The sequence below is a fragment of the Pezoporus flaviventris genome, unplaced genomic scaffold (genome assembly GCF_033815535.1).
Source record: "Pezoporus flaviventris isolate CSIRO_AGI_PZ_B2104156 unplaced genomic scaffold, CSIRO_AGI_Pfla_v1 ptg000025l, whole genome shotgun sequence".
NCBI classification, from domain to species: domain Eukaryota; kingdom Metazoa; phylum Chordata; class Aves; order Psittaciformes; family Psittacidae; genus Pezoporus; species Pezoporus flaviventris.
The window spans coordinates 22,340-166,518 of NW_026892573.1; positions in this window are offsets into that span (position 1 = coordinate 22,340).

Consider the following 144,179-nt stretch of genomic DNA (forward strand, 5'->3'; position numbering starts at 1 on the left):
TATGTTGAAGGGTCAGATTATTTTTATTAACTGTAATGATGTTTTCTATTACCTTTGATATTGAAACTGAATCTTTCAACATCTATCCAACAGCAACTTTATTTGACAGAATGCATTGGACAAGTACCTTTATCAACAGAATTATGATCAGTTACAAAATGTCAGAATAAAATGTCAAAGATGTTTTTTGGTTCGTTTTTTTTGGTTGTTTCCATCCACCCCCCACCCCCCCACCCCCCCACCCCAATTTTAGCTTTTGAAGTAAAAAAGTTACATTATTAAAAAATAATACCTTTTTTTTTGCCTGTTATTATCATCTCTGATTCAAGATCACAGAGGCATTACAAAGCATTCAAAGATTAGTCTCATAATATTTTTTCAGTCTTTAGTAGTATACAGTGTTTTTCCAAATACACTTTTAAATTCTAGCTTGAAAGTTAATGAAATTAAAAACTACTGAAGGCAGAGATTTAATTTCTAGCAGCATCTAGAAATGCCAAGTCATGAGTGATTCCCAGCTCAGATTCATGCAACCTAAACTTCAGGCATCTGTATAAACAAGTGAGGATTATGTACACCTAAGACTGCTTCTTTAATCAAGGCAACTCTAGAAGCTGCTTATTGGGAATGGAGGTGGTTTATGAGAGTGCCTGCATTGCTCCCAATTAACTCTAGAAAGATATTACAGCACAATCCTTGCAAAGGTGCCTCAGTTAAATATCTCAAATTAAACAGAATGAAACTAGACTACGTACTAGAACAAGAGACGGCCAAGTATTGTATTTCTGTTTTCCAATTACAGTGGATGGGAAATACTCCTGAAGTGTTATGCCCTATAAAACCTCTATACACATTGAGATAACTTCTTTTTCTGAGTATGGAAAGTTTTATGTGCGTTTAATCTTTGTTAGCATGGAAGCAAATTTCTTTGAAGTGATGGGGACAGCTGCATTTTACAGAACTGACACAGTTTTGCTGTGTCAGTTGCAGTTTGTAAAAATGAAAACCCACAAATCTTAAAAAGAATGAAATACATCAGACATAGAGGCAATGAACAGTCTCTTTCCTACTCTGTCTTCCTGAGTCTGGAGGTGATAGATTGCAGGGTGCTGAGTATGCAATTCTTTGACTGAAGTTGTACGTGTGTTAGAAACGCTATGTCGGAATGACAAAACTGGTATGTGAAAATATGCAGAAGGGGAGTGAAAAAAAATTCCTTCTAGCCTAATAAAAATGCACAGATTCCTGGTAAGATTTTGAACTGTTGCATGGGTCAAATAGCTAGAGCAGAACAGCTTATGCATCATTACCTCTTCAGCAAATATCAGAAAGCCATAGGCAACATTAGTTGAGTCTGTTTACTTTGAAGGGAAAGACTATATAGAAATAATGCACTTGAATTCAGGGTACTTTTGAATTGAGTGTTCTACAGGATGACCTGGGTGAAAAAAACACTTTGATATGTGAAGTCTGTCTTTGCAAGGCATGCAATTTTTACAGACAGTTTTCAGATAATGATTGACAATAAGCTACAGTAAAATTGAAAACATTTACAAAGTGTTATGGGGTTTTGGTCACTTTCAATCAACTTTAAGGAACTGAAAAATAAAAAGGCTAGCATAGTAAACAGTTTGAGCTCTGAAATGTATTGAAGACAATAAAAAGGAAGTGTAAGACCCCTTTGAGCACATCCTCTGAGAGTCAAACTCAAATCATGTATTAGAAACACTAATATGCATTAGGTTATATTTCATTGAAATTTGGACACATAAATACTTTACAAGATGCTTTTAAGAAGACATTAATGATTTTTTTATTGAACTGATACCATCCCCCTAAATAAATTTTAAAAAGGAAGAAAATAAACGTGAAAGAATTCTAATAAATTAGATGTAGCTAACAACAATGAAGTAATATACTAGTAAAATAAAGAATAAAGAGTATCAACAGAAATTAGAATAGACAAGGTACCAAAATCATTCAGGAGAAAAAGTGTCAGTAAAATGAGGCAGGAAAAGAGGAAACAGAAGGGTTTTAAGAATTCAGGTGTCCCTGCCCATGCAAGGGAGGTTGGAACTAGATGATCTTTAAGGTCTCAAAGGTCTCAACCATTCTATGATTCTATGAATCTATGAATTAAAAGAATACATTCATGAAAGTAGAAAAGACCCTGTGCAAAACTTATCTTGTACAGCAAACCTGAATTTACTCCTTTATTAAAATACAAATTTGTAAAGTTAAGATGTAACAGTCAAACTCATGTAAGATATTTGATTTGAAACCAGATTACATGCTTCAAAATTTAGCATTATGTGATTTCGATAAAGCAATTTTAATAATTTCTCAAGTTAATGGAGTTACTACCCCTTAATGACAGATGCCCGGCAAAAAGTCTTCAGTGGGATAACATCATTTAATGAAGGTTTTTAGAGGTTCTGCAGATACAAGTTTTAACTTCTTAACTTAAAGCTGAGACATCTTTACCAAGAGTATGCCTTGGGATGAGATAGAAAAAGAATCAAGGACATGGTCTGTTCTAAAAGTGTGAAATAACGTTTGCCCATAATCAATCTCCATATCTAGAACTAGAGAAGTAAACTGAATATGAATAAATTAATATAATTTTGTGCCTTACTGAAGCTTTTTTTTTTTTTAAAGCAAAGTAACCTCTTTCTGTCTCCTCTCATCCTGCAGCAGTTAACTGATGGAAAGTACAGCATAGGGGTATAGTGAGCATTAATGTTTATGTATGTTTAGGTGCACATACATATGCACATGTGTGACGCATGTGAAAACTATATGGCATGAATCCCAAACTGGAAACATGCATTTCTACGCTGCATTTCAGTATTAGTTTGTACAATCTTACTTTGATCTCTGTGAAAGCCTTGTGTCCTGTACCACTGAGTATTCTGCAACTGACTAGTAATTTCATTACTTTTCCTGAACAGCCTGGCCATGTAGTTTCATCTACATTGGTTAAGATGAAGGAAAGCACTCTTTCAAATTCAAAGCAGAGACCATCAAGGACCCCATATAGAGAAGGGAGGACCAAAGCAAGCAAGGATTCTTGTCTATCATTCAGGTAGAAGCATCCTGTAAGGGCTCCCCTTTCTTAACAATGTAGGTGAGGTAAACTATTGTATTACACGGACAACTGAGGCAGGATGGGTTGGAATAAATTTCTACTCAGCTGTATCTAATTGGACATTTGATAGCACTGAAAAGTCCAGTGGGATCTTAATACTCAGTGGGCAGATGACTGCAGTAAAAGGGGCATTAAATGTAGGAGCTCATGTAGTACTGTATAGCTGTGACCTGGCCTGATTTCAACTAACTAGGTGCAATATCCAGCTATTGTGCTTCTGAGACACTCATTCCTCCCACAAACAGTACTGTCAGCAGTTATATACAGGCCTTATCATTATCCTTTTAGCAGCTTTGAAATAATTTTATAATCCTCAGAAGTTTCAAATGAAATAAGTGACTGCAGTTATTCAATAAAATCATGCTCCTACTCACCTCATATTACCCATAACAGATAAATCACTGTTTTAAATTGACACCTAACATAACCAAGTCTTTTTTTTTTAATTGAGCTATTATAACAATGATTTTAAAAATTTAATAAGCTCATTGTAGAAGGCCAGTTTTTTATTCTTTTCATTTCAGTCAGTGCCATCATCTTGGCTGATCTCTGTAACAGACAATTTGCTTCACTATGCCCTGTAGGTCACCAGTGGGGTTCTAACTTTTCTAGCAGTCACGGTGAAAACCAAAGGAAGTAAGGAGGTAGCACTTTCAAATGGAAGTGTGTATCTTGGTTTATCTTGGATCTGTGAAGGATATCAGGCCACTGTTCGATATGCAGGAATTTCTATGCAATCTAGAAATTTGTCTGATTATGGCAGGATTTGTTAACTGTTTTCAAAATTGTCTTTACTTTGGCCTAACTAGAAATGGGCATTAAAAAAAAACAAAACAACCTAACTCAAAACTAATCTAAATGAACCAACCAACCAGACAGACATACACACTCCCACTCACCACCCCCCAGAATAACTACTTATATCCAGTAAGTATGTTTAAATTTAATAGGTACTTTCCTATTCTGAAAGAAGGTAGTCATCAGAAGCATGTTGGAGGGATGGATGGGTCTGGATGGATACACCCCTGTGTAAAACCCAGGAATTTCTCAGGTCCTGATACACTGAGACAGCCTTTAAATATGGGGTTTCAACAGTTTTTGATAACCCCTTTTGATTAATTTCAGCTTTCTTCTTTCTGAAAGTGCAACAATACATCGGCTTGAGGATATCACTCTGCTCATCAATAGTTACATGCTCACTATGACAGGATGTAGAGCTGCTTAAAGCAGTCATACTATTAAAGGGTGGTGAGGCACTGGAATAGGTTGCCCAGGGAGGTTGTGAATGCTCCATCCCTGGCAGTGTTCAAGACCAAGTTGGACGAGGCCTTGGGTGATATGATTTAGCGTAAGGTGTCCCTGCCCACGGCAGGGGGGTTGGAACTAGATGATCTTAAGGTCCTTTCCAACTCTAATTTTTCTATGAAATCTATGAATTCTATTCTAAATGCACTTAAAACACAATAAATTGATGAAAAATAATTGTTCTTTTAGAGGAAAAAAGTTGTGTACTCAAAAACAGTATTAGCTGTGGACAAACTGCTATAAATCAGAAAGGATACATTTAGAGAAAGAAGCCAGCTATTCAGCTGTTTGATTCAAAGTGCCGAAAGACAAGCTAAGGAAAATATTAAAAAAACCAAGCAAACAAACAAAAAAAAGAGTGTTGGATTGACCTTATGATTAAAAGGCAACTTTCCACACACACATATCCCAGCACAATAAGAATTATTTTAGAGCACGTGGAAAAACAAAGTTTTGTTTTCTTTTGAAAAGAAGTGAGGCAGCACTGGAGTACTAACAGAAGTGAAGATGTTACCAATTTGTTCTTTATTACTTATCTATCCTATTTACTTACTTTACTCTCTTTCTGTGGGAGACTGGTATTCACATTCTTTCTTTGCTTGAAGATATTTAAACCCCCATATGAAGAAAATATCCTAATACTATTACTTTATTTGATGTAGCTGGATGGTCTTAACTTGTTTACTGCTGTTGTACTTTGAATAAACTATTAAATATTAAATAGAGTTCAGATGCCTTATCTGCTGGGAAAGAATAGTAACCTTAGGCTCTTTCTTTGCTTGTCTGTGTTCTTTTGTTTGATGACAGTGAAAGTTCCTAATTTGTTGCTGATTTTTGATTAAATTAGGTTGTTCATTTGTGGATGGGTAAATAAAGGAAATACATTTATAGTTGCTATATTACAGACTGGCATACTAATTGATTTTTCTAAAGGAAGAAATAATGAAAATATTACTGAAAAAGATAATATCAAGATAGAAGAATTAAAGGAAATGAGTAATTAAAGCCTGAATAACCTCCACAGTAATAACCAGACTTTACATCAAGTAAAAGTATCTTGTGTGATCAGTAAATCACACAAACAGTGAAAGAGGCAGGAGGAAACAGTCCCACAAGTCTGTCTGCAGACACTGTGAAGAGCTTCATCTATTGTTTTGTATGTAGGAGCTCTTTGCAAGAGACTGCATAATCATATGTGTGCAGAGAAAAATTAACAGAGAAGCACTGAGGATCTGACCATAGTTTCTCAACTTCTTCAGTGTTGGGTGGGCTGTAGCTTTTATTTCCTTTTGAAGTGATTAACCAGATGAAGGGAACGTAGTACTTATTCTTCAGGTGATAGATAGACCTATTAAAGTCTTTCACTCCCTTAGTCTCTGTTTAGCTACCAAAATCCAAAATGTATGCCCCAAATGCGCATAAACTCTTCCACTGCCCCTCTGCTCAATGCCTTGGAGCTAGAGCTAGAATTAGAGTTCTAGGTTTCTGTGGCTAGTTTGTCCCACATGAAGACTATGAATTTATGTGTCCCTCTGTGGACTTAGTCCATGTTTTCTCCCAAGTAGATCTGTTGACTAGAGGACAAGTGAAGCATATAAGAAAAATAGATGTTTTTCTGTTCTTCTGTAATTACCAAGTCCTAAAGTCAAAGGTAATCTCTTTTTATAAGTTCATTCTTCCTTTCCTGCAGTGAACTTGAGTCAAAAGCATGCTGGTTTATCAAAGTCAGAGATTTTTCTTTCAGTGAGTTTTTCTTTCTTTAAGGCACCTTTTTTTATTTTCTTGCATTTATGGCTTGAAACCTGATCCTACTTAAGTTCTGCCCTGTGACATTAATGTCCTCTTCATCCAGAAGCTGTGTATGTCATCCAAGTTATATCACAGCATTTTCATTCATCCTTTCAGTGAATTAAAAGTAAACCATTTTATTTAAAAAACCACAATATTTCAACTAATCATAATTCAAGTCAATATTTGCAGCATAACTCTTAGTGGCTAAAGTATCAGATAGCTCTGTACTTACCATTTCATATATGTTAAAAGTCATTATTAATGATTTAAAAATGCACCAGGAAAGGAACAGATGTAAATTCTTTAGAAAAGGAAGAGATGTAAAATCTGAGGCAATTTGGGTAGGAAAAATCTCTAGTCCTGATAGTCTTAAGATTTTTTATGAGTACTGTATTCATCTTCAAAAAGAAATGAACAATAAAAAAAGAAATTTTTCCCAAGTATTCCAATGTACAACCTTGAAAAGAGTGCAAAAATGATTCAAAATCACATTATCTTTGTATTTTTCTTTTTTTCTTCTGTGGTAATAATCTTTTATCTCAATGTATTGTTAGCATAATGACATTTTTCAATTACAAAATCAGCAGCAGTAGGTATCTAATCGAGAAAAATGAAGGTGTAAGATAAGGCATTACAATGAAGAGATAAATATTAGAAAAGCCAGTTTTAGAGGATATTTATTTCTGAAGTTTACCCTTAACTGTATGTTTCTTCCGTAAGCCATCAACAGTCAATGCATTCACTCTAACCACTATTTATAAATAATTAAAAATTAATGAATCTAAAAATTGGATAGTAATTAGAGTGATAGAAGAGTGCAGTCCTGGTTAACTATACTGTAGTGTAGAGTATAAAAAATCATTTACTCAAAACTTCTGAGTTAGGCAGAAGTCTAAAAGGAATTCATTCACCTGAAGGACATGACGATAATGATGAACACTGCTGTTCAATTACCATCTCCACAGTATTTCCAGAAGTAACCAGGTAGCTCCTTTCTGACACACAAGCTCCCCAAAAGGCAGTTTATTTCACCATGTCAACACCTTACACAGGTGTGATGAGCACCTTTACAGTAAAATAAATCTGTTTAAAAAGCATTCTCAAGTTTTGGGGGAGGTTGAGGGAGAGAAGTGAGGGAAGAGCAGTGTGATAATTAAAGTACTTGACCAGAAATGAGAAAGCTGTACTCAGTTCCCTCAGCTGTCTCAAGGTCCTGGAAACTGTACCTCCAATTGCCATAAAAGTCATAACTTGAATCCTGTTCACTACTACTTCTTTATTACAAGCTGACTGCCTGTGCAGCTGGGATTAGTAGATTCAGGAAATTAACTCTCAGCCCTTCATGAATTTGAGTATTAGAAAATATATTGTTCTTCTTGTAGTCAAATAAAAAATTCTGACTTTCCATAGCACTGCCAGCTAAAATTTGTGTAAAAGAAAATCAGATTTTTTCCATTGAAAATTTTTTCCAATTGAAAAAGAAAATCTGGAAAGATAGGCTAAAAATTAGTATTTCCAACATTTTATATATATTTTTTTTTTTTTGCTTGTTAGATGTTTTGCAAGTGCAATGACAGAAAAGGCCCAAACAAAGGAAATACCCTTAAAAAAAAATATTTGTATTAACTTTAATGAAATCAGTGTATTCGTATTAACTTTAATGAAATCAATGTGAAGATGACATGCTTGTACTGAACTAAGATCCCTCAGTGCCTTCCATTTCCAGTGCACTGATCTCATGTACAGTGAAGTGTATCTTCTACTTAGTGGATTAAAATGTTTCAGAAATTCAGGCAGATTCTTCACTTTCACAGGTTTTATCCTGTGGTTATTACTCAAGGTGAGGTGTTTTTTTTTTTGGTTGGGGGTGGTGGTGTGTATTTTGGTTATTTGGTTGTTATTTTGGGTAGGGATTTTGGCAAATCATGTGTTGTGTTTAAGCCTAGTTGGTTATTCAGAACCACGCAGTCTCTCACTCACTCCTCCTCACTTCCTCCCCCCGCTCTCCGAGGGATGGGGAGGAGAATCGAAAGAATGTAACTCCCACAGGCTAAGAACAGTCCAGTAACTGAGGTATAACACAAACCACTAATGCTGCCACCAATGATAATAATGATAAGGGAAATAACAAGGGAAGAGAGTATAACTGCTCACCACCTGCCAACCGATACCCAGCCCGACCCAAGCAGTGATCTCACCCTTCCAGGTAGCTACCCGCAGTTTATGTAGTGGTCATGATGTGCTGTGGTATGGAATACCTCTTTGATTAGTTTGGGTCAGGTGTCCTGTCTCTGCTTCCTCCTGGCTTCCCCTCCTCCCTGGCAGAGCATGAGACTTAGAAAGTCCTTGGTCAGGGTAAACATTACTGAGCAGCAACTAAAACCATTGGTGTTACTAGCATTGTTCTCAGGCTGAAAGTCAAAAACAGAGCACTGCACCAGCTACTAAGAAGGAGAAAAAGGACTGCTACTGCTGAACCCAGGACATCTTGCTACTAGTCTGAGATTTAAACACAAAATTGCTCTTTAAAGGACCAGTTCACAACTGAACTTTACTGCTTGGCCCATTTGGAAAGTTTGTGTCTATCATCCATCAATGTTATTTGCACTTACTAGTACAACCAGACATTAAAAAGGAAACAGTATATCAGTGTAAAATTAAGTTCAACCATGACCTCATTACATTGATGGAGTGTAAGGCAGCTACCTTAAACCAAAACAAATTTATTTTGATTAAACATACTTCACTTTATAAAAACAACGTATCTCACACAAGTCACTGAGTTTCAGGAACACAGAGCTTTCATTCTGGAGTTCATCTAGTACTTACAGTGTAATAAAATGGACTTCCTTCTTTCTCTTGTTCTTTTTTGAGGCCATGACACAAACATTTGATTTGCAAGAAAAAGCTGCATGATCAGTTCCTTGGCAGAAGTTTAATTTAGTCAGATTTAATTTTAAAGTTCATACATGTCTTAATATATGTATAAAATGATCAGAATATGGTCTATTGCCACTATCAATCCTATAAGAAAATTTACCTTAATTTCTCATGGGGAGAACTGAGCAGGAAATAATTTTTATGGTTCACTAGAGTGTTTGGATTTTTAGGAAAATGGTAATGACACATGACACTGTAACTCTGGCATCTGAATAACTAAATTAATAGGGCGTATTATGTATGTATGAAAGTATGAAAGTATTAAATCCCTCATAGAAGGAATTTAATCCAGATCTACATCTCAGTTAAAAATATCCTTCCTACCCCGTCACTTATTCTTCTGGGGTCTCACTTGTTCACTCTTCCTTGCCAAATATTCTATCCAAGACCTGTGAAACCTTTCTAAAAGCATGTCATTGAAACCCAGTTCATCATAGCAAAAAGGCTTAGTTGGAGGAAAACGGTATTTTCTGAGGACAAAATCACTTTATTGAAACATTCTTGGTGGCTGCTCATCATGACCTCTGAGACTTATTTTGACTATTATATGCAAAGATTTCTTATTAGCTTAATGCACACACACACACACAAACCCCAAGCAAACAGTTGAAATATATGAACAAAAAAAAAAACCCAAGAGGAAAAATAGAGTGAAAGAAAAATCCATGGGGAGGTCAGTGGTGCCAGCAATACATGCTCATGAGCAGAGCTTGCTGAAATAGGTGATGCCTCTGGTTTGCAGTGCCTGCCTCAGGTTATTTTTTATCATATAATAAGCATTACACTTGATAATTGAGTTATTGGCATTATATGCACATAAATTCATTTTAAGATGAGGTTTCTAACTAGATTTTCTGAAGAATAAAAGTATAGCCTAATGTTTAAAGCAGGATAAGGAAAGATTTAATTGTAATTCATTATGCTCAGAATTTGTCTGGGATGTGTGGGGGATAAATTACTGACATCTTATCTTCCCCATCAGAGGGAAGAAGATGATAATATAAACACAGAAAGGCAGTGTAAGGGTTCGTTCACTGATGAGTCTCAGAGCAGTTCACCTGCACAGCTCATGCAGAAATGTAAGCTATTATTCTAAAATAATTGTACTAATTACCAAATAATATGGCATTTTTCTGTCTTTAAAAGGATATTTTAGGAACACAGTGTGCATGCAGGCACTACTGATCTCCAGAATTTCTTTTTTCATGAAACTAGACATCGGATATACATGAAATGCCATGTAATTATAGAGCATATTGCATCAGATACAAAGTGTCATCTTCATTAAAGTGGTAATTAATGCATTATATAACTATTTATATAGTGCTGAAGAGCTTGGTGAGAAAGGTGTTTTTCAAATTGAATGATCATTATTATTAGTACCAGTGTACTTCCATGTAATCATGCTTTGTATTTGTAGTCAGCAATGAAAATAAATACAGTGGTGGTGTTACTTGTCCTATCAAAAACTTTCACAATGGCAAATACAAGAACAGTGCACTAAAATCACCTACATAAAATAAAATATGCACCTTGAGACTGATAGATGTTCCCTAGTATATTGTACTGTGTAATTCTAGCACTCAGCAGCCTTCAGCTTTTCTGTTAACACTTGCAAATTACACCAGGTACGCATGTCTAATTTGCTGCATTCTTGTGTAATGTGTAAAAAGCCAGAGAGCTTTTATTAAGAAATTCTCTCATTACTTTTAGACCAAACATAATATATTTGACAGTTGAACAGTGGGCTTTTTTGTTTAAGACACATTAAAGAGTATTAAAACATATCTGCCTAGTATGGCTCCAAAGTGGAAAATTTCCTTCTCTTCCTCTGATTTTGCAGAGCAGTTAATATTGTCTTACCTCTGACCAAACCATTCTGGAAACTAGAGTATCTGAAATTACATTGAATTATTTAATTGTGTGGACAGCAAGTAGTTAGTATCACTTCTCAACTGATCACATTTCTAGATAGGCATTATTGATCTATCTATGGCATGAACAGAAACAATTACCAGACCAATAAAGCAAGAGGTAGCTTTTCATGGGATTGAAATCATGATTAGCACAGTGACCTGGTTATGATACAAATTAACCTTCCCTCTAGCTTTTCTTCTTTTTAATAATTCAGACATCCTTTCTCTGAGTTTGCTTGCATAACTTTGCAGTCTCAATTCAGCAGCATTTTTAGTATGCTCTGACACTTTTAAATAGCTCTATTAAAGACAGCTTGCAAACACTAATTCGAATGTACCCTGTAAAGTAAAAAAAAATAAAATAAATTGCTCTGGGAAAATATATTCTGAAGCTGAAAAGTTTGGGGGGGGGGGCTTGATTTTTTTTATTTTTTTTATTTAGATTTTTTTTCTGACCAAGCCTCAATGCTTTGACAACATTATTAGCTATACAAAATGGAAATTAAGTTAATTGACCTGCCTTTTTTTTTGTTAAGCAAACACTGAAATTCATAAGTATCAAAAAATACTTTCCACACTGATAACCAATAAATATAAAACAGAAATAGAAAACTGCAGCAAACTGTCATACTGGCACGGGGCACAGAAGGGGAAAAAATGTGAAAGAAAGGGGGAAAAGAGAAGATGAAGAGGACGATGGGAAAAGAGGAAAATGTTTCAAACAAAAAGGGTGTTTTTAACCATATTGTAACTGCCATATAAAAATGATATAGAATTTCCAGTAAAGACTGGAGATTCTAGATTTATGTGGTTTTAACAATAGCATACTATATAACAGTTATTACATTCCTTAAAATACAAAAAAATGTTTCTTTAGCTCGATGCATTTTGTACTACTTCAAATTTCTTTCCTGACTTCCCTCTCTTCTAGATAAATATCTTTCTTTTAATATTTAAAGTTTTGGTAAAAATTACTTCCACGTTTATTTTGATTCTGGTTTGAACTGAGTTTACACAATTTCTTTCTTTACAGACTTCTTTATTACTCTTTTTTGCTAATGTTCACGCCAGGTTAGTTAACTCTAACCCATATCAACCTAGTCTCCATCATCTTTATTTTCTTCAGTTTATTATAATTTTCTAAACAGCTTTGTACTGTCTTACGGCTAGTTTGTGGTAAAATCTGAAAGCCCTATCAAGATCATACTATATCCTACTCCATATACATTCTCGGGCCTGGATGCCTATAAACTAAACAGAAAAGGCAGCAGAGAAAGGACTATATTCTGCATCTCTAGAGGACAAGCTTATGAAATCAATGATTAGATCTAAATACTCTTGGTAAATATTACTATTAAATAAATAAGTCTCAGGGAGGAAGTGTGGTTCTTCCAGGCAGAGCCCTGAACTGACTAAAATCTGTTCTCCTGAAATACAAAGTTGTGAGTATTAAGATGCTATTCAATGTTAGAAGCACTGAACTTCAAATGCAGGCAAACACCAAGTATTGCTCTTTTTATTTTTTTTTTTGGGGGGGGGGTATTCATTTGGGGGGGGTATTTGTTTTTGCTGTTGATTGGGGGTGTTTGTTTTTTGTTTTTTTGATTTGTTTTTATATACAGTTTTGACTCAGTTCAGTGTCATCTCACTGAAGTTTCAAGGAGCAGAGGGAGTGGGGCTGCTCTCTAAAGGAGGATGAGCCGAGAACCACAGATAGCCCCAGCACAGCCTGCATAGTGCCCTCAAAGATCAGTGCGCAGATCTGCAGTATCTGAGCAGGCCAGCACTGGTGACTGCAGCAGGGGCCATCCACAGTGCCGGACAAACATGGTAAGCAGTCATTTTCAGGGTGTCCTCAGGGTGACTAGTCTGGACCAGCTGGATACAGGGCCAGGGGTGGGACTAGAGACACGGCCACCTGCAATATAATTCTGAGGTTCATCCGTGAGACAGGGGCAGAGAGAGTACTGGATACCAAGTTACCCATAAGGTAAATCCAGGAAGATCAATCAGTAAATTAGGGCAATAGGACACAGAATGGAAGACACACACACTCACAACATACCTCAGCCAAGGATTAGGGTCCTAAAACTAAGCTGAAGTGGGATACTGATCCTGTGAACAGGGAGTGGGAGTCTAATGTCAGGCTGGTCAGGGACATTAAAACCTAGAGCACTAAGAGCTCTGACAGAAAATTATTATAGGAATATCACTGACAAAGCACCATCAGTAATCACTGGAAAGAGATCGGTGCTTCTAGAAAGGGTCCACATCTTTGATGGCTTCAGTCAAACTCTGGAGTTGTTTATCACTGTCTGCTGGCTGTCAGAAACCTGAGATGACTGTAGTGCTAACTTAGGTGATGTGAATCTGATCTGAAGATTTTGTGGAGGTTGTGCTGTAAGTGATGCCACCAGCATTTAATGACTCCTTCTGGACTAAATGACCTACCTTTGCTGAGACTGTAGTGGATTGGACTCCAAGACCCAAAAGGATTTTCTCATTCCTCTGTCCCTCTGAAATAAATTCATACGAATTTCAGCATAGTCAACTTGTAGAAGAGATGGCTCTTAATGCCATCCTTAAAGGACATAAAATGTCCTTCTGAAATACTAAAATAACAAGTTTGTCCTTAATTTAGAGAAGGCAAGAAACTATCACAGAAAATTTTGAGCTGTTTCTAAGCTCAACATGAACAGTGGGCTACAGAAGATTTATCCCAAACTATTGCAAAGTCATGTCAGAATACTGAGGAGAAGTGGAAGTGTATAGAAGAGATAAGAAAAGAAATGTTCATTCCTAGGTCACAAATTGATGTATTAACCTCTTCCTGAAAACACTGTAAGCCTCATAGTGCCTTTACTTGCCATAGAGCTATGCATCTCATTTGTGAAGAGAATGACAATGTACAGATTCTATTCCAAAGATACTGAGTCACCAAGAGACAAATTTTTCATGCAGGCAGTGTCAGAAAGAATTGATAGTGCATATAATACCATGAAATGCAGGAACTTATGTACTGATTCAACCAATTATCCTTGAAATCTACTCTTTTATCTCACAATAGACATAGCAGATACTTGTGGAAAAAAGCTTAAGAAAGGGACAAATATAGATTGTTATTTTTTTTATCAATCACCTCTGTTAACAATGTCAGTTTCTGCAAAGAGGGGATTGCCTGAGATGGATGAGTCTTTGTCTCTCTGTGTGTAATAACTTTTTCTTCCATTAATTTGAGCAATACTGCTTTTGAAACCCATTGAGGGTTTTGACATCCACATCTTTTGACAATGACTTCCACAGTGTAATTTTTGATTATATGTGAAAGTAATTCCTGATCTTTACTCAAAAAACTGTCAGTTAATTTCATTTGATGAAATAATAATTGCCTGTGATTCTTGTGCTATTCACTGCTTTCATACTATTCATGATTTTACAAGTCTTCATGACGAAAATCTGTTTAGTCTTCTCTTTTACAGGCCACATACTCCCTTTCTGTTTAATTGCTTGTCATAAAGAAGCTTTCTATATCTCCTATCATCCTTGCCAAAGTACCTTTTCAAGTTTCATGTATTTTGAAGCTGAGGAAGAGGAAGCCTGAATAGATCTTCACAAACAGCTGTAGATGTGGACTCATTGTAGGATTATGCACTGATATAATGATGGTTTTTTTGTGTGTTCTTTAATCTTTTTAGAATAATTCTTAGAACATCTTTTCGAGTGCCAGTGAGCACAGAGCTAACATTTACAAAGAACTACTCACCATGACAGCAAGAGCTCTTTCCTGAACAGTAATAGCTAATTCAGGTCTCAGCTTTGTGTATATGTAGTCAATTATTTTTTTACCCACATATTCATTATTTTATGGTTTTCAACACTGAATTTCATCTGACATTTTATCTTCCAGCCATTCAGTATTATACATGACTCAGAGATAATTTACAGCTAGTAAAAGCTAAATATATCCTGAAGAATTTGGTCTCGTTAATTTTTTTCACTTTACTACTTACTCACTTTTCCAGATCATTTATGAACAGATTGAATAGGAGCACAAAAAAATTGTTTGGAGGCTGCTTTTTTTTTCCCCTTATCTTTTTTTCTTATCTTTTAAATAGTTATTTATGCATAGGAAGATGTGACATCTTAAACCATGATAACTTCATTTCTTTCAACTTTTCATACAAGTCATTGTTATTGCAACACACTTCAATGCAATAATCTCTGAAACAGTCTACCAGTCTAAATATGCTATTTATAAAACAGGAAATAACATGAGAAAAGAACATGAAATTTTACCATCTATTACTTGAGACAATCCTCTCTGCATACTTAACAATGTGTAATGGGACAGCTCTACAGAGCCAAGAAGGACCTCCCTGCTCCACTTCACACACTAGACTCTCAAATTTGCAAATGGCATTCCAACCAGAGTAATGGGAGCTTTGACTTCCTTTCTGAGTAACAGACTGCTTGAAAGATCAGGTCAGTCAACACATTCTAAGCAGAAGCAGAAAATAGAAGGCAACAGCCTGAGATGGAAAAAGGATGGATAAGAAACTCTTGCTACACTGTGCATCTTGCTCTAGTCAAGAAGTTACCACAGCATCTGTACCACCATTGTAAGATGGTGTTAGACCTAGATTCTCCAGGTCATCAAGAAAAAACAGAAATAAATTATAATCAACACCCATCCTCCCTAGAAGAGTAGGAGAACAGGAGGGTATCCAGGTCTTGCAAGAATGAGATTATGTGTTGCTACTGTTCCTATAGATGCAAGGACGAAAATGCCTGACCTGTGAGCAGATATATAGCACAGATCTAACGGTAACAACCAAAGGTCCAGCCACTAAGAAACAAGAGAGAAATTGAGCTCTTTTCAACACATACTAATAAGCAAAACAGGAAATTATTCAGCCACCCCACCAAAAAGAATTTCATGACTAGTCAGCTTAAGGAAACCCAAAACATTATCATAGAATCATAGACTCATAGAATAGTTAGGGTTGGAAAGGACCTTAAGATCATCTAGTTACAACCCCCCTGCCATGGGCAGGGACACCTCACACTAAACTACATCACCCAAGGCCTTGTTGAGCCTGGTCTTGAACACTGCCAGGGATGGGGCATTCACAACCTCCCTGGGCAACCTATTCCAGTGCCTCACCACCCTAACAGGAAAGAATTTCCTCCTTATATACAATCTAAACTTCCCCTGTTATCGAAACAATCTGCATCTTCTTCGGTTTTTTTTTAACCAGTATGTATACAGAAACTGCTACAGTTCACTCTTCACATAATGAGTAGCAGTTTGAAGACTAAAGGACACACAAGCTTTCACATTAGTAGAACACTTACTAATGTATTACATGATCACAGACATCAATCTATTTGTTTAGGGGGATGTCTTTAGCTTAGCTCCCAGCCAGACTCCTATATTGTACCGAGAATAAGCGTGAGAGAGCAAGATCAAAGAATATTTAAATTTGATTAATAAAAATCCCTAATTTAGGTGGCTTGCATTACTTAGCTCATCCTTTATTCAGTCTGATGCAGCTTCTGGGTCATGGCAAAGTGGTTTTACTTTTCATCTTCATGGAAAAGTAACACTAAATTCTGACTTACCCACTGGCAACAAAGTAGTGCCATTTAGCTCAGCCAATAAGGAGAAAACCCCATAGTGATAATTTGCTCCTTGACCATAAGAAATGATAGAGGATTCTTTCTTGGCTTTGCTTCTCTGTGTCTGTTGTTTCAGTTTTGATTTAGATTCCTTGCATTCCTTCTTTTCTTTGTTAAGAGCATGAACAATGTAGACACATGACACTGAATATGGCCAGAGGCAAAAATAAATACCAAGCACTTGTATTAATAGTATCAGAAAGAATTTACAAGAAGACAGGGTACATGAAAAATACTGTCAACCTGGATAAAACTGTCTATAAATACACATGTACAGATCTGTCTTTTTTTCCAGTGTATGACTCAATACAACCCTGAAACAATGAATGCCCCTTCATTTAAAAAATGATCAAGACATTTAGAGCTGAATTTTTATGTTTATTCTGACATAGAAGTCTACTTTGAAAAGACATCCATTGACTTAGAACAACTTGAGCAGGTAGCAACTCTTCAGAATAAACGGAAGCATCATTCTGCCTTTGCATTTCTGCATAACACGGAAACCTCATTTTGATTCTTCTATTCTTTCTCTGGCTTTAACACCTGATTTTTACGTATTCCAGAAAAAAACAAGTTAGCATATTGATATGTCCCCACACATCAACTAGAATGCTTACAGTTTCTTTGAAAAAAACACGGTCACTGTTGCATATGTCAGAAAGAGAAATATACCATTTTCAGTTCTAACTTCCAGGTCTTTCATAACACCATTTTTAAAGGTTTGCTTTTATGCTATGAAAACACCTTCATTGTACACATTTTTCTTAACATTTAGATGTTTTTTAAGCAACATTTCAAAAATATTCTAAATGTGATTCAGTATGACAGAGCAGGTGGAGCATAAAATGAGTCGTAGCAGAACAGATGAAAAGTGTATCAAAACCAGGGTACTTTCTCCTTATACCAGATGTTTCAGAGGACTAGAAAAATAAGTAACTCACAAAATGTGTGAAATCAGAGTTGGAGAGGTGAAGTAAAGAGTCATCTTTGTGGAGTTACCATGATGTATTGGTGACCTTTATGAGAGCATCTTAAGTAGTTATTCACAAATCTTATTCTTCAGATGGCCACTTAACCCATTCTCTTACCCAACACTTGTTCAAATAAGGTAGTTGCTTTCATTAATGGCTCTATTTTGTGCTCCAGGCAGAGTCAACAGCACTGAATTCCACAGTTCAGTTACTATACTCCAATAAAATAATATGGAAAAAAAGTGGATTTGCACTTGTTTTAAAAAAATAAATAAAAGAACAGCTATGAAATATTTAGACAATCATTATGCATATTACAGTATTAGAAATACATTTATATATATTAGTCAATACATTCTTTTTATAAATGACTGAAGAACAAAATTTATAACTTTGTCATGGTTTTGGACTTAAATGGACTATATTTAAGCTTATTATTTCAGTGTTTTGTTTAGTGACCTGCAAGATAAAAATGCAGTATTTGGAATAAGATATGACCACCATATGAATACAAGGCTGTAATTCACTGAAAGAACTTAGCAGATTTCATAAACTAGAAGTCAAAAGGTTGAAAGGCTTCTGAAGTGCTCCAGAACTCAGAGACTGAAATATAGTTGGGCCTCTACTGGAAAGCCTTTTATTGGTATTTATAATATATTGAAAATATTTATCTTATTCAGTAAGTTTTTTTCCAAAGGTAAACTTTCACCAAGCAGAACAGTATATCATAGGCAAGCAATGGCACAGATGGCTTCTCCTATATAATAACCTCATTAATAAGCAGGAATACAGAATGGTAAGTGAGCATATACATGTGTATATACAATGGTTTGTTTATTTACTCAGTATTTGATCTTTTTGCAGATACCAAGACAGCTTAAAGCAAGTCTAGCTGTGATGGAAATTAGATTAACATTCTTGCATCATGGGAAACTCCTGAATGGTATTCACTTTTGGACTTTATTCTGTGTGAGTTCCAAATAAGTTGCAAGCTAATACATTTGCAAACTGTGGCTATAAGAATCCAAATTTACGTCTCTGGTGAACTACTGATGGTAGCTAAGAAATACCCACAGGCAGACACTCCTGTAAAATGTAGCTGTTATCACTGAAAACAATTTTTGTTCATTTTGGATAGGAACACTCTCTGTCTTCAAGTTTTGGTGGTTTTTTTTTTTTACTTTGTTGTTATTCTCTTTTTCCACCATCTTTCAACTTAACAGTCCCCATATGGAAATCCGCAGCTAATCCAGTCTTTTATGTATATAGGTGAAATGATACCAATGTCCAATGCTTCTGTGATTTCTTTACCACACTCGAAGTCAAGTTAAAAAGGTAGTACAAGCATTTCAAGCATATGATATACCTACTGAACCTGGTAGGCAGAAAAGGCATAATGTGGCCAAGAGTCTAGAAGAAACTAGAAGAAATTGCAGTTTTCAAAATGTGCAGAACTGTTCCTTCTCAGCTGTCCCTGAGTTACAAAACCTGGCCTTGCTTCAGAAAATCTCTTTGGATTTTCGATCTGCGAGAAAACAAGTTAAAGAACTAGCTTTCTTGCTTTTCACAAGTACTTCTCATTCTAACTGGTTGATCAGCTTCTCCATTTGAAGCATGTTGCTTGTATTGATGAAGTATCAAAAGAAGTAATCAGGGAGAGAGGAAAGATAGTTCTTATCCCACAGCTCCTCAAGAATGGCAGAAGTTAATTCTGTTTGTAATACTTCAATATTATTTTTAATATGTATAAAAGGAGTAGGTCTGTTGGGAATAGTTCCTCAGAACATTTCTACAGACATCCAAACTCTTGCAAAATAACCTCAAAACAGTGAAAATTTTTCAACTTGTTCTCAAAATTGAAGGGAATAATGTTTTTTTCATTTCATTTATCCTTTTGTTAATGCTTTTTTTTTTCTATTTTCTACCTACTATCTTAATTTTGTAAGGTGACTGGTTCTGAAATATGCTTAATATCAACAGATTCTGTGAAAAGCGGTGGTGTTCCTTCCTTTAACAGATTAAGACTACAGAGGAGTAGGACTACAGAGGAATAATCCATTGCTGCAAGTGGAGGGGGGGGGGGCAGGGGTGAAAGTGGTCACTGTTTTGTTATTTGATAGCCCTACTATGCACATTATATATGGTTTTGAATGACATATTCTCTAAGATAGCAGAAGGAATAAATGTAGAGGTGCAAAGCTTAAAGAAATACTATCTGCATAAAAAAGGTATTAAATACATGTTCTGCTTTTTAAAGATTTTTATGCATTGCAAATTAATTATGTTTACTTTCCATATTTCATATGAAATGGGCATTAATTACCCATGCATGCTTTAGTGATTTGCAGTTCACATGGCAATACTTACAAATAATCATCAGAAAATGCTTGGGAAGATTCATGCATTTGACAGAATGAATCAAAAAGTCTGCTCTCAGCTGATAAGTTAGGCAAGAAGTGCACCTGGGAAAAAAAGAAAAAGGGATGGAAAGAAGGGAGAAATGAGCATTAAAAATGATTCATGAGTGGAAGAATTACTCTATACAGTGAAAAAGTTAGAGTGTTAGGAGTGATTAACAATTGGAAGAAACTGAAGTAGTGTATTGGTCGTCTCTTGATGACATCAAATCTTGAGAAACTGCCTTTCAGGACGGTATGCTTTAGTGAAAACAGCTAGGAAAAAGCGACTTACAAGACATCTGGTATATTACGCTCAGACTGGATAATTTCATGGTCAGTTCTGATGTTAACTTTTAAACATCTTCTAAATAAATCTCTCAGTCAGTTCTGTTAGTATCTTGAACGTGATGGGCAATTCACCAGAGTAGTCTTCCCTACTCTGCAGAAGATAAGGCTTATTTAAAAGTCTTTCTATTTTAGTGTTGTCTTTCATAACCATAGCTATTACATCTCAGGGCTCCCTACTTTTCAAGGTATTAGATTTGCAACCATGTCAAAAGAAAGGTGTTTTTATCACCACAGTTATGTGTAAATGAATATTCAGTTGAATATTTCTGATTAGGTGTCCTATCACATTGATAATCAGGGTTAGATAGACTTTAGCAGAATTGTCACCTGTATGAAGATTATAACATGGCTACAAATTCATAATGCAAATTAAATAGGTTTTGAAAAACTAAGTAATTTAATCTTAATACCTAATTATGAAGACAGGAAAATTATAAATTCTGAAGGAATACTGAGAAATATATCCATCTCAGTTAAATTCAACCATGTAAAACGTAGAGGCTAAGCATTTAGTACACTCTCACTAGGCCCTTTCTTCATTTACTGTAAACAGGCAATTCCAGAGAACAGTTTATTTCTGGGTGTTAATACTCTTGAATGGGATGACTCGGCCTCTGTAGTGAACCCCTGTTTCCCTCTGTCAGCTGTGGAAGCTTTTGATTACACTACATGCCTGCTTTTGGGCAGCTCAAGTCAGGCATGGTATCTCAGAGGTTTTTGCTCATTTCTTCCCCTGTATTGAACATTGTTTTGGCAGTGCATGTTTTCTGTCTGTTTTAGAATTATAGATCCTGGGACAGAAACTTTGACAGCTGCCCAATTACTTTTCTCACCAGGACTAGAAAAGTCTCAACTTCAACACACTGCTCTCTCCAGCCACCTATATACTGCTCTCCTGAGCTGTTGTGGAGTATTGGGATCTTTGGACAAGACCCACTAAAAGGGAGGCTGGTGGCCTGGTAGGACCAAGCTCAGACATTGAAGGACTTACCTAGTATTCTGTGTCCTTTAAGCTCTGAAATCTGAATGGAAAGTTACTCTAACATTAGACACCTGCCAAAATAATCTATACTAAGATTTATACAGCAGGTGGATTGATCATTGTTCTTAATACTTATTCAAGTTGTGCTAAGGGGGATATCTGTACTTATACAAGTGAAAAGAGAGGTGGGGAATCACATGTCCAAATAAGATGTCATGAAAGATGAAGAATAAAAATAATAGCCTACCTGTACAATACAAAAGTATATACACGAAAGGCATCATGTAAGGAATAAATAAAAGGAACACTGAACTCATATGATATGCCACTGCTTTACTAACATGAAGTAACCATATGACCATGACAAATCATTCTCCTCTTTTCTTCCCCACTGAAATACGTAAAGGCAAAGATTTTCTAAGATGTGGCAATGCTCCTCTCGCATTAGCGCTGAGCAACAGTCTGTCCAACTCTAGTGCAACTTGTCTCCCATTTGGACAGCAGGGTATATCTTCCCCTCTTTAAGTAACTTTATTTTCTAAAAGTTACAGTCTGTATACTCATGCAGTTCTGTACGTGGTTAAACAGAGCTCTACATGATTAACAAAAGATCTGGTTTTCTTCACTGAAAAAATATCAGCTTTCCAGGTAATCCGCAAGTTAGCCTAGTGACTGATTGCACTCATGCAAGGATATTGAGGGCAACTGCAGTCAAGACTGCTGTACCTACTTTGAAGGATCACTTGATGTGATCTTAAGCAAATTGTCAGTCATTATTAACACATTCTCAGGATTCAGCAAGATGCCCAGGTAAGCTTTTGCTCACAGTGAAAGAGTGAAAAATACAGTTTAATAGACAAGTCTCTATTATATGCAGGGCTAATCCACATAGATTTGAAGGATCAAATGAATGAGCAGTATGCATGACAACTATTACAAACCTATAACTTCCTATGTTAACTAGCATAAAGCAGTAGTTGAACCTGGGGCTGATAAAGCATTTATGACCCTGACCTGTCCGTGTTGATCCTCTCCATGTTTCTGAAGTGCTATGGTTTACAATTCCATCCAATGAAGTAAGCAAGAGCCAGCTGCAGGTCCTTCTAATGTTAACCTTCTCATGTTAACCCATCCATGTTTCTGGGGCAGCAAAGTCAGGGAAGAGAGCAGGTAATAGACTTTTCACTCATGCAGTATGAGTCAATACAGTGAGGGATACATCTGCACCATTTTAGAGATAAAAAAATTGGATTTTTAAGTCTGAGCAGCTGTCTTATTATCAGAGAAAAATAGGCATTTTCAGTGACTGATTGAAATCACCCTTTGTTACCAAGGTCACCAATGGAGACAGGTACAGAGCAATTCAGAACACCCAGTTAAATTAAACTCCTTCTCTCCCAGCTCCACCAGGGTTTCTTTGTATATGAAATCATCTCACACATGTGAGGAGCAGGAAGAAAAGAGAAATCTGTATTGTCTTCACAACCATCTTTTTCCATTAATATTTAGTTAAAATGTCTAGAAACTACCATGCGTTTTCTTTATAAGTATACATGTAACAGTGGTGATTAGGTGTGAAAGGAACATTGTTAGGTAAGTCAGGTTTTTTTATTTAGTTTAAAGTTCTGTATTAAACTTTAAAAAAAACACCTTTTGATGTCTTTGAGATCAGTTTATGTTTGTCCCAAGTGCTTCCCAGGTGGATAATATGTTTAATAGAATACAATTAAAAAGAAACTTTTTCAAGTAGGGGGACCTTACATTTTGTAAACCACTGAAGTGCAAACATTAAGCAGTTTTATTCATTAAAGTTATATTTCATTTTTAAGTATTTTTCATTAAAATAATCTATAGAGATTAAACTGATACATGTTTGGAACACTTCACTATTACTTTTTAGATTGTTTTGGTTTCCTAAGGGAAACCTTTTATATTAGAAAAAATAATTTGGGGTTTTTTTTTGTTTGTTTGTTTGTTTTGTTTTTTTCATTTTGTTTGATGAACGAGTGAAACCATTTAAACCATTTAAAAGTCTTGGACCTTAAGGATTAATAATGAGCACAGTATGCCCTTTACCTCCTTTTGTGAGTCACTGAGTCATATTAGACATATTCAGTTGCATTTAAATTGGTTTTCTACTTGTTCCTTTTATCAATATTTGTACTATGATACGAAGTAACTTCATCTGCTTCTCCCTTTCTTGTCTTATCATCTGAAGTTAAGCACCTATTTTTCTTAAAGAAGCTGTGTATTTGTTCTGCTTGCCACACTTTAAAAAGAAGTCGCAGACCACCACGCAACTGCACTTTTTAAAGAAAGTCCCACTATTTTAGAAATAACCTTGACGAAGCGGGAGCAAATAAAAGTAATTCCTTTATGAGAAAGCCATTAGTAAAACTAAAATGAAAAAGATTTCAGTGTTTCATTGCGGGTGACTGCAGCTTCCAGCATAGTCTATTAAAGACCAGATTTCACTAACAACAGACAGCAGTTCAATAACATGTAAAATGAGCAGCACTATTTCATTTTTTTGTCTTTCATCATGAAGCATGTCAGTAAACAACTCTACATTACCTATACTGAAATATCCAATTACAATATCCATGCTGAAATACAACATCCATACTTAAAATACAAGTTCATATGAATTAGATCTTTGCAACTGCTTTACATCTCACAACAGGATGAAAAAGCCTAAATTCTCTTATATAATGAAAAAGCATTTGAGCAGGAGGATAATAATTATCTTAATTGGATATGATCAGTATAACTTGCTGAATAGTCTTTAATGATCACAATTGCTCATGCCTTTTACTGTATTTACATCTCTTAGTCAAGACTAAGAAAGGGATCTAAGGAGATCTGTGGAAGTCTAGAGAAATTTTACTCCCTTTTTTTTTCTTTGCTATATTTTCACAGCTGCTACCTTAAAAGATCTTAAATTAGACGTATTTGATTCTAACTTCTTGAAGGCAGAATCAGATTCACCAGCACATTTTGTAGAATCATAGAATGGTTAGGGTTGGAAAGGACCTTAAATCATCTGGTTCCAACCCCCCTCCAGACCCTCAAGGTCCCTCTGGATGGCATTCCTTCCCTCCGGCATATCAACTGAACCACACAGCTTGGTGTCATCAGCAAACTTGATGAGGGCACACCCAATCCCATTGTCCATGACACCAACAGAGATGCTGAACAGGACTGGTCCCAACACCAAGCCCTAAAGGACATCACTCATTACCGGTCTCTATTTGGACATTGAGTCATTGACCAAAACTGTGCATGTCACTATCAAGCTAATTCTTTATCCATCAGGTTATCCGTCCATCAAATTAATGTCTCTCCAGTTTAGAGACAAGGATGTCGTGCAGAACAGTGTCAAACACTCTGCACAAGCCCACGTAGATGACATCAACTGCTTTGCCCCTCTGCATCAGTTCTGTGGTACTGATGTCAGAATAGACTCCACAACTTGTTAAAGTTGTAAAGTAGGTATGCGTTTATTCAGCTGAAGGTGCATGGGGGATTACTCCTCCAAAGGCATGCGTGCCTCAGTGTCATTTTCCTCTACATTTATCCTCTAAGGTACTACATATGCATTAGGTTACACAATATACCTATACATATTTATTTCCTATCCCCGCTTCGTATTATAATGAGCTCAAAGGTCCTTTGCACATGCGCAGTGCCTCCTGATAGTAGTGGGCAGGGGTCTTCAGATGAAGTAAACGAGTCTTCCTCAGGCCTGAACTTTTCACCCTTGGTCCTCACGCGTGCTCTTCAGGAGCCTGGATGAGTCTGGCCTATGTCCAAATGGTTTTTGCTGAAACTTAAGTAACTGTTTTCCTTATTAGGAGGTTATGTTCTGGTACTGCCTGGTAAAGCACGATAGGTATTTGCTGAGCGATATATCTGTTAAGCAAGCTATGTAGCTTAAGCAATACCCCCTTGTACAACCCCCCTGTACAATTTACATAACCCCCTTGTACAATAGTCTACGTCAGTACCACAGTTCTCTCTGACTGCCATACTCTTTCTTTTGAAAAGCACCACAGCTGTGCAAGGAAGGATTTCAAGAATTGCTACCTCTACCTCAGCATCATGGGATTTTAAGAGGAAAAGTTCCATTCTTCAGGAATGTAAGTGGACAGCTTTTCAGAGCAGAAAAGATGTATATCCTAAGAATTAAAATACCTATATTAAATGGCATTTTAAATGTAGCCTTAGTTATTGGTTGATTTTACATGATCTTGGCAGTGGAAATCTCTAGGAATACAGTATAACAAATTCATCATTACACCATATTAGCAATTCTTTTTGTAACTTCAGAGAAGAATTTTTTTAATGCGTTATTTCGGAATCATAAAAGGTAGGGAGGACCCTTATTACAGCTATCCAGGGCCATGTATATCATGGCTGCATGAGGCTTATTAGGCCAGTAATCCCTGGAAAAAATTACCACACAGTAACAATGAAAGATAAGTCAAAGGAGAATTGAAATAAAGAAACATAAACAGTTGTAAAAGACAAAAAGTATTTGCATGAGAGTATACTAGAATACCTCAGGATAAGGAAGACAACTCATATAAGCAGCAGGAAGCAAATTACACCATCTGCTCAAAAAAGCTGAGCCTTATCTAAGTAACTTTAGGGCTGCACATAAACACTGTTTCAAGTGCCTTTTGCAGTATGTTTATCATTTGCCTAGAAATCCTTCAGAAGAACATCCCACCAAGACCTATAATCTCTAGTCAAAAGCAATTATCATAAATGCATCTGAAAATATAGCTGAGCTTTCAAAATCTCACCACATATGTCTACTGTAACACAGAGGTCTCACTCTGATATCATGATCTACTAAGCATTAGACAAGGAAGTTCAAATAAATTTCAGGTATCTGAGTATTTTACAAATTACATATAAAGAACACAGTGATGCAAAGATAAATTCAATTGTATCTATCTTTATCAGGGTTTTTCAAGAAGGGCTTTCTTCCAACAAACAGTTGAATTATCTACATATCGATATCTAATCTCTGTACAGTGTACAAATGAAAAACAACTTTAAATTTGAGTACATATGTTTTCTAAATAAAAAATACACACAGTACAAACAAAAGTGGTAAATTTCTGTACCAGGTTCGACTAAAAAATATCTGAGAAAAAGATGTGTAGAAGAAACTGTTCTAACTTTTTCTTCCTGTTTTTAGAAGAAGGAGCATACCTAAAGAAGCTTTCCACTCAGGATGAAATGCAACTATCCTTGGCCTGAGTTACAAGGTGAAATTCCTCTAGGTGTGCTTGGCAGGTAGTATATAGGGGAAAAAAAATATAAACTGATATATATATATATATATATATGCACTCATATATATGCCCACACTAAAGCAATCAATGCAACTATATTAAAATTTTGGAATCACAGCATTCTATCTCTGCTTGAAAATTTGGCTTCATCCTTTGAATTTCTAAACATCCTAAACTTCAAGAGTAAAGAGGTGTAATTACGTAGCCCTTTAGAAGTGTGTTAGGTAACACACAAAAAGGATCCCAACTAGCTCTTAGGTTCAAGAAAAAAACATTAAGATGAACACCACATTCCTCCCAGTAAAGAGTTGCAGGTGCTGACAGATCTCATTATGAGCAGAATTACACTATTGACCTTAGGACCCTGAAGAGCAGGGGGAGAGAAAGTATAATACCAGGAAAAGGTATAACTATATTGTATATTAACTATGTTACTGAAAATTTTTCTGCATAGAATTATTCATTCTCCTTCTATAGTAATTACTTTTGAACTAAAAATTCTTGGACTCTTAAGATTTCAATTCCATAAAGTTATTTTAGATTTTAAGCATAAGACAGCTTACAATACGTAAGGGCTGGAGTAACTCTTCTATGAAGACAGGCTAAGAGAGTTGGGTTTGTTCAGCCTGGAGAAGAGAAGGCTCCAGGGAGACCTTAGAGCAGCCTTCCAATACCTAAAGGGGGCCTACAAGAAATCTGAAGCCGAGCTTTTTACAAGGGCATGTAGCAATAGGACAAGGAGGAATAGTTTTAAACTGAAAGGGGGGAGATATAGAATAGATATGAAAAAAAATTTCACTATGAAGGTATTGAGATACTAGCACAGGTTGTCCAGAGAAGCTGTGGTTGCCCCATCCCCGGAAATGTTCAAGGCCAGGTTGGACGGGGCTTTCAGCAACCTGATGTAGTGGAAGGTGTCCCTGCCCATGGCAGTTGGTTTGGAACTAGATGATCTTTAAGGTCTCTTCTGACCCAAAACATTGTATGATTCTATGATATGTAGATCTTCTTATGAAATTAATATTTAATTGTTAAATGTAATTCCCTGTGCTTTATTACAGAAATAAAGTGTACTATGTATGTGTAAATTCGGAGGGAGGCAGGAATTAACTACTACTAGTTTAATATGAGTTCCAAGTTTCTGAAAGTTGGCCAGAGGTTTCCTTCTCTTTTTTTATGTTAGTGATTTCTACAGTGAATTTTCATGAATTTTAAATATTTTTTTATTTCTTTTCGTATTCTAAACTCAGATTGGTCTTCCTCACTACAGAAACTTCTCCTGTAAAGTTCTGCTGGAATACCTGAACTCTTCATAGGGGCTTTAAGGTTTTTCAATTATATAAATGGTTGGAATATAGAGAAAAACTCCCCTTGGTAGTCTATAAATTGTGGTGCTCACCTGCACTCACACCATTAAAGCCACTGAGATTTGCCTTCTTCACTTCAATGAGACATCCATGCTGATAACCCTTGAGTGCTGCATGCCACCACAACCAAAACAAATCACTACACCACATCTAAATGGTGTTGTTATAGCTCTGAAATCATACACTACTCAGTGCACATGACATAGAGATTTTAATATATACAGAGAAAATTACTTATAGCAATTGTGAAGCACCAGAACAAGTTGAACAGAGAAGCTGTGATTGCCCCATTCCTGGAATTGTTCAAGGCCAGATTGGATAGGGCTTTGAGCTACCTGGTCTACTGGAAGGTGTCCCTGCCCATGGCAGCTGGGTTGGAACTGGATGATCTTTAATGTCCCTTCCGACCCTAAGCATTCTATGAATCTATGATTCTCTTAACTCAGGTGACCTCTAATATTTATGGAAATAACTTTTTAGATTATTTTCATACTATTTCAAATTAGTTCAAAGAAGCTTCAAACCGGTGTTAAGTATGGATTGTAAAACATTACTGCATAGGTAAACTAATAGTTTGAATTCAGGTTATACATCCCTTCAGACAGCTATTATTAGTGCAATTATATCATTGTTCAATTATAAGATGCTTCATAGTTTTCAGTTTCAGTACTTTCTTTCAGTTAGAATCAGAGAACAGCCAGGGTTGGAAAAGACCACAAAAGATCATCTAGTCCAGCCTTTCATATGAAAGGGAACCTACATGGGATTACCTAGCTTCCTCTCCACTTGCATCTTGAAAAACCCCAGTGATAGGATCTGGAGAGGTCATTCCAGTGAATGATTGTTATCACTATAATTTCTTTCTTATTTCCAGATGAAACCTCTCTCAGTGAAATTTTTGTCCCTTGTCTTCTCCATGTGAAGAGAAAGTCTCTTACTTCTTTGTATGCACCTCTTAAGCATCAGAATAATGTAATGAGGCTTCTCCCCCACCACTCATGCCCCAAAGAAGAGACATAGCTCCTTCAGCCATTTCTATATTTCTTCCTATGAAAAAAATCACTGTCTGAAAAACATTGATGATATGTACGTGCCTTCATAGATAAATGTATTCTAAGAGACAGGTGTGAAACCTATGATGGATTCAATAACATTAAGGCTATAAATATGAAAATTACTTATTATAAAGAATTTATTTATTTATTTATTTATAAGAAAATGTCTAAGGTAGCTGATGTTTCACCTTCTGATGTATTCTTTGTAGAATCATGGAATCATAGAATAATTAGAGTTGGAAAGGACCTTAAAATCATCTAGTTCCAATCCCCCTGCCGAGGGCAGGGACACCTTACACTAAACCATATCACCCAAGGCCTTGTCCAACCTGGTCCTGAACACTGCCAGGGATGGAGCATTCACAACCTCCCTGGGCAACCCATTCCAGTGCCTCACCACCCTAACAGGAAAGAATTTCTTCCTTATATCCAATTTAAACTTTCCCTGTTTAAGTTTTAACCCATTACCCCTTCTTCTGTCACTACAGTCCCTAATGAAGAGTCCCTCCCCAGCATCCCTATAGGCCCCCTTCACATACTGGAAGGCTGCTATGAGATCTCCACGCAGCCTTCTCTTCTCCAGGCTGAACAGCCCCAACTTCCTCAGCCTGTCTTCGTACGGGAGGTGCTCCAGTCCCCTGATCATCCTTGTGGCCCTTCTCTGGACTTGTTCCAACAGTTCCATGTCCTTTTGATGTTGAGGACACCAGAACTGCACACAATACTCCAGGTGAGGTCTCACAAGAGCAGAGTATAGGGGCAGGATCACCTCCTTTGACCTGCTAGTCATGCTCCTTTTGATGCAGCCCAGGATATGGTTGGCTTTCGGGGCTGCAAGCACACACTGCCTGCTCATGCTCATTTTCTCATCAACCAATACCCTCAAGTCTTTCTCCACAGTGCTGCTCTGAATCTCTTCTTTGCCCAACCTGTAGCTGTGCCTGGGATTGCTCCCACCCAGGTGTAGGACCTTGCACTTGGCATGGTTAAACTTCATGAGGTTGGCATCAGACCAGCTTACAAGCATGTCAAGGTTCCTCTGGATGGCATTCCTTCCCTCAGCGTATCAACCGAACCACACAGCTTGGTGTCATGGGCAAACTTGCTGAGGGCGCACTCAATCCCACTGTCCATGTCAGCGACAAAGATGTTGAACAAGACTGGTCCCAACACCAATCCCTGAGGGACACCACTCGTTACTGGACACCAGTGCCTTCATTTGCTTTAGCGTGCCATCCAGGAGAATCTGCTCCAAGATTTTGCCAGGCACAGAGGTGAGACTGACTGGTCTGTAATTCCCCGGTCATCCATTTTCCCCTTCTTGAAAATGGGGGTTATATTTCCCTTTTTCCAGTCTTTGGGAACTTCACCTGACTGCCACGATTTCTCAAATATGATGGCCAGCAGCTTAGCAACTTCATTTGCCAGCTCCTTCAGGACCTGCAGATGGATCTCATCAGGACCCATGGACTTGTGCACGTTCAGATTTTTAAGATGGTCTCAAACCAGTTCCTCTCCTACAGTGGGCCCAAGGTCTTCATTCTCACAGTCCCTGCATCTGCCTTCCAAGACTTGGGTGGTGCAGTCAGAGCCTTTGCCAGTGAAGACCGAGGCAAAGAAGTCATTTAGAACCTCAGCCTTCTCCAAATCCTGTGTAGCCAGTTGTCCTGAGAGCTTCCTGAGGGGGCCTACGTTCTCCCTAGTCTGTTTTTTATTTGCTATGTACCTGTAGAATCCCTTCCTGTTATCCTTAACATCCCTAGCCAAGTTGAATTCTAACTGAGCCTTAGCTTTCCTAACCTGGTCCCTAGCTTCCCGCACAACATCCCTGTACTCTTCCCATGCCACCTGTCCTTGCTTCCACTTATTATAAGGCTCTTTTTTCATTTGAATTTTCCTCAGGATCTCCTTATCCATCCAAGGAGGTCTCCTGGCCCTCCTGCTGCACTTTCTTCTGGTTGGGATGCAACAGTCCTGAGCTTGTAGCAGGTGATCCTTGAATATCAACTGACAGCCTTGGGCCCCCCTGCCCTCTTCATGGGCTATATCCCATGAAACCTTACTAAGCAGGTTCCTGAAGAAGCCAACGTCTGCTCTTTTGAAGTCCAGGGCAGTGAGCTTGCTCCACACTCTTCTCACTGTCCTGAGGATCTCAAATTTGAGCATCGTATGATCGCTGCATCCAAGGCTGCCCTGGGCAGTCACATTTCCAACGAGACCTTCCCTGTTGGTGAGCACGAGGCCAAGCATGGCACCTCTCCTTGTCGGCTCCTCTATTACTTGCAGAAGGAAGTAGTCTTCCACCCAATCAAGGAACCTACTGGATTGCTTGTGCTGGGCCGTACCATCCTTCCAACAGGTGGTTGGAAGTCATCCAATGGGTGGTTGAAGTTACCCATGAGAACAAGGGCCTGCAAGTGTGAGGCTTTTCCTATCTGTCTGTGGAGTGCTTCATCCCCAGGTTCTCCTTGATCAGTTGGCCTGTAACAGACCCCCACAGCAATGTCTCCCATAGCTGTTCTCATTGGCTGGAGCGGCTGAGATACCTCTACATTGCTCCGAGCATTTATTATAGGTGCTGGCAACTGACTGGATATGTTGGGATGGAATGATGCCCTCCCTCCCCCAACACATCCAGTTTAAAGCCTCCTTGACCAGTCTGGCAAGCCTCCTACCAAGACTATCACCAGGTCCACCTGCCCCCAGTAGACCTGGCCTACAAACTTGGGTCCTGTGTTCAAGACGCCCAAACCCCTGACTATGACACCACCCTTTTAACCATTTATTAACCTGGCTAATCCTCCTAGCTTTTTTTAGGTCCTCCCCTGTATCCTGGAGAATTGACAAAAAGACTATCTGAGCTCCACAGCCCCTAACCACCTCCCCCAGGGCTATGTAGTCCTTCTTTATGTTCCCAGGCTACTACTATCTATATCCCTAGGACCCACATGTATCACCAGGAGTGGGTAATAGTCCGTGAGACTTACAAGAGCAGGCAGCCTCTCTGGCACATCCCTGATCCATGCCCCCGGTAGGCAACACACCTCCCTTGAGACGGGGTCTGGCCGGCAGACAAGTGCTTCTGTCCCTTTCAGTGTAGAGTCCCCTACTACTACTACCCGCCGCTTTTTCCTAGCAGCACCAGTATAGAGCTTCTTTACCAGGGCATCAGCCAGCTGTGTCTGGCTTGAATGATGACTTTCTATTTCTTTAGGTCTCCCAGATTTCAAGAGGGTTTTTTTCCCCCCTCAAGAGACTTGCAATGTCATGATACTTAACCTCTCAGTGCAAAGATGTATTTGGAACCATAGCAACACATCTTTTTGAAACTTTGCTTAATTTCCAATTAAAAAATATCACCAATCTGTTTTTCCTTTTACTGTTTTACAATAACCACATGTTATTTCACATAGGTTTTGGCTGTAATTTGTTTATGGAAACTGTACCTGTTATGCTACAACATCTGTTTTTCAGTTGGGTCCTGCTAATATACAGTTTTCCAGCTGAGTTGATTCAAACACTAAAGAGGTCAAATCAATTCAGTGGTCGTCTGCATTAGTGCAGTCCCAAATTCAAGCTCTTTACCAATCACAAAAAGAGAGCCCAATTTGCTTTTGGCTACCTCTCATGACAAAATGCCAGACCAGTATCCATACATCATTAAAAGTGAAACATGTTTACTTTAAAAAATGTATTTACCTCTTCTCAAAGTGTGTTTTGCTAACCAAAAAAATATAAACCTTATAAAAATTTATAGGCTTAAAAGGAAAACTACCTTCAAGATGTTGCTATGCTCTTGCACGTAGACTGCTGGCAGCTAATCTCTCTGATTATGCAAAGATGGAATTATAGTATGAATTACTAATGGGTTTGTAGGCTTGGATTCCCCACTTCAAAAGACTGAATTCTTTTATGTTCTGTGACAAATGACCTACCTAGCTGTTCAGCCATGCAGTGGAACAAGCACAGAAGCTGATGGGACTATTGATACTGGTGACACTTGACTGTAAAAAAAAAAGACCTCATTTACCCTGAGTGCTAGAAGATTGTCTCAATATAATTAATGTTATTTTCTTTGTCTCAGCTTTATACTTTGTTTTCATTCAACACAGCCATATAAGATGATAGAAAAAAAGAAAAAACCCTCATACTTTGGTAGGGAGCCTGCCAAATTATCACAAAACACATGCACTAAAATACTGGTTGAAAGGCATAATTACTACTATGGTCAATGAAATATAATGAAATTGAGAATGTCTTTCATCAAACTCATAAACTCATATATATTAAACTATATGCAAGGTTATATAAAAGCTACATTAAAAATATTCCTTGGAATTGAAGAAATGTGCGTAGAGATCAGATTTTCAAGGTTTCATATGTCTCACAGATTTCCATGGGTACTAAATAAAGACTCTGATCTGTTCAATATGTAAAAGAAATGAGCAAGTACTCACAAACAGTTAAACAGCATTCTGCTAATGACATAACAGTGCTGGTGTTTGCTTTAACAGTGGCTTCCCATTTTCTTCTTTCAGAGTGGAATTCATTTCCCTGTTCTTGTTCTGTACTAACCTGCTTCTGTAAATAAAAACTAAAAATAAACTTCCAAAATTTCCAAAGAACTTGAGGTTGCCACACATTCACCAAGTATTTTCTGTCACTTAAACAACTACTGCAGATGATCAAGGAGGAATATTTAGATGGTCTTAAAGCAAAAATACAGAAAATTACACCAAAACGATGTTAAAAATGGACAATTTGACACGTAGGCTAAGAAAGAAGTAAATTTATGTGTATGATCCAAATTGTTGTGGCTTGTTTTTTGGTTTTGGGTTTTTTTTTTTATCATACACTTCAAAAGCAAGGATATGGACAGCAAAGGGAGATCCTAAGGAAGACTAGTTTTTGTTAGATGTATTGAAATCTATCTGTAAGAGGAGTCAAAGCTGCAAATCATAGAATAGATTTACCTTTTCTTGTAATTTTTCAGAGCTGTCCTTGCATTGAGACTTTCTTTTGATATAGCACTTTTTTACAGAATCTTTTCCAGTGAAAATACTAACCCTACATCCAAGTTGACTTCTGCTCAGCTGTCACCCTCATCACTCTGTTGTTGGCAGGAGTTATTGGAACACCAGACTTCAGCATTCCTCTTGAGGAACTGGTTTATTGGTTCATTTCTATTAGCTTTGAAGGCTGTTTTCACAGAGAGGACTGTACTTATGTAGGCCTGCAAATATGAGATTTTCATTGCTTTAACAGGCCACAGATTTTGCTAACCCTGTAAAGCCTCATGACTGAGCTTTTTCAGATTTTTTTTTTTTATCTGGACTTATTTTGGGCTTTTCTAGCACTTTGATTTAGTTTGCTTAGCCATAACAGGCACTCTTGTGTACTTCTGTTAAGAATTGATAAAAGGTATTCTGTGTGTAATGTATTACCCTAAAATAATGATAATCTACAGAGAAGTAAAAGCACAGCAGAAACCTTGGAAGTATGAGTGCAGGACAATACCATAAGCCTCAGGACCGAGAAAAGGTTAGCAGTCATCAGTTAATGATCATCAAAGGAGTGCAACCTCGTCAGCTGGATAGGATTTGTTTCAGGGGATGACAATGCAAAAAAGAAGTACCAGATTATGTAAACCACAACAAAGTACAGTAAATGTGGATGGAGCATGAAATGACGAATGAAGAGACAACAAAATGTTCTCAATATGTCAAAATAGGCCCCAACAATAAGGAACAAACCCCCACTACCAGTGTCTGGATGCCCACACTAGGTTCTGTATCCTGGTGAAGCAGTTGAGATGCTTACGACACACTATAGCACACTCAGAAGAGCACTGGCTGTGCAAGCAAAACCCGTAAAAAAGGCATTATACAAAGTTTCCCGTATGGTGATGTTAATGATATTAATACTGTTTTTTTCCCCCAGATTAATTGTGTAACTTGGACTAAAACTGTTAGCATTATGCCAGGACTACTAATAATAACTATTGCATTTTGACTAGATTTATATTTTAATTAGACTAAGAATGATTTGTTGGTATCGCATAAAAGATGTGCTGCTTTGCCATAAAGACTGTTCAAGTTGCAGCATAAATCTGCTTTTTGATTAGCATAAAGAAAGTTCATGCTTCAACTGTGGAATTTCATGAGCTAGAAAAAGACACTTTCTGCTCTTTCAAACTGCAAGTTTTCAGCAGTCTGTTCAGCCAAGCGAAGTACCAAAGATTTAAAGAAACACTGTCGACAGAAAACGTTAAAAGTTGAGCATTTTACGACTATACATGGGTCATTCCAAACCATATAGTTCTTTTTAATGGTTATTCTACCTCTTAAAGATAGTCATTTTTTTAAAGCCTAAAGGCCACGATCCTCTGAAAATGAAATTTATGTAATGGTAGTGAGACCATGTCAATTCTCACAATGTATTATCTGTCCAAAATACATATTTGGAGTACTAGCTTGACTCAATTTGTAACTCTTTTTTTGAGTCAGTAGAACTTTGGAAATTCTTGAGGAAAGGATGGAATATTCTTAAAATGATAGCTGAAAATTATCAGTCCAAGGAATTTTATATAGTATTAATTTTATTGTGCTTCTATTCTTTAGCATTCCAGTTAAGAAACTGGTTCCTAAATGGAATATACACAGATTATTGTCTGACTGAAGAAATAGAAGTGCCATAAACTGCTGGAAGCAAATTTGGTTGCTCTGCCCAGAGACTTTAATTTTCTCCATCACTTTTATAAAAAGCAATTGCATTTGCATGTATATATACAGCACTTTTTGTGAACAGTGAGGTCATATACCTTTATCTCCTTCCTTTGATTAATTGCTTCAGTGGCACATCTTTGGCTAGCAACTCTTATGAATGCTGTCCCATTAACTATTTGTAAATAAAATGGATTCAAATCATAGCACAAAAAAATAAAAAAGTTAGAGAAATGAGATAGGCAAGGCCTAGATGATAGGTCACAGGAAACGTGTTACACAGCCAGAAGCTGAATACTGATCTCTTAATCCAGTGCCTTAGCCAAAACCTCATGCAATATTTCTTTAAAGGATCTCAGAAAAGCATCTCTAATGAACATATTCCTGTTATGTAAAGGAATATATTTTTTATATGTATGCATATTCCTTTCTTTTGCAGGTTTTTTTGTCTGTTCAGGTGTTCATTCAAAAACACTTCAGCCCGGAAATTAAATTACTTCGTATTTTCAGTAAACCTAAAGAAGATGAAACTGTCTATAACACAAAATCAAATCTTAAGTGAAAACATATGTAATTTCATGATCAAGCTTCACCTGCTATTAGATCAAAATATGGAAATTATTTGAATAAGATTCAAATGCATGCTACAGTTAATTACATCAAATACATAATTAATCACCTCTGCTGGTTGTTTTCTGTTGGGTTTGGGTTTTTTTGTTTGATTGTTGGGTTGTTTTTCAGCTGGTCTACATATCTCAGCAAGTACCAAGACCTCTATCCAGTGTTTCATTAAAAGTTGTCTGAGGATAGAATTTTTGAAAAGGTTTATGACTTTGGCATTAGGGTCTATGACATTAAACAAAGCATAACACTATCAATGCTTGCCCAGTAAGTCTGTCAAGAGAGACCAAGAATTTCACTATTTACTCTTCAATCAGAAATAAAAAACCATAAACTGTATATAATCCATAAATATTTTTTTAATTATTAATCGTTCATGGTATCACATAATTTTACAATTTGTGATGTCTGCTCTCCATTAATTCAGAACAATACGATAGGCAGAAATACAGATTCTAATAAGATGACATATTACAACCGCTAGAATCTACCTGGGGAATCCTATGCAAGATGCAATGATGATGGCAAGTTGAGCAGTAACAGTATATTAAAGTAGATTTCTTTGATTATTTAGTACCAAGCAAACAGCATTACTTGTCAATCTCATGTAATTCAGTTGTCCAGATGTACTGAAATTAAACATAATTCTCAGCTGTCTACTAGACATTTTGTTTCTCTCAGATAGAAGCTATATTCTAAACACACATGAAAATAATTAATTGTGAAAAAAAAAGCTGTAAATGCAAATACGAGTTCTGACATTGAAGATACTTTGCTAAAGGAATAATTTTGTCCCTTGAGAATTCGTTACCTGGGAAAGGACTTTTATCTAACTCATATTTAGTTGGATAAGAAACTCTGTTAATAAAGCAAGTTGGGAAGAGGGAGGGCAGGATCTAGAGGCAACTTTAATAATCAGCAAGATTAGGGATGAAGTTTCTCAGGGTCTTCACCAGCTTTTCATAATAAAGCTAAGACACATTCTTTGATTTCTCCTGGTTTCATCTTGGCTTCTAGATTCAGAGAGTAGCATTCAGAAAAATCCATTTCTTTCAGGTATTAAAAAAATTTACATTCTTTCCAGGGGTATGCTTCTCTGTCTTTGTTGGGTTATTGCAAGTTCTTCTGTCCACCTCTGGAAGCCGTATCAGAAAAATTTTATTCTACTATGTGCCCACTAACAGCTAGACCTCTCGTCTAGCATTTGCAGCAAGAGTTCCTGTGCTTGGCAATACATCCTGTTTTATTCACTTTAGCACCTGCCTCCAGAGGAACGTTAAAATTCTTCTGCATCGAATATGAGAAGCACAGTTTTTAAGAGTCTGTATAGAAAAAAAAAATACAGACTGAACATTTGACTAAGTGGAATTTCTCTGTGTTTATTGTCTGGAGAAAGTGTTTGTCCATAATGTTGTTAATGGGACTTAAGATAAGAGGTAGCACACAGAGGTACTACCTCAGCGCTAGAGGGCTGAAAATCTGCTCTCAGCAGATGGTATAACTTGTGCCCTCTAATTCCATGGAAGCCTCAGGAACGTATGCATAAATTATGTAACTATTAACTTTAGTTGTAAAACATTATCAGTCATTTAAATAAAAGTTTATATGATAGTTCTTTTTTTCTTTTTTCTACCCCTCTACCTGGAGATCCTAATCCCACACACTCACTTAAGTGAACACTGAGATCAGTACAATTTTTGTCTCAATGATGAACATAAATTTTGGAGATAACATTTTTAAGTAAGAGAACAGTCTCTTTGTACAGAACTGTGAACCATACAACAGATTTGCTGAATAGAACACATACTGCCTGCAACTGAAGAGCTGATTATTCCTGATTATAAATCAGATAATACTCAGCTGAGGATAACTTCAGATTTTAGAGATCAAAAAGTCATTAGGGGTTAAAAATAGGGGTTAAAATATAATAAATTAAATATTCAAGCCAAACAGGGACGGGATTTCTGTTCCTACTCCAATGATGTGACAGACTGGAAGCATTTAGTTTTTACATTCTGAATCTGGTCTGGAAATGTGTTACATATTTGCTGCCCTCTTGCACTGAGCAGAAGGAGAAAAAAAATGATGCTGTTAATGCTTCAAATCACATGCATATATAAATGGCAAAACCAATCAAATACCTGTATTCTAGCTCATGTAGGTTTAATAGCAAGAGGTTTGTGAGGGGATTTGGAGAGGAAATTTCCATTTAGTATAAGAGAACATGTCCCTAATATCTTTATTTTGTTTGCTTTTAAATCCACTCACTGTCCCTTGGAGCAGAATAGACTGGCAATATACAGTAACCACTCAGAGACATAAGTAATATAAATGTTTTAAAAGCTGTCTGCATATGTACAAATGGACTACTGCCTATTGCCTAGACAGTAACATTAACATTCCTTTCTACTTTCCTATTGCTGAACTTAGCTTCAGTCCCTATTGCTATCATCTACAAAGGGTAAAACAATCTTTAAAAGAAAGAGACAAATGAGAAAGAGAAGATTTGCTATTCTAATGGGATGCTCCTATTCTCACTCAATCAGAGGCTATCTTTTATTGTATTTGATCACTTCTCAATGCGTGTCAGAATATTTTGGCATAGGAAGATACTTCAAAATTATCAAAACTATCAAAATCTAGACATCAGTCTTTCACAGTATCATAATACTTTCCTGACAAGTTTCCTACTGTCATGTCTATGCTACAGGACTGTACTGACTGAAGACTTTGCAGGTGAACACATCAGCTACTTCTTTCTCCTCTTTGCATGTTTTGAGCAGCACAGTGTAATCTGTACGCTTTCTTTTTCTAACTGTAAATTAACCAACTTTCTCTTAAATCAGCCATCCACTTCTTACCATCTCTCCATTTTGAAGACTTCCTCTTTTATATTCCTGAGTTCACACCTGTTCATGCCACTTTCTTAAATGTTGCATTGATGCTTTCATGATGCATAAAACCAAAATAGGCTATCAACTTCTCTATGTTATTCTAGCTACTAAAGCAAATGTATTCTCTTAAGAGCATAGAATAACAAGAAAATATCATACCTATGGCTGCAGGACTGAACCTTTCAATAAGTGATTTTTTCTTACTTCCTGGTATTACTTCTTTTTCCAGAGAGTAAGTCTAAGCAGTCCACAAAAAAACCTTCAAATGTGTGCTTAAATTACTGTAGACCATAGCTCAACCTACTATAGGCTACAGATCATGCAGAGCTGATCCATCTGCATCTCATGCCATATGCCAGTTTCTTTACTTAGTGTGTTCTAGGGAACAGATCTATTAGAGATTAAGTCTTCAGTAAACTTTTATCAGATTATGGTGTGACCATAATGTGGTACATGCAGTGAAAATAAATTGATTTAAATTGGCTACGCTTTCTTTGTATCTACATGGCGATAACCAAGGCAGCCAGATGTAGTGCCCCTAGAATGTGCAGATCTGAGCTTATAACAGAAAATATATGTTCACCATAAATGAAGATATGCAGGTCCTTTCATCATCTATTTTTTTTCTCCTTACATCAATATATATCTTTACCCTTATGTGTCACATTTTCTGCTAAAATTTCAGCAATCAAAACTATGGGGTTTATTCACACTGTCTATTGTAATCATTTAACCAGATGATTGTGATTGGTACACTTCATCTAACTAACTTCACTTTAGAATGAGTCAGCATTGTATTCTTCTGCTGTAGATGTTTGTGTCTGAGCTAGTGACCTTATACTGTCTTATAGGAAAGGATAAAGAAAAATAAGAAATAAGATAAAATGCATCTTTAAAATTACTTTGTTTCACATTTGACCACAAAGAGAGCTTAGGATGGTTTAAACCCAGAAACCATGCAGCTGTTCGCTCACTCCCCCCACTTTTCTCCCCCCACTCTTCTCCCCCCACTCTCCGAAGGATGGGCAGGAGAATCGAAAGAATGGAACTCCCATGGGTTGAGAGAAGAACAGTCCAGTAGCTAAGGTATAACACAAAAACACTACTGCTACCCCCAGTAATAATAATGATAAGGGAAATAACAAGGGAAGAGTACACAGCTGCTCACCACCCACCGATACCCAGACTGACCCAGCAGTGATCTAACCCTTTCAGGTAACTGCCCCCAGTTTATATAGTGGTCATGATGTGCTGTGGTATGGAATACCTCTTTGGGCAGATTGGGTCAGGTGTCCTGTCTCTGCTTCCTCCCGGCTTCCCCTCCTCCCTGGCAGAGCATGAGACTCAGAAAGTCCTTGGTCAGAGTAAACATTACTGAGCAGTAACTAAAAACATCAGTGTTATCAGCACTGTTCCCAGACTGAAAGTCAAAAGCACAGCACTGCACCAGCTACTAAGAAGAAGAATGACTGCTACTGCTGAACCCAAGACAGGATGATTAGCTCCAATATGGTTGTCCATGTTCAAGAAGATAAAACCTATTCTAGATGCCTAAATTAGCAGCCCTGTCTCCACTGGCTTACAGAGAACTATGGCAAGAGCTTGATATCATACACAGCAAATAACAATCAAAGCCTGACCAGGGTGTTTGGAACCATTTAATTCTCCTTTCACATTGAAGAAAGCGTTACAAACTTCACTCTTTATCTCAGGCATCTGAGAGGTGGACTGTGAGTGTGTTCTCTACCCTCCCACCAAATCAGAGGGGAAGAGGTAATTTAATCTGACACTGATTTAGAGCAACTTTTATTAATGCAAAGACAATAGAAATTTAAACTCATGCAAGTTCATGGGATCATGGCACTGCTGGCTGAAAAAGACCTCTGTAATTCATCCTTGCACTTGAAGCAGGATTATCACCAACACTAGCTCAAGATTTGATTTTTTTTTTTTTTAATCTAAGTCCTAAAAACCTCCAGAGATTGAGATTCCTCAATTTTTTGTTGGAAATCTGTTCCTGTGTTGCACTGAATTTGTAGTCAGTATGTTTGTTATTAATGTTACTGATTCACAGTATTTGAAAATGAGAGATCCAGAAAATGAATTGCCTATATTGGGAATTTCCCTATTGGGAAAAATTATTCACTGAGTCAAGACAATAAAGCCATAACAACCACACTGGATTTTTAGAACACCTCCACTTTAATGAAACAAGATGTTTATCACTATGTAGATAAGAGAGAGGTTAAGTTACAGTATACATGCTTTGCAAAGCAAGAAAATATCCTTCAAATCCTAATGTTAGTGCAAGATATTTGTCCATGTACTTCCATTCCATTTTCAGGTATTTATTTGGCCATTTGTTGTTGCTCTCAAGGAATTAATTCCTCAGTTAAGTCTCAACAATGGGATGCTTTTCTGACCTTCAAACTAATTTTTTTCTGTTACTTATTTACGTCACACTGCTGACCCCTGTAGTTCACATTTATTATATCTTTTCTTCTACAGTTTTTCACACAATTTCACAAGAGAGGACAATTTATTTACTTTTCAATTATTTTTGAACAAAAGAGCATTTGGAGTTTGGAAGGATCCATGAGCAAAAGGCTAAATGCTTGGGCACTTTGGCTCTAACTTACAACTCTTAAATTTGTCTTCAGGTTATATAACATAAAACACCCCTAAGAATGCCATTGTAAGAAACTAAGGATAAGGGTATTGTTTATTAAGATTTATGTTAAGCCCAATGTAAAGGTTAGGTGTAAGAAACTAAGGATAAGGGTATTGTCTATTAAGATTTATGTTAAGCCCAACGTAAAGATTAGGTGTAAGAAACTAAGAATAAGGGTATTGTTTATTAAGATTTATGTTAAGCCCAATGTAAAGGTTAGGCAACAAAAAATGTGAAATTACTTACTCAAACAGTCACCGGACACAGCTTATGCAAGATAAGATAACCGCAATCACTTACACAAACTAAACCAAGTACCGCTTATACAAACATAGCAGATGTTGACTAAAGATAACAGTAAGATGTTTCAGGAACTGGCAGAAATAAGATAAAACAACTCCATATAAGGACATATGGGTAAAAGGTCAACTATAGGATGAAGGAGGAAGACTTCTTACTTCAGCCTCAACGACCACCAGGAGACAGAAGTGACCCCCTAGCAACAGCTGAAGCATGCGCAGAGTACCTCCACTACTTCATGAGCACGGAAGTAAAGATGTATAAAAAGGGACTGTTTGAACTGCTCATTACGGCAGTTGTCGGAGCGCAGACTCCCCTGTCGTCCAGCACTGTTTTTGCTCATATCCTACTTGCTATAATTAATAAAATTTTAATTGGATTATGATCCGTTGTGGTCTCAATTTATGACAATTTTCTGGTGCCGTGACTCAGATAAGGAACGGTGGGCTTTGGTCCTCCGGGGAGGCGCCCCGCGACATTTCGTGGCCCTGCGACCAACAGCTCACCCCAACCTTACCGACGAACCTAAATTCTAGAATAATGAGCAAAGGAGAAACCGGTAAAATCCCATAAAATTCTGTGCACGGGAGTCCGGACGAAGACGCAGGATGCGTAAGTATATTGCGAAGTTGTTCGCGGGTTTGCCGTTCGGGTGGGATTGGGTTTCCTGGAATATAACGAGTGAGAGGTTCGATATACTGAACCAAGCGAGTGTGGACTCTTAAGTACTGCGTTTCCCATCTCCCGCGAGGGACTGGGCCAGGAACAAGAGGAGTGAGTGAGTGTATGTTTGTGGATATTCCAGAAGATGGGGGCGAAGGGCAGCAAGCCTTCGACTCCCATGGGAAGGGTACCCATTGTACCTAAGAATACCCCTCTGGCATATATCTTAGACAATTGGAGATATTTCCCTGGAACCCTAGGAAAAGATAAACAAAAAATGATAGAATATTGTACTAAGATATGGGGAGGGAAGAAGATTTCTAAAAATGTCTTTTGGCCAGTCTATGGGTCAGAAGAAGATTGGGTAAGACAGCAATTAAACCTCTGGGTTAATAATAAAAAACCCCTTAACCCGGAGGAGAGTCAATATGCGGAAGTGTGGCTAGAAAGACCGGGAGCTAGACTTTACCCGCTGAATGAAATAAAAACTAAACAAAAGAAAAAGAAGGAAGAATTAGACGAAACCCTTCTAACCCCCCCTCCTTACATTCCTCCTCCTGCTCCCACAGCCCCTCCAGAGGCCCCCAGAGCATCCACTCCCCCACCAGAGTTGGAACAAGAGTCTCCCCCTCCTCCTAGACGCGTAACTAGAAGTCAAAAAGGGGCAGCTCAGATGTACCCCCTAAGGGAAATACCCATGGGGGGACCTCAACCTGTGATCGGATATATTTCCGTACCCTTAAATTCGGCTGACCTATGAGATTTTAAAAGAACCGAGATGGGAAACTTAATTGAGGACCCACTCGGAGTGGCAGAAAGATTAGATCAATTTTTGGGACCAAACCTTTATACTTGGGATGAGATGCAATCTATCCTTGGTCAATTATTTACTACTGAGGAAAGAGATATGATTAGACGAGCAGGAATGAGACTGTGGGATGCTCAACATGTCCAGGGACCCCAAGCAGATATTAAATGGCCACTCCAAAGACCTAATTGGGATAATCAAGATCCGGTACATAGAACTCATATGCAGGATCTGAGAACTATAGTAATTCAGGGAATTAGAGAAGCAGTACCCTGTGGCCAGAATATCAATAAAGCATTTAATGAAATGCAAAAGAAAGATGAAAGCCCTACTGAGTGGCTAGAACGACTGAGGAAAGCCCTTCAGCTGTACTCTGGGGTAAATCCAGACGACCCTTTAGGGCAAGCGCTCCTCAAAACTCAGTTTGTGGCAAAATCATGGGAAGATATCAGAAAGAAGATTGAAAAGTTAGAAGACTGGCAGAATAGAGGGCTGGATGAATTACTGAGAGAAGCTCAGAAAGTTTATGTAAGGCGGGAAGAAGAGAGCAGCAAGCGACAAGTAAAAATGATGGTAGCAGCGGTCAGAGAGGATCGCAAAGGGCGAACTGGTGAACACAGATCTGCTGGAACAAAACAAGGGAACGTAGTAGTAGAGAAGGAACAGAGATATTGTTTTTACTGTGGAAAGAAGGGACATATAAAGAAGAATTGCAGACAAAGGATCAGGGATGAGGAAATGTTGAAAACGGAATAGGAGAGTCAGGGGCTCTATATCTTAGGGGACCGGAGTCATCATGAGCTCTTGATAAAATTAAGAATAGGTCCCCATAAACAAGAGTTCACCTTTTTAGTAGACACTGGGGCTGAAAAATCAACTGTTAAGCAAATACCTGAGGGATGTAAAGTTTCCCCTGAAAAAGTACAAGTAATTGGGGCAAAAGGAGAACCCTTTAAAGTAAGCAAAATCAAAGATGTGGTATTCGAAACTGAAAATAAATTTGGAATGGGTGAACTCTTGCTCGTCCCTGAAGCAGAATTTAATCTGTTAGGACGAGATTTAATTGTTGAATTGCAATTAGAAATTAAAGTGAAAAATCAAGAGCTGACAGTGTCTGCTTATCCTTTGACCGTGGATGATCAAAAACAAATTAACCCCGATGTCTGGTACTCTCCGGACACAATTAGTAGATTGGAAATTCCACCAATTAAAATCCAAATTTCCGAACCCCACATACCTGTGAGGGTAAGGCAATACCCCATATCCCTAGAAGGACGAAGAGGATTAAAGCCAGAAATTGATCGATTGTTAGCACAAGGAATCTTAGAGCCTTGTATGTCACCCTTTAACACCCCCATTTTGCCTGTAAAGAAACCAAATGGGAAATATCGGCTCGTACATGATTTAAGGGAAATAAACAAAAGAACTATCACCCGGTTCCCTGTAGTAGCAAATCCATACACGCTGCTAAGCAAACTAGGACCCCATAACTCCTGGTATAGTGTGGCTGATTTAAAGGATGCCTTTTGGGCCTGTCCACTGGCAGAAGAATGCCGTGATTATTTTGCCTTTGAATGGGAAGACATAGAGACAGGCCGTAGACAGCAATTGAGATGGACCGTGCTTCCCCAAGGGTTCACTGAGTCCCCTAATCTGTTTGGACAGGCCCTGGAAGAGCTCTTAAAAGAATACCAGGTACAAACGGGGAACGTGCTGTTACAGTATGTAGATGATCTGCTTATAGCAGAGAATAATAAGGAGGATGTAAGAAAAGAAAGCATTCGACTTCTAAACTTTCTTGCACAAAAGGGCCTACGGGTATCACAAGAAAAGTTACAATTTGTGGAGGAAAAAGTGAAATATTTGGGACATTATTTGTTTAACGGCCAGAAGATATTGGATCCAGAGCGCATTAAAGGAATTTTGGAATTACCTATGCCTGTCACTAAGAGGCAAATTCGGCAGGCATTAGGGCTATTTGGGTATTGTAGGCAATGGATAGAAAACTATAGCTTTAAGGTTAAATTCTTATATGAACAACTGTCTAAAGACAAAATACCCAAGTGGACCCCTCAGGATCAAGAGCAGTTTGTCAGTCTCAAAAGAGAGTTAAGTCAAGCACCGGTTTTAAGTCTACCAGATTTAAAGCGGCCATTCCATCTATTTGTTAACATACATGAAGGAACGGCATTCGGAGTATTAACTCAGGAATGGGCCGGACAGAAGAAACCGGTGGCATACCTATCAAAGTTATTGGAGCAGGGGTTGGCCGAGTTGTTTACAAATCATTGTTGCTGCTGCCTTATTACTTGAGGAAACAAATCGCATTACCTTTAATGGAGAGGTTGTCTTATATGCGCCTCATAACATCCGGGGAGTGTTACAACAAAAAGCAGAAAAATGGCTTACAGATAGCCGATTATTAAAATATGAGGGAATACTTATAGAATCCCCTAAACTATCTTTGAAAACTATTGGAGCAGTTAACCCCGCTGAATTTTTGTACCCAGGAGAAGGTAATGAATTATTGCACAATTGTTTTCAAACAATTGAACAACAGACACGCATTAGGCCAGATTTAGAAGAAGAAGAACTACAATGTGGAGAAGTATTATTTATAGACGGGTCATCACGAATAGTGAAAGGTAAACGATTGTCTGGATATGCCATCGTTAAGTTGGAAAAAGGGGAATTTAGGACAATAGAATCAGGCCCCCTGAGTGCTAGCTGGTCGGCTCAAGCCTGTGAGCTGTATGCATTGTGGAAAGCATTAGTGTCACTAAAAGGAAAGGATGGAACTATATATACAGACTCACGCTATGCGTTCGGAGTAGTGCACACTTTTGGAAAAATATGGGAGGAAAGAGGATTTGTTAACTCACAGGGAAAAGAACTAATACACCCAGAATTAATTCGGCGAGTTCTGGGGGCATTGAAAATGCCGAATAAAATAGCAGTTGTACATATAAAGTGACACCAGCGAGGTACAAGTTATCAAGTTAGGGGAAATAATGCAGCTGATACAGAAGCAAAACGAGTGGCAGGCAATTATAGTATGATTTTGACTATGCAACAAGTACCTGTTAATAAGAATTTGAGTTTTGAGTCTGCAGAAAAGGAAAAACTAGAACAAATGGGAGCTAAGGAACAAGATGGGAAGTACATATTGCCAGATGGGAGAGAAGTCTTGCCGAAAGGCATAGCACTCGAAATATTTTCAAAAATACACAGTAAAACACACTGGGGAACACAGGCGTTAGTTGATCATTTCAATCAACAGTTTGCCTGTATAGGCGTATATAATATAGCAAAGACAGTCACGGCAGCCTGCGAGACCTGTCAAAAGGTTAATCGAAACAACATGAGACAAAGACCTCTTGGAGGACGTTCCCCAGCATACAGACCTTTCTCACACATACAAGTAGATTTTACTGAACTACCTAGGGCAGGGCGTTATAAATATTTATTAGTTATGGTGGATCATTTAACACATTATGTTGAGGCTTTTCCTACCTCCAGGGCAACTGCTAACCAAGTTACTAAAGTGTTACTTGAACACATTATACCTCGATATGGAGTACCTGAAGTAATCGACTCGGACAGAGGAACACACTTTGTGTCAAAAATTGTTAGAGATCTAACAGAAAGCTTGGGTATTAAGTGGGAATACCATACACCATGGCATCCACAAAGTTCAGGAAAAGTTGAAAGGATGAATGGAGAAATCAAAACTATTTTGACTAAATTAATGATAGAAACCAAATTATCATGGATTAAGTGCCTACCCATGGCACTATTAATTCTCAGAACCAGACCCCGAGCAGATGTAGGAATATCAGCGTTTGAAATGGTGTATGGAATGTCTTACAGAATTGAAAGTCCACAAACAAATGTTTTAATTCGAGTCCGTGTGATTAATGAATATGTTTCACAATTAGCAGAACATCGTAACAAGCTTTGGGAACATGGACTGATTGCGCAACGACCCCAGTTGGACTTAAAAATTCACAATGTTAAACCTGGGGATTGGATATTGATTAAAGTGTGGAAGGAAGAAACCCTAAAACCCAATTGGGAGGGACCTTATCTTGTTTTGCTTACAACAGAAACAGCTGTCCGGACTGCTGAGCGTGGATGGACTCATGCCAGTCGCATTAAAGGCCCAGTGATGAGACCCCACTGGAAAGTAATCAGTACTCCAGGTGATACCAAGATAATTCTGAAAAGATAACATAATGATAGAGACTTTATTTGATTATTTTGCCGCATTACCTTTTGGTATAAAGTGTGTATTGCTGTTTATATTTGCGATAATTATTTCTCTTTTTTCTATTATATATGGAAGCGTACAAAGTGTGTTGAAGGAAATTGCTAAACTTATGCAACCACACAATAGTGAATATAGAAGATATGCTGATGTAAAAATTAGGTGTAATAATTTGAACTGCAATTGTTATCCATTTGCTTGTTTTAGGTGTGAGGTATGCCAGGATAAATGGTGGACACACTGTGAATATGGATACCCTCCGACAGGAGCTTGCACACGGTATTGGAAAATCCAAAGAACTCTCACTGAGTGGAAATTAAAACAATTAGAGTCTAAACAAGAAATTATTCGGGAATTCTATGAGTGGTGGAAGATTTTTTTGCCAAAGGAGTAAACCCTCAATATTATTGTTACCACTCCAACGAACCAGTCCCCTTTGTAACTGAAATTTTGGTTATAAAGTGTAAGTGTAGAAGGGAAGTACTAACCGTGCCTTGCTTTGCCCCATTAGTTAAAGCTGCAAAGTGGGAAGCCTATGTAAATAGGCAGAAAGCCTGAAACAGCTACTCTCCTGAAGAATTCCCTTGCTGCCAAGAAGATGGTACACCCCGTGGCTCGAAGCAACCGAGTCGACGGGCGAGGCAGAGGAGGAACAAACTGTGGAGAAAAGAACCAGAGCAATGGGACGCAAAAGCAGCAATGGCCGAACTTCCCCAGGACTGGTAAAAATATACTTAAACTGGCAAAATTGACAGACACCCTTTTTCCTGGTATGCCGTTAGTTTTGTTATTGATAATAACCCAAGCAAATGGAAATCCTCATGAACCTATGGCCTGGAAATTATATAATTTACCAGAGTCAAAATTAATTCAAACTCAGATCGGTCCAGGGAAGTGGAATTTCTCTGTGCATCTATATTCCCTGATACCTATAGAACAGGACTCCCCTGTTTTTACCCCGGATCTAGCAAAGCTTCAGGCCCAATGCAAGGCATTTTATATATGCCCAGCAAGTAACCCTGGCAGAAGTTATTGTAATTATCCAGGTCATTTTTACTGTGGCTATTGGGGTTGTGAAACTATTGCTTCAAATTGGAAAATGCGGGGAGATAAATATATCGATGTAACTTGGGGCCCCCCGGGCTGCACTCCCCCAAAGCATGATTTTGATGGACACCCTAGAAGACCCTGTGGCAGCGTGTCCGTGTCCTGTACCAGAATTGAAATCATTATAAAAGAACCCCAAGATGACACATGGTTAGTTGGCCGCATCTGGGGAATTAGATATTGGGAATCAGGAGCAGATAGGGGAAGTTGCTTTAGAATAATTAAAGAAAAGCTTCCTCATGATCCTTTACCAGTTGGACCAAATCTGGTCCTGAATCCACCCACTTTCTCTGAAGAAAAGGTTGCCCCCGCAAGTGTCGCACCCACTTCTCCAGACTCCCTTTCGAAAACAACTAATGGCATTGTATCCAGGGATCTAGAGTTGTCAGAATCCAAAGACCCCTTATGGAATCTAATGCAAGCCTCTTATCGTGCCCTTAATGAAAGCAAACCAAATTTAACTGAGGAATGTTGGTTATGTTATAGTGTTAGGCCACCATATTTTGAGGCAATTGGAAAACCAGGTAGGATTCAATGGTCTAATGGTTCAAACCCACGAGAATGCCCATGGAATGACCAGAGGAACCATATGCAAGGAATTACTATTCAATTAGTAACAGGTCAAGGAAAATGTATAGGTACAGTGCCCAAAAAGTATCAACCTTTGTGCAACCGAGCAATCACTATAGAAAAACACACTATAGAGAAACACAAGAATAAAAATGACAAATGGGCTATCCCGACACCAGGAGCTAAATGGGTTTGTTCAGACATTGGAGTAACGCCTTGCCTATCCCTAAAAGTGTTTAATCAATCTCAGTTTTGCGTACAGGTGATTATTGTTCCTCGTCTGATCTATCACACCTCTGAGGAGGTGTTACACCATTTTGAAGGAGACCTGAATAGACAAAAACGAGAGCCAATTACAGTGGTAACCTTAGCTACACTGCTGATAGCGGGCGGAGTTGGAGCAGGCACAGGCATAGCCTCCCTAGTAAAAGGTCAGGAATTACAAAGTTTGCAGATGGCTGTAGATGAGGATTTAGCAAAAATAGAACAATCTATCCAAAATTTAGCCACTTCAGTAAAGTCTTTATCAGAAGTAGTATTGCAAAATAGAAGGGGATTAGATCTATTGTTCTTAAAGGAGGGAGGGTTATGTGTAGCTCTCAATGAAGAATGTTGTTCTTTTGCTGACCATACGGGGATAGTCCAAGACACCATGTCTGAACTCCGGAAAAGGTTAGATCAACGTAAGAAAGATCGTGAGGCGGGCAGGTCATGGTATGAAAACTGGTTTAAGGTTTCACCTTGGCTAACCACTTTGTTGTCTGCTTTAGCAGGACCGCTTATTATGTTGATCTTGGGACTTATATTTGGGCCTTGTATATTACGCTATATTTTACACTTTATTAGAGAACGGTTTGACATAGCTAAACTGCTTATTTTAACCACGAGGTCTGGAGCAAAATATAAGAGCGTATCTATTAATGAGGATGAAGATAATGAGAATGAAGATTATTGTGAATGTGTTATGCCACGTAAAAACTATGTTTGTAATTGAGAGATATTGCATTGTAAGTGTTATGATAAATGTTGGGAGTGTGGAAAAAGGATTGCTTGCAGTACCGAGAATGAAAGTAGCGTCTAATAAACAATAATAGGAGAAAAAGAAAAAGGGGGGATTGTAAGAAACTAAGGATAAGGGTATTGTTTATTAAGATTTATGTTAAGCCCAATGTAAAGGTTAGGTGTAAGAAACTAAGGATAAGGGTATTGTCTATTAAGATTTATGTTAAGCCCAACGTAAAGATTAGGTGTAAGAAACTAAGAATAAGGGTATTGTTTATTAAGATTTATGTTAAGCCCAATGTAAAGGTTAGGCAACAAAAAATGTGAAATCACTTACTCAAACAGTCACCGGACACAGCTTATGCAAGATAAGATAACCGCAATCACTTACACAAACTAAACCAAGTACCGCTTATACAAACATAGCAGATGTTGACTAAAGATAACAGTAAGATGTTTCAGGAACTGGCAGAAATAAGATAAAACAACTCCATATAAGGACATATGGGTAAAAGGTCAACTATAGGATGAAGGAGGAAGACTTCTTACTTCAGCCTCAACGACCACCAGGAGACAGAAGTGACCCCCTAGCAACAGCTGAAGCATGCGCAGAGTACCTCCACTACTTCATGAGCACGGAAGTAAAGATGTATAAAAAGGGACTGTTTGAACTGCTCATTACGGCAGTTGTCGGAGCGCAGACTCCCCTGTCGTCCAGCACTGTTTTTGCTCATATCCTACTTGCTATAATTAATAAAATTTTAATTGGATTATGATCCGTTGTGGTCTCAATTTATGACACCATTATAGGAAGTAATGTGCAGAACACTTTTATAGCCATGTGGGCTAAGGTTATATTGCAAGTCAGAAGCAGCAGGTGTTCCCTTTGCTAGCCAAGCCATTTAAGCAATGTTTGCTCATCAGTTCATTTTTTTCTTAGCATGATCCAAACACAGTGACAGAAAACTATAAGTGTCTTGGCTGACAAAAAGCGTGGGTTTAGATCTAACCTCATTCTTCTGCCAAAATTAAATGTTTATAGCAAGTTCTTGTTTTAGCTTTTCTTCTCAAGAACAGTTCAGAGGTACCAGTTCAAAATAAAAGTGCCTGCAAGGGTCTTATGCAAATTAAGAAAGCTATAGATTGTTAAGCAAAGATTTTGTAAGTTTATTTGACTTACTAGCTGCAATGACTAATTTTTATTAAAAGGTCAATTTTATAGCACCTGGCATAGTGGAAATGAAACAGTTTCATAACATCTTTTGTGTCCATTTGGTTAATGAGCCACAAAAAGTCCTTAAGCTTTAATGGCCCAATCACCCTCTCACTGTAGTCAACAATAAATAGTATCATCATGGATGTTAATTGTTGTAAGACTCAGTGAGTATAGCTGCTGTGACTAAATAATAGTTCCTCCCAAAAGGGAGAAAAAAGAGCAAGTTAAGGAAAGCCTCAGTTTTTAAGACAACTGAAAATAGTCATTATAGTAGATGCAACTCCCATCTAAGATCACAAAATACCAGCTAGTATGTCAAGAAAGATATCAACGGCAGAAAAAAATAGAAAAGAATGAGATGACAGAGAGAAAGCGGAACACAGGACATGAGAGAAAGCGGAACACAGGACATTAGAGAAAACCCCAGGCAGGGCACATGCCCAGTTGTGTGAAAAGGCTTCAAAGAAGCTGACTGCTGGAGTTGTGTTCCTTTCCTATTCTGATAACATCAAAAAGCAACTTGAATGCAAAGTACAATTTAAATGAATTCAGTTGTATTTATCTGCTTAACTGGGTTCTTTTGGAAAACTGATTATCTAATGTTCATAATATGCTTTGAAAATAAAGGTGTATTATTATTTTGGACACACTAGTTACTGTGGTTAGAACTGTGAACTGTGTTTTCATCCTGAATTCTTGTCCTCAAGAGTTGTAGCCTTCTGAAATGTTTTATACTTCGGGCAAAAGCTATGTAGAGTCCAACTTTGAGCAGAGACGATTTGTTTTTTTCCTCAAGCCTCATAAACATAGAGATCAAGAAAGACCTGTGCATATCTAGTTTGACCTCCAGTATAATATATGACATAGCATGTCAAACAGTAGTTTCCACTATCAGTAGAGCGGCAATTGAACTGTGTCCTCTCTTTAGAAAAAGGCACACTATCTTGATTTAAGAATTTTTTCAGGCAACAAATAATCCCCACAATTACGTTAAAGTATGAGGAAGGTAGCATAAAGGACATAAAGCAAGAAAGAAATAATTTACCATAATTTATCAGTTCTGCCACTGAAAGAATTAAAATCTGGACTGTGAAATTTTGAAGCAATAGTTCTTCCATTAAATCACTTAGGAAATGCTAGAAAACTTATTCCGATTTCACAGGTTTATATAATTTTTAAATGCGTGTAAAACCCTTATTCTAGCTTCTACTCCCATCAGATAAAACATAAAGCAGTAAAGTAAAGTACTACTTCAAGAAACCTATCTTCAGGGCAACATATTCATAGAAAGCATAATAGTTCAAGGAAAAATTGTTTGCAACCAGTTTTGGAGACAAAATTTAAGTTAGCTTTTCGTTTTGGCATCAAAATGCAGAGCTAATTCTCATCTCAACTACTGAAAACAAAGTAGAAAAACCCTGCTGAAGGTGCTTTACAGATAATGACTAGACTACCCTGAACACAATTACCCAGTGTTAGAGGCCCTACTGGAGACCCAGTTTATCAGGCAAAAAATGCCTATATATGTGCATTAAAGACATGTTGATAAGGATTATACTGTGGCTGAAGCTTATCACCATATGTATTTCTTGCTTATAAGCAGACATTATCACCAGTTTCTACAATTTAGAGTACTGCACCGCTACTGCAGAGGGTCCAAGGAGCAGTCCTTGGAAATTATGGAACGATTTATGGAAATTCTGGAATTCATATCATGAATTGTGACTAAATAATGCACTGCAGATTAAGTATACTACATAGAAAATAGCAAACAGATGCCAGGAACTATGGGCTAAATAAAGATTTGAACCTACAAAGACCTGAATTTACTCTAGTGAGTAGTACTTGAGTGGGAACATGGGAGTAACTATTTTTTCTCTGTAGTTAATGGATATAGCTTCTAAAAGGCACCTAATAAAACTATCATTGCTCAGACATATGCCACTAAATTAGCTTAGTTAACTGGCTCACCCTCTCAATTAGATTGAAAGAAATCCATACTTCTAGAAAGGAAATATATAGTAGAGTTGCTGATTAAAATCCCATTCCACAAAGCATTTCAGCAAGTGATTAGTCTGAAACACCTGCTTAATTTCTACTGAAGTTAAGGAAACTTTTGTACTTGTTCTCGGACTTTCCTGAACAGTTGAAGGGTGAAATTATTAAATTATGTATCACAGAAAAAAAAAACAAATACGAAACAACCAAACCATGATATATAAACAAGTCTGATTTACAAGCCATTCTTACATGGAATTCAGTTTAATAATAGAAGACTGGGGGAAAAAAAGCAATCACAGGTATCCAGATCACTGTGAGGATGGAGGCACGGACCCAGAGGTAGAGTGCAATCTGGATCGTTTATTGAAAAGATTACACGATATTTATATGCTTCCAAGCAATTAGCAAAGCACATCTGTGTTTGCCTTGCAGTTACATCAGGTGAAAGGTCTATCTGATTTTCTTATCGACATCCTCTTTCCAGTTCCGACTTCCTTGTTCCTTGCCAGTTCCAACATCTTCCAAGTACCAGTCAGGGACAGGTCATTCTTAATTGCCTGCTGTAGCTCTTCCTTCTCATGGTTACTCTTAATTGCCAGCTGTAGTTTCTCCTTCCCATGGTCTCTGACAGCTTTGATACATTCCAACCTCCACAGGTCACCACTACCAGAAAAATACAGATACTATTCTAAGACATTGCTTTGACTTACAATGTACATATTGTCAAAGATTACAAGCACTTATTATGCACTAGGGTTATGCATAAACCCCCAGATTTGTCACTCCCTGTCTGTAAGTCCTCAGAAAGACAGGATTAACATTCCCCCACAGCCATTCTTGAAATGAATTTATTATTCATTTGTTCAATTGTGACCATTTGCTATGATTAACAAGAAATATCAAAGCATTTTAAAAACACATAAACTGTGAGTAGTGGTCTCATCACTAGAAATAATTATCAAGAAACAATTATAAAGAACTATATATTCCAGGGCATAACTCCACATGCCATGGATGGAGAGATAAAACAACCAGAATACAATAAAGACACCTGTTTTTCTTCTGAGCCATATCTATATGAAATAAATATTAATAGAAGTTTGGAGATGGCACAATGTAAGTGATTCAAAAGACTAAAAGTCATCCTTTCTTCAGCATCCCTTATGTGCAGTGCGGTTTTTCCCTATATTTCTTTGCTTGTTTCGTGGCATGAGTTCTGAATATGAGCAAGGGTGGTAATATGTGTACATGTGCCCAGACCAGGCAATGTTATTTAGAAGTCTTTTAAGAGCTATTACCAGTAAAAGCAAAAAGAAGCTACACTTCTTATTGTGCAAAGCATGAAGTCATTTAACATGAAACAGATGAGACAGAGAGGTTTTTTTAAGATATTTTTGCCTCAAGGTTCTCTGTGGGGAGAGGATACAGAGCTAAAATTATCTGTGGCTTTATTTATAACCCCATTTAAATCACAAAAGTAACTCTCCAAATTTTTCATAAGCTATCTCATAAAAATATTGCTCCAGATATCTGTTATAGCGCATTTTCAATTAAGAGATTTGCATCTCATTGAAACTGGTGTAGCATGATAAAAGGGAACCCAAATCTTAATAAAGGTGCTATTTCTGATATTGGGGGATGGTGAGTGAAAATACAGAAATATAAGCATATGTAGAATATATATTTCTTATACACAGAATGCATTAAAAAATTATTATTTGTAAAAATAAGTGGTCTGATATTAATCTTACCTCAAACATATATTTATGAGGTCCATGAAACAAATAAAATAACCAAATAGATGGCAAAATACTTTCCCATTAAAGGAAAAATTAGGGAATATGTTGTTACAGAAAGCATGCAGGAAGTGAAGGGAAGGAATGGAGGAGTGGATGAAATGTGTTGTTATGGAGATGACTACCACAGGAAATTAATAATTTCTTGGATGCACAGATGACAACAGATAGAACAATATAAACTCATTTTAGGACCAGAAAAAGCTGTAAAGAACCTTTTTATTCCAGGTCATCATCGTATAAAAGTCGGCTACCTGGATTCCAGTGCTGACTCCAGAATTATTTGCAAGAGCACCTTTAGGAAACTCATTGATGCCCTGAATGGCATGTGGTGTCAGCTACTGGGGCCAGTGAGGTCTTGATGTCAGCTACTGGAGCTGGTGGGTCTTGAAACTTCAGTCACTGGGGTGGGAATAGCGTGTGTCCTGAAAACCAGCTACTGAGGGGGACAGGTGTGAGTGAGATGAGTGAGGGGCTCAGTCACACTGGCTGGATCAGGACCACAGGTCACAGCCTGTTTGCTGGGTACCAGCTGCTGGGAACAAGTGTCTATACCTTCCCCAACCCGGTGTGCTTGGGGTATGCTGGTAAACTCAAGCTGGATCAGCTGGCAAGTTGGAGGCCCTGGGTCTGAGCACAGTTATCATGCAGGTAGAGGGTCCATGCTGGTGTCTGGGGGAACCCATGAGTGTGGGGTGCCTGGGGGATGAGTGTGTGAGTGCTACATCTGTGCAGCGAGCACCCAGGTGGGCCAGCCAGTGTCTGAGACATGCTCAGCTTTGCTTGTGGTTGAACCTGAAAACTAGAGAATGCCAGTTGTAGAACAGCAGCTCCAGTGGCCAGGCAGGAGGAAGTCCTGGGCTGGCCAGGCATGTTCCTAACAACCCTTATCTTGTGGGATCTGATGGGCTGTTCCCATGGGTGCTAAGGGAGTTAGCTGATGTCATCGTGAGACCGTTCTCAATCATCTTTGGAATGTTATGGTGATCAGAGGAGGTCCTTATGGACTAAAAGAAAGCAAACGTCCCTCTGATCGTCATGAAAAACAAGAAGGAGGATCCAGGCAGACAGAGGCTGGTCAAGCTCACCTTGATCTCTGTAAAGGTATTGGAACAAATAACCATGGAAAACATTTTCAGACCTATGAAGAAGGTGATGGGAGTAGTCAGCATCACTCTATGAAGTGAAATAATTCTTGAGAAACCTGACCACTTTATCCAATAAGATGACTGGCTTAGTGGATGAGGGGACACCAAAGATGAAAAACTCAGCATGTGCAGTTCATGGTTTTTAATTTTTTAAAACAATCTTAATCTAGCAAATAGGAAAGTAAACATTAAATCAACACTGAATGATCTCATGATAATAATCCTTTTATTGTACAGTATTTCTGGCTTTTAAATTTACTTCGGATTTTGCATATGTATTTTTCAATATATGCTCTGAGTAATTTTGAAAGTTATTCCTATTCACTTCTACTTCATGTAAATGACACCCAGCATGTTTTAAGAATAATAACTCTCTGGTTTCTGCTCAAGAAATAAAATAACAAGAAAAAAGAAAAGGAAAGAAAAAGACATTTATACATTAAGAATTAGAATGGAAACTTGAATTATCTGTGAAATGTTCTAAAAAAATCCAGTTGAAACTTTACTCTGTTTTTCAATATGTACAATAATATTGAATGTAGAATCAAAGAGAAGGTAAGAGTAGAATATTAGAAGTTCCTTATCCAAAATGTCAGTAAAATCAAGCAAATTAATGCAATCAGGAAAAAAAAATTGTCTTTTCCTGAAAAAAAAAAATAAAAATTGCAGGTTTTATGGCAACATTTTTTTAATAAATGCATCATATTAGAGATACTTCTAGCTAATGAAAGGACATTGTGCACAGTTAGCAAAAAGATGATCTGAACACTAACAGAACAGGCTTTAAAATTATGCAAAGCTTTAGAAAGTATTTGGGAGGAAAGAATAGCTAGAGACATGGAGGAAAACGGTAAATGGGACAGACTATACTAGGGATAGATCATGTGAGCCATGTATTTTTCTCTGACACTCATTTTTCAGAGAAGGGAAATGCAGAAGATGAAACATGCCTGGACTTCAGTGAAGCAGATGACATGTTGCCTCAGGAGGAATTACTCACTGAACTTGAGAAGACAGCAATTCATACATAGGATTGGAAGGTGGAAAATGAAGGTTACTATACAAACACTCATGGAACACTTTAAAAAATAAATTTATTTAGGTGTTTTTTTTTTTAATGATACTTTCTAAAGAAATCACTGAACATTCCTAGCAGCACACAGTTGGAAAACTTTCTTGTCAGGTAAAGTACAGAAGTATTAAATAACCTTAAGGATAAGGAAAGGAGGGGTAGAATAGGACAGGATAAAATAGAGTACAACAGGGCAGAAAGGAGAGGGAGGACATGGAGAGGAGAGGAGAGGAGAGGAGAGGAGAGGAGAGGAGAGGAGAGGAGAGGAGAGGAGAGGAGAGGACAAAATGAAATAAAATTTTAGTCATGCATTTAGGATTAGCAGTATGATCATTTGCTAAATGCTGAGGATATCTACTTTGAATATAAAATGAGAAGAAATAGTGATTGGAAAAAGCACTGCAGGCACAAAAAAGGCAAATAAGATCTATAAAGTATTTCAGTGAAGACAGGTATGAATTAAGGCACTCATTAACCTTTATATAGAATACCATATGCTGTTTTGGTCACCTGTACTTAACAAATGCATTAACAAAGTCAAAAGTAGACAGTGCAGCCTTAGTGTCACCAGTTCAGTGGGAGGGGTGTTATGCCTGTTGCCTAGAGGCTGTGCATTTTTCAAGAAGGTTAGACTCCTCTGGCTGAAGGTATGAAGCATCTGCCTTCCATACACACGATGACAATTGTAATCACTAAATTAGTAAGTAAAGACTGATTAATCTTTTTAGATCAACTTTTTACTGAAGAAGGATCCTTGCTATCATTTGGAAAGAAGAAATGACAGAAAAGTTTCTGGGATATTGATCCCCAAAAGATAGATGAGTATCCTTTAAGTCCATTATTTCCAAATTCTGTGTTGGTTTGCAATGGTATTGTTGATTCTACCAATAGGATTAATATGAACAAATTTTAGAAGGCTGCATACATATTAACAACTCTTTATAGCCAGTATACGACAATTAATGTTTTTAGGGACTGATTCTTACTGTAAGTGCCTGAAGCATGTTAAACGAATCAGGGCACACAATTGCCTACTCTGTGAGCTCAGAGGGAATACTTCAGGAGTCAGCGAGTAATTTGGATTGGAAGGGACCAGCAGAGGTTATCTGGTGCAACATTGTCCAGATCGTTCAATTTGAGCTGAACCTTCAATATCGCCACATGTGGAGACTCCAGAACTGCTCTGGAAAACTAGTTCTATCATTTGACTGTCGTCATGCTGAACACTGTTTTCCTAATATAGAATCAGAAATTCCCTCTTTGTAAACTGTACTTGTGCCTTTCATCTGTCACTGTGCACATTCCAGAAGAGTTTGGCTATGTATTCTCCACATCCTCCCATAAAGCTGTTGAAGGCAGCAGTAAGGTACCCTCTGTCTTCTACAATAAACCTAGTCCTCACAGTCGCTATCTCTACATAATGTACTCCAGATGCCAATCATCTTGGTGACCTTCCATTGGATTCACTCCAATGCATCAATATTTTTCCTTTATGATACTAAAGGCAGGTACATAGGATGAGACAAGGCACCTGTAGGTACAGGCCCATGCCTAAGTGTGAAATCCTAGGTAGTAAAAAATGATACATGGTATCTTTCAGTAAGTGAATTGCTATACAAAAGTCACATGTAATGAATTTCTGCGCTGGCAACTGGTTCATTTGATCATTTCTTGGGCTTTTAACGAGATGTTTTTTTCCAGATTACATTCTGCATTACATTTCATGAAGTAAGGTACTGCAGTGTTTAACTTCTCAAAAATAAAAGTAACTTTTTAACAACGTAGTCAATGCTGTGGTCCGCAAATCTTCAGTATGAAAGTCAAGAACGAAACGTTTGCATGAACTACATTTAGTTTGTTTACAGCATGAAGCATTCTTCATTTAACATAGTCTAATAACCACTGATTCAGATATCTGAATTCTCTAATTAAAAAAAGGATATGATTAGCAGGAAAACCAGAGCCCTTTTCCCATACAGGAGGTTACTGACCTTGTCTTAAAGCTAAGGTATTAAATAACTGTTCAGTAAAGTTCACTATCTTTTTATAACCCAAATTGTTTCAGTAATGATGAAGACTGCTTTCAACTAAACTAAACAACTAAAAAATATCAAAATTAAAAAGTAAGAACCAGAACTATATGGAAGTGTACGGGTGAACATAATTCCAAGTAAAACTTCTAATATTTTGCTCGTATTTTAGTAAGTTTAAGGCTAAATGTCCTTTTTTTTTTTTTTTCTCAAATAATACCACATCTGAGTATAAATTCAAATAATTATTTAGATCTCTTTTCAATCCCTATACTATCTCTTTCTTTATTCACTGTGTTGGCACAAGTAGTCCCCCAAACAAATCCTTTGGATAGAAGACCTTGTAGTATGCAGCACACCCTTCATTAGTAAAAGGGATTTTAAAGCAGCTGAATGGATTATAAATATTTTTTACATGCTATAATCATAAATCAGAAATGTGTTTTACCAATTACTTCTGCAATTTATAATCAGCCTAGTTCCTATGTTTTTTTCCAAGCCTACAGGCCATGCTGTATGATTTCCTCTCTGACAATTTACAGAAATTAAATAATTGTAATAATATTCCTTAATATGTTTTACTGTATTATGTCAGGTTCTTGAAGTATCTAACAGGACTCCTTGAAAAACAGTGCTGACATAACTATTATGGTATTGAATACTCATGAGTCAAAGGTGACAGAGTCCAAATTAGTTCATCGTAATAAAACTCGGCATTTGGAAAGGATCTTATCTGTTTCCAAGGTACCTAAAAATCTAACAAATTGGAGGACAGAGGTATTACAGTAATGTACATGTATTTGTGCAAAAATGTGCTGGGTATTGGCAGTGAAATAGTCTATAACTATTTCTTTCTTCTTTTTCCATTTTAAAAGTTTCAATGATTTTTAAATTTCCCCCCTCTGTCAATCTGATTATCAGCAAAAACTGAGCTAGGGCTAAAGGTAAAATGTAATTAAATTAGGAAAGTAAATGAATCTGCTGTGTTAGTTAAATTTCTTTGCCTGTTTGCAATTATTTAATCAAAATGTACTGTAAGCAGAATTGTATATCTGGGGTTAGGATTAGCTGACATGAAGTAAAAGAATAACAGGATTTGAAGACTTTGTAAGTTAAATTGTGTGATTCATGCCTTTTCTAAGGATCTGAATGACTTTCAATTGATGCAGCCACTTTATGCTTTCTAATCCTTCTTATGAAATAAATGCAGAAAATACACTGATGACACATTTTTAATGATGTTTCTTACAGCTACCTCTGAAATGCATGGACCAATCACTTTATTTCTCTAACAGTGTTGCAGACTTCTGAATAGGTCTGGGGGTTATTTTTCTTCACTCAGTCAGAAACTTGTACAAGAAACTCCCCTCTTCCATGTGGTATTATGCCTTGACAATTTGCAACAATCCTCAGCTATTCGCACTAAAAGATTTTCAGACATAAAAATAAATGTTATTAATTTCATGTTTATTTGATAAGGATGCTTTTATAGGAACAGGAAGGAGGCACTGGAGTTAATCCATGTGCGTTTTTATTATTTGAAATGTAATTTATTTACAGTAGATGAATATATTTGCATTTGTCAGATTTTGTTCTTGTATGTGAGAAATGAACCTTAACTAAGAAAGAGTGCACAAATGAGTTTAAACTATTTAATTGGATGTACACACTCACGAACATTTTTCAAAGATAAAGGAGACAGGGAGGTTGTCTGGTTGTGCAAACAAAACACTGGCCTTTACTGTCAGTCTATAACTTCAAGTGCTATGAGACCAACAGCAAGTCTCTAGAACACTGGTGTTCAAGTCACACAACCACATCGGTCCAATCTACTCAGAACTAAGCTATTGTAGCAAGGATACTTTGCTATGGTTTTACCTATCTTCAAAATCTCCTTCCAGCAGAATAAAGCACTGTCAGGATGATCTGAGATGAAAAACAGAAGCAGAATGTTTGCATTCTGACTCTGATGAAAGTAAACTGTTAGTAGCTACAGGGAATGGAATATTTTCTTTCCAAGGAACAACATGTATTTTCTGTTGTACAAACATTCAGTGGCAGCAGGGGAAGGAAAGACTGACACAATGTCTATTAGATAGAAAAGGGAAAAAAAGTTGATACATAAGTGCATATGCTACCAAAGATCACAGTCACACTGTGATCAGACCTTCTTTCACGCTCTTTTCTATTCCCACATCTCCCATCCCAAACCCTCCCTACAGGTCAGGATCACATCCTGTAAGCTCAGGATAAAAATCTTTCAGTTTTAGCATCAATTTCTGCACACCTTCATGAGAAACAGGATTTTATTAATGATTTATATGGACAGAAAGATATTGAATGAACATATGACAATAATTCATTGATTTTGATTTTATTAAGGACTGTATTTTATATGCCTCATGAAATGTTATGATTAATATTTGTTTTGTAGTATATTTTTCAGTCCAAATGCAAAGAGCACCTAGGAACAAATTCCCAATTGCTTTATTGTATTGGCTGAAGAAACCAGAGTATAATTGCTGAAACTCTAGAAATAAATGAAGTAATATGAAGAATATAAAAATCGTTGACCAGAAGGATTAATCTCCACCAAACCTAAAGCAAATATTATTCCCTTTTACAGAAATAAATGTATTCCCTTTTACATAAATAAATGCCTGCAATGTATTTCAGATCTGAGTGTTTGTGTATGGTATGATTCATATACTTCAATATGTTACCTCAGTTATGGACATGCTGGTTTTATTGTTCTTCTGTTGACCGTGGAATAAGATACTGACAAGAAGAAAATAATCTTTCCTATTTACTCAGTTTTAGCAGAGAAATAGGCCCATTTAAGAAGGCAAGCTTCTGTGACTGTGATGCCTCATTGACTGACTGTAACCTTAGGCATGCTGCTTCTATCCTCAAGCTCACCTTCCACAAACTGAGTGTACAGGGATAGAAGAAGGGGTCTTAAGAGACTAGAGTCTCTCTGCAGAAAGATAACTGCAGAGAATTAATGTGCTTAATTTCTTTAGACATTTGCACAGATCTGAAAATTCCACTCCTCTGCTCTTCATCTTTGAACAGAAGAATAGAGGTAGAAGTAGGGATTATTTTCCTTGCATTCTTATTTCAATTAAAACCACACTCTTCACGTTTTAATTTCTTTGAAGTTATACGATGTCAGACATTACTGTTTTCCCAATGATCCTGAGCCAAAGATTGGTTTTCCCTAACTCTCAGGATACTATTTCATTAAAGCTTTAAAGCTAAATTAGGTTTATATATAGACTTTACTATGAAGCAAAGTAAATTAGTAGTTTTGAGGATAAAATAATTTGTTTATTCTAGAAAAGCTATTTCGTGCTAGAAGAAAGCAAATTTACAGCAGTTTTATCTAGTTTATCAAGTCTCACAGAAGTGGTTTCCTACATTTATTGTAAAAATTTCTTTTAAAAAACACTGTTTTTTTCTCTTTTCTATTGCTATACAAGTAGCCCTAACAGTAACAGAGAAACTTTTAACTACAGTGAGGTCAGTCTAAGAGAGTTAACTTTAAGGCAAGAAACTAGGCCTCCTTTATGCCTTCTTTGTTACAATGGATAGAGAAACATAACAGGCAGCAGGCAAGACCACTTCATCTTCCATGCAAACCAAAGCTGTTTAGAAGAGCTTCTTCCTCTACAATTTTGACTTTCATATTTTTATCTGCTTCTGCTAATTAACAAGTGGATTCTTCCACAAGCATTTGCCCAAGACATTTTATTTTCCAGAACTGGCGATACAGACCTTGAAACAAAGATATGTTTTAGGTTTTTTTCTCAATCAAGATTTCACATGCCACGAAAAGTGTTATCATGTATAGCAAGGTAGAAATGTAAGGAAATGGACCTTTAGTACCAGTAACTTCCAGAAAATTACTCATGAAACATTTATTACACCCTTCTCATACTGGTAGTTGTGGAAAGTTAGCATAAGAGCTTTGGAGAATAACTGTGCGCCCATGACTTCAACACAAAATGATACAAATAAACCTTAGCATTACAGTAGAATTACAGTGGTTTTAAGAAACGGGAGAACAGACAGTATAGACAGCTCTTCCAGATATACCCACAAGATTTGTTTAATATAACTAATCTAGGAATTGTCTTTATGTTTGAAGATGATCACCATAAAGGTAGCCTATAGCAAAGGAAGGAAACTAGGGATCTTCAGAGCATAATGTATTGCACCCTTCTTCCCCAATTCCAGTTCTTCACCTGGAACTTTTCCAGACTAGATTTGGAAACCATTTGTACTCCCTTCTCACTTTTGCAAAACATAGCTTTTCCTCAGTCTGAGTTTTCTTTTTTGAACTAGTTTCATAAACTACCATGATTAGTTTCTAAGAAAATTTTACTTGAGGTCTACCCTCAGCCATTGCAGCTGGTAAACCACATTAATCCTCTCTCAAGATCTTCTCAGTTTGGAGAGTCTGAAATATAAAAACACCTTAGATGTCTGTAGCAGTTAAGATTTGTACATTGCTGAGAACATACTGCATATATTTATGTTTCATTCCTCCTTTCAGGCAAAACCACAACAAAGTAAACATTTAATCACAGTATCACAGTATCACAGTATGCTAGAGATTGGAAGGGACCTCGAAAGATCACCTAGTCCAATCCCCCTGTCGGAGCAGGAACACCTAGATAATGTTACACAGGAATGTGTCCAGGCGGGTTTTGAATGTCTCCAGGGAAGGAGACTCCACAACCTCCCTGGGCAGCCTGTTCCAGTGTTCTGTCACCCTCACTGAGAAGCAGTTCCTTCTCAAGTTTAAGTGGAACCTCTTGTGTTCCAGTTTGTACCCATTACCCCTTGTCCTATCATTGTTTGCCACTGAGTAGAGCCTGGCTCCATCCTCGTGACACTCCCCCTTTATATATTTATAGACACTTATAAGGTCACCCCTCAGTCTCCTCGTCTCCAAACTATAGAGACCCAGCTCCCTCAGTCCTTCCTCATAAGGGAGATGCTCCACTCCCTTAATCATCTTCGTTGCCCTGCACTGGACTTTCTCCAGCAGGTCCCTGTCCTTCTTGAACTGAGGGGCCCAGAACTGGACGCAATATTCCAGATGAGGTCTCACCAGGCCAGAGTAGAGGGGAAGGAGGACCTCTCTCGACCTACTAACCACCCCCCTTCTAATACACCCCAGGATGCCATTGGCCTTCTTGGCCACAAGGGCACAGTGTTGGCTCATGGTCATCCTGTCGTCCACTAGGAACCCCAGGTCCCTCTCCCCTACGCTGCTCTCTAACAGGTCGTTTCCCAACCTATACTGGAACCTAGGGTTGTTCCTGCCCAGATGCAAGACTCTACACTTTCCCTTGTTATATTTCATCAAGTTATTCCCTGCCCAACTCTCCAGCCTGTCCAGGTCTCGCTGGATGGCAGCACAGCCTTCTGGCGTGTCAGCCACTCCTCCCAGCTTAGTGTCGTCAGCAAACTTGCTGATAGTACACTCAATTCCTTCATCTAAATCGTTGATGAATATATTAAATAATACTGGTCCCAGTACTGACCCTTGAGGCACTCCACTAGTTACAGGCCTCCAACTAGACTCAGCCCCATAGACTACAACTCTCTGGCTTCTCTCCTTCAGCCAGTTCACAGTCCACCTCACTACCTGATCATCCAGACCACACTTCCTCAATTTAGCTGTGAGGATGCTGTGGGAGACTGTGTCAAATGCTTTGCTGAAGTCAAGGGAGACCACATCCACCGCTCTGCCATCATCCATCCACCGTGTTATTTCCTCATAAAAGGCTATGAGATTGGTCAAACATGATTTCCCCCTGGTGAAGCCATGCTGACTGCCCCTCATAACCCTCTTATCCTTGATATGCCTTAAGATGGCACCAAGGATAAGGTGTTCCATCACTTTCCCAGGGATGGAGGTGAGGCTGACCGGTCTATAGTTACCCGGGTACTCCTTCTTGCACTTTTTGAAGACTGGAGTGACATTTGCTTTCCTCCAGTCCTCAGGCACCTCTCCCGTTTCCCAAGACTTGGTAAAGATGATGGAGAGTGGTCTAGCAATGACTTCCGCCAGTTCCCTCAGCACCCACCAGTGCATCCCATCTGGACTCATGGATTTATGGATGTCCAGATTGCTGAACTGGTCTCTAACTGATTCCTCATCGACTAAGGCAAACCGCTCCGTTGACCTGACTTCATCTAAGGTCTCAGGGATACAGGGCTCTTCAGGACTGCCTCTGGCAGAGTAGACAGAGACAAAGAAGGCATTCAGTAACTCTGCCATCTCTGTATCTTGTCACCAGGGCACCCATCCCATTCATCAGTGGGCCTACATTGCCTCTGGTGTTTGTTTTGTCTGCCATGTATTTGAAAAAGCTCTCTTTGCTGTCCTTGACCCTTCTCGCCAGGTTTAATTCTAAGGAGGCCTTAGTCCTCCTACCTGCCTTCCTACTGCAGCAGCCTTATATTCCTTCCAAGTGGCCAGCCCCTCCTTCCATGACCTGTAAACTCTCCTCTTCCACTTGAGCATACCCAGCAATTCCCTATTTAGCCACGCAGGTCTCTTGGCCCTCTTCCTTGACTTCCTACGTGTTGGGATGCTCCAATCTTGAGCTCAGAAAAAGCAATCCTTGAATGTCAACCAACTATCTTGGGTCCCTTTACCTTCAAACAGCCTTGCCCATGGGATTTCCCCTAGCAATTGCTTGAAAAGGCCAAAGTCTGCCCTGCTAAAGTCCTGTTCTACTTGCTATTCTACTAGTCCTACCACACAAGATCCTGAATTCCACCATCTCGTGGTCGCTGCAACCAAGGCAGCCCTCAACCCTTACTGCTTCAACCAGATCCTCCTTGTTAGTGAGGATGAGATCCAGCAGCGCTCCTCTCCTGGTTGGCTCATCCACCATTTGCAGGAGGAAGTTATCATCCATACACTGGAGGAACCTCCTGGACTGTGGCTGGGTTGCCGAGTGGTCCTTCCAGCAAACATCAGGGAAGTTAAAATCCCCCACGACCACCACAGCCTGTGACTGTGAGGCTGCTCTCAGCTGCCTGTAGAAGGCCTCGTCAACTTCCTCACCCTGATCTGGTGGTCTGTAACAGACACCTACAACAGTATCCCCCCTGCCAGCCTGCCCCTTAATTCTCACCCACAGACTCTCAACTCGCTCGTCATCTGTCCCTGGACAGAACACGGTGCATTGTAGTTGCTCCTGCACATAAAGAGCAACCCCACCCCCCCTCCTGGCTGGCCTGTCTTTCCTGAAAAGGACATAGCCCTCCATGACTATATTCCAGTCATGTGAACTGTCCCACCACGTCTCTGTAATTGCCACCAGATCATAATCTCCTGACTTAACACAGGTTTCCAACTCCTCCTGCTTATTTCCCATGCTGCGCGCATTGGTGTACAGACATTCCAGGGAGCGAGCTGAGCACACCGATTTCACCCTAGGATTATAGGAGGCCTCCCAGTCTTCATTAATTCTGGAGCGCTGCCCCACTAGGGCAAGCCCAGCTACAACCCCATCCTCCTTCGAATCTAGTTTAAAGCTCTCCAAATGAGCCCTGCTAATTCAAACTGTATCTTCTGAGAAAAAACAAAACTGTATTGTGAAGAGCTACACATAGCTTGTCTATGTGGATCTTACCAGTATCAAAGGCCTTCCTGAAGTCCAGGTAGACAATACCCACTGCTCTCTTGTTTACTAGGAGAGTCATTTCCTCATAGATATTTACCAAGTTGGTAAGCATGGCTTCCCCTTAGTGAAGGCATGCTGACTATCTCTGATGACTTTCTGTCCCTAATGTACCTGACTGGCCTGTACTTCCCTGGGCCCTCAGTCTTGTCCTTTTTGAGAATAGGAGTGATGTTTGCTTTCCGCTAGTCTTCAGGCACTTCTCCCACTTACCATGATTGATCGAAGACTATTGAGAGTGGCCTATCAATGACATTTGCCAGCTCCCTCAGCACTCATGGGGGCATCCCCTCAGGGCCAATGCTTGTTTAAGCATTGCCTGATCTGATTCTCTTCTACCAAGAAGGATCTTCCAAGCATCATCTTTCTTGTTACACAATTTTCCTCTTGTGTCTGGGACCTGGGACCTCTGAAGGCTGGTCTTGCTAGTAAAGGCAGAGGCAAAAAAGACATTCAGTAATTCAGCTTTTTCCATGTTCTGCATAACCAGGTTCCTCATCTGGTTGACCAGATTTTCCCTAGTTCTCATTTTGTTACCTATATATTTACCCTTCTTTTTGTCTTTGACATCCCTGGCTGGATACAGTTCCATCTTTGCTTTATCATTCCTAACTTCATCTCTGGATGCATGGACAAAGTTTCTGTATTCCACCCATGTTATGAATCTTTGCTACTATGCCATGTATGCTTCCTTTTTGTGTCTGAGTTTGACTAAGAGCTATTTTTTCACAGGTCTCCTGGCATTTTTGTCTGCCTTCTTATTCATTGGGAAGGAGCTCTCTTGAGCTTGGAGGAGGTGATCCTTGAATATTAAACAACTTTTTTGAGACTCTCTTTCCCTCCAGGGCCTTATCCCACAGTACTCTGCCAAGGTGTGAAAGGCATGCTTTCAGAAAGATGCAGCCTTATTGTTGCTAGAGAAAGTAATTTCTATTCTTATTCTGTGTGTTACTCGTTCGCTTATCAGTAAATATTTGACCAAGAGAAAATTATCACAGAATTGTTCTTCTAACTTGTGTGAAGGAACAGGGAGGGTCTCTCTCTTCTTCCTGTGCTGTGCTCTTCCAAGACATCATCTTTGATTGAGTTCAAGTGTCACAGAGACTAGAATCCACTGTACTCAAGAGCATTGCCAAAACTGCATATTTGACTACTCTAGCAGTCACCTGTGAAATAGAGCTGGGGAGCTGTCAAAAAACAGAGCTGCTCATAAAAAAAATCCTTATGTCAGTGGGATAAATCTAATACTCTGAAGCAACATTGAGACTCACCAAAAAATTAAATTCTCCTACAAATGTGTTATCAAATACTTTTTTCAGGCTCAGGTGAGAAACAGTGAAAATACATTTAATCAGCGTAATTGATAAATTAAAGGAAAGGCTGCCAAAGTAGAGCAAGCAGCTGCAGTGAATCTGTGAGAAGGAAATGAAATTATGCCTACAGGTTACTATATGCTTCATTAAAGTTATTTATAACACCCATTTTTATTAAAACCAAACAACAACAGAAAAAGATAGCCTGAATTACCATTGTAATAAATTCAGATAAAGTTGACTGTGCCAAAAAAAAAACAGCTTTATTGAGCCCATTTACGGCAATTTTGGAGGGTGTGGGGATGTAGGATTTTAATGATTGTGCTCTGTGCTTTGAGAACATCAGCAAATAAGCTACATTTCCTATAGTTCAGTCATGTTGACAGTTACGAGGCTGCAAACCATACCTTGATGCTATTAATAATATAAGGCGAATACCGATAGTAATATAAGAATTCATCTTTCAAAATTTGCTGTCAGAGGCAAGTATTTAGTAAAATCTCCCAACCTTGAATATCTAAATTTCAGCAACTCAAAATTTCCTCTTACACAGAAAAGACGGTTTACTTAGCCCATAAATGATAATGAAAACTACTTCAAGCTACCTAAAAGCTCATTTATCTAAGCTGCCATACTGATCCCTCAAACTCTGGGGGAAATCATGTCCCATTGCTAGTGCTAGTTACATATTATTCTTCAATATTTTAAACAGAAAACTACAAAAGGGAAAGAAAAACACAAAAAACAAAAGACATCATAAAAATTATGTTCTTCGAATTTTAAATTAAAATTACAAAAAAAACTAGCCATTCCTTGTGCCACTTAAATTCCTAGAGCTTTAGAATCATAGAGTCATAAAATAGTTAGGGTTGGAAAGGAACTTAAAATCATCTAGTTCCAACCCCCCTGCCATGGGCACACACTAAACCATGTTGCCCAAGGCTCTTTCCGACCTGGCCTTGAACACCGCCAGGGATGGAGCATTCACAACCTCCCTGGGCAACCCATTCCAGTGCCTCACCACCCTAACAGGAAAGAATTTCCTCCTTATATCCAACTTAAACTTCCCCTGTTTAAGTTTGAACCCATTACCCCTTGTCCTATCACTACAGTCCCTAATGAAGAATCCCTCCCCAGCATCCTCATAGGCCCCTTCAGATACTGGAAGGCTGCTATGAGGTCTCCACGCAGCCTTCTCTTCTCCAGGCTGAACAGCCCCAACTTTCTCAGCCTGTCTTCATACAGGAGGTGCTCCAGTCCCCTGATCATCCTCGTGGCCCTTCTCTGGACTTGCTCCAACACTTCCATGTCCTTTTTATGTTGAGGACACCAGAACTGCACACAATACTCCAGGTGAGATCTCACGAGAGCAGAGTAAAGGAGCAGGATCACCTCCTTTGACCTGCTGGTCACACTCTTTTTTATGCAGCCCAGGATACGGTTGGCTTTCTGGGCTGCGAGAGTACACTTGAAGCCAGCTCATGTTCATTTTCTCATTGAGTGACACTCCCAAGTCCTTCTCCACAGGGCTGCTCTGAATCTTTTCTCTCCCCAACCTGCAGGTGTCCTGGGACTGCCCCAACCCAGGCATAGGACCTTGCGCTTGGCTTGGATGAGCTTCATGAGGTTGGCATTGGCCACCTCTCAAGAATGTCAAGGTTTCTCTGGATGGCATCCCTTTCCCTCCAGTATATCAACCAAACACAGCTTGTTCTTTTCAGCAAACTTGCTGAGGGTGTATCAATCCTACTGTCTGATCAGACTCAACATGACCTATAAATTATTTATATTGGTTTTGTTGTTTTTTTTTTGTTTTGTGTGTGTTTAAGGTGATCTTAGATCTTAAAAAGGAATTCCATATCTAAAATTTCACACAATTCCTTAGGTGACTTTTGGGGCACTGTCCCTTTGAGAGGAATGTGGGAGCCCAGGCTTTGTAACCAGTCCCTGAAAAGAATTAAGGTCTCACTAGAGGTCAGAATATACTGGGACACTGTGAGAAAGCTGAATCAAACTCAGTGAACTGTATGAATTTAACTGAGAGTTTCCCTTTATGAAACACTGAGGACAAACCAGAGTCTGAAATCCCTCCTTTTGCTTACCATGGCCAAAGAGTCTGTGTGACTGCTATTGGATTGGGGCTGAGAAAGCACTATCCTTTCTTCCAAAGAATGCTCCTTCACTTGGCAGGTCTGCCAACATCATAGGGTTGATGTGAGTATGCATCCTTGTGGTCAGTGTGCTCTCGTAACAAGCAAGGAACCCAAGATTAGTGCTTTCTGCAGATTATAAAATCTTGTTTTCTACTTGCCAGCAGAGCACCTAAATTGCCAACCTAAAGTACAGTGTGCACATGAACTCTCTCAACCCCTTATACCACAGCCTTGGGCATGGGCAGAAAGGAACTCAAGGCACTGTGGGCCATTAAGAGAGCAAAAGGAGGAATTAATCCACTAGTACCTCCTGAATGAGGAGGCTCCATCACCTCAAAGAGGAATTTCAAAGTGTATTCATTTCAGAAATCTCCGTATCACGCACTAAACCACTCTGGGATGCAGAGAAGAGAAAGGACCTGGATAATGGACACCAGGACTCAGTTAAGGAGGTGTTTCTGCAGCATCAGTACATCCTCATCAAAGCAAGGGGCTTGCTGTAGACTTGGAGCTGACAACTTTTACAGTACAGCACACTGGTATGTTGGAATGCAAAGCTGCAACATCCCAGCATGCAGACTGTGTGTGAAGCAAGCATTTTTTCTCTTCAGGGTTCCTCTTTCCTGTTCAAGGGGCACACAGTGTTCTACTGTGAGAACAGCAGGAGCAGTGGTTTCAGCCTGTCCAGTAATACCTTCCTTCTACAGTCTAGGAGACCCTTTCTCTTTTTGCATACTTGCTCCCTGAGAGAAAAAGAAATGGATGTTTCTTTGCAACTCTGAGTTACAAGACTGATTTTCTGGAAGACTTGTTTGTGTGATGCTTCTTGGACACTGTTTCAGGATCACCTGACACAAGCATCTTGATTCTTATGGTAAAAATAAAGTCATAATCATCCCTGATTATTTTTCATATTAAAATATATCCCAGTTAATGATAATGCACCCAGACAGGGAAGGACACTTTATGGGATTTCTCACAAGACATCAATTTAATTTAATGGTAATGACTATTGCTAAATTGAGATAAGATTAGCATAAATCCACCCAATAGGGGTACAGTTAGCTGATGCCAAAGGATTGCATGGTGCTCAGTAAAGTATTTAATCAATGCAAATTTCCTAGCTTATGTCAATTGATAAAAATTAAGTATATTAATAACAAAGTATTAATGAGCAAAGTACAGCATTTACAATACAAAATATTCCAAAGTACTAAATGAATACCATGTTATTTGTAAAGTAGAACCAAATACCATCCCAAATTATACCATTCCAAATTGTAGGAAGAGAAATACAGGTAAAATAAAAATTGGAAGTTGTTAATATACACTACAGCGATGACAGCATGAGGGTGGAAATGCACAAGTGATTTGTTTATCAGATAACAGAATCACCTGGTTTTGAATGTTAAAGCCCTCCACATAGTACAAGCTCTGCAAGGGAAGAGGTTTGAGAACAGTGATCATAGAACCATAGCATGGTTTGAGTTGGAAGGGGCCTTTAAAGGTCATCTTATCCAACCCCCCTGCAATGAGCAGGGACATCTTCAACTAGATCAGGTTGCTCAGAGCCCTGCTCAACCTGACCTTGAGCATTTCTACCACCTCTCTGAGCAACCTATTCCAGCATTTCACTACCCTTATTGTATAAAATTTCTTCCTTATATCAAGTCTGAATCTACCTCCTTGAGTTCAAAACCATTAACTCTTGTATCACTATAGGACCCATTAAAAAGTTTCTCCCCATCTTTCTTTAAAGTCCTCTGTAAGGCCACAATAATGTCTCCCCAGAGCATTCTCTTCTCCAGGCTGAACAACCTAACTCTCTCAGCCTGTCCTCATAGGAAAGTAACAACCAGAGACTTCACAGCTTCACTGTGCACCCAAAAAGGTCAGCAGGAAGAGCAGGTTATAAGCTAAGTATTCTTGTAGATTTCACTGCCTTTAAGAGCTGTCTTATCATACAAGAGTTACTCAAGAGCCAGCAGGGACCACGTTTAGGGGAATGAAACCAAGCCTACAATCATAATGCCTCCTTTTCTTGGATCTGGGCACAGACCCAGACTGGAGCATCTTAGTGGAACACAGTTTTGCTACTCCATACAGAACAGTTCAGGTCCCTCCTGCCACCAGCAGTTCAGAGGGAGGGAAGAGATGAGAAAGACCAGAGCATGTTTAAGATGATCACAGATCTTAAAAAGGAATTCCATATCTAAACTTTCACACAATTCCTTAGGTGACTTTTGGGGCACTGTCCCTTTGAGAGGAATGTGGGAGCCCAGGCTCTGCAACCAGTCCCTGAAAAGAATTAAGGTCTCACTAGAGGTCAGAATATCCCAGGACACTGTGAGAAAGCTGAATCAAACTCTCTAAGAGAGGCAAAGTAGTCATGAGAGCCTTGAAAGACCCTCATCAGAGCTACTACTTCCAGCAGTAGCCACCATAATCAATTGCCTGTTTTGCCTGTGCCTGGAACTAGCATGGGTGCTCAGAAAAATGTTGCTTGCTGTTTCTGCTACTTCAGCCATTACCTACCTGACCTTCCAGGACTTCAGTATAAAAAAATACAGTTAGCACAAGCACAGCTCTTAGATTACTTTGCTATTCAGCTTTTCCAGGCAACAAGTTTATTTTTGCTATGCCTAAAGCCAATTTAGTTTGGCAGGTGACAAAACCAGAGATATTGAGAAATAGGTTTTATTCCTCTGTAGTGCCAGTTCAGGCTGGCCTGAGGTTGTCTTCAAAGACAGTATGCACATTTTCTGTGTGATAATTTTGTTAGCTTTCACATGATGCGAATCACACTATACATTGCACCTTTCATAATACAGTTGTATGATGGAATATAATCAGTTATTTCTGTGATGAGGACCTCTGATAATAAATAGTTGGGCCAAATATCAAGTAGCTATAGCATATATCATAACAAGCACCTGCAAGGTATTCAAACCCAACATTTTATCTGAGGCATTTTTCCTCATTTTCCTCTCAGACCACTATCAGTGCTGCTGCAGGTATAAATTCATTCTGCTCTACAGACATTTATACTAGATTCTTCATTGCAGTGACTTCGCTCATCAAAATCTTTAATGACTTACCTCTTTCCTCTCCTTTCTCTGTTTCCTTTCGCTTGAACAGATCTCTTGTCATCAAACTGATCTAAAGATCACTTGTCATCAAATTGTTCAAGAATCTGCACCCTTGAAGAAAAAAAAAATAAAATCATACCAAGTCCATAGCTCATGGAACATAAAGAGAAAAAATTCAGACTTCTGAAAATTCACCAAAAATGATGCTACATTTGACATTCTGTAGGGATTGATTTTGCTGAGTTTTGTTTATTTTTAGATTTAAACAATGAACTCCACTACAGCTAGTACATAATTAATCAGTGTTATCTATAATGACATATGTAGGCTGGCAAACAGGAATATAGCCAAGTAAGCCCTTTTACTCCTACCCTGTATTGTGAATGCCACTATGTAATTCCTTTGCAGCAGATAGCAAGAGCTATCTTTTGTTTTCACAGATTGCTAGCTCTTTATTTAATTTGTGATTATTTTAACAAGATTTCTTGATTGTAAGAAAACGAAAGCACTACTTTCTGGTGAAATCTTGTAAACCCCTTTCAGTGATGCAAAATCAGCCTGTGTTAATGGTTTTGTTAGTCATTTCTGTCAAATCAAATACCTTCTGCTATGCAATAACAATGCCATTTAAAGACTTAAATGCTTTCAATTTTCATTATTGCAGTGAATTTCTCCACAAATTTAACGCAATACTGCTCTAAATCCATTTTTATAAATTGTTAGATTATGAAGTTATTGATTTGCATAAAAATTTAATGCTTGTTCTTCAACCTTTTTCCAGGGGACAAAAACCTAACACCTCAACAGCTTCTTTCTGTCTTTGAAAAAAGACAGACTTGGAACTCTAAAGAGATTATGATCCCATAGAAAAGGTTACATTTCATATTAATATTCTATTCCAGTCTGTTCGGTGTAGGTTGCTGTACAGTGCTCATCACCTAGTTTCTGAGAAACATGTTAAGTAAAGTGACAGGTATCTTCAATGTATTTGTTCTCTTATAATCTTCTTGTGAAGAAGAATTATAAGCAGTGAAACACTTGTTTCTTAGAGAGTTTAAATGTTGTAAACACCCTTACATTGCTAGTTGCTTGTTACAGACAGCAAGGCTAGAAATGTGTTTAAAGTAGGAGGCATGTAACAGTGACCCAGAGCTTCTGGAGCTGTTCTGGCCATCGCCCTGAGATGGACACTGAAAGCACTCTCAGGACAGAAAAGCAGTATACTTTTTTTCCTTGGAAAACTGCTTTGCATTAGAAAATAACAGCTGCAATGAGTCTTTTGAACAGAGCATTTCTTAATCCTTTAGTTACTTCTGTCCACTGCTTTTAGCTCCTAGTAAGCCTCCTAATAAGGAAGGAGACTTGGATTTGATAAGATACTAAACATATACACAAAGAGAAAGAGAAAGGATTAAAAGACTTGTCTGATATCATAGCCATTGTTGTTAAGGAGGTATACTGTTGGGTTTCCAAAATGCTACTGTTTTCATGACAAGATATACTATACTGCTGCAGTCAGGTTGAAAGGTGACAAAAGTATGAATAATTGAGGCCAAGCCATTGCTAGCTGTTATAGGACAGACTCTTCCAGATAGCCAGGGATGACAAGAAGCATTACTCACAGATACTGTGATGTCAGTGAAGACTCCAGTTTTGCTTCTATGTTAGAAAACTAGATTATTTGAGAATGTGCACCTTCAGCCAAAGAATACTGCACCAGAAGTAAAAACTTAAATTGTTTTCCTTTCCCTATCAATGGAACATTTGCTTGGTCAGATGTGAGCTCTGGAAATCTGCGTTGTATCTTTGAACTGCCTACTACCTGTCTGCACTGTTATAAATTAATGCAGTGCCGAATAGGAAGAAATTGTCTAGTACTTGTGAGTCTAGATGCTAGTTCCAGGCACAGGCAAAACAAGCAATTGGTTATGGTGGCTACTGCAGGAAGTAGTAGCTCTGCTGAGGATCTTTCAAGGCTCTCATGACTACTTTGCCTCTGTCAGAGATAATGGAAGCTGAAGGAGTGGTGCTGAATATATAGCTCTATGCTGTAACTTTGCCTGACTTTTGGTGCTGCTGCCTCTAAAAGAAGAGGCAACACATGAGACTATAACTACTGCCTTGGAAAGGTGGTGTGGATGCTAAATATGATCAGGAAGAGAATTGAACTTGATTTGATATGATCCTGCCCCTCTACTCAGCTCTCATGAGACCTCACTTGCAGTATTGTGTAGAGTTCTGATGTCCTCAACAGAAGAAGGACATGGAACTGTTGCAACAAGTCCAGAGAAGGGCCACGAGGATGATCAGGGGACTGGAGCACCTCCTGTGTGAAGATAGGCTGAGAAAGTTGGGGCTGTTTAGCCGGGAGAAGAGAAGGCTGTGTGGAGACCTCATAGCAGCCTTCCAGTATCTGAAGGGGGCCTATAGCGATGCTGAGGAGGAACTCTTCATTAGGGGCTGTAGTGAAAGGACAAGGGTAATGGGTTCAAACTTAAACAGAGGGAGTTTAGATTGGATAGAAGGAGGAAGTTCTTTACTGTAAGGGTGGTGAGGCACTGGAATGGGTTGTCCAGGGAAGCTGTAAATGTTTCATCCCTGGCAGTGTTCAAGGTCAGGTTGGACAGATCCTTGAGTGACACAGTTTAGTGTGTTGTCCCTGGCCATGGCAGGGGGGTTGTAACTATATGATCCAACCCTAACTATTCTATGACTCTATTCTATGATTGAGTGTAGGTTTCCTGCTCCTTCTCCCCCTAGAGAAGATTTGAATCATTTTAGGTTATTCCTCTGGACTTCCAACATCTCTCTCACATGCAATAGTATTATAACATAAGCAGCAGTTATCAGCTACTAGAATGATGATCCAGATGATGAGAGCAACTGACTACCTACTTAGTGGATGTTACTTAGCAGACTCATTACAATGGTCTCCACCATCTAGTATGTTGCATCTAATCAGTTAGACAAGATCAGAGTTCAACACCAATTACGTGCTCTCTTAGCTCATTTGGCATAGTCAGTACCAGCTTACCTATAATGTATCCCAAGAAAGCTTTTTAGATGTTGGCCAGAGCAATGCAAGGGTCATGTCCCTGACAGTCTACTAAAATTTAAGGAGCAATGTGTGGTGGAATAAACAAACCTGTATGTCACCTGTTGTCATTGATCACCAAACTTCCAAATAAACTCATCTTTTCTGGCTATATGTTTTTCATCTCTCATGAAAAGCATATGGGACCAAAGTCCCACTATCATTTTCGCATTCTCATCCTTATTTTTTTTTCTGTATAAAGAAGCACAAGGCTTTTGTGATACAGCTTCTTGATATTACTTATATTTGTACCCAGTCAGCTGAATGAATACATCTGAACAAACTAAGACCATACACTTAAGAAGCCTCCACTGAATTTTTAGTTTACATATTATGATGGTAAATTAAGGGCTTATCTTTTGTCCATCAACATACAGGATAAGGTTAGTTAAATGTTTGAATTGTGCTATGATTACCTCAAACCATTTGTTTTTCACTTGTTTAACTTTGAAATGTTTATGGAATGAAATAGCCTCACTTGTTTTTTGTGTTGGTTTTGTTCAGGGTTGGGTTTTGTTTGTTTTTTTTTTCCCCAAGAGAAAATAGTTCTTTTTTTTTTTTCTTTTTCCCTTTCTCTTTGTATCTGAATACATTGAATAGTTTATGGGTCCATGTTGCCTCTACACCAGGGAGGTAATAGTCTTTTTTTAGGGTGCTCTTGCCATCCAAACTGCACTTTGGGAGAATTCTGCAACAGCAAATAAATATTTCTGAAGACTGCACTTGCCAATCCCAGGCCATCAGGTCTACACACCATTTAGAATTCACCTCATGCAAACTGTTTTTGGCAACTACAGAAGGGTGGACATCTGCCCCTGCTCCTACTTCCAACTTTCAAGCACAACTACGTTACTTGCCAACATCAGTGCCCTCAGCAAATCAAGAAAGGCGCATCACCATGGAGCCTACCCTAGGCTAATCCTCTTGTCAGCAGAATACATGAAGTAGGTAATAAAGAAAAAGTCTGTTGTTGGGGCTTGTCTTCGCAGCACAGGGAATCCAAATTGTGTAACAACCTCTCCAGCTGCAACCTTGTCTAACATGTTTTGTTCAGCACAAATTTGGGGGCAAAAAAATTGTCCCAGAATTCTTCCTAGGAAGCTGGGTATCACACTCTGAAATCAATCACTGATTATTAAATAGCCTTCATTATGGTGAGAGCTGCCACGGAGGCACTGCAGTTTCACAGCATTGAAGAACAGTTGAACTTGGAGGGCACCTCTGGAGATCGTCTTGTCCCACCTGTCTGCTCAAAGAATGGCTATATAGAGGAACTGGCTCAGAGCTTTGCCCAGGTGGATTTAGAGTATCTTCAAGGATGGAGACTGCACGTCCTTCAGTATTCAATCACCTCCACAGTAAAAAAAAAAAAAACAACAAAACATAAAATGGAGGATTTTTTGGTTTGTTTTCTTTTTTGTTTAAATGGAATTTCCTGTGTTTAATTTCATGCTAATTATCTGCTGTGCTTTCACTGGACACTGGTGATAAAAAGCCTAGCTCCACCTTCTTTGCTCCACTCCTCAGCAGGTATTTACACACATTGATAGGACCCCTCTGAGCTTTCTCCATGTTGAACAATCCCAGCTGTCTCTTTTAGCCTCTCCTCATACGACAGATGCTCCCAAACCTGGCTCTACAAAGGAGCCATACTCTAGTAAGTACGTCTGTCTTGTACTGGTGAGCCCTGAACTTAACCCAGCACTCCAGATTCAACTCACCAGTACTGAACAGAGAGGGAAGATGCCCATCTGCTTGTGGTGTAACACTCCTCTTACTTCAGCCAGGAAGCTGTTATACTTACTTGCTGCAGAGTCACATTGCCAGCTCATGGGCAACATTTTTTGTCCAAGGCCTCCAGTTCCATTTCTGCCAAGAGGAGAAGGAGCTAAAACTTTAATTCATCAAGGTAATAAGACAGTAATATTTTCAGAAGGTGGTTTCTTTTTCATCTTTTGTTTTTGAGTAGTAACATATTATATCACTTTGTTACCTTCAATTACATAGCCTACAGTGCCTGAATACATTCCCTCTGTTTACTCCAAAATTTTGCCCAGATCATTTTAAAACCTCTTTTAACAGCAGTTACTCCCTTCCCATCCTTACAAGGAAAAGCTCAGGGTCTCTTTCACTGCGACGCAGCTGCAGGCCACCAAAGGCACTGTCAAGTCACTTTACACAGATGCAGGCCTGCTTTGCTGAGCCTCCAAAGCACAGTCCCTTTTTTAGATACTCTGTGTCTGGTGGAGACCTCATTTCTGAGAGCTTGAAACCTCAGAGTCTAAGGAACTGTTGCCTACTGTTCATAGCTGCAGCCTCAGGGCAAATAAAGCACAAAAATATCCTAGAAATCTGTGGAAAATATATCATTCCAGATCATACCCTGGAGTCTGCAGAAGCAACCTCACTGTGCTCCTGCAGAGCCCCAAGCCTCCTTGTAGACATCCTCCATGTGCAGCATAACTGCAGGTAAAATGGAATCTGAATCTGCTTGGAGACCAAGAATGCTCTGCACAGTTGGCCAATATTGATGTCCTCCTTAAACCCAAGATAAATGTCTAGTTTCTTACGGGGGTGCTGTCGTGGTTTAAACCCAGTCAGGTAACTCGTTTGCTCACTTCCCCCCCCTTTCTTGCCCTCCCCCTGCTCTCGGAGGGACGGAGAGGAGAATCGAAAAGAATGCAACTCCCACGGGTTGAGATAAGAACAGTTTAGTAAATAAGGTACAACACAGATCACTACTGCTACCACCAATGATAATAATGATAAAGGAAATAACAAGGGAAGAGAATACAACACCTCAGCACCAGCCGACCCGATCACTCGCCCCCCAAGCCCGACCAAGCTCCAACCGATACCTCCTCCAACCCTGCAGTCTCCCAGACCTTCCGGCTAACTCCCAGTTACATCCTGGGCATGACGTGCTGTGGTATGGAATACCTCTTTGGTCAGTTTGGGTCAGGTGTCCTGTCTCTGCTTCCTCCCGGCTTCCCCTCCTCCCTGGCAGAGCATGAGGCTCACAAAGTCCTTGGCCAAACCAAAACATCGCTATCAGTTCTGCTCCCAGGCCGAAAGTCAAAACACTGCACTGCACCAGCTACCAAGAAGGGGAAAAATGACTGCTACTGCTGAACCCAGGACATTATCCACCCCTTATTCCATACCATTCACGTCATGCTCAGATCCCACATTTTCAATATACCATCACTCTTATCTCAGTGCACTCTTATCTTAATGCACGGAACAGTCCCTATAAAGCTGCTGAGTCCATCTGGTCCATGATGTCAGGCTCCATCTCTTGTAACAGTCTTCCAGGGCAGGAGAGACTGTGTGCAGTGTTCACACTCATGAATAACCTGGGCAATAGTGTCCATTGTTAAGTCCACCCCTCGATCATGAGTCCATCTCTATGTTGCATCACTGCTCTGATGGCCTGAAGTGCTATGGGCCCACCAGGCTTAAAATAATTCACTGTCCCCTTCAGCAGTTTCTGCAGCTTCTTGCTGGGGACTCCATACAGCTGCCTTCCATCTCCGATGCTTCCAAAGCACTGGAGGGGCCCAGTGGACTAGATACTTGCCCATACTGTCCCACATGCCCTGCCACTCATGACTGTCCAGCCTTGGAGAAAACCTTTTGGTCCCCCTATATCCTCATCTAACCCCAGACAAGACCCAAACCTGACTCTGCTTAACTTTTAAGATCAGACAAAATGGTTGTGGGTAGAACACAGTCTGTGTGTGTGCCAACATGCTGATCCCCATCACAATCAGCAGGCAGGTCCCAAGGATACCCAAAGGCCATTCAAAACCTTCAGAACTCTCAAATGATGCTGCTGTACTTGTCACTGGGGCTGGTGTAGCTGCTGTGCTTGCCGGCTCTCCCACCACCAGCTTCTCTTTTCCTGAGTCCAGCTCTTCCTCCTCTGCCTTCCTGGGAAATGCTGCGTGGTCTCCTGCATTCTCCTGGGGCTCGGCGGGCGGCTGCCGGGGAACGCTCTCGGCCGTCGCGGGGCTCGGCTCTTCCGCGGGGCTTGGCTCGGCCGCGGGGCTCGGCTCCTCCGCCGCCTTCTCCCTCTGCTCGGCAGCCGCCTCCTTCCTCTCCTCGACCGCCCCGACCTCCTCCACCGGCAGCCGTCCTCTCGCGGCCTCCGGCCCCGCTCCCGCCGCCGCTTGGTGCCCGGGGCCGCTCTCCCGGGCCGGTTCGGCTGCCGCCGGCTCCCGGGGCCGCTCCCCCTCGGCTCCCCGCAGCCTCACGAAGATGGAGAGTAGGGTGAGGGCCAGGACGGTGAAGAGCAGCCGGACGGCCAGGTACAAGTCCACGGCCACATCCGTCCCGCCCTGCTGCTGGAGCCCACCCGTGTTACAAGCCATTGCCATAAAGCACAGTGAGACAAGAACCTTAGCCCAAGCCCCACACTTGATAAACACTAGCACAGCAAATACCGGCTCTAAGTAAGTTACAACGGTCTGAAGCTGTGAGATCAACAAGAACAACTCTGAGAGCCAATAAATCAGCATTGTGACGAATGACTATTAATCTGGTCAGATCTGTCGTTATCTCAACCCTTCATGCCCCACGTTGGGCGCCAAAAAAGAACTGTCGTGGTTTAAACCCAGTCAGGTAACTCGTTTGCTCACTTTCCCCCCCTTTCTTGCCCTCCCCCTGCTCTCGGAGGGACGGAGAGGAGAATCGAAAAGAATGCAACTCCCACGGGTTGAGATAAGAACAGTTTAGTAACTAAGGTATAACACAAATCACTACTGCTACCACCAATGATAATAATGATAAAGGAAATAACAAGGGAAGAGAATACAACACCTCAGCACCAGCCGACCCGATCACTCGCCCCCCAAGCCCGACCAAGCTCCAACCGATACCTCCTCCAACCCTGCAGTCTCCCAGACCTTCCGGCTAACTCCCAGTTACATCCTGGGCATGACGTGCTGTGGTATGGAATACCTCTTTGGTCAGTTTGGGTCAGGTGTCCTGTCTCTGCTTCCTCCCGGCTTCCCCTCCTCCCTGGCAGAGCATGAGGCTCACAAAGTCCTTGGCCAAACCAAAACATCGCTATCAGTTCTGCTCCCAGGCTGAAAGTCAAAACACTGCACTGCACCAGCTACCAAGAAGGGGAAAAATGACTGCTACTGCTGAACCCAGGACAGGTGCTTATATTGGATTAATCTCTTTGCAAACTCAAACTTTGTCCCAGGATGACTGCGTGGAAAATAGCTTTGGGCAGAAAAACATCTATTGGCACAGAAGTTACTCCAAGTACAAGAGCAATAACAAGACTCTAAGGTCATCTGAAGTATTGGCAGTAAATTGTAGGCTAGAATCAGCAGAAAGGAAGGGGAAGGATAGGGAGAAAGGAAGGTCAATAACTTTTAAGTCATCTTGCTAAATACTGACTACCAGTAACTGTAGCTCCATGTTTGAACACTTTAGCATCCAGTTAAGAAATATGTTGCAACTTAAGCATAGCTTTTTTTTTTTTTTTCTCTTCTTTTGTCATCTGGAACAAAAAACTCACCCAGGCTTTGCTAAGGGATATTACAAGCAGCTGCCTCCTCCAGCAATATCAGCCCAGAACCTTCCTGCCTATGTGATGGAGCCCAGCCCAGTGCTTGGATACCCAGCCTCAGGCTGAAGGGCACAATTACCACTTTCCCACGTGTAGTTTCAACCAGTAGTGAAGCCAACCATACATCCCAGACACACACATGGAGGGGGGACATACATACAGACACTGACACAGTCAGTCACAGAGATGGCCACAGACAAGTCTTTGCCACATGTTAGACAGGTTTGTCTCTGTCTGACTTTGTTTATGGCTTCTGTGATCAGACACTGTTAAAGGAAGGGGTATTCTCATCCCACATATCTTTACAGGCTTCAATCTACAGTTGATGGATGAAGAGCTGGTGGATGAAGAAGGCATCTGTAGGAGATGATTCATCTGTTCCTCAGGTAAAAGCCTCAGGGCCTAATTGCTAGTCTTTTGGGGTGCATATCACTTTGTATTGCTTTTTGAAGGGATGGAGATGAGTGGATCACATGCAACATCTAAAGTTAATCCCTCTCCCAGTAAATGAAGGTTAATTCAGAAAAGCTGTTGAAAGTGGCAAATTATAAGGAAAGTGAGTAAATGGACAGTAATTATAGTCTTCTATTTACTGGTGCAGAGTTTGTTTGTTTGTTTTTCCTATATTATCTTTGGATAAAGTAACAAGTAAAAAGCAAGATAAAATTTCAGTAAAATACTGAAAATTTCAGTAAAATACTGATTTCAGTAAAATACTGAAATCTGTGTCATATGGAACTTAGTAAATCCTTGTCATGTACTGGGAAGAAGGTTTAGTCTTCACATTTTGTGAACTGTTTTGCAAAATGTTGTGGTTTTATTGACTGAATGATTGTATTCGATGATTTTGTTATTTTATTAGTATGCTGCCTGGCTCATTATATCAAGACATATTCTTGTCTTCATAGTTTTAGACTTTTATATTTATTTCCTTGACTGCTTAACTGAAAAAAATAAAATTGTAAAATCCATAACTTGAGTGATTTCTGTTTATGGAGATTTATGTACCATAGAAACTAAAGGTTGTTTGGGGATTTTCATTCTTGTGTTTATTCTACACACCTATGTTCCTAAGGATGACTAATGAAATAAAAATGTACAGTGTCCTTCAATGTCAGTATATTACAAATTATATTAAAGCACTTAAAAAACAAAAAAAATCCCCAAAAACGCCCCACACACACACAAAGCAACAAACCCTGCACCCCCAAAGCATATACAATCAAATTGCAATTAAAATATATTGCAAATAAAAATGTTAGCTCCTCACAAAAGCACTTTCAGTACATATGCTGGGAATGTTCACAATCCTCTTACTGATTTTGGTGGGTAAGCCATTATGGTTCAGTCAAAATATGCATCAAAAAAATCATGTAAAACCATTCAGTGATATTCTATGACCTGTTTTGTATTCAGAAAGTTCAAGCAAATTATAATGTTACCTTTTGGACCATTAAAGACATGGGAGATGCCCAACATATAGTGAGCTTGAAATCTCCTAACAGCTATCCTCCAGAGATTTCATTATTTATCTCATCACATTTCTTGACAGAACATTTTGCAAGTGGGCTTTAAGTCTTCAATCTGCATCTGAGTTTTATTGCATTTTTATTGCTAAGCAGCAAAAGACAGACTTGATACTGAAACAGAACTTCTTTTCAGGTCCAGTGGCATAGCTCTATTGACTTTCTGGAGTCATGCTGCAGTGTGACTTACTTAAACAAATTTCCACCAGTTTTCGCTGGGTTTATCTCTGACTTTCTTTTGTTACTCAGCTTGCCTTTCTTTCCCTAATTTTTATCCAAGTCATTGATATAGGTATGATTATGTCACACATGAAAATGTGATTAGATTTCTCAGTCCTTGGATGCCATTAGATACATCCCGTACCCAGTGTAGTTGCAGACTAAATATAACAAAAATGCTAGTTGTCTAAACCAGCAAATTATGGATATTAGATCTGTAGCTAGTCAATGAGGAGCTCCTAAACCCCAAAATTTTACTCTGTCCTTTCCTTGTTTTATTTTATAGATAATGTTTGGATGATGAAGAAGTTCAGGCTATGTGACTATACAGCTCAGTGTGTATCAGTGTTTTATCTTACTTGCCTTTCACACTCTTTTGGTCTCTGCTTGAGAAAAGAAAAATCATTATAGAATTACTATACAGCTTTAAACAATAACATTCATTTTACAATTAATTTTGTGGAGTTTTTTGGTTTTGCTTGTTTTTTTGTTTGTTTCTCATGTTTGGGTTTTTTTTTAATATTAGCACCAGACTCTCCAGTATGCAAAAAACTGGGCAGGTGTATGACTGTGTGCTCTTCAACAGTACAGCAACAGTCAAAGCAGGAAATCTCACCTTTTCCAATGAATGAGAAAAAAATTATGTTTAAGGTCATAGATTTGTTCTACTGCACTGAGGGAGTCTGTTAATGATACCATCTTCCTGTGTTTTCTGTAATGGACTACTGTAATACACTAAAATTCAGAAGCAGAAAAAAAAAAAAAAGCCAACAGAAAAAGAGACTAAAAGGAAGGGAAAAAAAAAAGAAAAAAAAAAAGAAAAAAAAAAAATCAATCCACTTTGGGTTTTGGGGATTGTTTTATTACTTTCAGTGATGTATGCCACCAATGACACTTACAGAAAAGAAATCAGTAATTGTATTTGCAACTTAAAGGTAGTAGTTAAGATAGCACTAGCAGCAATCAGAAGCATATTTTGATCTCAAGTGGCTTAATGTACAAGCACCCAGATATATTATAGATTTTATCACGCCTCTCCAAAATATTACAATTTACAGGAGATATTCCACTCTAAGCCACTATTTTGCCCTGATTCTCTCCTTACAGCCAGCAGGCAAAGTTTAGTTCACCCTGAGGTGTAAATCAGGAATGGTTGATTACCTGTCACAATGAAATCCATTTCTGCTCAAAATCAATTTGTAGCAATACAGAAAAAAGTAATTTTTGGATAGGATGAAGACCTGGTTGAGTCATTTACATTTAGATCAAGACTAACACTTCTGAAGTTGCCATGTATTTTATTACTAATTCTTATACAAAAAAAACTTTCATTTCTTTATTAAAAATATATATGATATATATAGATATATATATATACACTAAAATGCACACAGATGCAATCAGGACTGGCACAATACTTCATGGTATATAGGGTTTTGCATGTGTGTACCTATATTTTTCCGAACTGTGTATACTGGAGTTGCACCAAATCAGATAGACTGTTGGCCATAGACAAAAGAGCATTTTCAAAGTGCTAACATCAAGATGGAATATTTTAAACCAGGAGCTGTAGCTGTTAATTTATTAACAATGAGGGCATCTGCCATCTGCTTCACTGTATGCAAATAATGACCAGAATTTTGAACTTCTGGCAAGGTACCCGTTTCGAAAGCTTGGGCTACCTGCTGAAAACAGGTGAAAACCTGGGAATAAGAGCAACTATTCACATATTTCCTCCAGAGCATGTGGGTAAAACTGAGTGTACGTGGGTTGCCAGTCTCATCATATAGGTAAGTCACATCCAAATCAAAGCCAAAATATCAGACGGCCCGCCTTGCAAGACACCATGGAACAACTAATATTCCACTAGCCTTCCACCCAAGACATCAACTTTTCAGACAGCAAAGGTTAAACACAAAGACTTATCTCAGTCTTCCAGTCTCACGTATCATCCACAAACTGATTTGCTTAGTGATAGCTGTAATTAAATAACTGAAATTCCCATGTCCCAGATGCTCTATATAATGTGGTTAAATTATTGTTGAGCCTTTCAGTTCTTAGGTGCTCAGAATAACACAATTACATTTCCAATGTTCGGGTCCTTGTATTCTGCTTATTTTCAACGCTGTGAAATGAGGAATTACCAAGACTGGACATGTGACTGTTTCTGTGGAAGAATCTCTAAGATTTAATACCTCCATAGCTTTTACATTTCCAGCATATAACTTAGGGTATTGGAAAAGCTATGAACCTTAATCTATAATCAATATAATATTATTTTTTTTTTTAAAGACTGCTTCCAAATCATAGCATAACTTTTCAGAAAACACTTCAAAATATCCTGATATACGTCCTAAACCATATTTTTGTTTGATATATGTAAGTTAAAGTTCAGCTTTACTAAGAATCACCTTTTTCTAGTCCCTGGTCTAGGAATGCAGTGGTAAGGTCATGTTTAATACTCTTATTAAAAGAGCAACTGTCAAGAAAAAAGGAAAGACATATTATGCTTCAGCCTAGTGTGTTGGTTTTGGTTTTTTTCCTTTCTACCAGATTTCATTAATGTTGAAGCGAAGTCACAATTCAGAGACCAAAAAAAAAAAATTAAGGCCAAAATACTAAGTCATCACTGGGCAAAATATTTCTCTTTCTCAGCTGAAGGAAATTCAATTTAAAACCAAAAATATGGAGATGAAGGCATATTTCAGAAAAATGTATCCAAAACTTTGCACAAAAGGGGCCTCAATTGCCACAGAAGAAACAGCCCATCAATCTTGCATTACCCTTTCTGACATAGAGATAATATGAGAGGTTACTAAATGGCCACAGTTCTTATTAATATGCTTAAAAAGGTTTGCAGCACAGGAAGAAAAAAAAAGAATATGTCAGGATTTTTCTTTCAATCAAGCAAAACAGGTGAGCTATAGTTAAGTATAATTCAACTTTAGCAAACCAAAGTTGCTAAACACACAAAGAGCTTGTGGTTCGCAAAGTTATAGCTAGTGGCTGAACCTAACTGATTTAAATATTAGAATTTAATATTTACTGTTGCTACATGTCCTCGTGACTTAATTCACGTGAAATTTCAGGTGAAACTTCAGTGACAACTCTTCCTAAATTCATTTAGCTAAATGGATGTATTTCTATTAACATGTTTTGGCTTTGGTTGGCTTTGTACCTGCCTGTAAACAATCCAGACCATTCATCAGCCAGAACAAGTGCAAATATTTCTGAAGACTTTGTCAAGCCTTCCTCACCTTTAAAATCAAAATCTAGTCCTACTGCTTTTGAAGTTAATGCATACCAGATACATTTAAAAAAAAAAAAAAAGAAAAGAAAATAAAAAAGCCATTAATTTTCTTCTTGTTAGTCTAAAACTAAAGATAGCCACAGGAGTCCAAAAACTATTTCTCAAAACATGCTACTAACTAGGAAAGAGGAGAATACAGCCAAAAAGGCAATGTTAGTTTACCTTCAAAACATAGGCTACTTATCTTTAATTCTGCCTATACAGTTTCCTTACCTATAATGGATGCTTGTAGGGAAAATTATATGCTGTGTTTTACGCTTAAGAGCCATCTTTAAACTGTTACTTCACTTGCCTTTTCAGCATCATTAAAAACACGTCAAAATATCCTCAAATTGATAGTGAAATCTTCAGATAGAACTGCTTAACTAACGTCTACAGTTGTTACTTTCTTCTGTCATTTATTGTCAGTCAGTTTCCAAGAATTTTTGCACATTTATTGGGTGTAGGAGCCCGAGTGCTGACAGCAGAGGCTGCAGTATGAGCTCTGTGAGGAGAAGATGTGCTGCCCTGTGCCAATACTAAGGTGAAGGGAAGGAGGAGGTGAAGGCACTCCAGGTACCTCCTGGAGAAGAGATTCCCCTGCAGCCTATGGGAGACACCACGGTGGAGCTGTTATTTCCCAGCATCCCATGGAGACCACCACATGAGAGCAAATGTCCATACTGCAACCCACAGATGACCCAACACCACTGCAGGTGGATGTGCCCTGAAGGACTCTGCAGCCTGTGGAGAGCTCACATAGGGCAAGGGGAAAGTGTGAGGAGGAGATTATGGCTGAGAGGAGCTGTTATGCACTGACCACAACCCTCCACTGCTCATCCTCTTGTGCTGCTTGGGGAAGTATGTGTCAGGTGAAGGATCTGGGAATGAAAGAGTGAAAAAAGAAGAAGTGGGGGAGGGAAGGGAGCAAAGGGGAATGTGTTTTAATCTTTGTCTTTGTTTTTCATCATCTAAGTCTATTTTAATTGACAACAAATTAAGTTCATGTTCGCTGAGTCAAGTCTGTTTTGCCCATGAAGTTATTCAGTAAGTGATTTCCGTGTCTTCAGCTTGACCCACAAGCTTTTCATCTTCTTTTGCCTATTTTCTCCCCCTGCCTTGCTGAGGAGTGGGGAAGAGGGAATGGCAGGAGCCTGGAAGCCAGCCAAGGTCAACCCACCACAGCACACTAAAGCATCTGCTGCTTCAAGTTTAAAACCTACAAAATGAGTTAAACTTTAGGGAAATAAAGAGAAAAAAAGGAAGGTCTTTCAAGCTATGCAAAGGAAAGTATTAAAGTCTCCATTTTCACGGTATTTTATTACTGTCTTCTAAAGCAACAGCAATATGAAAAATGAGAACTGAGTCAAATTTCTTGGGAAACAATCAATAAAATTCAATTTATCCAATAAAAAAAATCTAGGTCTTCAATCAGCAAATCACAGCTAATTATTGTGTAAAAATCATATTTGTTCCAGAAGAGAAAGGCTGAACTGTACAAGTTGTTTGGAATTTGGTTTGTGTACACATATATATAGATAGATATACGATTAAGAGAGACATCAAAGGCAAACTAGGATTTTCCCAAAGACAGTTTATTTATTCATTCTGTGCTCATTGGGACCTCTCTTTTCCGCAGTATTTTTTTCCTCACATCTCTTTTGCTGTTTTTTTTCTTCTATCCCTTTCCTCAGAGCTAAAATTTGTAGGAATCAAAACCCAAAGATGCTATCTTCAGAAAACAGTACAAAAAGAACAAAACTAGCTGCATACACTAGCAAAAAGACATTAGGTATGTAGGTGGATCTCAAAGGGAATGAGTTGTTAGACTATTTATTGTTATATAGGATATGTGCATTTAAACTTGAATGCCCTAGGAATGTTTTAGCAAATAATCCTCAACAAAGTAAAAATAAAACCCTGCTTAAAAAAGTGCAGCATCAAAAAGTTCCCTGTCTGGAGAGCTGTCTCTTTTTGTTAAGACAACCATCAGTGTAACTTCAAGAATATAAGTAAATAGTAGAAATAACATCCCATGCAGGATGAATGCCAAGCTTTAAAAGAAACTCACTAAAGAATACAAAACAAACCACCTTTTTACATCCCCCTAAAGGAGTCAAAAAAATCCCAAACAACAACACAGCATCAGTATTTCCTTTTACCAATAATATTCCAGGGACTACCCAAGGTGTGATTGAAAGCTACGTACTGGTTTCTTAGACTTTGCAAAGTTTAAATGTGAAAGCAAGCAAGAAAAGAACTGTCAGTCACCCGCCTCCTTGCCTATTTCAGAAGACGGTAATATAATAGCACAGAAATAAATCAAACATCCCAACAATGAGTTTCAAGAATTACTGACACATCTTTATTCATTACTGCAAAGCATACCAAGGAAAGACAATTAGGTTGTATCAGCTTCACATGTTTTGAAAACAGATATACCTCCCTATCAGTAGAGGTGATAATATCAGGACCTGATCTCAGTAGCTGGTAGTGTTTAGTTGTTTACCAAATTGTCTTAATGTATGAATCCTGTTTAACTACTTTCTGCAGTAACAGTCAACAATAGTGGGAAATCTCTGAGACAGCAGATTTTGATGCTGACCATTCAGCATCGATGTATGCATTTAATTTTGAGCAAATTTATACTGCCTGTATTTCCTCTGGGATTAAAAGATATATACATGCACTTCCGTAAAGCCCAATTATACACTCAGAATCTCCATGAATCCTATTGGAAGCAACTCATCACCACATGACATACCCACAAAATTAACATGGCTACTGTCCTAGGTGCCCATTGATTATGACTGCAGCTTAGAAAATACCATCTTGGCAGGTAGTTATCTAAATTTAGTTGTCTAAAATAGTAAAATGAATCAGGTCCTTTGGATTCATGTTAGCTGCCTAAACATATGTGCCCAGTGCCATTGGTTCATCTCTGATGCACCAAGCCATGTGAAATATTCTCATATTAATGGCACACAGGAGCTACTGGAATGGCAGATGGGTGGAAATGCCTTACATCTAGAGTGGCACTGCACACCTACATTTACAGAACTGAATCCTGTTTCCCTACATCAACTGCAGTTCAGCCTACTAACGTTCTTCAGTTTGTGTTAAGTTGAAGCACACTCAGCTGAAACCCTACTGGGGTCCTGGGTGAAATGTCTATGAGGTTAAACTCCAAATGCTTGACCCACAGTAGCGGTGGGCATGAGAAAAACTATAAGGCACACTAGCACTCTCTCTGCTCCGAACAATAAGCCTTCTCTGGAAAGAGAACCATATTAAAAGCCCCTGTGTACCAGATGACCAAAGCATTATGAGAATTAATCAGTGCCCATGATTCTCCCATGGTGATGTGGGTCTTGAATGTATTAAACAGCTCTGAGTACAAAGACATAAAGGGTTTTAATTAGTGGCTTCCACTCAGGCATACTAAAAACTTTTTGATGAAAACATCATCTTAATGCTTACCCCTTGAAAAAAGGCTAATATATTAGGAAAACAAATGAAGAAAAAAAGCAGCATTATGTCAGTGTATTATTCCAGGATGAACTTGTTTTGTGAATAAGATGTGCATTCCTCCTGCTGCCCCATATCAAGCAATGTAGATTAGATTAAGAAAAGGTATCAAGAAGTGCATCAAGGAAGATCAAAGGAATTGAACAGCTTCTGTATACTGAAATATGAATGAGGTTCAAATACCTTGAAGTTACACATTCAACAGTGATAGAATAAAGGTGAAGAAGCAGCTAATACTTACTGGTTTTCATCATATGAAGAGCAGAGCACATGCTGCTGAAATTCCAGGCAGAAGCTTTAAGACCAACAAAATGTAATGCTTCCTACATGATATAAATTGTGGAACTCTTGCCACAAAATCTGTAGATACTAAAAGTTTAAGTGACAAAAGTTTCAAGTGTTTAGAATAATTCTGAAGGGGAAAAAAAAGAAAATGAGCGCAAATTCCAACTGAGGAAGTGCCTGAACAACAGATTGCCGGAAGCTATAAAATTTATAAAATTGCCTTACTATTGTACTCTTTTCCTAAATAACAATCAGTCATGGTCAGACATATACTTTATGGCTAGGTGAACCCAACACAACAATTGTTATAAACTTGTATAAATATAGTAGAGGTTGGCAAAAGAAAAAAATGTGTCAAAGCACTGAATAACAACAACAAAACCTCATTATTTTTATGTAATTTCAGCTCTTCATTATTTTTCTGAAAAGAAAGAAAATCAAAAGCTATCTTCAGTAAGCAATCAGGTGTGTCCCTTAGGTCCAAACAAATGAAATTTATAAACCTTACTGAGAAAGTAATAGAAGTTATTATGTGTGTATGTGTTGAAAAAAGGGGGTACAAAATCACAAAATGGAATATAGAAACCTTTAGAATTAGATTTAAGTAACGTTAAGTTTGATGGCTTTGTAACAGTAGCAATGGAAAATTACTGAGGTGCATGATACATAGAGAAAAAAAAATAGAGTACAGCTAGAGAACATACTGAGAGTTCTCACAAGATAAATCATTATAGTTGTTGTGACATAGTTTAAGAAAAACAGTCCAGAAGAACAGGACACAGGGATAAGGAGCATCTGGGAACCGCAGGTGTCCAGGATGGGTTACAGTTAAACTAACTGATAAGTACAAGGACAGGAGGATTATTATGTCTCTGGTGCTAACGAACCAATTAAACTGGTATGAGCATCTACTGCGCATGCTTCAAAGGCTGCCAGAAGTGATGAAGATTGTTGGAAGAAGTAAACGAGCCTCAGAGACCACCACCACAATTCTGTAAACATGCAGGGAACTTTCTGGAAAATTACGTAATCCATACGTAGCCTCATGAATATGTACGTATGCCCAGTGGCTATAAAAGGATGGCTTGTGTGGCAATGGGGAGACACACGTTAGGAGGAGCTATCCCCCGTGTCTCTCAGCACCACAATAAAGAATACCTTCTTGTCAGCTTGAAAACTTTGTTGGCAAGTTTGTTCATGGAGTTTTCTCCGTATCAGTGTGTGTGCACCTACCTGTGTGTGACAAGAATATGTGGGTACAAAGAAAAAGCTTTATGCAAATTTTATACCTTTTATTTCAGTTTTCAGTAATACATTTTTGAAGAATATGCTTCAGATGGTTTTAGTACATTATTTCTGGAAAATCCCATTTGCTGTTGCTCAGTTTTTCCTTCAATATTTTACCAGATATTGACTAAGCATGGCAATATTAAATGGGTTTGCTCCTTCATCAAAAGACCAGTGCTTCTTAGCATTACTCAGTTTATGCAACCAAACCACAAAGATTTGTGCTACTGAAAGGTAAGTTCTTTCAGAGCAGAGTTTGCAGGTACTTCACTGAAAATTAAACCATTTTACAAGCTATTATGTATTAGGATAGAGATAAATATATCCATAATGCTATGAGAAAAAAAAAAAAAAGAAATATTCTCTAACCTTTACAAGATGGAAGAAATGACAACAGACTTTTCAGATATTTGGGTACAACATTTAGTTGAGAGTGAGCCACCATTGTCCAGCTCCTTGCTCCCAGGATTATTTCTACCTTTTAAACAGGGGCTATATAGTATAGTGAATTTGCAAGGTTCAAAGCTCAGGATAATCTTTTCTGTGGTAAATAACATGTTCACTCAACTGATGCCTTTTCTAGTGTCTTTCAAACTCCACATGTTCTGCACTCTTTCTTGAAAAGTAATCTATCATCTTCAACAACAGGAGTTTACAGCTGCTCCCAACAAGAGACACATGCAGATAGACTCACTTTAGTGCCATATCCTCCCTGTCTAAGCAGACACTAAATTAGGACTTCTGAATCTTAGGTGTTCCCATAGTACTCACAAATGATCAAGTTCATCTTCCTGCATCTAATATATAAATTAGTTTATTTGGATGCCAGGCAGCTGAGGTACCTCTTCTCTAGTTTCTGGATCTCACATGGATTTAGGGGAGATTATCCTTTAACAATAATCTTCATAGAAGAAAATATTGTTTTACTTTACTCACTATCTGCAGAAGGCTTGGAAGTAATGGTGACTGCAACCTCTTCACCCTATTTTTAACCCTTTCAGGAACCAAATGACTTTTTTTTTTTTTTTCCCCTTTGGATTTATTGCAAAGTTCAAGTTATTATTCTATTACCTGGGTAAACCTCTTCCAGGGCAAATGATGTGAGGTAGTTTATATTGTCAGTATCAGAAAACCTGTTGTGCCCCAACATTACATTAAAAAACAAAGCAAATTTCTACTGATTTATTTGAAAATCTGTCTCCTGGTGGTTTATTTTACAGTAACCTAAGTTCTACCTGTTTGTGTAAAATTCCATTTGGTTTAATACACAAAATCCATAAATCCATTCTGAACTGAAATGCCTGTATTGTAATGTCTAAGTACCTGTTCTACATTCATAAACAAATTAACATCTGACTCCTACTAATTACACAGGTCCAAGAAGCTCTAACAAATTCAGTATGTATTGAGATATCTTCCCTAAACAACTTCCATCAACACAGCTAATGATTACAAATTCAGTACTTTCAAAGACTACAAAGAATAAATTAAAAAAAATCCCCAACCAAACAAAAACCCAACACCGCCCCCTCAAACAAAATCCCCAAACAAACCGTAGCAGATAAACAAGTTTTGCAATACATGCATATGTGATTTATTTAAAGATATTTGATTTGGAGAGAAAGGCTTTTTGTGTGCCATTGAGTTGCCTTTCTGTCTTTGCAAAACCCTGAAAACTTTGCCACATTTTGATGCCATTTAAAAACTGCACTTCTTAACAGTTTGTAAAAATTATTCTGTTTTTTTTCCTAAAATGTGACACAACTTTATGTCAGTGAGATGCCAAAGGAAGGCATTCTTACAGTGTTTTAACTCCTGTGTGCTCCTTTACATTTCTTAAAGTAAATTAAAAACTGTTTTAAGATTGGAAGGAAATAATTTTCTTTTGTTTTCACATGCTGTAAACTTGTAAATGAAACTCAGGCAGTTTGGATGAAATTTTAGACTTCTCTCCAATGTATTTGTGAAATTGCAAATCCATAAGGAAGATACATTTCCATTCTGCATACTCTCATGGCAATTATAATGTATATGCCACTGAATACACACAGACATCATGGTTGCTTACTAAATAGGCATTGCAGTGCTGACAGACCTCACTCTCCTGGTTTCAAAGTCAATACACCTCCTACAACTCAGATAAATGAAATAGAATATGTCTCTATTGCAGAACATGGGAGCAATTTCCAGAGTTGTAACTGTGTAGGAAGGAAAGACTGAAGTGCACACACATCATCAGTCTTCTCACTCTTGGTGCCAGTGAACATGAGGTTATCAGTTCAGAGGTATTCTGAGTGTAGATAGCTAGTCTTCCATGTGAAGAAACCTAGTGGAAAGCCTCCATTTACCACACAGGAAAGTTAGAGTCCTCAGGCCATCATTAGACTTTCTAAGAATCTCAACAGTTTTGTGCACCTTGGTTACATGTCTGTAGATATGAAACTGACACTGTAGTATGGCTGAGCAAAGTCATCCCCATCTTCTACTCCGAATTGATCTTGGTAAACAAGTAAGAGGGTTCTCCATTAGTTGTTTATCTGCTTTATCGTGTTCATGCTCTTAATCAGCCTACAGGGGATAACTAGGTGCAGAATGGAGTTGTATCTGGCCATGTTTTTTAAGAAGAAGAGGTAGAACTAAAATTCAAAAATTTACAGTGGAGAAGCTTAAACCAAGGCCAAAAGGGTACACACACAAAGTAACTGATCTTAGATATTTTAAACACCTTTCAATATATGTCTGAAATTTTAATTGACTCAGGTTCCTCTGTATGATAGCACTGCTGAGAATACGAGTTCACCTACTTTCTACAAAGTAATGAATAAGAAACACTCTTATTTAGAAGGAAATGCAGAGAAAAAAGTACACTACTCAACTCTATAATCTCACAATCACTAATGTGTTTCTCTGTGTATCAGAAGACCTGAATATTTCATTGTGGATCAGCAGAAAATGTTTTACTTGAAACAACCCAAAGGATTGTATTTCATTTTCCTGTTATATAACTCTTTAAATGTTGGTTTTCCATTTAGTAAATAGAAAGCTATTTAAAACATCAAAAGCTAAAACAACTTAATCTTGGAATTATTTTTTCCTTTTAGTTTTGATGGTTTTTTTTCTGTCTTTACTTACATTCACAAATGATTTCATTTTGGTTTTGTTTGGGTTTTTTTTTAATTCCTTTATATTGGATGCATTGTTTTTTATAAAAGTGCTCAGCTATAATTCAGATCCATATCACTCTATATTCTTGTAAATATTTTAATCAGACAGGAACTATTAAAAGATGGTGTTTCTTATTAAAAATGGTCCATTTTTTTATAAAAATTAATGGATATTAAACAGCCAAATATATTGAACAAGGAAGTTCTGATTCTCAAACTGGTAGTTAAGCCTATGGGGGAGAGAGCTCATTTCCATGGAGCTATTTACATGTTTTACTTGAAGCAGTTAGTTAAAATTGCTAAGAAGTTCTTGTCACTGTGGCAACATTTACACTACAAAAAACATGTACTGCAGGGAATCATCCTTGGCCCCCAGCTGAAGGAACAAGAAGTTGGCTCCCTGTGTAGGGGACTAGGCACATTCCCATTATATACATGGCTGTTCTATCTAGTCCCTACGTCATCTTGGCCAAAGTTATTGTTGTATTATGCGTTTTGCCATTAAAAATGCTTGATAATTGGAGAGCTGGGTTGAAGCTCACCAGAGAGGTGATTTTGCAGGAGGAAAATTGCTGATATACGGCATATATATATATAAGCATGCAACTTAGAACAGTGATTTAGATTGTTTTCTGAGCAGTCTGGTGGACAGTATATGGAATATAGATATCAGAGGGCACCAGGCCTGGTACCTTTTATTTGTATTACCTTTAAGAAGAGAGCCTTGGATTAAGCTGTCTCCAAAAAAAATCACATCTTGGTTTGTTCAAATCTAAAGAGAGCTTGGGAACTAACATTCATGAAATTTGGGGGAGCAAGGACTTGATGAACTAAGGCTAAGTTATTTGGAAGAAGAAAGGAGATGCCCAGAAAATGATCAGATCTAGCCCTGCCTTTTTCCTGAGAGTTTCAAACAAAATAGTGAAAACACTAACCCTTGTATTTGCTATCTAACCCTACACATTAAGACAGCCTTGTTTTCCAGGTCAGAATCAAGAATTAGTTCTTGCAACAGTGAGCATAATTCTGCAATTTTTTGGTGGGTTCGTTTGAATGGCACAAAGCAGCTCTTGCATAGTAGCAGCATACAAAGGTCTGCTGACAAACAGCAAGACAGGGACTCTATAAGCGGTAGACACCAAAAATTCAGGCATAACAGAAACTGAGCAGAATCAGTTTTCTAGAAGGAGCACTTAGCCCTGCCTTTAGAGTACTGAAACTATCTTTGTGATTGAGACACAGAGAATCCTGCTGTGCTCCCCAGAAAGACATTAAGGCTTAGTTCTCAAAACTGTTTAAGTGCCTACCTTAATTCAAAGGGCATTAGACACCTAAACCAAATTTTACAATGTGATGCAAATACTTAAACTGTGTATTTTGCGGCATGGGCTCCTTCTGGCAATGTGTATACTATCATCTGTTGAGTCCTTGGGACTCCTAGCACTGACTTCACTAGGAAGTCTATCAATATAAGTACATTCTATATACTTATACTGCATATAAGTAAAATATTTGATGTACATACCCCAAAATAAAATGTGGTAACTGTTGCTCAACATTGCCTAACTTTTGGCAATGCTTTCAGCCAAAAGATATATCTCTACAGGCTGAAATCTTCTGAAGTAGGGGAAAAAAAAAGTAATTACTGTAGAATGAAAAGAGGATTTCCAACTGCCAGCTTGCCAATAGGAAGAAAATATGCATCAACATCCAAGCTCTTCTGAGAGATTTATTTAACCAACTAATTGAAAAGGCATAAAGCTGACAATGACAGATAATTGATCCTATAGTTCACAGTTCATAATTCCATGTTCTCCCCCTGGCCTCCCTTGCACAATAGCACATGAATATAGTTCTGCAAGATATTGCTCAGGGTTTTATAATATTTGTATTTTAAGTCCAGGCTTTTGGCACGAGTTTAAATTTGCTTCTGTAGTTGTCCTGAATGAAAGCAAGTAACTGCACTTAAATGTACTAATGCAGGTAATGTACTGATGCAGAGAGTTGACCAATGTACAGGGGGGTTGTACAACGGGGTTGTACAGGGGGGTTGTACAAGCCGGTTAGAGGAATTTGCTTGCTTAAACAAAAGTATTGTCTGTTGTAAATGCCTGCTAAGCAGAACAAAGACACCTGGTCCTATTGATAAGGAAAAGCAGACACCTGGTTCTATTGATAAGCAGCTATTGATAAAGAAAAGCAGACATCTACTGATAAGGGGGACAAGCAAATGGTTTATGGCTGGGATACCGACCAAACCCTAAGGCCATACCTGAAGACTAAAAGGTGAAAAGTGCAAGGAGAGGAAGACTCATTTACTTCATCTTGAAGACCCCTACCCACAGGAGGAAGACTCAGTTACTTCATCTTGAGACCCCTGCCCATGACCAGAGGGGGCACTGCGCAGGCGCAGAGGACCTTCTGGCTCATTATAATACGAAGCGGGCATAGGACATGAATATGTATAGGCGTGTTGTGCAACCTTATGAATATATATAACTTTAGAGAATAAATGTAGAGGGAAACAACACTGAGGCACGCATGACTTTGAGGAATTATCCACATGCTTCTCAGCGCTGAATAAAAAGCATACCTACTTTACAACTTTAACGAGTTGTGGAGTCAATCCGCGCATCAGTACTACCTAATTTATTTTCTGAAAATCTTATCAGTCTATTAAGAAGAACAAGTTACCTTGTAACTGGGATGAAATGACAGCACTAAGAATATCAAAATGGAGCCTAAAGCTTGTGTGTCATTTGCAACTGTGGTTTTATGTATTTCTTTATTAAGAGGTATCTGGTATTCTATACCCCAGGCTCCCCTTAAAGTGTACAGTCACTTCTAGGGCTTGTATCTTCTCATTGTAATTGCCAAAGTAAGTTAAACAATGCAAACCAGAAGAAATGCAGGATAATTATCTTGCATGCTTCAAGAGGAGTTCCAGTATTCAGTTGCAGAAACTGCTTCTAATTGCTTAAATTTCCTTTACTATTACCATGATCAGTTAGCATGTATCTCATAGAAAATAATTTGTGAAGGTTGAGATGAACAAAGATATAGGATCGATGCTGAAATTTCTAACTATTTAAGACAAACAGGAAAACTTAAAAGAAAAAAATCCTTTAAAAACATGACCTAACTCTCCTCAAAGGCTGCTTCTTGTTTTGGCTATGGCTTGGTTTGTTTTGGATACTGCTGCCTCTAAACTGTGTATTTTATAGCTTTATTGTTGGTTTGTTTTGAGACAAGGAGGCACAAAAGTACAAAATGTAATCAGTTCTAAGTAATGTTAAGTTTGATGGCTTTGTAATGGAAAATAACTGCGGTGCTTGGAGGTAGTTGACATAGTTTCAGGCCCTCAGGGCCTCAGTACAAAAGGGGTGAGAAAAGCAGAATAGAAGGACAGTACCTGGGATGGGGAGTATCCCGGACTAGCAGATGTCCAGGATGAGAGCAGTTAAACTAACTGATAAGTAGAAGATCAGGATGATTGCTATGTCTGTAATGTTAATTAAGCTTGTTGGGAAAAGTAAACGACCCTTAAAGACCATCACATTTTTGTATGCATGCCGAAACCTTTTGGAAAATGATGTAATATGCTCAGTAACCATATAAGGATGACCTGTATAGCAATTCGGGGACACACGTTAGGAGGAGCTATCCCCCGTGTCTCCCGGCGCCGCAATAAGGAATACCTGCTTGTCAACTTGAAACTCTGTTTTCAGAGTTTTCTCCGAATCAAGAAGAAACACATGAGAAGATTATGGCTACCAGCTGAGAATGGAGCAATATAAGAAATACAGGATTGATATTTTCTAATTGAAACTGAGTTCCTGTTCCACTAGACACTGACATTATTTGTGCTAATGCACTGATGATTCTTCAGCAACTACGGAATGAAGATAGAGGGAAATGCTGAGTACACAAAGTCCTGCTAATAAGCTTAGGGACAAGATGTGAATATAAGTATCATTAATGTTTACTATTCATTTTGGTCTAGTAATACGGGATAATGATGGAGCAACCAGGGCTCCCAGGGGGTCTCCTCCTCTCTCCACTGCCAGAAAACACAGGGAGCACTTTGGGAAGAAGCCTAAGAGGAAAAGTTGAGGTGCAGGAAAAGTTTCCACAGCATCTTTTCATATGAAAGCTTAGGCTACATTCACTGATATATTTCAGTCCAAAATGTCTTGGAAGGCATGGCTTGAATTTGGGTCATGTTTCTTGTGCAAAAGCTATACTCCCTGATTTTTCCACTTTTTTTGCAATAAATCTTCCACTTCACTTCTCTTAGAAAAAAACAATAGCTCCACTATCCCTTTTCCAAAACAAACATCCTTTGGCTTCGGTTCTACCCTTCTGTCATGGTTTAACCTCAGCCAGCAACTAAGCCCCATGCAGCCACTCACTCACTTCCCCCCGCCAGAATGGGGGAGAGAATCAGAAGAGTAAAAGTGAGAAAACTCATGGGTTGAGATAAAGACAGCTTAATAGGTAAAACAAAAGCATTGCACACAAGCAAAGCAAGCCACGGAATTCGTTCACCACTTCCCATCAGCAGGCAGGTGTTCAGCCATCTCCAGGAGGGCAGGGCTCTGTCATATGTAATGGTTACTTGGAAAGACGAACATGCATCATCCCTCCAAATGTCACCCTTCTCCTTTCACCAGCTTTATACTGCAGAGAAGGACATCACATAGTATGGAATATCCCTTTGGTCAGTTGAAGTCAGCTGTCCCAGCTGTGTCCCCTCACAGCTTCTTGTGCACCCCCAGCCTACTCGCTGATGCGTGGTGTGAGAGGCAGAAAAGACCTTGGCTCTGTGTAAGCACTGATTAGCAATAGTTAAAACATCTCTCTATTATCAACACTGTTTTCAGCAGGAATACAAAACATAGCTCCAACCAGCTACTATGAAGAAAATTAACTCTATTCCAGCCAAAACGAGCACACCTTTGAACACTTAGTGGTATAATGTCCCTTGTCACGAAATCATTTGCATCTTGCCCCGTGAGACAGTCACTTCACATTTTAATGAGCTTTAAATGTGTCTGATGCCCTCAAGCTCTGATCTGCATTTGTTGACAGACCGTACTTTGTTTCCCCCTGCACGATCTGGTTGTAGAATCCATCAATGCCTTCCTGCAAATTCTTTGAGATAAAGGCCTCTTCTGTATTTACACAGTATCTGACAAGAAGATGTTATTCATGGCTGAGCCCACTGCCACTTTTGTAGTTAAAGTAAACTTTACAGTACATGTAGAAGCTGAAGAGAAATTTAGATAATCTTTCTTGAACTCAAAAATTTTGAGGCAAGTAAAGCCATAAGTGCTTCCACCCTTCTTTCCCCATTGTGAAGGTTCATTAGGTCATGTCCTAAAGATATAAATTGCCATAAATGGGAAATATTATGTCTATGGGATTATGTTAGACTACGATCAACTAAATCTTGCCTTGCTTCTGAGAGTGCCAAAACAGATGTAAAACTGTGCCTGTGATCATGCTGCTTCTGAGACCTCTGTTATGGCTGCTTTTCAATTCTATTTCTTATCTTAACAACAGTTCCTGAAGGAGTGAATACTGAACACAATTTTGACATATGGAAAAAAGGAAGGGAAAAAAATCTGTGTGAGATTAAAGTTGCATCTTTGTAGGAACTAGAAATCTATTGTCCATTTAATTGAAAATTATTTCACAGATCATCTAATGGATACAAAGTCAGTTCATTTTTATGTGTTGAGTGATATATATTCACTTTTGAATGCAACTTGAGCCATTTTATCTTTCCATTTCAAGGACATTTTAAACATCTATAAGACTCAACCTTTTATTATCATTTCATACTGGGAAAGTACAAAGGATTGTCTGAGTCAGTAAAAGGCTATTCAGGGGAATAGACAAAATTTTAATAAGTCAGTGATGATACATCTTATTTTAAAAGACCGGGATTATTTGGCCTGAGTGTGCTAACCCTTTAGCATGCTGTGTGATTAACTCTTCAGCTAGTATGCTCCATAGGAGCTAGTGATCTCCTCCCCATGCAGTAATCTTCTTAAACCTTCAGCAAGGTATTCTTGAGAGAACTGCAGATTTAGCAGGACTCTGTAATGGCTTCCAGAAAAGAATTGCACTGTCTGTCTACTCAACTACCACTGAAATAGAAGATACCTAAAATGGATGAGCGTTGCCCTATAAATTAAACATGAGTGTAGCAGTGGCAGAATCCACAAAAGGTTACCAGCCTGATTTCCATCTCAAAAATACATAGTAGGTAATAAATCCCACAGATTAGACACTAGTAGTGCAAAGTACTTTTCCTTGCAGAAAAAAATATTCCATAGTTGTCACTAAGTGTGATTTTATACCTTTATCTGAATCAGTGAGGTGGTGATACCCTCAGAGCCAGAATACTTTTCTAGAAGAATCAGTTGTCTCATCAGGAGAGCCTTTCAAATCTTAAATAGTCACATATATTTTCTGAATAGTCAAGAGTCTATTAATAATAGATAAGAGTCCACTAATTTACAGAAGTAATAAAGAGCTCAGTCACATACAGCAGTACATGATGACAGAACCCAAGTGCACACCATCATCATGCATGTTCTAAGCTTGTGATTTATAATACTGCAGAAAAGAGAGTAAATTTATTACTATTTTGTATTTTTGGTTGCTTTTGGCATATACCCAGAGCTGCAAATGTGACATCAGCCTGAAAAGCAGTTAAAAATTTAATTCTCTATAGCTCTACACCCACAGATGAAGTGCTGATTATCTGTGTTATTTCCAGGAGAACACAAATGAAATACCTATCTGTTTCAATTGCATAAACTTCACCTTGCTCCTAAAAGCCAGAGACAACCAAGTTTTTTTCAGAGCTTCCAAAGGATGTAGTTAGGGGTGCTGTGGGGTTTTATTTTGTTTTATTTCCCTTGGAAGTAACTAATTATTTATTTCCAAGCACAGCAAAACATTTGTTATAAATAAGAGTGATTATGAACCCCAGAGATGTGGCTCCATTCTATTAGATGATAAAGAAGAAAAGAAAAGATTTTTAAAAGTTGAAGCATCTGTATGATCTATTATTTTATATAATACAACCTAAGACTTATATAGTATTAAGAAAGTAATCAAAAGAGATGAATACGAACGCAATGTATATGAAAATCAGATGGCAAAGCCAACAGAGCTCTGCAGGAAAATGACAGTCACTAACCAATGCCTAGAAATGCAGCAGAAAAAAATTCATCAATGATTAATGAAGGTCAATCACCCAAGTCACCTTGTAATGCTTTCTCTTTGTGATTTTAATGTTTAAGTAGCAAATCAAATGCTTTCCAGGGATACTTCTGTCACACTGAGAAAAACTAATTGACTGTAAATACTGACTGAGCATATACCCAACTTTTCTACTTTAATTGCCTTTCCTTTACTCTTTATGCATTATTATGATGATTCATATATTAAAGACTTAAACACATTTAGTGCAGCCAGTTTCTGTAGATCCAAAATTCTGCTTTTGTTACCTTACTGCCTGTTTTTCACACATTCACCTCCAACTGAACTATTTACTGGTCATTGCAGGGATTACCTGGGATTTTCAGCTGGTCTACATATATTTTTAACATGCAATAGTAACTTCTAAAAACACACACAGGGTAAAAAGTTCACAAGCAGCAGTGATACCAGAAAAAACAGGGCCCAACTTATTTACAGCAGAACTTAGCAGGACTTCCACAGAGTAGTAATAACCTTCTCACAGGGTCGCAGGAAGGCCTTGTGTCCCTTACAGTGAAGGCAGGAGAGCTATGTAGGGCACTTGAGCTTTCACTACATAGAAAAGAGTGTGAGCACCTTAATTTCCTCTTCAAAAATCCCACAGAGGAGAATCTGATCAAATAATTTTAATTTGTGTTGCAGGCTGGACTGAAGCTCCCAGTACCCCAGGACCAATATGATCACACCTTCATGACTTCACAAGGTCATTGTAAATCAACCTGTTAATAATGAAATATTTATTTAAAATAAACAAACAAAAAACTAAGGCAAAACAAAACAATGGTCCAAAATTTTAACATCTTTAAAAATTCAGCAGTATTTCAGATAATACATTTAGGACAAGTCTTGGTGTCTTTTAGGGTGACCACATTCTGCCCTAACAAAGTACATAGATACATGTATCTGCTTTATCAGGTTTTCTCCCTTTTGAAAGGGTTTTTCAATGTCAGTTTTGAGGAATACTTCATATTATTAACTAATAAATAACCTCCTTTTTTAATTACCCTGTTAAACTATGAAAAGCTATTTAATGGGGTGTTTAAAAAATGGATGATTTTAGTAGGAGTTCAATTATAGGAATGAATTCTACTTTCCATTCAATAGCATATCCTTGGGCAATAGATTTCAACTGATAAGAAAAAATCATCTGAATGCTGCATGAAAAAGAATTATTACCCCACTACTAACGTATAAATCAGATTTCCTTAATCTGCCCATGTTAAGTATCTATGCCTTTGTCACTTTGCCACAGGTTGTACTATACTTAATTATCTCTGTGAAGAAGACAGATGGCCCATGTTTTACGAATCCTCAGCTTTCTTTCCCTTTGATTGACCATGCAAGCTAATATTCACAAATTATAAAACTTATACACTCATTTTCTTTAATAAACCTGAAGCAAAAATAAATCATGGCTTTCGATTTCTTTGTTTCTCATAGAGCATCAAATCACTTTAAAACATTTAGAACTCTCAGACTTCCATACTTATAAGAAATCCCTGCAAACTCTAACAGTCTGTTATGTCTATAGTACAAAGTATATTAGATACTACTTTTGTTCCTAATACCTTTCATGTACTGCGCTTCTACATTAATTAGTGATGCTTATTGTACTCAGTGAAAAAGTCAGCGTGCTCAAGGAACTTCTGTTACTTCCCTTTATAAAATACTCCTTTATACATATAGTTTAGTCTGTTTCTGTGACTATCAAAAAAGATTTTCCATTGGACATGCTCCATCACACTGCAATGAATGCAAGGACTTAGGTCACGCAAACACAGGTGAGTGTAAGCATCTCTAACATGAATAGGACTGAAATAGATGCTTGTAGTTACATAGATTAAAAAATTCCAGTGTAACAAATTTTAAAATGGCTGCCCAGTGTACTGCTATGTGAGTTGTTCCCTTAAACCTAAAACTTCTGTATCCATACTTTTAATATTGTCTGGCTCATGTTTTGTTTTTCTATGAAAAGACTAACTGTTTGGTATGTGGGTCAACAGAGTGGATGGTAAAAAGCAAAGATAGCAAACGTAAATGTTTGGGGTTTTTTACTATATAATGTATAATAGCCAACATGTTCATTCTGTGGCTATGCTTACTAGTAAACAGATATAAACAAAAATGTAATGATTGTTATGATTTGCTGTAGGATGTACATCTGATTGTAAGGGAAAGACCTTTAGGTTTTGAAATTTGTCAGTGTAACTTCCACATAAAATAATTAATTGGAAGAAACTCCCTCTGCATTTTGACATAAATTAAACCAGCTTCTATTTCCAATAGACCATTTATGATTATCAGTTTCACTGGTATACTATATAATTTATCACTTCTTTCTGTACGTAAAAATGGCTTTTTCTTCTTCACTGAGTGAAAGTTTGATCAATCCTCTTGCCTCTGTGCCTATTCTTCCTTGTGTACTGTGGAGGCTACGTCTACCCATGGTTCTTTCTCAAGCTTCTGATGCCGTTGGCCTTCGTTTCTGCTCTGTGTTCATGTTGGGGAAGTGCCTAGGGGATTTACGTTATAAAAATGAGAACCAAAGCCTTTCACAGGTGAAGAGGACTTTTTCTCCTCATGCTAACTAAATAATGCCTCTGAATGTTCTTTTTACCCACTGGTCTGAACTACTTACTGTTTGGTAATGTAGGCAAAGAAATTCCAACACACCTGACATGCTTTCTCATTCTCTCCAGTCTTTTTATATCTGCAGTAACTAGACTGAATGTGATTTTGAACTGACTCTTGTTGCAGAATGACTCTAAGAGCAGAACCATAGAGTTCTGGAGGACTGTGCAAGCAAGGCAGGGGGTGGCCCCCACAGGTGGCCGGAGACCGGACCTGGGAGGAGAATGTGGAGGAAGCTGTGGGGGCTAACCAATACTGTTATGCCAAGAAGGAGTGGCCGAATACCACTCCTATATATGTGTGAACTGCGTCACAAATAAACTAGAAGTTGCTGATCACCCATATTGGGTTGGCCTGTCTGCTTCTCCTTGCCGCTTACAAATGGCGCCCGAACAGGGACGCGGGCTACAGGGCCCTGGTCGCTGGGGACCCGGATTACAGGGCTCCGATTAGCGGGGACCCGGAATACAGGGTCCCGAATAGCGGGGACCCGGGATACAGGGCCCCGGTCGACGGGGACCCGGATACAGGGCCCCGACAAGCGGGGACCCGGGATACAGGGCCCTGACAAGCAGGGACCCGGGATACAGGGCCCCGGTCGACGGAGACCCGGATACAGGGGTCATGCTTAATGATGATAGAACGGCAAAGAAACTCGGTAAACCGTGGAGAGAAGTGATAAATTGCATAAAAAATACAAGGCGGAAAAGAAAATCACCGCTGTAGCAACAGAGAAGCTAGGGACAGACGTCCCCGGTCGGTTAAGGCCGGGGGAAGATTATAACTCATTTCCCCCGACTTGCGGGGCTCTGCCTGTGCTCGGAGCGCAGGGTTTTTCCCCCTCCCTTTCTCCCCCTCCCTCCTCATCAGAAGGTGCAGTGGAGGATGTGCAACTCCCTGCCCCCCCATCCCCCCAGTCGAGCTCTGAAAAGCAGAGGGATTCCGACAGCAGGGACTTTGAAAAAGACAGAGAGAGTGTGATAGAAGGTATACGTGTCATAAATGTCGAGGAATCCGGAAGAAAGAGGGCGGTGTCCCGATGCCGGATCTACTGGGCCGCCATTTTAAAATGCGCAGTAGAAAATAAAGACTACACCCTAACGAGAGATCTGGAAGATCTGCGAGCCTTCCCAGTCCGATACGAACCAGATGGACTGGGAGGAACACAGGGAACTCACTATGCCCTAGATTGGAAATTTTTAACTCAGTTACGAAGTACGGTGAACGAATCGGGACTGCACGGTGAGCCCACTAAACAGATGTTAAGTTATATTTGGAGTGGTACAGTGCTATGTCCTGAGGATATTAAGGGTATAATTAGAATGATAATGACACAAGCGCAGCAGCTATTGTGGCAGTCGCATTGGCAACAGCTCTGTGACAGATCATCAAACATGCCCAGAGGCTAAAACGACCCGCTGTTTGGTGTTACTACGGAACAATTGATGGGAACTGGGCGATTTGCTAGTGCGGACATTCAGGTGCAAATGGGACCAGATGTCTGTCTGGAATCCATGCGTACTGCCCGGGAAGCCATGCAAAGAGTGCGCACGGCGCCCCCTACCCCCTCGTACATGTCCATTAAACAGGGAAAAGATGAAACATTTGCTGATTTTGTGGACAAAGTAACCACAGCCATCGGCTTAGCAGACACTCCGGAATATATGAGGGGTCCGCTGCTGTGCCAGTGTGTCATGGAAAATAGCAACGCTTATACAAAGAGCATTTTAGTTACCCTACCCGCAGATGCCACCATAGAACTTATGTTAGAACGCATGAGCAGGGTGCCAGTATGAGCGCAGGCACTACTTGTAGAAACTGTTACGGAAATGGGAAAAGAGACAGCTCAGGCACAGAGGGAGGTAGCGCAGGCTCAGGTACAGGCTTTTGCAGCGCTGGGTCCTCTCCGGTCCAACAACGTAGTGCCGGCACAACCAAGAAGCGAATGCAAGCCGCAGATTCGTTGCTACAGATGTGGCGGAAGACACTTGAAATGGTACTGCAGAAGGTCTGTTTGGTGTTCTAATTGTCACCGAAACAGCCATAGCACAGAAGCTTGCAGCTGCTCGGGAAACGGACAGATGAGCGCGAATGGCCGTCGCCCGCAGATAACAATTGCGGCCCCTGCTCACGCCGCCACCCAGTGGTCAGCGCCGAGTGCGACACCGTCGGCTGCCGCCAATGGCCAGCACCCAGAGCGACGCCAGCAGCCGGGAGCAGCTGCCCGCAGCCAACCTGCAGCCCGCCACTAGAGGGAGCCTCGGCCTGGACCTGGCAACCGCAGTAGATGCGACCCTCATTGATCAACGGCCGCGTAAGATCCCCGCGGCAGTCCGAGGACCACTAATGATAAATGGACAAGCCCATGGAGCATTGCTGCTTGGGCGATCCTCCAGTGGACTGAATGGTCTGTTCATATTACCTGGACTGATTGATGCAGACTTTACTGGAGAAATTTGCATTGTAGCTCAAACATTATTTCCCCCGATTCATATCCCTGTAGGGAGCAAGATTGCCCAGCTAGTCCCCTTGCCACAATTAACTGCTGCAATGCAAGATACTGGTTCCTTGGCCAAGCGTGGGTCCCAAGGATTTGGCTCCACGGGAGGCCTGGTAATGCTAACTGTCCCAATGACTACCAGACCTGTAGTGGACTCCACATGGTCTCGAGGGAACGAGCGTCTAAATTTACCGGCATTACTGGACACTGGTGCAGATATCACCATAATAAACACTGACAAGTGGCCACACTGGTGGCTGTGCCACCCCACCCTGGGTGGAGTTGAGGGCGTTGGTGGCACTGCTTCTGTGCAACGCAGCTCTGATTTAATACAGATGTCCGTTGAAGGTCAGGTTGCTTCTATCTATGCAACCATTATGCCACTCCCCACTGGGGTAAATGCCCTAATCGGCCGAGATGTGCTAGACCAGCTGGGACTGGTGCTGACTAACCAGCATTTTTAGGAGCGGTCGCTGCACAGTGGACTTTCCCGATCCAGCTCACATGGACTACTTACACTCCGGTGTGGGTCGAGCAGTGGCCGCTGAAAAAGGAAAGTCTGGAGCAAGCACAGCTTTTAGTACAGAAACAATTACAACAGGGACACCTACGACCTTCCATGAGCCCCTGGAATACGCCAATTTTTGTTATAAAAAAGAAATCAGGGAAATATAGACTGCGAAAGGACTTGAGAGCTGTGAATGCACAGATACAAGCGATGGGTGCCTTGCAGGCAGGTTTGCCCAACCCTGCTATGCTCCCAGAGGGTTGGCACCTGCTGGTTATTGATCTTAAAGACTGTTTTTTTCACAATTAAGCTGCATCCATTAGATACTGCACGATTCGCTTTTACCTTGCCAATGCCAAATAAAGCAGCACCTTTTCGCCGTTTTGAATGGACAGTACTGCCACAGGGAATGAAAAATAGCCCTGCCCTGTGTCAGCTATTTGTGGCCAATGCGCTCCAGCCCCTTCGCCGGATGTGGCCGGGAACATTAATTTATCATTATATGGACGATATTCTATTCGCCCAAAATCATCCCTTCATGACGGACCAAGGGACTCTACTGGAGCAGCAATTGAGCAAACAAGGACTCGTTATTGCGGCTGAAAAATTCAGCGCGGCCCTGCTTGGAAATATTTAGGTTGGCATATTACAGAAGGCCAGGTGCGACCACAGAAACTGCAACTTCACAATCAAATCTCAACCCTACATGACGCACAGCGTTTACTTGGAGATATACAATGGCTGCGTCCTGTCGTGGGCATTTCAAATGATGATATTGACACTTTGAGACCCCTGTTGCAGGGCACTGACCCAGCACGACCGGTGCGACCCACGTCGGAACAGCGGCTAACCATCCAGCGCATCAGCACACAAATCGTACAGAGATGGGTTGACAGTAGAGACCCAGACCTTCCTGTAGACCTTACAATACTACAAGGCCCTAAGCAACTCTTGGGTGCACTGACACAGTGCAAAAAGAAAAGGGGGAAGGAGGTGAAGATATTGGAGTGGCTTTTTACTGCTGTCCAGCCGAAAACTACTATTCAACAGAAAATAGAAAATTTAGCAGAATTGGTTCAAAAGGGCCGAATGAGGGTGTTGCAGTTAACGGCCCAGGAACCCGGAACTATTTACCTGCCAATAAAACGGCAGGATCTTGAGTGGTATCTCCAGCACTCACAGGCGTTACAAGTCAGCCTGCTGTCTCAGGCTGCGGACCTTAAGGTAGAGCAACTGCAGTCCACTACCTTGCGCTGGATCAGCCAGCAAGAATGGATCAAGATCCCAAAAAGGAGTGAGCGCCCGCTGGCCAATGCAGTAACGGTTTTTACAGATGCTGGAAAGAAGTCTTGGCGAGCTGCTGCGACCTGGATCCAGGGTGAGACATGGCACCAGCAGATACTGGCCGCGGAAGCGGAGGACTCACTGCAGACTTTAGAGCTAGCGGCGGTCGTCTGGACCTTCTTGAACTGGCATCACACAGAGATAAATGTAATCTCTGATTCTATGTACGTCACAGGTGTGGTTCAGCGTATTGAGGATGCTCGGCTCAGAGAGTGTCGAAACTGGCGGTTGTTTGACCTGCTGCGTCAGCTGCAGGCAGCCATTCATCAGCGGGAGTGTGCTTACGCCATCATCCACATACGGAGTCATAAATGGTCTCAGGGGTTGGGGGAAGGCAATGACAGAGCAGATCAATTAGTTTCCATTGTTGCACCCCTGAGTGACTTCATAAAAGCCAGAGAGGCCCAAAGCATCTTTCACCAGAATGCTAAGGGACTATTCCGTCAATTTAAGATTACGATGGAGGAAGTGAGAGGCATTGTCAGGGCCTGCCCCAGCTGCAGCCATCATGGACCAGGACTGGGAATTGGGGTGAACCCTCGGGGTTTGGGCCCTTGTGAAGTATGGCAGATGGATGTCACACACGTGCCACAGTTTGGACGCCTTAAGTATGTGCACGTCACAATTGACACACATAGCAGATTCCTGTGGGCCGAGCCGCGGCGTCCGAATCAGAGGCGCCTATGATGGTCATGTACCGTGATCCCAGCACGGGCTTATGGCAGGGCCCGGCAGAAGTGAAGTACATGGGGAGAGGTTATATGTGTGTGCTTACATCCACAGGTACACAATGGGTTCCTGCGAAGTGGACCAAAACAGTATCCTTATCTTCTTCTGCTCTTCCTGACAGGAATAAAGACTCCGGAAATGATCAACCGTCTACCTCCACAGCCCAGGAACAACGGGTGGGGATGATGGTTGAGTTGCAGGGTAGAATGCGATTTGCCTCGCCTTACCTTCCCCTGGTAAACCATTTCCAATATGTTTGGTTGGTATTGTGATAAGCAATTGACCCTTGCCGATCTGCCATGTCGTTTGTAGCACTACCAACCTCAACAACTCAACAGACAATTGGGACGCTGGGGTACCATATTCGCTTATTGCCCCAAATGGACCTTGGGAGTAGAATTACTAAGGGCCGTGCGAATGGGTACATGCGTAATACTTAGCGGAACAAGTGCCTAAGCCAAGGTGAATAGTGCTATAAAAGGTGTAATTTCTAATCTTTTAGATTACAGGAACGTCAGCGTGTGGTTCAGGTAAGCTTCCCGCAATACTTCCCGCTCTACCGCTCATCCCTTGAGGCTGCTCAGCAGAATGTTCGGATCTGCAGCGAACCAGCCTGGCCAATCAATCCTTCAATAAGGAAAAGGGACCTTGCTACTGGAGGACTGACCTCGCCGACCCTTAACACTTCAGTGACAGCACCGCTCAAGGTGCTTAAAGTGCCTTATTTTTAGCCTCACTGTTAAACTGTAGATCTTATGTAAGTTTTGCTCACTTGACTCTATTATATCAGTTTCTTTCCTCCTACCAGGCACGGCGTGAGCCGGGGCCTTGACTCAACTAAGCAGGCTGGGTTGCTGAGTTGCTAAGCAGACAATTCTACATCGAAGGCAATTTCTGATTTGTCTTAATGTTGACTGTAAGACATGCAACACTGCAGAACCTTTTGTTGTTGGAACAGGGACATGGCAGAGAAGTTTGTTGGAATGTGTTGTAGAGTCTCTGATTATACTAATTCGATGTACATACAGCTGAGAACCCTGGCTCAGCTTACCCAGCAATAGTAAATGAGCAGTATTCTAAGAATAATTAGATGGTTGTTTTCACGGGGCATTACAGGTTGAGTCAAACACTGTTTAAAAGTATTGCACTTATGTATTATTGATTAGGTTAATCATCGTAGCTATTAGACTTGTTTATAGTTGTGTGATAAAACAGGTGAACAGAATAACCCATAATGCCTTGCTTGCACAAAGAAAAAGGGGGGAATTGTTGCAGAATGACTCTAAGAGCAGAACCATAGAGTTCTGGAGGACTGTGCAAGCAAGGCAGGGGGTGGCCCCCACAGGTGGCCGGAGACCGGACCTGGGAGGAGAATGTGGAGGAAGCTGTGGGGGCTAACCAATACTGTTATGCCAAGAAGGAGTGGCCGAATACCACTCCTATATATGTGTGAACTGCGTCACAAATAAACTAGAAGTTGCTGATCACCCATATTGGGTTGGCCTGTCTGCTTCTCCTCGCCGCTTACAGACTCTAATATTCCATGTCACCTCAATACTTTCACTCAAGCTGAGAGACTCTTTACACTACCTTCAATTTATTTTGCGATTTTTTGAATAAACAGAAAATAAAACCCATAATCAAGAATACTTCAGCAATAACAAACCCATTATATTTGCTCCACTGCCACTGTAAGTATTCCAAGTGATCTTTAATTTACCGGTCTAGTCTGGTTCTATAGAAGTAATTTGCATTGTTTTATGAATATGTACTTGGGGAGTCTTTAATCCACAGATCATTGACACAGTAAACTGTAACACTTTTTGTAATTTGAGCTATCATTAACCATTTGGTCAATAGCTCTGTATTAAGAAAAAAGTACAGAACGTATAATCCTCTTAATTTACACATGAGTATATGCACAGCAGGTATGTGTATTTGAATTTTATTTCAAAAGCTAGCTAGCATATATCTGTAATTTTTATTTTCTTTAAGTCAAATGGACATTTTCATTTTATTCAAACAATTCAGCACTAATCTAAATTATGGAGTAATATTTCTATCTGCAGGTAATTTTTGAGATTTATTAATCTAAAAAGTGCATAAAACAACCAAGGTAGTATTTTAACTGGAGCAATTCTAATTGGCATTGACACATCCAAATCACTAAAAGAATAAGAACATGTTCCGAAATGTCAGCTATGCAAGTGAAAATATCTTCTCCCAGTCTAACTTGGAGGTCTAAAGGAGAGCAAATACCCAGTGATGCTCACTTTTCTAGTATTGCAAAAATACTATTTTGCCTTAGGTAAATCCTCTTGTAAGGTTTTATTTTTCCCAATAAGTATAAATACAAGCAGAAATTTGGGTTCTATTGCCGCCTGGCTCATGTGTGCTCCCTTGTAAAAGCACACACTTTTATTATATCCCAGAATCAACGTAGTTAAAAAGTAACAAGAATCACTATTTTTTTCAACTATCTTTGTTTCTAACAAATAGATCTATTAATCACATAGCTCTTTGGCCAACTTTTCCCAGCCTTTTCAAGGTTGTCCTACAAAAGATAGTTCCTAGAACTTGATGAGCTAATTTCCATGATTAAATATGGGTTATGACCATGAACTTCAGTCATTTAGTGATTATGTATAACCTTCTTAAGAAAGAGTTACAATCATCTTCCATGAGATACAGGAAATACATAGACAAAATGCTTATTGAGAATCACCGTTAGACCTGGTCCTGTAGATGGGAAGCTGCATCAAAGTGAATTAGGTCCATATCTGAAGGACGAGATTCTTCTCTACAGAACGCAAAACACACTAGAAGCATTTGCTTGCAGGTTACTTCATGCATAACCAGAAGAAAAGCTTTAGGGACACAAATTAAATCACTTGGTTTGGCCTGAAATATTACTGTACCTTTTTCCTTCTAAAATAAGGGATTTGAAGAAGATTACATCAGGAAGATCATGTGCAGATCAGATTAGAAAGAAAAAGCTTCTTTTCAACTCATCTACTATAGTATAGTTTTATTCTGTTATCTAACAGTTTCAATCCTTGTGTTAGAGGTCCAGTGTTGCTAGATATTTCACAATTAGCAGTGAATTTCCTTTAGAATTAAAAACAAACAAACAGGTGATTTTAATGTTTCCTGTATATTTTAACTGTAAAACATTTGTAATGAAACAGAGTGGTGTCTTTTTTGTGTCTGCTTTTCTGATTAAAATGTCTCAAGGTGTTTTTGTGTCAAGTGTGCTCTTTTGTAATGCGTGACCTTTCCCAGAGTAGCCTTATATCATTTTCTTTGCAGCTACTAAAAATACAATTTGCCTTTTTCTGCAGGCAAGATTAAACCTAAATTTTAGCCCTAAACGCAGGAGTTAAATCTATTTTCTAAGGACATTCCTTAATTTTTCATTGGACAATCACTGATTAAGTTCCAGTGTCTTATGATTTAAAGCTTGAATATTAAAACAAGATTTTTTTTTTCCCCCAGACTAAACAGAATTATTTTTGACTGGATAATTAACTACAGCTATTGTATCTAAAACAGAAAAAGCTGCCTGCAGCTGAAAACATTGTCTCTAAAATAGATTGATTCCAGAGTTAATTGTCTTGGGTTCCAAACAAAACTAAATTAAATCTGGGCCTGCAGAGGTTTTAAATATATGAAATACTATTTTATAAATTTTTCAAGTAACCATTCCCTGCATTGATGAGTTCAATAGAGAAAGGTGCCATCTCCCCTTGAACAGGTGTCAGGGTGAAGATTTTAAGTGCCATAATGACACTGAAGTTTATGGTTGCTGTTCAGTGGGTCAGACAAAATAGCAATTATAAGAGCTTCTTTCTCCACCAGAGGCAGTTATTTATACATACTGTTTTAAGCCACGTGCACTTCAGCAGCTGAAGACTAATCTAAATTGATTCCACCTACCTTATCTCCAAACCCAAGGGAATACGGATTAGGACTATGGAGCTAGACTTTGCCATTAATGTAACCATGTGCTTAAATTACATCAGAAATTGAAAAATGAGGCTGTGGCCACATCACTGAAGAGCATACCCAGCACCATTAAGGTAACACAGAGGAGACGCACCCCAGCTGGGCACAAACGAACTGCTTCAGATCCAGTCACGTATGTGTGTATGTATGTAAACTCACACTGCACCCAAATCTGAAGACATAGTCTTCACACCACTGTGTTGTGGCTTTCCGGTCATTGTCAGAGCTGGTATCTGTGAACCACATTCCATTTCATGATGTGGTAGATTGTAGATGCTGTACTAGTGTCACTCTCACCAAAAACGTTACTCAGACAGCTGCATTGTGTAGAAAGAATTTGCTATTATGAATTGTAGCAAAGCTCAGGACTGTCCTAGGGCAAAAAAGAGAGCATTTAAAAAATGTCAGAATTACTGGTTAAGTGCTACACTATCAAAGAGGGCCATGAACTAATCCTTGGCTCCAAACCAACTGATACCAACCGGCATATTTACACTACTTAGGGTTACTTTCCTTTAAATATAATTTAATTTGGAGAAGGCTAGTTGAAGCAGACCAAAACTGATCTGTGGAGTGTGCTAACACACACAGACCAAATCCAGGTCCTGTGTCAGAGCCTGCCCTTTGGACATCATAGTTTACCAGTATAGACACGTCTACCGCATCTGGCCTGCCTGTGGACAAAAAAGGACAAAACATAAAGTCTGACCAAATATAAACAAAGGATAGTCGAATGCCAAGCTTACCCAAAATTATGATGTCTGAGGACATGCCATAAGAAACTATGTATAACTAACTTCTGCTTCCCTCAGCTTTACTTCTTACAGAGAGCATCGTAAGGGGACCCACAATTCCCTTGGGGTAAACTAGACCAGCAGAAGGTACAGACTCCTAGGAAACATAATGAATAGGCTGAAGGGAGCCAGAGACACTTAGTATGTATTAATTTAGAGTTAACTTTCAGATACAGCCAAAATTCATTTCAAAGGACGAGAGACCTTGGCTTTACTTCGCAGAAAAAGACATTAGAAATAATGCTATAGTAAAAAATACTTCAATACAGAAAGATCTATAGAAATGGTTGAACTTCAGATGCCTAAAGTCACCTTGTACTACCTGCAATACCTGGTAGTACACAACATGCACAGGACTGTCACATACAGATATTTGCATGCGGACAACCATATCTAGGTGCCTCAAGCTGTACACTCTATCCCCTCTGTATGATACTTAATATTATTTCATAATTTGCATCACAATATTAATGGATCTGAATTACAAGAAAATGTTTGCATTGTTTTCTATTAAACAAATTTTATTACAACAATAATGGTTCCAGCTCTAGATTAAATTTTAAATCACTTTTTTGTAAGACTACTTTTGGTTTGTTTCTTTGTTTCCTGTACACATCTGCACTTCATGATTGCAATCAAGTACAGGCTTTCTAAATTCAGTTTTAAATCACTACTGGATAGATTTCAAAAGTCAGGCTTGCAATGGTACACAGTGTGAATGAGCAGGAATTCAAGTGAAACTGAGCTGAAAAGAATAGTACTTTTTAAATGTGTATGCAAAATAGTAAAACTAGTAAAAACAAAGTGGAAGTATTGATTCAATTCTGGATTGTAATTTATGAGGTGCTGATATCATGTGCAGGACACTGTGACAACAAAAATGCTAGATATTAAAATTAATATTGAAATCTTTAATTTCAAAAATTATTTATACAGTTGCATCACAAACATTCACAGAGTTTACCTTCTTATCACTCAATGTTTAAGAGTATAAAACTTGAATTTGTTATCTGAGGAAAAATAGACTTTGGGAAAAAAAACACATACTTTTCAGTAGTTGCATGATATGTGCACAATAAAAAAAAAAAAAAGAATTTTAGCAAGGAATTCTTTCCTATGGCTGAATAGTAACCAACAGAAATAAATGAATTTACATTAATTTCTTCTCACATTTCAACAAAAAAGTATTTGTAATGTTAGTAATCTTTACCACATCAGATCTCCAAAGAGACACCAGTGAGGATGAGCATTTAGGACAAATCTCTGTATGCATGAACTAATACCAAAGAGCCTTAATAGGCAGACACTTTTACCAAAAACCAGAACAGTTTTAGTAATAGACATCATTAGCATGAACGTAGTTGAATATATCTGAGTTGTGTGTGGTATTCCTACCTTGAAGACTAACTAAACATAAAATTAAAATTCATTTTCATTCTGGCAATTTTTTAACTGTCCTTGCTATCAAAGCTGCTAAAGAAATAAACCCCATGAATTTTCAACAACAAACATGTAATTAAAGTTTCTGCCAGATATCTTAGTATATATGGAAAGGGAAAGAAAACTTCTGAATGTTCCTTTGCTGTTCATAGCAATCTTCCTTCAGAGTGGGAGTTGCAGGGTAAATTTACTTCTTTCAAGACTTTGCAAGCAGCTTTTTCACTGTGTTTTAACATGATTTACTCTTGCTTCATTGAACAGAGTATTCCCATAGGTCCAAAACATAGCATAATATGATTAAGGTGATGCATATGATAAAACATGATTCTTCTGACAAGGTAAATTTGACTGAAGAGTCAGATATGGATTACATATTTCAGTGCTGACCTGAGTTCAGGTATTTAGGGATTTTTCCTAGGAATATTTTACTCATCTTCACTTTTTTAAGGAAAACATCAAAGTGCTCCAGTCAAATTCAGGAGCCTCATTTTCATAAACCCACGTTTCTTAGATTTCCTGTCATATCCAGTAAAGATCTAATTATCATTTTCCTCAGACTGCCTTCCCTGGCATCATTATATTAGCAATATTTTTAACAGGAAGATATAGAGTATATGCCATTTTTTCCATTTATAATAAGGCTTCTTTATGCCATCACTTTAATGTAAAGCAATTGTAAAGAGGAATGTAAATTCACAGAACTCTTAATGCAAATGAGAAGCCAAAATAATGTGTTTAACATTTTCCAAGTTTCTGTCTGACCTTTTACTGATCATTCTCTATCATTTGCTAGATTTCATTAGACCTTGCATCAGATGCAAAATGTTTTATTGATGACATATCTAGGTGCTGTTCTTGATTTGGGATATTCAAGTCATTTTTTATAGGTTGTCTGAATATTCAATAAATGCAGTGCACAAGAGCTTTGAATTCACAAGGAAGTTACTGAAATTAATACGCTGAGCATCACACTATTATTTCTAAATCAGGTGGAAAATCATTTTCCCATCCTGGTCCCATAAAATTCTCTGTATTTGATACTGTGTTTGTCCTTTTGTCCATTACTGAGTTTCCAAGGAAAGGACTCCTCACCATCCAGCATCCTCTGCCAGCACCTTGGCAATGTTTGCAGTCTGTCATCTTTTCTTCCCTAACCAGCAACTATTTCTTGGTGTGAAATAACAGTGCTTCTGGGGGAGTTGAAATGAAACAGGAATGCCAGATGAGGAATGGCTAATGAATATGGCTCAGGAAGCATCTTAGAAACAAAATTAATGTTCTGGCAGGCAGAAAAATGAGTCTCCCCATGGCTGTGTTTTGGTTTCTTTGCATAACATAGATCATTCTCTGTTTCTGATTCATGATGCCCAGCTTTCACTGGAACATCTCTGTGAAAGAATTAGAATAGTGTGAAAGATTCTTGCAAATTAAAAACCTTGACTTCAACATACTGATAAATACTGCAATAAAGTTTATGTTTGTTCCATTTCTGGTTCTGCTGTAGAGAAGTATCATTGTCTGTGTTGGCCTCAACATTTCTGGTTTTCGTCATTCAGTTTATTTTGTTTACAACAAACAACAGAACTAATATAATTACCAGAAAAAAAGCTTGAAAGCATCTGCATTTGAATAGATAATAGTTTGGTCTTTCAGCATCAAAGCCTGAAGATTATAAACTAACCTATCAACAAAATGATTCTGTGAAATTACTGACCCTTAAAGGCATTAAACACCTTTATATTTCATCAGAAAACTGTCAGTAAAGGCAGACATTTCACACCTCTAAGGGCAATTGTTTCAAGATCACACTAGTCTAATGCACTTTGTATTTTTATTAGTATGAAAAATATGATGAAAAAGATGGTCACTCCATTTCCAAATGAGCCTTCCTGATGTACCACTTTCCTCAAAAAGAAGAGAGTTAAAAGTGGCATACAAAAGGTAGGTGAGTGTGACTGGGAAAATCACTTAGGTAGGACTTAATGATCTGAGTAGAAAATGAGAGAATGAAAGACATGACAGGGAGCAAACACCTAGAAGAAAACCTGGTAAGATCAAAGATGGCAGTCAGGGCCAGCTCCAGAGCCATGGAGAAGTCTTCAGTTGAACATCTAATTAGAATAAATCTAAACAGCACAATGAATGCTGTGCCACGAAGACACACCTGAGCTGACAAATTAGTTTATTTAATGGAAGTAATACCACCGAGTTACCTCCACTTAGGCTAATAAATCTCATTACTCCATAGAAGTTATTTGCCTTTGTGGAAACACACAAAAAATCCAGTTAGCTGTAGTGCAAACACTTCTGTCAAAACAGCGAGGGGGACAGGGCAAGAGGAAAAGCATGAGTGAGTGAGGCAATCTAGAGGCCAAGGCAGGGTTGAGTGATTTCTTTTGCTAGAATTAACAGTTTAAGTTGGATTTGGAACTGTAGTCCCAGTATTAACCAGTGCAGAGGATAAGAGGTATTTTAGTACTACAGATGCACTAGAGAGTATAATATTTTATTGGCTGGCAACAGTCATTTTTTAAAATTTGTTTCCTTAGCTGTTCTTTCACAGTTCACAGTTTTGTGGGATGTTTTTCCAGCCTTCCTAACTGACCTATCTATTTCTCTTGCTAAAGGCAGCTTTGGCACAGAATTTATCTCAGCCATTTCAAAGTCACTAGTAATTTAATTCTCCATCTCATTTATTAATGGACCTACTCTATAGTGGTACTGATTTTCCCCTGATATACTTACACAAGTTTATCTAATTCTCCTGCCATAACCTCATTAAGGGTGAGATGGTGCAGTTTGATTACAGACAATAATAAATGGTACTTTAAAGCCTCCAGCCATTCTGTAAGTTAAGTTTATACTGTCAGTCAAGCCCAGGTCTGTTCAAATTCAGACATGTCATTGTTCATGATCAAGAACAAGCTCAATCTCAGTTTCGACCATATTCAGGCACACTCCCAAAGGTAAAATTTCAGTTTCATGCTTTTTCTTCAGTTTTCTGGACATAGTGAGAATGGGGGAGCTCAGTTCAGTAACTGGTACTTCCTAAGAATAGTGCTACTAATCTAGTTAGCATCCACTATACACCTGTACAGGTAACTTGTTCTTCATAGGCCAGTGAATTTCAGAAAGCTTGTATTTGCAAGAAGGCAAGCATATAACCCTCATTTCCTTGAGATACAAGGGCTGGAATCTTGCCTAGCATTTAAACAAACTACCTGGGTCTACAGAAGTCTCTTTCTCTCTACTGCTGTTCAAATACATATACCTCTACCTTGACATCTTTTCCTTTGTGACCATCTTTATTACCGCAAGAATGATCCAAACTGTAAAGCTTCTAACAATTCATTTACTGGTCCACCTGAGTTTAGGCACTCGTTTAGGACTGAATCTAATCTACTTTTATTCCAATTACACCTCTTCAAAGGCATGCCATCCTGCTCATCCTTAAACCCATCTGTCTTTGAGATTCTTCTTTTTTATTTTCCCTTGCAGGTCTTGAATTCTTCTTCCTACCATATCATATTTAACATATTTATTAAGTCTTTCCTATTTCCTTTCCTAGAAATAGGGTTTTGGTCTTCTTACTAGTGCTTCAGAAAAAAGTAGAAAAAAACACTAGGGGCCCTGTAAAAAAACATAATAGAGTGGAAGAAAAGTTGAATTGGAATGGACTTCTGCAAATCTTGTTGCTTAATCTCCCACTCACAACAGGACTATTGCCAACACTAGACAGCTGTGGTTTTGCCTAGTCCAGAAAACCTCTATATATTATGTATTTTTTTGTGGTTACTCTGGTATCGTTACCCAGTTCAGTAATTCTTTCTTGTCTCATAGGCATAGGAACCACTGACCACTTAAACTCTGGTTTTCTGTTGGCATATAAATAATTATGGCAGTAATACTTTGTATTCTGACAGCACTTCCAGGGATACAGTACAAAACTTTTAGAAAAAAAGCCTAACAAGGTCAGTATAAAAAGTAGGACAGTTCCCATAAAAGTTCAGTTATTTAAAAGTTATGTATCAAAGTATTGTAGGTTATATATCTGTAACTTATAGCAATTCATTCTTCCAGTGGAATTTCCTTTGGCTCTCTACACAAGAGAGGTAGACACCACAGAAAAAGATCTAAAGGAGTCAGTAGCCTCTGAAGTAAGCTAACAACAATCAGCATGCTCAGCATGCAGTACCCTGAAGTCAGAAATGACTCAAGGCTTAATCAGAATAGAAAGGTGCCTAAGGCAGCTGTCTGCCTGGGGGGCAAGGGAAAAAGATATGGAAGTACAGCCTAACTGACTGCTGCATGTTTGGTCCCACTATGTCTGCGTGACTGCCTTACTCCTGTAAAACCACCAGTGGGGCTTGTGATGGCTGCAACCAGCATGACTTTGGGGAATGGGTGGTAACACGGTAGCCAAGTGCTGTCTGGAATGGTGACCTAGACATCCTGCTTATATACAAACAAGACTACTAGTCAGTCACCTTACTTCATGAATAGTGGACAGCCCAGGCTCTGTTGAGCTCTCTTGCATGGCAGCAGGCTGTACAACAGGACGTCCCTTTGAGCAGGAACTCCTCTTAAGATTACTCCTCGAGGCAGAGAGATTCCTTGCAGCAACAGATTATCAGTAAGTGATTAACAGCATGATAAACTTTGAAATCTTACCTAAGATAGGGATCTATAGGTGATATAAAGGATGACCAAGTCTGATGCTAGAAGTGGATAGAGCTGCACCTAGACTCCTCTCCAGTCAAGGAATTTAGAAAGCAAGGAGGTCCTTTCTGAACCTCATGACAAAAGACAAGGATCTTCCTGACAGATTTTTCTGACCCTGACCTCTGTAAGTTATCCAGTGTACCTTGACACTGAATCTTGTTAAACCACTGTCATAATTACCACTGAACTTTGTTAGCTCACTGCTCTGTATCAGGAAAGTATGTTGCTGCTTCTCTCTTACAAGTAAAGTGCATGACTCCGTTACAACAGTACAAAAGTAAATACCTCAGTGCTCATCAACATGGCCATGTACATTTCTACAGCCAACCAGGCCTGAACTCTAATGCAGAGACAATTATACAAAGACAACAAAAGCCGCTTATCCTAATGAACAAAATCTTGTCACACTACATGAATCCCTGCTAAGTCCTTCCAATGAACACAAAATTTACCCTTACCTGTGGACCCCTAATTACACCCAACTATTCATGCCTCCAAAATAGCTACAATAACCACATCTACAATCAGCTTGTAATTCAAGACCTGCATGGATCACACAGCTGACAACAGTTAATTCTGATTAAACACTGCAGAAAAGCTGGCAAGTTCCACTGTGAACCCTGATTTCCAAATCTCTGTGACTCATCCAGTTCATTTTTAGATAAAACTAATTTACATGAGGGTGAAACCTGGAATCAAACTTGTAAATTTTTTGGATGAGGTGCAATATTTTTTATAAACAACCTGGACTTTTGTCTTATTTTAATTTCATAGGGATAATCATAAGTCAGGGAATGAGGATGTGGCTCTTGTCAAGGGAATTCACTATCTCTCCCCAGATTTACTTTGCTTTTAATAATTCTGAGGGAAGTCATTATACATTGAAAGGTAAGTGTTGAAAAGTCAAAAATGAAAAAGCACCCTTTTAATGCTAGTATTAAAAAGTGACTTAAGTATGCACAAATTAACTGTTGTCATGGTTTATATGAAGGAAGGTTCTGGCTCCCAGATTCATTTGCCAGTTCACTTACTCTTTATATATACAGCTGTGGAACAGAGAGTCATATGAAAGAGTAACCCAGAAAAAGGCAGCCAAGAGTCAGAAGCAGTTTCTGAACAAAGGCATGCCCTTTAGCCAGGACTTGGACAAAGCTGAGACAGAGTGCAGGACATTGGGAGGCCAGTAGAAGCTTGTGTCAGCCAAGGATCCAGAAGGGCATCTTGTATTGAGAATGCCTTAGCTTTCCTTTGGAAAACTTAGCAAAGCACACTCTTTTTCCTTTAAAAGGTGTCCAAAGGAGGTAAGGCCACATGTTTTGCAATATAATGCTCCAGTACTTAGATATCTTGCTCAGTGAATGTAAGACCAGGCTAATTCAGAGAGTTCAAACCACATAAGGTGTTTTCTTTTCAGTATCTGCAGGAACCAGGCTGATAGCAGAGAACTGGCATAAAATGATCTCTCCTTCTATTTATATGTGCTTTCATGCAGGGCTGGCTGGGATCACTGACTGTGAGCCTGTGCAAGTGGGTGGGAGGAGAGGTGCACCTGGAAAGCTCTTCTTGTGAGCACTCCCCACTCAAACATCAGCAACAGCCCCAAGGGGTGAGATAAGGACTGACACACTAGATCCAGGACTCAGCCATAATGTCATCACTGAACATAATCAGTCTGAGTCTCTCCCCATATAGAAACGAGTATACCTTGCCATCCAAGAGCATTTTCTAATTTTAGGAGACTCTAACCCATCAGGAAACCATGCCACCAAGCAAGAAATTATGCCACATACTCAAGATCTGTGAAAGTGAAGAGCTCTTTTGTTTGAACTATCACCCAGGTGTTTCAGAGAAAGAATCTGAGATGCAGCCATGGCCACACCATATAAACAGCCTTAAAAGCTAGGAAGTGACCCGCAGTTTAGATGTGTGTATATTTCAGGAAAGCTACTTAACTAGATGCATAAAACTCTAACATAGACTCATAGAATGGTTTGGGTTGGAAAGGACCTTAAGATCATCTAGTTCCAACCCCCCTGCCATGGGCAGGGACACCTCACACTAAACCGTGTCACCCAAGGCTCTGTCCAACCTGGCCTTGAACACCGCCAGGAATGGAGCATTTGCCACTTCTTTGGGCAACCTGTTCCAGTGCCTCACCACCCTCACAGTTAAGAACTTCTTCCTTGTATCTAACCTGAATGGATTATTTATAAAAACAGAGGACTGTATTTCCCAAACAAAATTTCACACTGTACCATTGGAAGAAGAGAAGTAAAATGCAGTTCAAGCTGTGGGTTTCAGAGTTGCTGCTCGGACTGCAATACTATGCATCCAGACAATGTCACTCAATGATCAGTATGCACAAATTGATATTTGGGGACAACTATGAAACACGAAACAATGTGAACATGTTTTGCAAGCAGGACTTTCAGAATATAAGCTAAACAGAATCTAACTTTACAAAAGTGGAAATGTTACAGTTGTTCAGAGGTAAATTATCTTCTGAGATGAGTTATTTCTTCACAGAGGACAGCTAACTCACTGTGATTTGACCTCCTGCTCCTTTACTGACATGTACTGAATGCAAGTCTAGCCCAAGGGTAATGAATGGTATTTGAATTAGGGTTGTTTTACACCAAATTGTGACAAGGGTAATAGCATGTCACTGAGACTACAACAAATGTCAGCAACAGGCAGAATTCATAATGACTTTGGAGTAATCATTATTTGCTAGTGGAAAAACTGCACAATCTACCGCACATCTAGCATGAGTATGGTACAGCTGAACGTGAGTACAGGTATTGTGTCATTGCTCACTAGTCTTACTACATAAAATCCCAAGTGATGTAGCAAGTTACATATCAACTAGTACAATATCATTTGCTTTGAAGAACTGTATTAAAATTCATTTTGCATCAAATCCTTCAATTGTGGTATGAATAAAAACCCCACGACACTGATTATGTATAGAATCCTTATACAAAATCCTGGCACATAAAATGAACACTGAATGAGACCCAGGAATTCAAATTATATGAATACACACAGAATTTGTTTTATATGCTTTAAAGAAAAAAAGAAAAGAAAAATGAAGAGATGCAGGAAAAAAAATAATTTCTAATTAAATGTGACTGTTACTTAAATAAAATTAGATTACATTTCTTGTGGTTCTGCTATCCTTTCCTCCAGTCATTGTGACTCTTGAGAAAAGAATAAATATATTTAATAGATTTTAAGACATATTAAAAAAAAAAAAGTCCTTAAACTGAGCTCAGTAAGAAGGGGGGAAAGAGAATTCATGAGAATGAATAAAACAGGCTACCAAAACATACGAAAAACTGAAGAATGTATCATAAAACGGACACTTCCTAGAGCTGCAATGTCCAAGGACTTGTTATGGTGCAAACTCTCCACAGAGCATTCATGCATCTAAAGTGATTGTATGCCCATATTGTTATGATTTTTATTTTCCACTAGAAAAATAAAATAATTAGTATTTTAACAAAGCTTGCAAGCACTGGCTCTACCCAGGCTGCTTCTGACAGACGCTTCACTGAAGCTGATCCTCACATTGACAGATGCTTACATTGTTCCTCTGTCCTGGCACCCACATCTCAGTCCTAACTGGATTGGATCTTTCCCAGGCATTCTCCCTTGGTGCACAATGTGGAATAATAAAGATAAGCCTCAGAACATAGAAAATCTGTATCTATATGCTAAAATCCTCTATCAACTTGCTTACCCTTAAAGGCCTTAAAACCCTGGAGTAGCTCATTTGGTAGAGTTTGTGGGATCAAACACTAACAGCCTGCATTTTTTTTCAAAGGATAAAAAATGGCAGTCCCTGACAAACGAGAGACATGAAGTGCTACACTTTTAGTCTATGCAGCAGCAGAGGCTATTCCATATTGGCAAAAGCAGTAACTGTAGCTAGAACTACACAAACCCCCATTTCTAGCACGCCACTCAAAGGTATAGTGAATGATCAAAAAAGGACCTTTACTGAACTGGAGGCAATCTGTAATCAAGGTTTCTTAGTCTAAAGATCATTATCATCATCAGCATGTCAGCAGGTGAATTAGAAATGGATCTACAGTATTGCCATAAGAGGGAGGGAGAACATTACACACAACAAGCACAAGCCATCGCTAGCCGGCATTTAATTTTTCAGCCCTATCGAACCTTTCATAAACCTGGAACTGACTTTTTTAAAAGAGAAAATTCCAAGGCATAATTAGACCAGGGTTTTTGAGTTAGACTGCACAGTCATTTAAAATAATTGTAAAAATTACAGTCAGAATTAATCCTGAGATGTGAAACCATCAGGAAAAAAAAACTGTGTTATTAAGATTAAAATAGAAAAATAGTGGGTGAAGCCAAGATTTATGTCCAGCAGCCAGGCTTTATGTTTAAATTAGCTAGCTCATAATGAAATGGCCCAGTTTATAGTGAGCATAAACATAAGAACTGCAATGGTGCTGAGGTATCTGAATCAATATGGCATTAGAATATTGGACAACTCAAAAATCTTGTGTAGGGAGTGCCTACATCTTAGTACAATCACTGCTCACCTGATAATGAGAAAGCATTTTTTTTTCTATTCCTTTCTGCATCTTATAATGCCTGTACATTGTGGATTTTAAAGCCACAAATTTGATTTACCAGTGTTTTTTAAGAGAACCGTTTCTGGGCTCAAAGATGATGATAATTATTGCAAGCATCTAAAGTAATACAGAACCCTGTAAGCAAGAAATGAACATTAAAACAAGAAAGATGGTCTAGAAAAACAGTATTTGCTTTGTTTCAGAATGTATTTTCTAACTAAACATTAATATCCCATTTCTACTAAATCAGAGCTTTCGTCATCTAACTTCAACTTCAGCCAGTGCCTCTAGAGGTGGATAAGACTCAGGATGAGTCTTGAATATCCAAGATAAGAAAGAGGACCTCTTCACTGAGTCATGCTTCTGAATAGTTTCTGTAGGATATGGATCTAAGCACCTTTGATACTGTTATGTAGCTTGTTTAGACTGCTTATGACACAAAACCAGAGAAACTTGATTTGTAATGATTGCATAAATTAATTAGTGTATACTCAGTGTACCTGGTACAAAATCTGAAGTAATGAGCCTCAAGTATCTGTGTTAAAATAGTAACGCAATCACAAAATAAAATATAGACAATGGTTTTTGTTGTTTTTATAATCACCCTTCCATCTAAAAGGCAAAGAAAGCAAAAGGTTGATGCTCCTAATACTGACAGGTCTCTGTTAGCAGCCAGAGCTTCACAGACCTCTCTCTGTGTCCGTGAATTTATGCTGACTTACACATAGCCAAAATTAATCTTTTCTTAAAAGGTAATATGTGTCATGGAAGTGCTTTAATTTTCTTTCAAATAGACATCTTCAGCTCTGTTAACTCTATTGAATTCCACTCTCTATTATCCAGGTCATATCTCATTTCCCAGTCCCAAACATCCATCAAAGACTGTAAAAGGTTCTGGCTTATTTTACACATTTTAAATGATGTTACAAAGACTCACATGACACAAAATTCAGTTTGTAGAAATCTAACAAGAAAATATTTTAATGTCAGTGCCAAGCATGGTCACATAAATGTACTCATCACAAAACCATTAAATCAGATTAACAATGATTTTAAAAGAAATGAATGGTATTATCTCCCAGGCATAAAGAAAATCTGAAAAAAAAAAAAGAAAATTCAACCCAAAAACCCCATGGACAAAAGGGATAAGCTCTTCTCCACTTTAGTAAGAGGTTTTCTGGAGCATCTGTTCAAGTTCCCTGGTTGTTGTGCCTCTTCCTTGTTTTACTTTTTTCTTCTGTAATTGTACTGTTTAGTTATGCCAATGGATAACACAACATGGGGCAGAGCATTTGCTTACTCTCAAAATTAGATTAATTTGATTTCACAGTGCACTTAAATCATACACAAATGTCAGAAGTTTCTCTGAACTAAGGCAAAGAAAACTTTAAAATTAAAAAAAGAGAATGGCAAAGGACAGTAAGCATATTGCCTAGGAAGAAAATTTATACCAAGACCTAGAGTATATTAATCAAATAAATAGCCTCAGTGTAATAAAAACTTTATTAAAAGATTGATGACAATATGCAGGCAACATATTCTGAATCTCCACTTTCTCTGATACTGAGTGGTTCTTAATAACTCCCAGCAAGAACTTCACAAAACAAATTCTACGGCTAATAGCAGAAAATTATGCTACAGTATTGTCGTGATTTAAACCCAGTCAGGCAACTCGTTCACTCACTCCCCCCCTTCTTTCCCTCCCCCTACTCCCGGAGGGATGGAGAGGAGAATTGGAAAGAATGCAACTCCCACAGGTTAAGATAAGAACAGTTTAGTAACTAAGGTATAACACAAATTATTACTGAAACCACCAATATAATAACAATGATAAAGGAAATAACAAGGAAGAGAATACGACAACTCACCACCAGCCGACCGACAACTCGCCCCCCCAGCCCAACCAAGCTCTGACCAATACCTCCTCCAACCCCGCCGTCTCAGCCCTTCCAGGTAACTCCCAGTTACCTCCTGGACATGACGTGCTGTGGTATGGAATACCTCTTTGGTCAGTTTGGGTCAGGTGTCCTGTCTCTGCTTCCTCCTGGCTTTCCCTCCTCCCTGGCAGAGCATGAGGCTCACAAAGTCCTTGGCCAAACCAAAACATCATTGTTATCAGCTCTGTTCCCGAGCCAGAAGTCAAAACACTGCACTGCACCAGCTACCAAGGAGGAGAAATATGACTGCTACTGCTGAACCCAAGACAAGTATAATTACAAAAACATGCAGCACAGCAGGCAAATAATAGAAATTCTTATTATTACATAATACTTAATATAAATTTCATATATACATGTAAATTTTAAAAGTTGAATATTTTGTATAAGTAATAGTGAATTGGTTAAACCTGTAATGTTTGGATAGGAGCCAATGACCATGAATCTTAACGCCCTGTTTTCTCAAATCTTTCATAAACCTTGATTGGAAACTTTGTTAAGAATTTCCATTTCCTTTGCTATATAGAATCATAGAATCATAGAATAATTAGGGTTGGAAAGGACCTTAAGATCATCTAGTTCCAACCCCCCTGCCGTGGGCAGGGACACCTTACGCTAAATCATATCACCCAAGGCCTCGTCCAGCCTGGTCCTGAACACTGCCAGGCATGGAGCATTCACAACCTCCCTGGGCAACCCATTCCAGTGCCTCACCACCCTAACAGGAAAGAATTTCCTCCTTATATCCAATCTAAACTTCCCCTGTTTAAGATTGAACACCTTACCCCTTGTCCTATCACTACAGTCTCTAATGAAGGGTCCCTCCCCAGCATCCCTATAGGCCCCCTTCAGATACTGGAAGGCTGCTATGAGGTCTCCACGCAGCCTTCTCTTCTCCAGGCTGAACAGCCACAACTTTCTCAGCCTGTCTTCATACGGGAGGTGCTCCAGTCCCCTGATCATCCTCGTGGCCTTTCTCTGGACTTGTTGCAACAATTCCATGTCCTTTTTATGTTGAGGACACCAGAACTGCACACAATACTCCAGGTGAGGTCTCACAAGAGCAGAGTAGAGGGGCAGGATCACCTCCTTCGACCTGCTGGTCATGCTCCTTTTGATGCAGCCCAGGATACGGTTGGCTTTCTGGGCTGCAAGTGCACACTGCCGGCCCATGTTCATTTTTTCATCAACCAACACCCCCAAGTCCTTCTCTTCAGGGCTGCTCTGAATCTCTTCTCTGCCCAACCTGCAGCTGTGCCTGGGATTGCTCCCACCCAGGTGTAGGACCTTGCACTTGGCATGGTTAAGCCTCATGAGGTTGACATCAGCCCATCTCGCAAGCGTGTCAAGGTCCCTCTGGATGGCATTCCTTCCCTCCAGCGCATCAACCGAACCACACATCTTGGTGTCATTGGCAAACTTGCTGAGGGCACACTCAATCCCACTGTCCATGTTACCGACAAAGATGGTGAATAAGACCGGTCCCAACACCGATCCCTGAGGGGCACCGCTCGTTACTGGTATCCAGTGGGACATTGAGCCAACTGACCACAACTCTTTGTGTGCGGCCATCCAGCCAGTTCTTTATCCACTGACTGGTCCATCCATCAAATTGATGTCTCTCCAATTTAGAGACAAGGATGTTGTGTGGGACAGTGTCGAATGCTTTGCACAAGTCCAGGTAGATGACATCAACTGCTCTACCCCTGTCCATCAGTTCTGTAGCCCCATCATAGAAGGCCACCAAATTGGTCAGGCAGGATTTCCCCTTAGTGAAGCCATGCTGGCTGTCACCAAGCATCTTGTTGATTTTCATGTGCCTTAGCATGCCTTCCAGGAGAATCTGCTCCAAGATTTTGCCAGGCACAGAGGTGAGACTGACTGGTCTGTAATTCTCCGGGTCATCCATTTTCCCCTTCTTGAAAATGGGGGCTATGTTTCTGTTTTTCCAGTTGTTGGAAACTTCGCTATAGTAGCATCTGAAAAAAACTTAGATTATTGCACAAAAATTAGTGTTCTTGCTCATCTCATAAATGTTACTGATCTCCTGGCAATGTTCATTTTTATCCTGGAGGACATGTTGGAAATTTCTAAACCTGCCTGAACATCTTCTTAAGTAAATCTTGATCTTGCTTTGTGAGTTGTAAGGCTAGTACACATCATACTGTATTTTAAGTATCCAATTTACCTTAGGAAAGGCGCATACTCCGTTGCAACATCTGAGAAATGGAATTGGTTTTCCAGGTCAAAATCTGGTTTAGTTTTTCTCAGTTTACTAAGATGGTAGAAAATGTAAGTTTCTTTATGATGGCACTTTTTATCAGAAGATGCCACACCCTATGGTAATTAACAGCTAAAATGCAACATATAGTCTGTAATTTCAGTTACACTTAATCTCCAATATTTCCACTGCTTTTAACAGTGTTCACATTCTTACTTTAGTTTCCTTGGGTCAGCAGTCTGTTTACCAGATTTGAATGAGGATACCTTTTAGGACTGTTATTATTTCATTCTTTTTCCCTTTGTCATAGCAAGTAAGTAACTGTATTCATTTCCACAGTATAAAACAAAGGAAGTTGGGGGGGGGGGGGGGGGGGGGGGGAGGCAATTAAAAGGAGATTAAAAGTGTTTGTTATTGGGGTTTGGTTTAGAAACAGCTATGTTTGTGTATTATCTCATTTTTGTGATTATCAATGAATCTGTAAATAGATTGCACCATTAGACAGAAGTTAGGAGATGAAAGCATTCAGGAAACTGCTGCATCTGCCTGTAAAAATGAGAAGCAGGTTTAGTGGAGGGGAAAAGAGTATGATTTCTTCAGTGTACTACATGCAGTATTCTAAGTACATATGAGAAGAATTCTGCTTCTCATCTCTAATGACAACCTAATTATGAAGTTATATATAGACAGATAAATAATGTTCTTTACACAAAAATACAGTGTAAGGGAAGAAAGGCTCTAAGCAACACAAATTAAGTAAAATGCCTCAAAATTTTGGTGTATTCAGACAGTATTGATGATGTATGGCAAATAAGCCCACTCATGGACAATGTCCAGACCCTTAATTCACAGAGCTGCACTCCTCAAAAGGAGTCTTTGTGTTGTAAGGAAACATCTCATGCTAAAGAACACTCACAGTTTTCCTATATTAAATGAACAAGGCAATCTTTTGGCTGTTTGCTATATAAGAGTTCTCTCAAAGACAAATAAACAAGCAATGATTTTGACATTAAAAATGTAACTAACACATTGGGGATAAAAATAACTCTCAGAACAGGAAGAGGTTAATAGGTTTGACTCAGATTATTGTTTTTGAAGCCAAAAAGATGTATTTCTCCCAAGTTTTGGCTTAAGCTTCAAACTTGAACATCTCAAAAGACAACTCTATTGAAAAACACTGAAGCCGGAGTAATTTAAAACTGTGCCTAATTTCAATAAAATACTTGCTTGGTTTCTAAGGAATTCAGGTTTACCTTTAGGTGTTTCTCTTCATTTAACGTATTGTATCAGTGCTGGGAAAATAAGAAAAAAAAAAAAAGGTGTGCTAAATCACTATAGATTATTGATTTCATTAAATCAAGGGCAATTTATCCTATCTGAGGTTTCAACTAGTGACTCACATGCAACATGAGTTGTATATGTTGTATGAAACTATGCAAATATGTTGCGTAAAGAAAGGGGTGGGTTTAGTTCAGAATCACGGACCGTTTCTTTATAATGCCAGCTACAACTGCATTGATGATATTCCACACTCTGAGACTGCAAATTAAAAAATACAGCACCCTACCCACACCACTCATTTCGCAAGCATACCATTTGCTTCAGATTCTGCTATATACAGACCCAGTGATCCATTGTGGTTGCAGATGTAACAGCAGATATCACTGAAACTTTGTTAAGCAGAAAGACTTCAACCATGCATAATTTTGCTTAAGAAGTACTTTGAGGAAGTCCTAATCCTGTTCTGTCATTGTCCTGATGTGCCACAGAATTCTGGCTTTTGAGTTAGAGCTGCATGAATCCATTTTCCTTCTAATTATTTGGATAGTACCTGCATACTTCAAAGCATACATGTGGTACAGCTCTTCTAACGATTATTCTGTAACAGGTTACAAAGTTGACTGAATGCAATGATTTTAATATACTTCTGTATCTACTTAAAAATTTCATAGCTCCATGAAATCTACATTAGTCCCTTGCCCTCTCAAGTGCTCCAGACCCCTTAGTAGCCTTCCATTGAACTCTCCCTAATTTGTTGGTCTCTCACTTGTTCTATAAGCCCTAATCTGGACACAGTACTCCAACAGGCCTCCTCTCAAGTGCTGAAGAGAGATGAATAATAACTTGCTGGAGCTTTTGCCTGTACTAGTGCAGCCTAATATGTATCCAGAATTCCTCTCTCCACAAACTCAACATACTTGTTTTTGTCAAGTTACTGGAGAATTGCCCTGGTCATCACCACAACTTCTGAAAGGTGATAGTGGCCTCACAATGACAGCAGCCAGCTCACTCAACACCTTTGAATGCATCATTTGTGTATGTCCAGTTTACTGACTTAATCTCCAACTCGAATCTTTTCCCATGGGTACGTCTCTCCTCTGGACTTTGCTGACAAAATCATGTATATAATGGATATCAGCAGGAATATGTGAGCTGACAGCGTCTCGTCACGCTCTAGAGTGATTCACAAGCTACATTAGTAGTGTCTGTCAGTTGTTCCAGAAGAGGTTATCAAATGGCCAGGGAAAAATGCTGGGCAGGGCTCTTCCTTTGGCAATTGTCACAGAAAGTACCAATGTTTTATTTTACAGGGAAAATGGAAAAAAAAATCCTTTTTATTTTGTTTAGGCCAGTAAGAAATAAGTCTAACATTCCATCTTACTGTTTTATTTCAAAACAGGAAATAATTGGTTTGTTTATATGAGTCGGTAGTGCTGTTGCCCTTTTATCTGACAGCCCTGCTTGTAGTGCACTACTGCAAATTCCAAGACAACAGAGTTTGTTTTCTTCTCCTGTTTGAGAGAGTTTCTTTTGTCTTACCTATGAAAATGACCTCTCACAACATACTATGCAAAGAAAAGTGTTTTCTTAAACAGAAAAATAGGCATTCCAGAAGATTCCAAGTAAATTCAAGCTTGGATCTGAAGATGTAAGTCTAAAACACTAAACTAAATGAGACATACCAAGACAGGATTTTTTCAGTCCTTGATGTTTAAGTTGCTCTTTCTGAAATAGCTAAATATTTACTGACATATGTTGAAGTGTCCCTGTGCCTGCTAGCTGGACCTTTACATCTTCTGTGGCAGGCAGGGTTTGGAGGTCTTGGTTCCAGTGAGTATGTCTTATTTTCTGCAAAGATTACTGAGAAGGAAAGAATGAGGTCATCACTACTGCATTGTGTTTGAGCCAGTTTTCTGCAAAGCTGAAAAACAAACTCAGCTACGTTTTCTGACTGAGTCAGGACAGGCATGTAAAGACAGTTTAGGTCTTGGTGTTGAATCATTAAGGTGACAGTAGAGCATTATTTTCCTATGAGGAGTCTAAAGTCTAAAATCTTTTTACTCCAATCTTCCTTCCTCCCCCCCCCAAATTTAGGGGTGCTTGAATAGTGGATTTTGCTTTAGTCTAATTTTGAAGTAGTAGTACTACTACTACTTCTTAAAAAAATAATAATACTGTATCATTTGCCTTTGAAGATTTTATAACTACAGAAATAAAAAGTTAATTAACATCTCCATCTGCAGTCATCTCTTCTAATCTACAGTTCAAAAATAAATGGTTCATTAATCATGGAGAAAGCCCAGAACATTTTTATTACCCTACCCACTTGCTTTGAGGGAAGTTCTGTTTTCTGCTAAATCTCAATATTGGGGTAAGCTTATATGTCTCAGAACAAGTGAGGATCAATGATCAAATTCATCAGCTTCCTCTACTATTGTGTACTATGATTATGCAAGGACCTAGTAACCTGCACAGTTAAATGAAATGTAAAGTAGACTTCTGTTTCAATGGTAGTATAAAGGAGCTGATAAATATATTATCGAATCTGAACCACAATGTAAGGTATTTATGATTATTCTTATACATACACTATAGACTTTGTTTCTGTAAAATCTAATTCTTGGTGATTATTCTTTCTGGTTCCCTAGGATACCATTCATAACAAGTTCACACTGAAAAAAGCCCCAAAGTTTTACTTCTACCTGTCTGTAAAGAGTAGAGACTCGGATAATTTCAGTTGCCCAGCAGAAATCACATTAATGAAAAGAAAAACAACTATTATAGGTTAAAGAACAGGCTATTAAAAAAAAAAAAAGAGAGAGATCAAATACAGTGTTAAATAATTTTATGAATTCTTTGCAAAGCATACATAGTTATAACAAATCATAGCAACAAACACTAAGAAGCAGGTGTATGTTAACAAATGGCAACCAACATCATCTCAACTGTCACATATTTTTAGATCTTTTAGCCATGAATCCCCCTTCCATACATTTGGAAAATTATTAAAAAAGGCAATCAGAAATCCAACAGTCTCATGAAGGAAAAGCAGCTTTTCTAAAACGTTTCTACTTTGTAGTCCCAAAAATTTTTACCCAGTATGATATAAGTCTTTGTTACTGTTCCTTATGTAAAGATTATGTTCAAAATCCTGCAGAATCACAGAATCATAGAATAGTTAGGGTTGGAAAGGACCTTAAGATCATCTAGTTCCAACCCCCCTGCCATGGGCATGGATGCCTCACACTAAACCATGTCACCCAAGGTTCTGTCCAACCTGACCTTGAACACTGCCAGGCATGAAGCATTTACAGCTTCCCTGGGCAACCTATTCCAGTGCCTCACCACCCTTACAGTAAAGAATTTCTTCCTTATATCTAATCTAAACTTCCACTGTTTCAGTTTGAACCCATCACCCCTTGTCCTATCACTACGATCCCTAATGAAAAGGCCCCCTTCAGATACTGGAAGGCTGCTATGAGGTTGTGTTGTGGTTTAAGCCCAGACCATAAGTCAACAACGCAGCTCTCTCCCTCACTCCCCCCCCTTTCCTGCCCCCCACCCCTCTCCCAGAGGGACAGGGAGGAGAATCGAAAGAATGTAACTCCCGCGGGTTGAGATAAGAACAGTCCAGTAACTAAGGTATAACACAAAACACTACTGCTGCCACCAATAATAATAATGATAAGGGAATAACAAGGGAAGGGAATACGATACCACCCGTCGATACCCAGCACAACTGAGCAGTGAGCCAGCCCTTCCGGGTATCTCTCAGTTACGTCTCAGGCATGACGTGCTGTGGTATGGAATACCCCTTTGGCTAGTTTGGGTCAGGTGTCCTGTCTCTGCTTCCTCCCGGCTTCCCCTCCTCCCTTCCCATCCATCAGCTGATCCGTAGACTGGAGAGTCAGGGAGTGATCAGCAGGACCCGCTTGCCCTTTAATAGCCCCATATGGCCAGTGCGAAAGTCTGAATAGAATTTTCAGCTAGGAATAGGGCCATATACATTTTGGATAAAAAGGTTTAGAAAAAGAACGTAGGAAGGTGTTGTGTCAACTTGTCTTTCAATCAATTCTGTCTTGTAAACCTGCCTGCAAATACTGACACACCTGAGGCAAAAGGCAAAACTGTCTTGTAAAGACAGAAACTGTGTTCTGTCTGTCTACAGAGGTCCAAAGCACCCTGAGACTTAGTTCTACAACTCAGTTACATGGGATGTAGTTCATTTAATCACATCAGAATCTTATAAATGTAATAAAAATATGCACATCCACAAGCTAGTTAATTTAATCTATTTCGTCTCTATTGGCTATGAAGAGGATAGATTGTGATTTGCTTGTAGCCTTGTAACATTTAAAAATCTAACTTAGGCAAATTTCCTAAACACAGTCATAGAAAGCTTAGAAAATTACTTTAAACTTAACTAGATAAAGAGGCACGGTATTCACCAAGCTAGGATTCAGACAGATTTGATTTAAGGAGCATCTAACTGTCACACATATTTATATCATAAATACTTCATATATATTTTTATATATATCATAGTTTCTATTATAAGAATGAAGCTATGTGGCATATAATGCATATATAAAACAAATACATATGCACAGATAAGCACTATATGAATGTGTGTACAAAAATAAAGCAGCTTTCTGGGAAGACCAAACACAACAAAAATATTTTTTTCTTGTTAAATATTTGCCATCTAAATCTTCTGTCAACATTTACAACTGTTAGACAGACAAGAAACAACAGAGGTGATACAAAATGCAGATATCCAAAGTTCTCTTTTGATTTATGTGACATGCTAATAAAGTATTCATCCAGTACACTGCTATGCAGACATTTAGAAATAAAGCAGTTACTTGTGCCAAATAGAAAACTATCAAAACCCCAGAACATAAAGCTGAATTTTACATAGACAGTCAAGTTAAAGCTACTAAGTCAAAACTAGATTCAGAAGGAGATGAACTCATTTTCCAAAGAAACTTTGCAGATCTAAACACAAGAAACCAAATTTAAATTAGCATAGAAAATTTCTTTGTTCCATGCCTAACTTCTTTTTACTATTACTTAATTTAAATTTTGTGCAATACAGAAGACTTACATAATAGCTCAAGGGATTTGTGTTTAAAGTTTCATTGCTTTGAACTCCTTTTAGTAGTAAAGGATTTTAGCATGGTTTTTAAAGCATACAGATAACGAAATTCTGAATACCTCTTCTAAGTTAGAGATGCAAACTCAAGAAATGAACCCAGCCCTGCAAAATAAACTATGCTGAATGTGTAGGGGACTCTGACATGCAAATGAGTTTAGTCACTGCTCCTAGATCCAAGTACAAACTTGGAATAAATCAGTATGCCTTATTTTTAACATGTTCATGTTATCAAATAAACCAGAGATACTTGAGCCATTAAAGTAAACTAGGTATGAGCTGGAAGGCAGTTTCTCACATGGATATTTCCAAAACAGGTTTTCAGCTTTATTTCGCATGTGACATTATAGCAAAGCATATTGTATGACACTAAGAAAGACGAACATAAAAGAAACAAGAAAGGCAAAACTAGGGTATGAAAGCTAAGACTATCAAGTCAGCATGTGACTGCAGTAATAACGCTAAGGTAAGTAATTCTTTCTAATTCAGCTGGTTATAACTACCATATGAGATTTCCAGGACCCTTTATCACAAGAATGTGAATAAGAAGGTGGACCTACGTATTGTCATAGATTAGGTAGGGGTCCTCAAGTGCTTCTGAGAAGTGTTGAAAGTATTCCCTTGGTTCTGTTGCACGAGTATCTTGTCTTCGTTGACTCTGCTTCTAAAGCGATATTTATTTGGTCAAGCTGAGCAAATGACAAAGTAAGTTCATGTCACAATGGAATGTATCCATTGCACAACACTCTGTAATGCCAGATGATGGACTTCATCTCACCTGAGAGTAACTGCTTAAAAATCAAAACTAGATATCGAGGCTACTATGGAGACAGTAGAGAGCAACAAGCACATCTGAAAGCCAATAGAGCCCAAATGAAGATATGCATAAGAGATTCTTATCTCTCCTCATTGATTAACATAACTAACTTAGACACCTACATTATACATGGCAAATGTATATGTAAATGGATGAGATTAATTGCCCTCTTAAGGAGAAGTACCTTTTAGAGAACATCTGCAAGGACAGCTTTCTTCTCGGCTTCTATTATGTGGATGATTTTTCCTGTTAACAGTGAGATAGCATGCCAGTGCCCAAGTGAGTAAGCTGATATTATGAAAGTGCTGAATGCATTTAGCCATCTTTGAGGGCAGTTTAGTAGGATTTAGAAATAGGGAAAGACAGCATAAAATGAGAATAAATGGATATGAAACGTGAATGTCCTTGAGACCAGTAATTATTCTAGAACAGCAGTATGAAAACCTCTGTTCCAGGCAGTTTCAGAGAAATACTTAGTTTTCCCACTGCTAAAAGCAGGACCTTCTCTTTGCCAGTTATACCAGTTTATTCCAACATTTCAGCTCTAAAACTCTGCTGCAAAACCCTCTATTTTGCTAATTTACATTTGTACACTGCAAATTTCACAAAGCATACAAGAACTTACAGGGTACACTAACAAGAGTCCTCAGGATAATCAGAAATGCACTGATGCAGAAGAAAGTCATGCTGCATTAGCAATAATTCATGCTTGCGTAATGTATATAGAATGCTACATTGAAGATGATTGCACTCTGCTGGACTGTGTAACAGTTATGCAACAACTAAGCCAAAAGTCAGTATAATGACTTCTGATGCAGTGACTGTCACGTCAGACTTGTCTTGCTGGGGTTGCCACTTAGTACATTATATTCATATTTTGGCTGTTCCACATCAAAATCAATTCTTACTCTTTCATTGTTGAGTCTGATGATTTTAGAGATGAAAAGTCTGAAAAAATAGTGGTAGACTATATTTTAAAAGAAGACAAATTTTAAAAATGCATTTGGTTGCCTGCATTTGCAATTTCTTTATATTTCAGTCATCTTCATGACTGAAAGCTCTTACTATTTTTTCCTAATATTTTAGATTTGCAGTTTTGATATCAGGACATGTTTTAGGTTGCTTTGTTTGTTTTTCCAGGATCCTGACCTAATCTGGACTGGTAAATCCTAGACTTTATGCTACAGGACCATGCATCAAATGTTAAAGTGAGATATTATTGCCCATCTGAATAAATGAGCTGGCCACTAAAGAGCAGCTTGCTTCATTTATTTAAAAGAAAAAATATTCTAATAGGCAAAAAAAAAAAAAAGATATATCAAGGTAAGACAACACGTGTTCACACTGGTTATTGCCTGTTTGAGACCAATACCATACTGTGAACAGACCAAAATAAAAGACAGAATCATTTGTAGCTTGGCTCAGTGTTTCCCAAAGGAGAACTGCAGCTTCTCTAAACAGTGGGAAATGCCATCTGAGGAGAGCACAGTTTTCAAACGGTTAAGAAAAGTACTGGATTTATGCATCCATATCCATACATGCCCAAACAGAAAGACCACTGCTGCAAGCCCTATGCATGCCAATCACAGCTCCTCTCCTTAAACTATAATGAGTTAATCTCCGTAACCAGAAAAGACAAAGTGAGTGCCTCATGTGTCTAAATTATTGCATAAGTAAAGTGAACAGTCAGACACAAAAATAAGCATGCACTAGTTTTCCTGCTGATTCGAGATCAGGCTAATTATCTGGGCAAAGATATTTTCCTTTTTTGAAAGGAAGCCCATTCTCTGCTTTACAAGATAAGGTTCACATAAACATCATCTTACTGCTCTCCATGCCCCCCTGCCCCTCCTCCATTTCAGGCATCTCAGAATGCTGCAGGGAATTCTGCCGACAACTTGGGACACACAGAAGAGGAGCTAGTGTAGCTCAGAATTTATTTAGCTCATGAGCTGCAAGACATACAGTAAAACAGACCCTCAGCTTCTCCAGATGAATAGAAGAAACAAATGAAGAAACAAACAAACAAAACCCATTTAAAAGCATATTTTTGCCTATTAGAAATGGGGATGAATAAGTAAAACAGAAAGACATTATTCTCTAAGAATCGACTTTTTTCAATATGTATATATGAAAAATATTTTAAGCTCTTAGTGACTGTACAACACAATCCTCTCATGTAAAGATGGCAATACTCACATTTTAGTTAAAATCATCATGCTATTATTGACATCTTTCTCTTCCTAAGTCAGCACTGACACCTTGGAAATAGCATTGATCAATAAGGGAGTGCAGTATACTTTTAAGACTGTAGTAAGTCTCCCCCTGAATTAAGATCATGTGGTTCTTTAGAGATAAACATCACTGTAAAATAGTTTAAAAAAGAGTGGGTAAAATCTGAAAGCATGATTTCTGGCTTGAGATAACAGAATTCCCTTTTTAATTCAAGCAGTGAGCAGGAACCCAAGGGCACAGAGATCTGAATTCTTGTTTTGCCTCCTACCTCACTGCAAATGAGTTTGTTAACTGGGATGAATATCTGCTTACTTTGGACATATTAGCTGAGCATGTTTCCATTAAAATTATTATAATCAGGGAAGGTATTATTAGAACAGACACTAGAGAAGAGCCAGCTGAATACTGAATGTAACTTGAGATAGGTTAGTGCTGAGAAAGTTCCTTTTATCCTCATTTTCACAACATTTCTTTCCTGCTTCTATTTCTGAAAACTGTTATGCAAATATCCTGCCACTGATGCTTGTCCTTACTGATCATTTGCAGTTCAAAAAAGGCCTTAAAATTCAACAGTACTCCTTCCAAGTTACAGCAGCAGGGTATCTTTCAAATGAATCCAGCAGTGTAGCAAAGATGTAGGGCTCATGTTCAAGGCAGGTACCAAGTCTAAAAGTGATTTCACAGATGAAAGACAAGTTATCAACAGCGTAACAGCTGTACTGGAATATTTTCGTTGGAAATTATCTACCCTATTCTACAGAATAAAGATAAAAGGAAAACCTTGTGAGGCCTTCTGCCTCTGCAGCTAAATTCACCTTTGGTTACCAGAAGCCATAAAATTACGCCCTGTACCTGTGCCTTCAGTTTGGTTTGTAGGTCTGAACTGAATGACAAAGTGACTAGCTCATGCTTCAAATGATATGGGAAATAAGTGTTACTCTCTGGAATGTCTATAAGAGTGTTACTGTTGTTAAATATACCTTTAAAATACCTGATCTGCCTACTGAGTTTGTGTGCATCACAGCCAAATATTTTCATTATCTTTTCAGTTCTTCTTCCAAGCCCTAGAGAAAACATGTGGCTCAGCTCTCATGATTCAAGACATAAATTTCTAGTATCAACAGGAAACAAGCAATACCATACCTGACTCTGGCAGTCAGTGCCATCAGCCAGATCTAACGTGACTAGATTTCTCTTCCTTCTTCCTACTCAAACTAAAATACCAATAAAGAGTGACATGAAGAAATGGCATTAATTTCTGTCTTGACTTCACTTTATCTGATTCAAAGCTGAGTGGAAAGTCTGTGGAGAATGCTTGTCTTTGTTTATAGAAAGCAGCAGTTACTGCCCTTTAATCATGTCTGAAGTGTAGACAGAGTGCCTTGTACAACGATGGAGCTTATATAGGAGAAACAGTTTCAAACTGAAGAAGTCCTCAATGTTCTTCATCTATGTTACTTTTGCCACAGTAGGAAAATAATAAATGTTATGCCCTTATTCACAAGGGACCAAACTCTGCTTTAACTTGCAAACACAGTAACGAGGTTTTGCTGGAACAGTACCACTGTCACTTGCTTGGAAGGTAGGGCAGGAAAAACTAAGTAAGAAAGATAAAACAATAAGCAAATTATTGATACAGAAATCTTCACTGAACGTGGAAGAAAAACCTGGCAGTTGCTGAAGAGAACAGTCTGGCTCATATATGTGACTGAGGACATATGACTGATCACTGAGGAACTCATTCTAAACATCTGAAATTTCCTATTATGATTAATAATGTTCTCAGATTTCTGCTTCAGAAATCAGGAGACAAGACTATCTAGGTGCATTAAAATGTATTTTTAAAATGTATTTTTCTGCCATACACCCCCTTTTCCAGAGAAAAGAAAAATCTGTACTCTGCCATCATTATATATATAAACCAAAATCAGTCTGCTTGCTAAGTGTGGGAACAAGAAGACTCATCTCTGCATTACTATTCATCCAGCTTCTGTTGAGATATCAGTACATCTTTAAATGTACTGCAAAAGGTAAAAGGTTAGTAAAGGTCAGCAGATCAGCAGATACAAATGAAACTGCCCACCCTCTCATTCTGTTTGAAAGCTCTCCTCCCCACAAATAAAAGGTTACAAAATGCATCACTGGACTTGCAAAAATGGACTTCTGCTAGAAACTGAATAGAAAAGACAGGAATTAGAGGCCTGATTTTGCAAACTGAAGTTCGCACAGGCAATGGGTACTCAGAAGAGCACTTATCAAAGAAGACATCTGCCTAAAGCTAGGCTTATGAATGACAGTCCCGTTGTAACAGACAGAAGGAAATGTTGCATGTTGCAGGTGCCTTGAAGGTGCTCCTTCAAGGTGCTCCTACTTTTTAGGCAGAATTTTTTGGCCTTTGCTTTCTTCATCATGTCTGCATTAAATGCACTTCTGATCTCTTCCACAATCCCCTTTCCTTTGCTGTTTTGCACTTATTGTTTCAGTGAACTCCTTTTCATTTTCTTCCTTGTGTATTCCTTGTATGTTTTTACCAATAGGCTCCATCAAAGTCATCTTCCTTCAAAGAAATTTACTACAGTTGAACTTATCGCTGACTGGGTATCAGTTCGTATTACACAGCATTAACATCAAGCATGAACACCAAACACCATGCACAGATTACTAATTTCGAGTTGAGAATTTGTGATCAAAAAAATGCTTGCAATTGAAAAACATCCTTAAAAACTGAAAAAGAATTGTAAACAGGCTCAATGAATCATCAAGTAGGGAATAAAAAGGAGCTAAAGCATTGTGAAAACCCAGAGCTTTATGAATAAATAAGCACCTAGCCTCTAACCTTGGACTGTTTGCATTAAGTGTAGACACTATTTCCTAAACTTTTTATGAAGTTCACAACCTTCATAAAACAAAACTGTTTAATTAGTAATAGCTTCACACAGCAAAGTGTCAAATAATGTATCAGAGAAACAGCATTTTCAGCTTACACAGCAATATAAACCACTCTGTTTTGTCTTTGAAAGGCAAAGCTCTAATAGGGGATTCAGGGGCACCCTCCCAGGAGGAACTTTCACAGTCAAGCAGCCATAATATAAGAATGCACCGTACCAACTTGAAAGGGTAAACTTGTTTTCCAAACACTGGACTAAATTCTTCTAGTTGCTATGAGAAAGCCATAGCCTGTAACATGACTGGTGTTGGGTTTGGGAGGTTTTTTTTTGCCTTTCTGAAAATTCTGAAATTAGGAAGACCATAATCCTTAATGCTGGAATAAAAAACAAGAGTGTTCATCACAGTCTTTCTTTTGCCCTGTAATAAACACAACCCAGTTTATTCTGTTCAAGGATTTTAAATAAAACGTTTGCTTCCCCTATTAAGGTTGTCTGAAGCCCAGCTGTCTCTTTAAGCCCCAGAGAATGAGTAAAAATAATTATTTGCTGCCTTTTTCAGTGTTCATATATTTGGGTATGTGGGGTTTGAATACAAATCCCATGTGATTTTCACTTTAGTCTTGTTTTGTAAATCAAAACACTTGAGATCACCAATACTTTCTTCTTCAAACTGAAAATATTTTAAAATTGATTTTCAGTTTTTCTTTTTGTCATTTTTTTCCCAAGAGGGAAACATTTCTGAGCAGTGCCACAAC